The sequence below is a fragment of the Megalobrama amblycephala genome, linkage group LG3, assembly GCF_018812025.1.
Source record: "Megalobrama amblycephala isolate DHTTF-2021 linkage group LG3, ASM1881202v1, whole genome shotgun sequence".
Taxonomy (NCBI): Eukaryota; Metazoa; Chordata; class Actinopteri; order Cypriniformes; family Xenocyprididae; genus Megalobrama; species Megalobrama amblycephala.
This window is the reverse complement of record NC_063046.1, coordinates 26,937,649-27,053,976: the sequence shown is the minus strand read 5'-3', so window position 1 is coordinate 27,053,976 and position 116,328 is coordinate 26,937,649. Positions and strand designations below refer to the sequence as shown.

Here is a 116,328-nt window from a genome sequence, read left to right as displayed (position 1 = left end):
TTTCTTGCAAGAAATAAAACTTTTGAAAGACAATTGGCCGTGATTTATCTCTTATGCAGTGAGAGTCGAGTTGATTTTTGCCACAACAAATGTAAACTTTACTTCTGATTACCTCTAGTTTGAGACACCTATTTGTAAACGATCAGCGACTTTATGAATGCGGTAGGCTATCTATATTATATAGCATTCGTCATTAACTGATACATTGATGGATATTTCAAAGATGAAAATGTGTACCAGAGGTGTTTTGAAAAAACATTTTTGTATTGACATTTTGAGTCAAAAAAGCTACTGAACCAAAAAAGGCACTTAGTGAGGAAGACACAATCACTCCCCTTCCCTACTGCAATTTGATTGGGAAGGTGTGCAGTTCAATGACCATCAGTTTGTTCATGGCTCCTCCCTGGTGAAAGTAACAAGGTCTGACATATAAAACAATCTCTTCTAAACTTTTCTAAAGCATTTCAGTTAAAGAACCTCCAACTCACTGAGAATGAAAACAGAAGTGTTCATCTGTGTTCTGTGTGCCTGTTTGGTAACACTTGAAGCACGTACTAAGGTATGTAAAGATATTTCTCCAATACCATCAACTCCTGACAACATAATTTTGGCAGTAATTTAAAGAGTTAATATATGTCCTATTTTCTGATATGTACTATTTAAAATGATTCAATGATGACTGAAAATAAATAGTCACTGATCAGTAAGATATTTGTTGTATATATATTCACAAATCAATATTGTTAGTACTAACTATTACTACTACAAATAATCCTTCCTATCTTTTACACAGAGATCAGACGAGACCATGAAGGATTTGAACAAATTCACATTTTTATCTGGACCCACAAAGACAAAAAACGTAGGTGCCTTTAAAAGCCTAAACTTAAAGAAAGCAATAATAATACTTTGAATTTACCTAAAATAAATTACGATTAAGTGCAAACAAATTACAATAAGGTGGTTGTTTTGCAACAAGGTTGAGGCAGTTCTTTCCGTAATAGTAGATCTTCTGGTGAAGAAGTTACAGGTACAAAAAACAACTAGAGGGGAAAAAGGTAGCTACACACACAAGGGAGAAACAGAGAGATATCAGGGAAAATGAAGAGAAGGGAAAAGAAAATGGAAGTGAGGTGCACCCTTACAGTTTTTTGTTGCTAGGACACATTTCTCAATATTTAGGTCACTTTTTAAAAACTCTTGACGCAGTGATCACAACATCAGTGTGAGCTAAACTGTGTGGATCATTTATCATTGCATTGGCACAAAATGCATTCAATGACAAAGTCTTTCATTTACATGCTTTTTTCAAAACTGTTAAACTTAAGTTCAAAATCTAGCTGTCACGGGTGTTTTGGTTTTGTGTTCACATTCATGTTTCTTGTTTGTGTCATGCTTCCCTTGCTCCTCATGTTCTCCCTTAGTCCATGTGTCATGTTCTGATTGGTTGGTTATAGTCATGTGGTTTTCAGTTCTGTTCTGTCATTGGTTCTCTTGTTCCTTGTGTCACTTCCCCATTGGTTGTCCTAGTCATGTGTTCTATATAGTTCTTGTATTTTTAGCCATTGTCTTCCCCATGTTCCTTTGTCATGTATTATCATAGTAACCTGCTGTCGGTGAGTCGTTTTGTCAAGTCAAGTCAAGTCAAGTCAAGTCAAGCCACGTTACTGTTCCTGTTCATGTTCACGACTGTATTTTGGATTATAATAAACTGCACTTGGGTTCTTACTACGCTCGCCTCCAGTGGACTCCCCTCTGTTACACTAGCACAATACAAAAATGAATAAAAAAAACAATTGCAACATTTTTACAGTAATATATATATATATACAAATTTTTAGAATAATATATATAAATAATATATATAAAATATATATATACATACATATATATACACTGCTCAAAAAAATTAAAGGAACACTTTTTAATCAGAGATTAGCATCAAGTCAGTTAAACTCCTGGGATATTGATCTGATCAGTTGAGTAGCAGAGGGGGTTATTAATCAGTTCCAGCTGCTTTAGTGTTAATGAAATTAACAACAGGTGCACTAGATGGGCAACAATGAGACGACCCCCAAAACAGGAATGCTTTTACAGGTGGAGGCCACTGACATTTTTTCCCTACTCATCTTTTCTGACTGTTTTTCACTAGTTTTGCATTTGACTAGGGTCAGTGTCACTACTGGTAGCATGAGGCAATACCTGGACCCTACAGAGGTTGCACAGGCAGTCCAACTCCTCCAGGATGGCACATCAAGGCGTGCCGTTGCCAGAAGGTTTGCTGTGTCTCCCAGCACAGTCTCAAGAGCATGGAGGAGATTTCAGGAGACAGGCTGTTACTCTAGGAGAGCTGGACAGGGCCGCAGAAGGTCCTTAACCCATCAGCAGGACCGGAGTCTGCTTCTTTGTGCAAGGAGGAACAGGATGAGCACTGCCAGAGCCCTACAAAATGACCTCCAGCAGGCCACTGGTGTGAATGTCTCTGACCAAACAATCAGAAACAGACTTCATGAGGGTGACCTGAGGGCCCGATGGCCTGATGTCCTACAGTGCCTGGCACTGTGGAGCTCGATTGGCATTTGCCATTGAACACCAGAATTGGCAGCTCCGCCTCTGGTGCCCTGTGCTTTTCACAGATGAGAGCAGGTTCACCCTGAGCACATGTGACAGACGTGAAAGGGTCTGGAGAAGCTGTGGAGAACGTTAGCTGCCTGTAACATTGTTCAGCATGACTGGTTTGGTGGTGGGTTGGTGATAGTCTGGGAAGGCATATCCATGGAGGGACATACAGACCTCTACAGGCTAGACAATGGCACCCTGACTGCCATTAGGTATCGGGATGAAATCCTTGGACCCATTGTCAGACCCTATGCTGGTGCAGTGGGTCCTGGGTTCGACAATGCCTGGCTTCATGTGGCGAGAGTAAGCAGGCAGTTCCTGGTGGATGAAGGAATTTGAATTGAATACCATTGAATTGCCCCATCGCTCACATGACCTAAATCCAATAGAACACTTCTGGGACATTATGTTTCGGTCCATCTGACGCCGCCAGGTTGCACCTCAGACTATCCAGGAGCTCAGTGATGCCCTGGTCCAGATCTGGGAGGAAATACCCCAGGACTCCATTCGTCATCTCATACAAGCACGTGGGGGCCATACAAATACTGAGTACCATTTTGAGCTGATGCAGTGAAATTTCAGCAAAATGAACTAGTCTGCTGCATCATTTTTTCACTTTGATTTTCGGAGTGTCTTTGAATTCAGTCCTCTGTAGGTTGATAATTTCATTTCCATCAAACAATGTGGCATCCTTTCGTTCCTAACACATTACCCAGTCCATATCAGTATAGATATCCAGCATGATATTTTTTCCCCATTGAGATCTGATGTGTTTTCAAAATGTTCCTTAAATTTTTTTTGAGCAGTGTGTATATATATATATATATATATATATATATATATATATATATATATATATATATATATATATATATATATATATATATATATATATATATATATATATATATATATATATGTATGTATATGTATACACTACCATTCAAAAGTTTGGGATCATGTTTTTAAAAGAAGTTTTGTCTGCTCACCAAGGCTGCATTTATTTAATTATAAATACAGTAAAAACAGTAATATTGTGAAATATTATTACAATTTAAAATAACTGTTTTCTATTTGAATATATTTTAAAATGTAATTTATTCTTGTGTTGGCAAAGCTGAATTTTCAGCATCATTACTCCAGTCTTCAGTGTCACATGATCCTTCAGAAATCATTCTAATATGCTGATTTACTGCTCAAGAAACATGTAGTGTACAATTTTTTTTCAGGATTCTTTAATGAATAGAAAGTTCAAAAGAATAGCGTTTATTTGAAATATAATATTTTTTAACATTATAAATGTCTTTACTGTCACATCAATTTAATGCATCCTTGCTAAATTAAAGTATTAATTTCTTTAATTTATTTTCAAAAAAATTAAAATAAAAATTCTTACTGACCCCAAACTTTGGAACGGTAGTGTATAATGTTACAAAAGCTTTGAATTTCAGATAAATGCTGTTCTTTTGAACTTTCTATTCATCAAGGAATCCTGAAAAAAAGTACACAACTGTTTTTTGATAATAATAAGAAATGAGCAGTAAATCAGTATATTAGAATGATTTCTGAAGGATCATGTGACACTGAAGACTGGAGTAACGATGCTGAAAATTCAGCTTTGCATCACAGGAACAAATTACTTTGTAAAATATATTCAAATAGAAAACAGTTATTTTAAATTGTAATAATATTTCACAATATTACTGTTTTTACTGTATTTTTAATTAAATAAATGCAGCCTTGGTGAGCAGACAAAACTTCTTTTAAATAGGTAGTGTGTGTATAGGTAGTGTGGTGTGTGTGTGTATATATATATATATATATATATATATATATATATATATATATATATATATATATATATTCACAAATCAATATTATTAGAACTAATTAGTACTTATAAGTACTAACTATTACTACTAATAATAATACTACCTAATGTTTTCACAGGGTTCAAACAAGACTTTTAACCCATTCACATTTTTATCACATGGAGCCACAAATACAACAGAGGTAGGTGCCTTCAAGAGCCTAAACTTAAAGCAAGCAATAGCACTTTTGTGTAAAGTATTCATAAATGCAGGTGAAATGACTAAAGAATTACTTTTGTATTATTGTGATGGAGACATCATAACTTCTAACATTCTACATGCAAGAACAGATGCTGTTTAAAAGAATAAACCTCATTTTTTGCCTCATATCCACAGCAAGGCCCTGAAGCAAACCCTGTTAATGGAAGTATGTCTGGGCTGGTAAGTGTCATTTATGCTTTAAATAGACATATATTTGAGGCCACAATTATGCTATTATACTATAAATCTCACCACTTGTAGGACATACAGCACTATAAAGCTTTCAGATTAAATATCAATAATTTTTTTCATACTTTTAATGTATGTCCTGATTTCCATCCATAACAGATGACCAACCATACATTGTTTAATAAAACTGAAGTAAGTTTTCATTGCCTTCATTTCGCATGATTGAAAAAATTGTGGATTACTCATAAATCTATCCTGTACACTATACAGTTTTGTATCGTCTCAGTCTTGGGATATGAAGTTCTCCTTAAATCCAGTTATTTTCCTTAGCAACATTTCTTTCTGATCAAAATAGGTGGATCTGTCATCATTTTCTCACACTCATGTCATTCCCAACCCGTATGTTGTTATTTTCTTACATGGATAACGTAAAAGGAAATAGTTTGAAGGCTATATTGACACGGCCGCATACTGGGAAAAAATAACAGCATATGAGTTTGGAATGACTTGAGGATGAGTAAATCATTACAAAAGGCTAACTATTACTTTAAATATGATTACATGTGTGAAATATGACGTTTCTTGTGCTACATGTTTTCTTGTGTGCAACCTTTGGTAAAACAAACAAGCATTTTTTAACATGTAAAACAAGGAGGACTCTCAGTCTGTCAGCCTCTATGGATGAGGCCAGGAGGACTTGGGGTTTTTATGTGTTTATAACGTGTTTATAAAGAACCTTATAGTGAGTTTCACATTTTTCTTTCACCAGGACGAATGGCAACAAAACTAAGACATAGCTCAAGGGTTAAAAAAGACAAGTTACTTAAATGGTATGTCATGTTTCATAATAACTAATGTATTATGTAATACATTAAAATGTATTGATTTTTGAATGTTATTTGTAAAAAGTTTTAAAACTGTTCCAACTCTTTTTCTCCTCAGATAAGTGATGGAAACTGAAAAACAACCTGTTAAACAGTCAACCCCGATGAGATGACACTCTAATGTTTGTTGAACAAATTACCATTGTATTATAGAATATCAAAAATGCAACAACACATGAAAAAGATGAACTCACAATTTTTTTTTTAATAAAAGAAAGAACATATGTAAACAACCTTGTCTCGCAGGTACAAGAAAATGTGCCTGTGTACATGTACAAGAAAAAAGAAATTCAACTCATAACTGTAAAGACTGCAATACTACATGTTGAATGATAAAACATTGAGTGTAAGCTATTATTATTGTACAGTATAAAGGGTTTAATTAAATAGCAATTAAGTAGCAAATGTAAAATTTTCATTATTTGGTAATAATGTCAAAAATAATTTAATTAAACTGTCTACTGGGTAAACTCCAAACTCTGTAAATCTACTTATTATTTGTTCTTAAATAACATAATCTGAAATATACAGCCAACAAGACTACAAATGTTAAACTACCAATGTTAAATGCCAAAAGAATCTGATTTATAATCTCTCAGTTAGAGATTTAGACCCTAAGGCTAGATGTTCGAGAAATCACAAAAACAATAGCCTGTTAATAAATTAATTGTACAGCATATTCAATATATGCTTTCTTATTGATTCTCACATTCATGTGTTTGTATTTTTTGTCAAATTAATTGATATATTGTCCAAAATTATATTCCATATATGATTAGTTGAAAAAGGATTTGCACCTGTATGCTCTGTACAGTCATGGTTAAGATGGGATAACCAGACCAATCCAGCAGATATATTTCAGGGATTAATTTAACATGCCCCTAATCTAATTTGACCTGAGACAGAGGAGACTAACAATCGCCTGACTAGTCAATGAATACATTTTTATTTTTATATATATTACTTATATTTATGGTCATTTAACTTTATCAGGATTAAAATTTTATATTTTATGTATTACAGTTAATGTTTTGTAGTTTTATGATAAATAAGCGATGTGTTGGTTGACCGCTGCAAGAACTGCAGCAAACACTGGACCACAACCTGCCCCTCAGGCCCTGCATGGCCTGTCATTCAGGCAAACACACACAGAAAGAGAAAGGAGGGAGAAGAAAGAGAGAGTGATAGGAGAAATAGAGGGGGCTCCTGGAAGAAGTAGTGACGTATTCCCAGGCCACAGAATCTCCGCACCTCTCAGCAGCATATAATGAGCTTAACCACACGGCCTCAGTGCAAAGGGGTCAATCACTCGGATTATCACACTCGAATCTGACATCACAATCCTCCGCGCCTCTCTGTTTTTTTCTATTCTTTTTTGGAAACCTGCAATTTTTATTTGACTTTCTACGATTTTTATCCTTGTTGGATGACAACTGATATATTAAACTTTGGTCACAGGGTCAGACAGGACCGTCAGCTCAAATATGGACTGTAGTTTACTCCAGCTAAATCGAAGGGTGTATAAGCGTTGTTGACTCTGAAGGCAGACACTAACTTTTGGAACGGGAATTTACCCTTGTTACCTTAGAAAACAACCCAATGCCACTGTCTAACAACAAGGTCGCTGATGATGGAACTTCAGCACAGCCACTGCAAGAAGGAAAAGCAATGGTGGACTCCCTAATCAAGGTGAGTAGATATTAAATGATCCAGTAACTGATTAGAATCATTCCTCTAAACAAACCTCCTTGTGGTGATATCTTTTCCAATAATTTTGAATAATCAGGGCATTATTCATTCATTTTTCCCAACAGGAAAGAAAGATTAATACATCTGATTCATATCTTTCCCTGCATATATATATATATATATATATATATATATATATATATATATATATATATATATATATATATATATATATGAGAAGACTTCAGATGCAAAAGCCTCTAAGTGCCATCTGAAATTTTCTTCTGAAATGAGCATTTTTATCAAGCTCATATGTTTAGGTTCAGTAATTTCACTTTAATGGTAATTAAGAGGTCATTTTCATTACATAAACATACGTGCTTGATAAAAATGCTCATTTTAGAAGACAATTTCAGATATATATATATATTTCCCCAAATAAATGTTCTATAGTGTTAGAATAAAGAATGAGGGGAGCGCATCAATTAGATTATAAAAATGTCGACAATTGGTTGTGGTTTATTTTCCATCATTTGTATGTTGACGTGATGACAAACTTATCGAGGTTCAGATTGAAGATGTCGAAGCATGTGTATGTCCTCATTTCTCCTTTTCAGGCTGAACATGAAAGCATCTTATGATGGTGTGTTCCTCAAGCCTTAGGGTGAAAAAGCACTATCTGTGAGTAGGGATGATCCACGCTCCACTGCTTGATTATCTTCAGTATGAGGCAGTGGAGGCATGTGTCAATATTCTAACACAGCAAAATTATGTTTTCTGTACTCTATTCTGTTGCAAACAATGGTTGCAGCTTTTGTTTATCTACTTTAAGAATGAATACATAAAGGAAATCTAATGCTCCCTTCAGATATACAGATAATACATCTTAAAGATGATCAGCATTTTAACTGATCAAATCATTTTACATATTTTTCAAGTCCAAATGGCTATAGGCAGCATGTACTAAAACAAGATCCCAAAAGTTTCCAAAGCTTATCCTGAAATAGCCGTCTTATGACAAGCAGATTATCAGTAATATTTGTCACTCATACTAATGCTTAATCTAGCTATAATGATGTTTGATAACCTGAACAATTATCTAACCTTATAAAACATCACAGCATCACAAGAACACAGGAAATAGGGGTCAATAGGGGGGAGACACCCCCCTTAAGATCAATGAAGATTTACTTGTGAACTGTAACATATTTAGTTATAAGTTTAGCATGTGTAGGATGATGATGCATCAGCCAGTGTTATTATAGGAAATAAATAAAAACATTAAGTCATAGTACAAAATGTCAAATATTAAAAGAGAAAATCAAATTGAATGATTTCACTGAAAAAAAAACCATGGGTTTTAACGAAAGCGAAGATGTCTGAAATGTACATCTAATTCATATTTTGTTTACTTCAAAATAAAAAATATAACTTTTACTCCACAAATCCAAAAACATTGATATGTCCACAAATCCCTCATTAACAAATAGACACAAAAACTGTGTGTCATCTATGGAGAGTAGAAAAAATTAAGTTGGGGGAGGTGGGGGGTCATCTTGCCCCAAGCAAGTCCTGATTTTGCCGAATTCCTGGGTCAACATATTTTCCTGGACAACAACATTCCTGTCTGAAAATTTCATCCTAGCCATATCCCTCCCTGTTGATCCAGGAACATATTGTACTTGGTGAAATCAGGTTCTGCCCATATATATTTGCAATAAATAAAACATATTGAAAACTCCTATATATTACCTTTAATGCCGTTTCTAGAATTGTAAAAGTGTTTTTCCAATACAAGCAGTGTTGTTTGGTCTAAAACAAGGCCTAACAACTGTGCAGTAAGCAACCTGCCATGTGCTCTACAGAACTTGGGATGTAACAGGCATTTATTGTGTCTGAACATGGGTCAGTGAGGTATTGTATTAGTATTGTATCTTTAATAATAACTCATTCAGAGCAGTTTGGCTGATGTTACATACTTGATCTGTTATTCTGTATGAAATCTATTGTGCCATCAAACCTTTTCAGTTTAAAAAAAAAAAAAAAATTATTTAAAATATATATATAAGTGTATCATTAATACAAGATATATGCCAAGATATTGAAGAATGCTAAAGGTAGATTGTATTGTTTCCAAAGGTTAAAGTTCAAAACATCATAGTTGATCTGATCTAACTCAGGTGGTGGCATGTTATCGGCACTTAGCCTCCTGTATTGGCGGATGCATGGACAATGCCAGCCTACGACGTGATCTTCGGCAAACACGAGAGCGAGCCCAGACACTAGCGCTGTCCTGCCGAAACCACCTGACAGCTCGACTGAGGGATAAAACGTTACCAGAGACTGAAAGGAAGGAAACTGAGCTGCAGTGGGTAGCGTTCTCCTCATGTCTGGAGCTCCTACATGCAGACATGTGCAAGGTTTTCACCATGGTCAAGCACTTTTCCCTGGCCAATAACAGTACCATGGTGCAAACAGGCATACAGGGTAGGCATGTATAACTGTAAGAAGTTTCATAACAGATTACAAATTATTTTAGACTATTTCTGACTACTTCTGTACGTTTCTCAAACATATGAAGTGTCACATGTATTTGCTTAAACAGGGGGGACGACAGAGGTGGCGGCACGGGCCTTGAGCCTGCCTGACCTGCAGGAGGCAGGTGACGGTACCCAGACGTCCAGTGTGGAGGGTCAGGAGCAGAGTCAGCTGGAGCAAGAGATCGCACAGGTGGACCGCACACTGGAAGACATGGAGCTGAAAGTCAACGTGCTGCGCTGGACTGTGGAGGCACTGGGTCCTCAGTACGCTGACCCTGTTAGCACTGACAGCGCCTCACTAGCACTGCTGTCCGTCGATGAAGAGGCAGCTCAAAGCTTCTGCAGTCGTAGCCAGATGTTTGCGGCAATGATGCTGTGCGGTGTGGCGATCTTTGCAGTGGTGCTATCAGTGTGTGTGGTGTTCCTGGTCTGAAGTCTTATCACTTGTTTAATGTAGGCTTTTTCTTTTTCATAGGTCTCTAGTTGTGATCGGCCAAACATCAACAGTTTGCAAAGCTCAACGCTAAAAATTAAACTGTCTGTGTATTGTACTTACAGTTTAACAGTTGCTTACTGTTGATCCCAACAGAGCCTGTGAGTCCTTTTTTTTACATATCACAAAACTTTGCCATTAATTTTGGGTGTATGATCATTTATAGCAAAAGAAAGCATGGTGAATTAATTTGGGTTTCAATGCAGAAGAATTTGAAATTTGGGCAAGCAGTAAAATCTGATTTTATATGTCATTTCAGGAGGTAGCCTTCTGTTTTGAGAGGTTTTGTTGTGTGTAAACACAAGTCTTGTTTACTGCAGCTCAAGTCCTGGGTGGTTCATCGGCTGGTTCATCATGCCATACCTTCAGAACCTTATTCATCTGTTTTAGTTTTTGACTATAATACAGTATCAGCACTGACACAACACCTAATACTAAACATCACTAAAAGAAGCTGGCTTTAATATGTTATGCACATATCTTTATCTTTGTGTAGAATTTAATTGTTGATTTAGTTGTAATTTAGTTGTATTTCTAGAAACCTGTTACAACGGCCAGAAACAATAGATCTGTTTGTTTTAAAATGTTAGTCAGAGTATCACTGGTAGAACTCAGTCATTAATTATATACAAGTAGGGGTTAATCAATATAAAATAGAGGTAACTTACTAGTTTACAGAAAAGGACTGAAATATTGTAATTACCTCAAAACTGAAGGTCATTTTTTTCAAAGACATTTGAAATGTTAAGACTGTTGAAAATCCTTTTGTTTTCCTTCATGCATTGTAATGTCTTCACTTTCATGTATCTCACAAATATTATATTTTCTAAAAATAATAATAACAACAATAATAAATTACATTTTTAAAATTGAATGTTAGTTCCAGTTTGTGTTGTCAGATCTGTCAGGCAACATCAGACTCAGTCTGATATTCAAAGTCAGTCTCTGCTGTTTCTCTCTCACATTTTCCATGTTTATTGCTAGAAAATTGTAAAATCATAAGATATCAGGGGGTTAAACTATAGTGTCCCAAATTTTGGTAAACGTGCTGCAATAATTGTAAGTGGAGCCCTTAATAATGAATAGAAATACAACATTTATATTTTACCTCATGAGAAAACATTTTCTGGTTGCTATTCACCTTCTCTTCGCTTACCATTTGTTGAACAAAAAAAAAGTACTATTTTGTATTTGGAAAATGCCTGTAGACAATTTAGATAAACGTTATGACGTGCTTACGTACAGATGTGTAGTTCAGAACAGAACGTACTGACGCTTTGCATTAAAACCAGCATGTGTACGTGAAACGTCATTGTTTACGCACTCAGTTTACAGGAAGCTTGACAGAGGTTCGTATTTGTCAGATTGGAGGAAAGTTTGGAAACCTTTATGTTTCTTATTGCAGTAAAAAAATAATAAACAATGTCTTACGGATCCCGTTACATATAACTCTTCTGAATTATTTCAGGAACTTTAAAAGTTTTGTTCAATGTTAGTAGACGGATACAGAGGAGAAAAGCAAGATCATGCGGTCAAAGCAGCAGGTCCCGCGCCGCAACGATCGCACAACATTGTAAAGTTTTCCTCGGATTTAATACAGAAAACTAGGCTACAAAGTGCTTATTTTCAGGCTTCCGCAGAATGTGTTCTCCACAAAGCAGACATCTGATCTCTGTGATCAGAAGAGGATTTAGCAGATCTGTCACGGGGTCTCTTCTGCTTTTGAGAGGTTCATGCATGTTGGTCAGAGGTGCGTATGTACTCAATGTTTGTACTGTAAGTGATATACACACCACACATGTCTGAGTTTGCAGAATGTTTACTGCTGTCGATAATGACCAGTTTTCTATGATTGCATATTCTATACACTAGTTGTCCCCAGTTGTCTTTGTTTCAGAGTTGAGCACCTCTGTCAGAACTCTACAGTATGACCTGAAAAAATCAGACATCTCTAAGTCTGGCAATAGGAAGTTATTCTTTGACACTCATGCAATGGTCCAGCTGCTTGAGGAAAGCGGTACGATTTCTTTTCCATGATTCTAAAATGTTTTGACTAAGTTCAGGTCAGTGATTCATCAAAATGCTCTGTGTCCTTACAGGTTTCATGACCCAGCAGGCAGAGGTCATTGTCAATATGATGGTGAACATCACAAATTCAAACATGGACGTTATGTACGGTGACATGGCTACCAAGATACAGCAGGTGAGATTTTTATTGTCTTTCCATGCTGTTGTGATTCTTTGACTGATCCCATGACCTGTGACTATCACTTATTGATTTAGCTCATGTGAGGTGGAACTTTGTATTCAACGTTTGATGAGGCTTAAGTGACTGTTAAGTGATTGATTCATGGCAGAAGTTGGCAAACAACTACCAAAGTTGATTATGACATTATGTTTTTAATATACACACACACACACACACACAAACTTACATTGGCTGCCTGTTGTTGTCTATACAACTTCCGTCATACCAGAGCACAGGTCGAACAGGACAGTTATTCTTCTTGACTATTTTTGTTTTACAGGAAATCATGTTACAGAAAGTCATGTCTCATATCGCTGCAGTGAAAAAGGACATGATCATTCTTGAGAAGAGTGAATTCTCTGCATTATTGGCAGAGAATGAGGTGAGACCTCTGATCATTGGTGTTATGTTATCTATTATCATCACCCACTCAATTCGTATACTTAAATTATTTTCTGTATTCAATGCAAATATTCTCTGTCAATCAAAGTTTTGGGGTCAGTTAGATTTTTAGTGTTTTTGAAAGAAGTCTCTTATCAAGTCTGCATTTATTTGATAAAAAAATACAGTAAAAACAGCAATGTGAAATATTATTACAATCAGTGTTTCTATTTTAAAATGTAATTCATAACTGATGACAACTGAATTTTCAGCATCATTTCTTCAGTCTTCAGTGTCACATGATCTTTCAGAAATCATTCTAATATGCTGATTTGCTGCTCAAGAAACATTTATTATGATCAATGTTGAAAACGGTTGTACTACTTCGTATTTTTGTGTAAATCCTGATACATTGTTTTCAGGATTCTTTGCTGAATAGAAAGTTCCAAAGAACAGCATTTATTTTAAATAGAAATCTTTTGAAACATTATAAATTTCTTTAATCAATTTTATGTGTCCTTGCTGAATAAAAGTATTAATTCAAAGTAAATCTTACTGATCCTAAACTTTTGAACATTAGTGTATATAAATAAATATAAATATTTCCTTCTGCCGTCTATATGTATTATCTTGGTAAATTCAAATAAATAATGTAATATAGTAGCTGTTAGGGGTGTGACTAGATCTCGTGTCACGAGATCTCGCGAGACTAAAATGTGACGAGATTTCTCGTTGAGGCGAAAAGTAGTCTCGTGATATTGCCATGACAGAGCATTAGGATTAGGAAAGAATATGCCACCGCTACGTTTACATTAAGCCTCCACTGTCGTTTTGCTTTGTATTTAAATAAAAAACATTAAATTCAGTTGGATAACGGTCGCCACCGCTCCGTATTTACAGAGTTACGCGCGATCGCTGAAAGAGAAAGTAAACGCGAGCGCGCATTCAAATGCGATTTCAGTACCCCACATTTTGAAAGCGGCTCCCTGATGAATGCAAATATCTCTCAATATGAAAGCTATTTTAGGCTGGGCAGTGTAGTTGTAACCATCTCTTAGCTCTGTATCAAAGAAAAATTTGGTCTTATTTGCACTTTGAATATTGAGAGTGTGATTATGGTTGCACTTATTGTAAAGTGTTACTATAAAAATGAATAGCAGTTTTCTCTTAATCTTATTAAGCACAAACAGTAAGGTTTCATTTGTTAACATTAGTTAACGCACTGTGAACTATCATGAACTAACAATGAATGACTATTTTTATTAACTAACATAAACAAAGATTAATAAATACTGTAGCAAATATATTGCTCATTGTTAGTTGATGTTGGTTAATACATTAATGTTAATAAATGAGACCTTATTGTAAAGTGTTACCATTTTTATTTATACTGTTTTTATTTCTATGATCAGTTTGTGGAAAGGAGTTCAGTTAGGAGGTCAAAAGTTGTAGAAGCTCATAAATCATGTTCAGTAAGGTCATACAGAGAGAAGTCAGTCAGTTGAGTTAGTGGAAAAACCTTTTACAGTGAGTATTGTTGTCTTTTACTGCATATGATAATTCATACTCAGAAAGTAGAACTGAAATTCACAAGATGATTAGTTAAAACATTTCAAATACACCTGCAGAATATTTTTTCTAGTCATGTATTTTGCCATTGAGGATTTCTTAAAAATAGTGTGTAAAAATCTTGTCTCATCTCGTGAACTCAATCTCGAGTCTCGTCTCATCTCGTCTCGTCACACCCCTAGTAGCTGTGATGCTGTTTTTTTTTTAATAAGGTCATTACTTGGTTTTCCTTAAATTGCCTTGAATCCCTCAATTTATTTCTTAACAGTTTGGTGCATTCACCTAACAAAGAAATATTATGTATCTTATTTCTTTCACAGAAAATCAAGGTTGAGCTATCACAGCTAAAGTTACAACTCACTGTAAGTTAATGGAAAAACAACTTTTTGATTAAGAATAAAGGTTTTATTTGCTATTCAGACTTAAATACACAGCCTCTGAATATACATAGTTTTTGGGTACTCTAGTTATTATAGTTTTACATTTTGTTTTTGTGCTGCAGGATGTGATAAACAAAAGGCGCGCGGATGCCATTTTGGATTTGAACATAGAGAAAAGCCGTGTGAAGGAGATGGTAAGTACAGCAAGAACAAAAACAGCAGAGATTTGTTAGTTATTTGAGTTGTGTCGTTTGGAGCTGGCAGTTACATATGCTTTAACTGAGATGTGTTTGCTCTTGGTCCAGACGGCAAACTTTGACAGAAAACTTATTGGGACCAGTAATGAATTGATGGAAATGGTGAGAAGTACGAGCGTTTACGACAATAATGTCCTGTTGATTTTTTTTCTATGAAATTTAAAAAAAAAAAAAAAAAAAACATTTTATGAAACTGGAGCCTCTTTCTTAGCATTCTGAGCAGGATCGGCATGTGACACAGACCAACATGAAAATTGACACAGAAGTGGCTGGCCTGAAGACTATGCTGGAGGCGCATAAACTAGATACTATCAAATATCTTGCAGGTAAAAATATCAAGATCACACATTTGCAATTTAAAACAATTTTAAAAAGTTGTACATTTGTCAGAGTTTGCAGTCCTCAAGTTAGTTTGTTTTTTTCTTTTTCACAAGTCTGGAATGAGGCTGAAAATTATTGTTGAGCTTAATTATTTTATGAAGGTCCAAAATGAGGCTAAAAGTACAACAAGAACAAAACAAAACAAAACAAAAAAAGACTCGGCCAGTGGTGGATTGCTGCTGTAGCAGTTTGTGTGATGTCTGTATATTGTATGTTTATACTTTTTAGTTTACACGCATTGTTTTAGCTCATTTTTCAAACACAATATGGAATATTTTGTATTTTTACTTGTTTCTACACCTGAATCATCAGTAACTTAAATTGATACATAAGTATATTGGGATTTAATATTTTGATGGTGTATAAAACATTTGCTTATTTGCAGATGTCTGAATTTAAAATCAAATACTTGTCTATAATTACTAAATTAAAATTGAAAAGGAGTACTTTTACTGAAATAATATTTTATTAGAATATCTGTACTTTTACTCAAGTACTTGATTCATTTGTCCACCACTGGTCTTGGTGAAGATATTTACTAAAGGTCTTGTTGTACACACTGCAGCTGCAGAATGTCCTTGTTCCATTAATCATACCAATAAAGAGGTCAAGATTAATTTTTTTCTGACATTCAAATAACAGGTCAGTATAAGACTTTCAGTATTTATTTTTATTCATGATTTATTTTTTGTAATTTTTTTAGGTTCAGTATTCACGTGTCTCACAGTAGTACTTGGATTCTATCGGATATGGATGTGAACATTAGGAGACATTGTCCTTCCTAAAAAAAAATCTCATCTCATCAGCCTTTGGTCACAAGAAGAGCTGTGATATTCACGGCCATCCTCCAGGAGCAAATGTCTGTTTCTGCTTTATTAAGATATCAAGTTCTATTAGGAAAATAAATCATATTTACATATCTACATCAACAGTGTCAATGACAACTTTGTTTTATAGCACCATTAAAAACAACAATTGTTTACTAAGGTGCTGTACTCTATATCAAATATCATCAAAATTTAACACCATATACAATATACATTACTGCACAAAACAAACCAGACACTGCACAAATCAGCTACAATTAAAAGCCAAAGAAAAAAGATTTTTTGAGTGTTGCTTTAAAATCTTTTTTTAATAAAAAACAGTTAGGCTGTTCCAAAGTTTTGGCAGCAACGGCAAAAGCACAATCTCCTCTCAATTTCTGTCTAGCCCGAGGAACATTTAGCAGTCTTTGGTTGGATGACCTAAGAGACATTCTTGGATTGTGAACAGATATTAAATAGGAAATAACAAACATATGAGGGTGAGTAATTAATGACAGAATTTTCATTTTTGAGTAAACTAACCCTTTAACACCAATGTCAACATCTGAATGAAGCCCAAAACAGTGGAACCTTTTCACATTTCTGGAGTTCTCAGAAGAGGAAGTTGTCAAAGTTGGGTAAACCTCTATAGCGGTGAAGGGAACAGCAAATATAATTTTTAATTGCTCCGATAGCAAAAGAAACAATCTGCAATAGTTTCCACAACTTTCCAAAAGAGGGACAAATATAAAGAGATTGAGTACATTGATCAGAAGAGAGAAAGAAGTCAAATTTGCCCTCACTCCCTCAGCCGTTGTATTAGAAAAAGCATCATAGCAGCTTTAATTAGTTTTTTGTCACTTAGGCATAGGCATAGGCATCGTCCAGTCTCAGGAGACCATGGGTCACGCTACTAATGTTGTAACTGTGGAAATGCATCATCATAGTCTGAAAAAGGTCCATACAAAAATGAGGTGTGAAGTACATTATAAATCAATGTTTCACATGACTGAATTCACATACACTTTAACAATTTAAAACAAACAGCTATTAACTTTGCATTCGTTCTTGTTGTGCATGCAAGTGTGATGAAATGACAAAGTTCTGAGAAACAGCTGCATGATGTCAAAGTCCCTTGGGTTGTCCTGGCAGTGGTTTAAGGATTAAAGTACACGACATTTGTCATACTTTTGGAGGCAGCACACAAAGGATTGTTGCCAGAATGATAAGAAAAAAAAAACAAAAAAAAAACACGTTACACTTGAGTTTACATATCACACATGACAAAATGATTTCATATTAAAAGCATGAGGTGAGGACTTAAACGCACAAGATGTACAAAAAAGTGTATTTATGATAATATGACTCTGATTCAACAAAAGTCAAAGTGAATAAGATGATGTTATTCTGATTAATAAAAGTTTAGTCGTTTTGAATTGTCTTTGTGTCCATGCTCTTTGAGGTCGAATATGAAAGGTGTCACCGTCAGTGACAGTGTCTCCAGTACACTAGAGGGCAGTGTGAGGAACTCCAGTCGCAGGCGCTGAACGATGAAGAAGAGCGTGCCGTGTTCCTCAACCTCACGTGGGAATTAGTTGACATATGTTCATCTTTGTGTTGGTACGTTACGTTTTGTTGTGGTTAATTATATGTAATTTTGGTGGCCGCAAATGCAGGTATCAAATTATTTTATCCAGCGGCCAATAAGTTTTAGCTGCTTCAAGCAGTTTCTGTGCAAACTCCTAGCTGGCTTCAGTGTACAACTTATTAGACTGTATAATGAATCTAAACAAATCGTATCTTTAAGAGAGGGAGACATATCAGTTGTGTATTTTAATAAATGACAGTATTCATTTATATGAATATCAGGTTCATCACAGTGTTAAACCCTGTTTTTATACTGGACCGAGCTACGTTATGTTTGGATGAAAGTGAAATATTCGATTGTGTGCTGTTGTGGGGAAGGGCAATTACTTTGCTGAGTTTATTCTTTCCAGCAGTACGAACGAAGTGCTTAATTATAACTCTCATTATTTTCAGACCCAAAGTACATAACTATCTCCTGAAAGAAGATGACAGATGCTTTCAGTAGCAACAGTGAGGCAGTTCTTCAGCGCACTGTCTATGTGCCCACCGTCACAACAAGCAGCCATGCTGGAAATTTGATGCAGCTGTATCAAATAACTGAGACATGTCATTTTGTCACTAGTAATCAATTCAAGAAGGCAAGACAACATCTTTAGAAATCATCTGTCATGTTCACCATTTGTCCAACTGATCTATTAAGGGCATCAGTTTGTCCTTTTTTTATCACAGGTAGCCTTGCAGTTTCCAGATGAACTCCTTCCTGATGCCGTCCGGGTCTCTACCGAAATAGAGAATGAAACCAAAGCAAAGACATTCATTTTAGGTGATACATCCTATGGCAGGTGAGAACCCTAAAAGCATATGTAATACCATGATGCAAGTGCCACAAAATGTTCCAAGTATCATACCATTCTGATGAAGTAAAAAATTGTAAAAATTCAAAACTTTTTTCAGTCTAAAATGACAGAAGATCACAGTTAATATTGTGTGACTAATTCTGACTTCCAGACCTGTTTTTTTCCTTTTCAGCTGTTGTGTGGATGAGGTAGCAGCAGAACATGTAAGAGCAGACTGTATAGTGCATTATGGGCCATCTTGCCTCAGCCCATGCAGACGACTACCTCTTCTGTATGTGTTTGGGAATAGACCTATAGATGTCCAGCAGTGTGCTGCAGCTTTTAAAGAGCTTTACCCTGACTGCCAAAGTCATGTCATCGTACTGTACGATGTCACCTATTCACATGCTATAGGTAATTGTTACTGTTCAACCTATGCTATTGTTTAATAATGTTCATTTAATGCAGGGGTGTCCAATCTTACTGCTCGGGTCTGAGTGTCTTGCACAGATTAGCTCCAACCTTCCCCAACACACCTGCCTTGAAGTTTCTGGGGCTGTATCCAAAATTGTACCCTTTTCACTATTCCCTATCAGTCCACAAATATAGTCAACTTGAAGGAGTGAATGAAAATGAGTTAGCAACATAAAGGGAATATTTTACATTTAATGGGATCAACTGACAAAAAAGATTGAGAACCACTTATCTAGCCATTGAGCGTACATCAGTTGTACACTTATTATAGCGGTGCATTATGGGATTAAATAAGTGCACGTGATATTGTATATACACATGGCTGTCCCCTCAAATTTAGCTGCTTCAGGTGTGATTCATTTGGATTGGAGCTAAATTCTAGGTTTGTGGCCCTCCAGGAGCAGTTTTGGACCTCTAATAACATTGTGAATGTTGTGTGTTAATTTTTTTGAATCTCTCCTCAGGTGATCTCAGGACGTTTTTGTGTGATATCTACCCCAATGTTGTGGTATCTCTTCTAAAAACGGACCATTCCTGTGGTGCTGAACTGATACAGGAAAGCTGTGTGGACAGTGATCACTTGGATTCACAGGATGATATAGTCATTTTTAAATTTGGCAGACAGTTTAGTGTAAAAAAGGGCCAGAGTATTGATGATTACAGTATGTTTTACATTGGCCAGGAAGGCCTGACTTTGACAAACTTCATGATGACCTGGAACCATTGTGCCTTCAGCTCATTCAATCCAGAAACGTGCACAGGGCGAGTGGAATCAGTTAAAATCAACAAGGCACTGATGAAACGCTATTATGCCATTGAGCGGGCTAAAGATGCCAGTGTGGTCGGCATTTTGGTGGGCACCCTGGGCGTCGCCAATTACCTGACCATCATAGAACAGCTGAAAGACATTATTCACAAAGCAGGCAAAAAGAGCTATATGTTTGCAATGGGAAAGATCAATGTTCCTAAGCTTGCCAACTTCTTGGAAATTGATGTTTATGTGCTAGTTGCCTGTCCAGAGAACTCACTGCTGGATTCAAGTGAATTCTACAGACCTGTGGTGACTCCCTTTGAGATGGATTTGGCTTGCAATAAGCAAAGAGAGTGGACTGGAGAATATATCACAGACTTCAGAGATTTACTGCCTGGTATGATATTGCGTAATTTTAACAAATCATACTATAGAGCAACAGAAAAGCATTGTGATATTGACATTGTGTTGCTTAAAATATTCATACTAATAACATGGGCTTTGAATGATGTCAGTGTTCATATATGGTATCATTCTGAGCATCTAATACGAAACCTGTATTATAGGTGGAAGCAGCCATGTGGTTTTCCCTGAACCAAATCAGTCTACCACTGAAGAAGAGACCACAGATGTCTCTCTTATTACAGGAGCTCTGCGAGCCTGTTCCACCACCTCATCTGAGATCATAAATGGCACATTAGGGGCTTCTTCACTTGTGCCCAGGAATCAGACTCTCACTGTGGCCAATACTAACACTGCAGGTATAGAGTCTGAGGCCATGCTGAATTGTAGTTGCGGTAGTAATTCTGCCACTTTCTTAAGAAAAAGTTTGATTCATGCAAATGCAGAATATGATCATGATCTTTTTGTTTTGCAGCATCATTTTTGGCTGGCCGTAGTTGGCAGGGACTGGAGCCCAAACTGGGGCAGACACCAGTGGTGAAAGCTGCAGAGGGACGGAGAGGCATTGCAATCGCTTATGAGGAGGAGGGTGTCGGTATCAAAGATGCTTTAACATCTCCTCAAAAATCATAACACTCATTTACTATTGGACTGTCACATAAATCAAAGGACTACTTTCACACTCACATCACATGAATCGCATCAGTATATTGAAGAGGATTTTTGCTGCTGGTCAAATATCAAGGAAGGTAAATATAATAATATTTGTTAAATATATGAATATGAAGTTCTATTGTGCTACCAATACGGTAGCAAGCTATAGAAAGCAAATTGAATAATAGAAGAAAAATGTAACAGATGTTAAATGTGCTTTAATGTTGTCTTTTTTTTTTAAATGTTAATCAAACAGAATAAAACTCGTCCTTCTGCCTTTATCAAAATATGACATCAGTATATGTTATGATGTGTAGTATGACGTACTACACAAACAAAGCGGGATAGCAAAGATTAGTTTAACAATATACATGTTAAAAAAAAAAAAAAGCATGCCAAATATGTGTAAATCAACATTCAATCACATTACTGATCCCCATTAAGTGCTTTAACAAAGGTTGATGGGAATATGCCAATCTTCCCGTTGCATTGACCCTCAAGCCACTCGTCATTGACTGAAAATGAAAGAAAAATCAGAAATTCATTTCAAGAATGCCTTATTTCATACTGTATTTTGTCCATATTAGTGAATTACTTCCTACCTTTTGAGAGAATTGTGATGATGTTTCCCTGTTTGAAAACCAAATCTTCTGGGGTAGTAGAGTCATAAGAGTAAAGAGCTACCATTTTCTCATGTGGCACACGTTTATCCTTTCGGACAGCAGTTTTGGGAAGGGCCAGAAAAGAAATTTGGGGGTAAAAGAAATGTAAGACAAAGCTGTCTTATTTTGATATTACTATTTGTAAGGTATAGTGTACACTTAGCAGTTATATATCTAAGCTATATTATGCTGTCATTTGATCCTGTGTGAGAGTAGAGAAGTCAAGCTGTTGTACTTTACCTCTGTCACTGAACACCACAGCGTAAGACGGCCATCCTTCACACTATTCCACACAGCCTTCATTTCAGAGTCCTCAATAATCACTCTCTCATGCGAGCCTTCCTTGGCATAACTGAAAGGTACATTACAACTACATTTTTTCCCCCATGAAATATTTTAATACAGTGCTGGGAATGTCACAACTGGTATAGTTACCGTAAAATTAACGTTGACGCAGGCAGCTTAAGTTTAGAGCTGATCATCTGAAGAATGACTCCATATGGTTGTCCAAGTGCAATACTAATTGCTATGGTGAACTGAAAGTGTACTTTCACAATGCAGCCTGAGAATTCACTAGTGTTACTAGTCTGTAAGGAATATAGTGGAGCTTGAGCAATAATTATATTACTAATAATCAATCTGCCACAAACAATATGCCTATATCTAAAATTGGCTTTTTGATATGTAATGTAAGAATTGTTTGATAGTTAATGTTAGTTGATTTCAGGTTACAGTTAGTATACTGTGATTAAGTTGTATGTAATGAAATACTGAACCTCTGCATTCACAGTTTTCAGGCCTTCTGTACCCACTGGTCTACTAGGTGGCGCTCTTCTTGGTGGAGCTGGTATTTCATCATTTATATTTACTGGTTCAATCTATAAGAGGTTGACAGTTTTTATAATGTAGAACAAAAAAGTATTTTGCTCAATCAAACGTGAGTAGCTTCTGGAGGACAGCATCAGCTAACATGGATCTCAACTACAACATCTAAGGTGTGGTTTGAGTTATAAATCTATATACAATTAATCTCCGTGCACCTGTATTTTGGTATTTACGCCAACATAGTATCTTTTGCTGTTCTGGAATACAGCATATTTGTTCAAAAGGCAATTACCTGCACTGGTTTTGATGTCATTGTAACAATATCCAATGGTTCGAGGAAATTATAAGGTACAAGACCTCGCTGAAAATAGAAAACAAAAAAATTAAACAAAATAGGGCATTATTCTCTCTGCTTTGAACATACACTCACCGGACTTTATTAGGTGCACCTTGCTAGTACTGGGTTGCATTTAGAACTGCCTTAATTCTTGGAGGCATAGATTCAACAAGGTGCTGGAAACATTCCTCAGAGATTTTGGTCCATATTGACATGATAATATACATGCAACACGCAGGTGCTGCAGAATTGTCGGCTGCACATCCATGATGCGAATCTCCTGTTCCACCACATCCCAATAGTGCTCTATTGGATTGAGATCTCGTATTTAGTGAAGTCATTATCATGTCCAAGAAACCAGTTTGAGATGATTTGAGCTTTGTGACACGGTGTGTTGTCCTGCTGGAAGTAGCCATCAGAAAATGGGTGCATCCCATAACGGGATGGACATCAACAACCATGCCATGTTCAAAGTCACTTAAAGGTGCTCTAAGCGATGTCATGCATTTTTAGGCCAAAACATTTTTTGTCACATACAGCAAACATCTCCTCACTATCCGCTAGCTGCCTGTCCCCTGAACACACGGAGGAGGAGGAGGAGGAGGGAGGGTCTAGCTAGCCTCTGTTTTGTTTGACACCACTTTGAATGTCAACAGGAAGTTACTCCACCCAGGATCACTTAGAGCACCTTTAAATCACCTTTCCTATTCTGATGCTCAGTTTGAACTTCAGAAGATAATCTTGACCATGTCTACAAGCCTAAATGCACTGAGTTGCTGCCATGTGATTGGCTGATTAGATATTTGCATTAATGAGCAGTTCAACCAGTGTACCTATTAAAATGGCCGGTGAGTATATGTTGATTACCTTAGCATGCCACTGGAATGTTCTTTTGACATTAAACTCTGCCCTCTATGATAATTTACCAAAAATGTACCTTCTCATTGAAAACAACAGATGCCCAGTTGTCTGCTCCTTTCTGAAGAACAAAGACAATGTTTCCAGGCAACACAGCCAGCTCTTCTTTGGTCTCAGGAAAAAACTCATAGAGAACAGTGTGTGGCTCACCTTCAAATACCCTGTTGATTATGATATTTACATTTACTGTCTTAAATGGATAGTTCATCATTTACTCATCCTCAAGTTGTTCTAAACCTAGAGGTCAAATTGTAAAAAAAAAAAAAAAAAAAATCAAGGGGGATTGGAGTGACCACCAGACTTTCTCTCTCTCTCTCTCTCTCACACACACACACACACAATCCATCCCTTTATATAGGATGGGATACCTAAAATGGTGCCTTTTCTGAGGGCACTGAAGTGTTTAATCATTATCAACATATATTTTTAATAAAAATCACTCTATAAATGAGTTCCAAATGACACTTCCCAGATAGCAACTTTGTGTCGGCCTAAATTTGCCATGCGTTGTAAGATGATCTGGGCCACGTGTTGTGTGGAGTGATGGCACTTGGGCGGACCGCTCCTGTTTGCCAGATCTGAGCCACAAGCAGGTCATAGCAATGCCATATGTCAGCCAAGAGCAAAGAAATAAACCAGGGGCCGTATTCACAAAACATTTTATCTTACCACTAAGAGTTCTCCTAAATAGCAGTAAAGAGTTTTCTCTTAAAACCTATTCACAAAGCTGCTGAGACAAACTTTTACTAAGGAATAGACAGAAGCCTTAAGCTAAGAGTAAGGGCGGGGCTGACCTCGTTGCTATGGAGTAAACACACAGTGACTGGCTGATGGGGGAGGAGTCAGCTATTTAATCATAGAAATATTGTAGAATGAGGTGTCATGTTTCCATATTAAAATAAAGGTTTTAAAATACAAATGTTGCATTATTCAAATAAATATTTTTTAATAAAAATGTTGCCATAGTCAAAATAAAATATTGCCATATTGTTGCCATAAAGGTTTTAAAATGTAGGCTAAGTGTCACTAATTAAACTAGTATATACAGTTAACTAGTATATATATATATATATTACTCTATTCAATCATTTGTAAGTGGGAACTCATGAAAACCACTGGCACAGGTAATCAGACAATATTTATTTATTTATTAAAGATTTTTTTGGTGCCTCATTGTAGATTCAAATCTATAAATCAAAATGTATTGCATTTATGAAGAAAAGGTTCCGCACCCAAGGCTCTGTCGCTATTGCCTCAATGGTGTACAGTGTCTTTGGGTGGATTAGGACTGTTTGTGATTTGGTCTTAGTGACTTAGGAGTCCTCTTGACTACTCCTAACGTTTCACAGAGTTAGGAGCTAGTTTTAGCGCTAAAATGCTTTGTGAAATACTCTTAGAGCAAAAATTTAGGACTCCTAAAATTAGGACTGACACGCCCATTATTTTTAAGAGTTTCTCCTAAATCGGCAAGTTAGGAGCTACTTTTAGCCTTAAGATGTTTTGTGAATACGGCCCCAGAACTGGAACTTATCTGAGCCACAAAATCAACTGAAGTTAAAGAAGACAATAAATCCCAGCAGAGGAGGATTAAACAACTCCACAAACAGCATTACAGCTTCACCGATTACTAACCAGATTGACTTCATTCTGTCATTCATCTACAGAAGTTATTTTTGAGAATCAACAGAAGTTTAACGCTCATGTTTGTTTCATTTGAAGTCACCGTAATCAGGGCCGGATTAACATAAGGGCTAGGTGGGGCTGAAGCCCCAGGGCCCGCGGGTAGAGGGGGCCCGTGATTGGCTGGAGGAAATGAGATTGACAAGTCATAGGTGGTTGATTTTTGTCTAATAAAATAACAAGAAAAAATGATTGGAAAATATGCCTGACTGATAAATCACCGTCCAATCAAAATCACTTTACAATTCGCGCCATGACATCGGGAAACGCCTCTTTGCGTTATGCTATTGCAGGTAGACTAGAAAATGGGAAATTGGCCTCGCTGGTGTTCAAAATGATAAACAATGATAGTGGTGCGCAAAAAAAGGAAAAATAAGCTTGAAAGAGAGAAAAGGGATGCTAATCTTACAGCAAAAATTCCAAAACTAACTATTTCAGTTCACATAAAACATCCGAGCCAGACCCCGCGTGCAGCGGCAGCTCACAATTATCTTCACCCACCGACACCGTCGCCGATCTGCGTGCTTTACACGTTGAAGAAGGTGAGATAGCAGCTGCAGCAAGTTATTATTCTTATAACGAGTTAAGCCCTATTCGGATGGTAATTGTTTCTCATGAAAACCTAAGGTGTTTTCAACATTTACAGGGACGAGTCGATTGATTTTATTGCCGTTTGAATTCAGAATGTCAATGTTTTTTCCCTCATCATCATCACCCGCGTAAAAATCCCGAATTAACTTTCCTACTGTTTTTTGACGAACACCAATGTCGTGTGACTTGTCTCCACTATCTGCCTTTGAAGCACATCCTTTCAGTTGCAGTTCTGGTGCCTCCATCCGTACAACTCGACCTCGACACATTCACATCACATGTCAGCGGTAGAGTTACTCACGGGACACTGCACTTATTCGCAATGACAAAAGTTCTTTATTTGCATGTGCTTTAAAGCCCTGCCAGTTAAACATGTCATTCGTGTGCTGTTCTGAGATGCGCTTTTTCTGAAGCGTGCACACACACACTTAAGCCTGTCAAACAGCACCTGACTACTGGACTTCATCTTTCGCGTCTGATTGCGCTATAATACTGTCAAATACACAAAAGGTTTACATAAACACAGTTGGTTATGTCCGAAGGGAGTTGAGAAAATCGGGCGCGTGCAGGTCTTAAAGTGACAGCATCCTAATAGTTAGCATGCGGACCCTTGTCCTTAAAGGGATAGTTCACCCAAAAATTGAAATCCTGTCATCACATACTCACTTTCAAGCTGTTTTAAACCTGAATGAGTTTCTTTTTTCAGTTGAACACAAAAGAAAATATTTTAGAGAAGGTTCGTAACCAGACAGTTGATGGCACCCACTGATTTTTTTCCTACTATGGAAGTCAATGGGTGCCGTCAACTGTCTGGTTACCAACATGTAACATGTAAGTAATGACAATTTTCATTTTTGCGTGAACTATCTCTTTAAAATATTCATGGTAAAGTAATCATTGAGGAAGTAGGCTATGACTGAAGTATGACAAATGTTTTTGCTGCTTTTGGCAACCTGTTTGTTTGGAGTTCATATCTGGAGTTAATGCATTTGTTTGTAATGTGTTAAATAGCAAGGAATATTTAGTGTGCTTGTGCTTATATAAAATGATTTGATAAAATAAGATTTGTAAAAATATAAAAATAATAACAATAATAAAAAAAAATTACTGTTGTACAAGACACTGTGACATGGCAATCAGATGAAAGGGGGCCCTTGGTGTTGCTATAGCCCCAGGGCCCAATGTGTTCTTAATCCGGGCCTGACCGTAATGGTGATTGGTGTTTCCATTAGTTGGGCTCTTAAATCTTATAATATGTTTGTCTTCTCTGGCTGCTGTGACAGTGTGTTTGTCAAACACTTTTGCAGTAGCAAAAAAGCCGAAACGAGCTCAGATGATGAATTTTAGCCATTCACTGGTGTCATTTGAATTGTGTTTTGCAATTCAGATATAAGCAATCAGCACATGAATCTCAACGATGGTGACAACAAAATATTCAGACAATCAGATCAACTCTTGACATCACAAAAGTGACAGAACTAAAAGACTAAACGACAGAACAAAAACCACAGCAAAAAATAAAAGCTTACAGTTAGAATTAAAAAAAATAATAGGACAATTCAGCTGCATAATTTATTCATGCTGTGATGCATGCTGGGAGTTTTGTACTATTGTTCCCAGCATTGCGGCATGACACTTTTGATTGTCACCATTGTTGAGATTCATGTGCCGATTCTTGATGTCTTTGTGTGTCATCTTAAAAAAATAAACTAAGCAGGGTTGAGACCAATTTATATCTGCATGGGAAGATTTCTTGAGAAACTAGGATGTTGAGGGAAAAGGGTTCTAATGCCCCAGAATAGTCGCAATAATGTGTGTAACCCTGGTGTGAAATAGTCTATACAGCACATTACATACTGCTTAATACCCCAATAGAGTTGCTATAGACTGTACTAAATAAAGGGTGTATCCCTGGGGCAAAAACAATTCCTCATTTGCATGAATCCATGTGAATGGGGATTTTTGCTAACATTGTCACTTGTACAAAGATTTTTTTTTTTTTTTTTTTTCATTTTTAGTACATCATTATCATCTAAACATACCTTCCCCTGATTTCACAGACAAGGCTAGTCCTACTAAAATGTATGTTTGAGCTGATTTAACTGAAATTAACTTGCACTGACATACCTTACAATATGTCAGTGAACATGATTTCACCAAGTACAACATGTTCCTGGATCAGCATCTTTGTTGATCCTGGAACAACATTCCAATCAACCAGATCAGATTTGAGGGACAAGTTTACCATGTATGTCAAGTTTAGGCTGGGTTAGGTGCTTCCACAAAAGTGATATTCAGCTATAATTTTCCTCTGATTTTAGGGATAAGTTATGGGTAGGATTAGGTTTAGGGGTTGGGAAAAGGTTAGGACTAAATGTTCGGATAGAAATGTTGTTCCAGGATCAACAAAACATGTTGATCCAGGAACATGTCTTGCTTGCAAAATCACGGTGACCAAATATGTCATTGCCATTGTTTTGTGTCACGATGCACACCAGTAATGTTTTTTTTCTAATGAATGTTTATAAAAACTACTTATATGTCCTAATTGAATCCTGGCTTAGACTAAGCCCTGTCTGTGAAACCGGGCCCTTTAGTGTTAGTTTTTCTCTAAGCATGTCACCATTGTTGAGATTTACATTTCTACGTAGAGGGTCTCAACCTGAAGCGTTCACCTAGTGATGGCGAGATGAAAGCCTCATGAAGCACTGAAGCTTTTAAGCCAAGTGGCTCACAAAAGGGTTCATTTCTCGGGGCTTCATTTGCTCACAACACCACCTGGTGGTCAAAGAGTGTAAAACAAGTAGATACATTACAGATGGCTTGATGTGATCTGTGATACACTTTATTTTGCGGCAGTTATGGCTTAGAAATAACGGTGAAGAAAAAATCAATTTCCACAAAGACTTATATATTTATTTGAATGTAATGTGTATTTTCAGGTTGTATATAATGATTGTATAACATAACTGTGTAATAAGCATATTGGTTTTTAAATGAATGGGGCTATCAAATGTGTGTAAATAAATTCTTTGGTCATAATAGGCAGGAGGGGCGATATTATTATTCTAAAACCACACATTCTGAGGGGATCCCATGAGTTTATATATCTGTCAAAATGTCGCGCCAAAATTCGAACCGCATCCAGTCGAACCAGTCAGGCAGAAGCGAGGCTTCGAACGTCATCAATGACGTCACTGATCTAAAGTGATACAAGCCTCGATACGCGCTTCACTGAAAGCTTCCGGGATTTCTCGACACACGATCCGAAGCCTCGGCACAGACCGTAACATCACTACTTTCACCTGCACACCCACCAGTGTTGCCAGACGTACGATAATTATCGTATTTGTACGATAATTTTGACCTCTGTACGATGTACGATCAATAATGGGGGAAAAAATCCCATAATGTACGATAATTTCATTATTTTGTGTCACTTAAAATGATGGTCGTTATAATCGGTTCATTGATCTAGCTGTGTGGATCCCAGGTGGATCCACTACGTCGTGATTGTAAGGAGAATGTGAACTTTGTTAGGCACTTTGGTCTTCCATCTCATCTCATGTTACATCTTCTCGGCCAATAATCGTGGAGAATGACTCTCTCTCACGAGCTCAAGTTAACCTTCTTGCCGCGGCGCTTAGGTCAGTTGTTTCTCACTAAGGTACGCCTAATTATTTATGTATTGTGGTAATTTGCAGTTCATGTCAAAAAGTTGTTGGTCTATAGATAAATAGCTGTATTCTGTACGTTTGATTTGTCATGTCACCTTTATTTATTTATACAGCTCTTTTTACAATGCAGATTGTGTCAAAGTATAGCTTTACAGAGATAGAGGGAACATTGGCTGTACAGCTGCTAAAATAGTGTGATTGTCCAGCTTAAGTTAGTTCAGTATTGATTCTTTCCGTTGTAAAAATCAATAGTTATTAATTTACCTATAAAAAAAAAAAAGGCGTGTACGATAATTTTGTTCCAAATACGATAATTTTGAGCTTCTGGTACGATAATTGGACATTTCCAATCTGGCAACACTGACACCCACTGAAGCTAAGCAGGGTTGAGCCCGGTCTATATCTGGATGGGAGACCTCCTGAGAGACTGGGTTATAAACTGTACTGAAACAAGGGTTAAAGTAAACCCCAGAAAATAAGGGGTGTAACCCTGGGGCAAAAATAATTCCTACATTATATCATATACCATGCAATTAGTTAGTTTCACGTCACATAGGACTTTAATTAGTTCTCACAAGGGAAGAGGTGGGCATGCTAAAAAAAAAAAAAAAGAACGGCATCTCGTAATTGAACATAACCAACCAACATTAAGATCTAGTAATGGAACAAAACTGACCATCATTGAGATTTTGTAATCAAATAAAATGGACTGTCATTGAGATTTTGTAAAGAAAAATTGAGATCTCATCACAGAATAAAACCGACTGTCATTGAAATATCTCAATGAAACAAAACTGACCGTCTTTCAAAGGAACAAATTTAACCATCACTGAAATCTTACAATGAAACAAAGCTGGACATCATTGAAAACTGAGTCACTGAAATCTCGTAACCAAATAAAACCGAATGAATATAGCCAAATTCTAATTATTATTGCTGTAGTCAAAAACTCTCCCAACTGCTTTGCAACCAGATGCTTTAGCTTAGTTTGGCTACCTGAAATTAAGGAAAGTACTAGAGATGTATTTCATTATTTTATTTCAAATTCTACTGTATTAATATTCTTTTCAGCTGTGTCAAGACTACATCTCTTGAAGTAGAGTGCTGTGGTTATCATTTCATGAATGCGGGTAACCAAACAGTTCCTGGTAGACATTGACTTATGGAAGTCAATGGCTACCATCAACTGTTTGGTTACCCGTATTCTTCAAAATATCTTCATATGTGTTCAGCAGACGAAAGAAATTCATACAGGTTTGGAACAACTTGAGGGTAAGTAAATGATGACAGGATTTTCACTTGATATACACACAACAAAACAACAACAAAACTCCACAAACTGTATTTATTTAAGTTTTAGAGAGTTCGAGGTTAATATGCTTTAAATAATGTTCTTCATTTTGAACATGACTAGTTTTACCTTAGTACTTCTGGGACTTTTGGTGTAGATGGAACATTGTCAACCTAAACAATAGACAAATTATGTGGTCATTAAAATAACGGTTTTGAGCATTAAAATATCTTCAAACCTCTCTCTGTTATTCTTAATTCATACCACTGTTAACTTATTTACTCGACCCACTTGTTAACAACACTACTTACTTGAGGCTGAAGTGGAGCAAAACCAGAAAACTCATCTGAGGGTACAATGGAAGATACAACCTATGGAAAAAATAAATAAAATAAAAAACAGTAGTCTTAATCAGTTCTGTCTAATTTAATGGCCAAATAGAAAAGGGATAGTTTCAGTAACTGGACATAAGTTTTAGTGATTGCACATTGTATTAATTTGATAATAGGGTGGTGGGTACCTTGGCTTTTCCAAGATAGTCCCTTTTCTCTAGCTCTGCCACATAGTGCTTATTGGGTTTGAATAGCAGCCCTGCTCGAATCTCTATCAGAGGAAAGAGCTTCTGCTTCTGGAAAGAGGAAATCACAATATGTAGACATTTTAAAACAACGTATCAAGACAACCACAGCATACAATTCATGCTGTGTTGCACTATGCTCATCAGCGTAATAAAACTGATTTTTTTTTTTTTTCTGATGCAACAGTTTTAAAAATATGTAATTTTAATTTGTCATTAAAATGCCTACAAAGAATGACACATTCACAGTGATGAAGCATGACTTCATCTGTCTTGTGAATTTTGACCTTCCTGCATCTTACACAACTTCTCACAAATACTAACTAGAACCATTAATTATGCAACGGCAAATTTGACCAACTTTTACTTAGAAACTGCAATATGTTACAAAAGAACAACAAAACATATAAGATTATGCATTTAGATTTGAGATAAAACTTAACAACTAGCTTTATATCATTGTGAAAAAAAAGTGCATTCAGTGTGCAATTTATTCAGTTCATCCATTTAGGGTGGCAACTTAATAAATTTGCATTTCTGTCAGTAATTTTCTTTTTTAATTTGAATTTTGGTTAAGATAATAATACTGATAAATGTTAAGTGGAAAACTTTAGCAGTTACAGACCAGTATGGCATCCAGAGCATGGTCAATATGGCTGAATTTGGCGTCTGCCCTCAGGTTCAGAGCAGTTAGTAGGTTCTCTTGAGCTCCCTCCCATTTTCCCAACTGTGCCTGTACCAGCCCTATGTTGTGCAGCACCTAAATGTTGCATGGGACAAAACAACTGCATCAGAGAATGGACTGGGAGCTTGTTGATTCGACTCTTGAGTTCAGCTTTAGCATTATGGGGGAGAGCCTTGCCGACACCCATAAAGTCATGTTAAATACTTTACATGTTAAGTCATCAAGTTAATCACTTGGAATAAATCATGTGTCATTAACATCACATCTATTAGTGTATAAAATCAATAAAGGTGAAAAACAAGATTCTATGCACACTGTTCAATGCATGGCACAACTATTGTCTTACCTCACAAGCATACAGTTTATATCTCAATCCCAGAGGTTTGTAATCTATTAGTTGATTTCCTCTTAACTGCTTAAATGCCTGTTGGAAGTCTAGAAGAGACTCCTCAAACCTGTACATACAATTATGAACATTTTAATTAAGTGTCAGGACATTTCATCAAGAGAAACAGAATGGGGTGGGTTATATATAGAACATAAAGCACAAATCTCATTTTCCACCTACCATGTTGCCATGACTTTAACAAGACATCCAATTGTCCAAAAATCCCAAACTTTTAATATTTGTTTTCAGTAAACACTTTTTTTCTTATATACAATCACACATATTTTCATATATGAAATGTGTAACTATACAAACAATAAAGTGATATGTATTATGTAAATAAAACTTTATGTAAACCCAAGCGTTAACTCAAGAGAAATTCCTATATTAATTCCTATATATACTTTTTTATATGTATCAATACTGTATATAGCCATACATGGTCAATGCATACATTGCAGTATATTGAAAATATGAACTGGTTTCCCATTTATGGAAATGTATTATTTAATATATTGCATTATCTTTTCCAGTATATTTCCCATATATTATTGTTTTGTATGGGGTTGTCCCCTCTTTTGAACTACAATAAAAGCATATAATATTTTTTTAATTTCCTAAATTCAAGAAGAGATGGTAATGGCCTTACTTTTCCTTTTTGTAGAATGTAACTCCTCTCTGAAAAAAGGCCACAGCCAGGTGTTCATCTTTTCCAATACTTCCATCAAATGCCTTAAGATGTATAACAGAAATAAAAGTTCCCCATAAAGAGTGAAACCACTTTTACTTCCTTTTTTTTTTTACAGCCACAAACTTTTTTTTAAAGCAGCAAAACATTTTCAAATCATAATTCAAAGAGCAATAGTATTCTAATTTCTGTTTTCTTAAGTAGTATAAAGCACTGAATCTGCCTGGTAACTGTACCTTTTCAGCTTCATCTAACTCACTGTTGTTCAAATAAAGACAGCCAATGTTGAAGGCGATCTTGGAGTTTTTCTCCTCAATGTTGAGGAATATCCTGAGAGCAGAGTCTGGGTCTCTTTGCTCCACACAAGCCACGGCCTCATCCCACTGACGGAGGGTGCTTACAAATGACATGCTCCCTACTATTAGCAATGAACAAATGAACGCTGTTCTTCTCTGCTGTGAGCCGAGCAGAGGAAATCTGAAAGTTTTCTTAGAGAACAAGCCCATCCCCTGCTCTCAGAGAGAGGAAGTGTTCAGCTTCACACGTCACTTGCTTCTTTATTTGTTGTTTCCTCACTTGCCATTTCAGTAAGTTCACTTTTTTGTGTTAGTAAGGCATAATTATGATTAAGTTAATCTAACAAAAGGTAGCAGGCTCTTATTTTGTTATTTACTTATGCTTTTAAGTGTGAAGCATGTTTTGTCTCTGTGGCATCATGGTACATTGATTGTATCATATGGTAATAACTCATAAAAAAAATTATTAGCATGATACCATGTTATCATAATAATGATATACATACATACATACATATCAGTGGCTTGCAGTGGTGTTCTGAAATGAAGAGGCACATTTTTTAATTATTTATGAATCAATGTAAATTCATGTGCATTACTCTTAACGTTGACACATCTTCCTTGTTAAATGAACATTACATTACATCAAAAAAGAAACCAAATACAATTATATTTTGTAATTTTACATTAACAATGTATTGTAATAAATGTTCTATTTATCAAAACAATCTCAATCTCATCAAGTTAGTGTTTTAAGCATTTCTACATTCATTCCAAAATAACTAAAGGCAAAAATAACTTAATATATTTTATTTGTGTATTGATGTTTTTCTTTTTAATAGTCAACTTAGGCTATTTTGGATCATCAGTCATGCTCCGTAAACACCGTCTGTCACAGACATGAAGATGCAGTCATCATGCTTTCAGTCCATTTCAAGTTTGATTTTGACGTGACATAAAGCGGTGATATCTATCTGGGTGATCTGTTTACTTTTCAGTTAGTCTTCCCATTGATGCCATCATTTGTTCATTCAAACGCGCGGAATGTGCACGTAAACAAGAGGCGGGAATTATCGCACAAACCAATCATATCCAATCATAACCAATTACATCCAATCATACAGCGATGGAGACATTGCCACCTCTCACATGACTTTCTCCCATTCATTCTCAATTACCCCCTACAAAACCCACCGCACGCCGGGGGTCTGATGATTTTCTATGGTTTCCTATGAGAGCAAAGGGAGGCATGACTCCTGCTGTAACTTCACCTGCGGGTGTCGCTGTTGGGCAGTGTTCCTTAAGAAATACGAGTGACTCGTGCTCATTTTAATGTCATAATTTGTAATATTTGTGTTGTTTTATATGTAATATGGATTATTTTCTCATCCTATTTTTTTTTTTTTTTTTTTTTTTGAGGAGGCACTGCCTCCCTTGCCTCCTCGAAGGAAACGCCCATGATACATATATACCATACCAAGAACATGATCTTTTTTGTTAGTTATTTTGGAGACCAGTTAAGAGAAGTGCACTATTATGAAAACATTTTATTTGAAATATTTGAAAAGATAAATAGTCTGTAGAGATTTAGGTAGTGTGGAGTGACTGTTTTTTTTCATTTCCAAACAGCCCTTTGAATCTATACAATTTCAAAAAAATAAAATTAAAATAAAATAAAAAATATCCAAAACGGTCTGTTAAATATAAGTTTGTGATGCACTTGAATTATTATTTTTTCATGTAGCTTAGTTACTATTGCGTCCTTGTTTGTATTTACGTTGTTTGTTGAATGTTTTAAGAGCCTACTGAATTGTTTTGTATTTATGAAATTCAATTTAAAAACCACAAGGTATAACTATTGGCGCTGGTTGCCCGAGCAACAGCTGGAGCTACTGGGAAGAGGAAATAGCCACTCCAGCTCCGAGTTCGCTACGGTATGTGATACATGGCATTTCCTGTCAGTGTAAATAGACGGTCGGCTGACATGGCATCACTTACAATCCACGACTGCCTTTGAGTCAACAAAAGGACATCTAACGAAGCTTTCTCCATGAAAGAGCCGTTCTTCACTGCAGATGCATGCTGCGGTGGGTTAACGTGCTGATGTTAGCAAGCTAACATGGACCTTGGATCAATGCTGTACAACAGTTTGAAAGATGTAACGTGGAGTACGACGACACTACCTTTGGACAGACTTGTTAGTGCCTACAGACTACCACAGATTGTGAAGTTGGACAGCGGTAAGATTTGTCCTGAGTTGTGTTGGTGTTGTGTGCAACAGCGGCAGCTGCGCGTGGGCGGGCGCGCTCCAGTGGAATTCCAATAATTAGCCGCTTCGCGCGCTAGGCTAACGAGAGCCTTCACTCCATTAACACACACAGCGGTATGCCTTTAAACCGGGGGCTCTACCGACATCGCGTACACAGTCGACATTAAAAGTGATGCATTTTTAGTTGTTCTGAATCAGTTAAAAACCAAACAGCCAAATAAAACGCGGAAAAGAGAGGCATGGATGTTAGCAGGCTAACGCACATTAGCCAGAGGCCAGAGAGTTAAATAACAGATTGCATGCAGTCAAACACCGACCTTTATAACATTTAATTTTTATTATCTACTTCAAAATTCCTTGATTTTTCGAACTAGACCACAATCTCCGCAACTTCCTCAATTCTGAAACTTTAGGTGCTTTTTATACTGAAGAAATTAAAATGTGTGAAGCTCTAGTAATAAAGGCTTAATGGAGTTGTTTATTTATCTGCGTTTTAATTGCTTAAAATGTAAACTTTGAATGCTGTTATGTGTGTGAGCTGAGCTCAGTGCTGCCTGTGTGTAAAGATGGAGGAAGTCGTAATATCAGGGGAACTAGATCATTATCATTATGGGAACTAGGGCATTATAATCAGACTCACTGACTGAACCCTTGTGCGCTCATTGGGTACGACAGAGCTCAAGGCACACACAAGTAACCCATCTCACCTCTTAGATTAGTTTATGTGAATGCTCTAATTACATACTTTTTTGACATTATATAAGTAGAGTAAATTATGACCTTCTTGTTTTTTTGCAACAGCTGTTCTTTAGATCTGTTTTATTGTGGACTTAATCCATAAGCACCACCTACGCAAATTGCTTCTTTGCTGTGATTTTTATTTTGTTTTATTTTTATTTATTTTTTTACTTTGACAAAACAAAACATTATTAAGGTCACTGTTCCATAGTGATGTCATATTGTGTTTCACCTCAGGGGAATCGGTGGAAGGGCTGAGAGAAAATGACTACCTCTTGATTCATTCATGCCGGCAGTGGACCACAATTACCGCCCATAGCCTAGAGGAGGGCCATTATGTCATCGGACCGAAAATCGAGATCCCTGTCCATTATGAGGGTAAGCCACTCAGTTGTTGTAGTGCAGCATGTACTGTTTGAAGAAACGTCTTGTTCTTTCTCGCACCTTATGTGTATTTCCATAAGTAAGTCAAAGGAAATAAAAGTTAGTCTGCTAGGATACACTGTTATTGCTACGTATTAAAACAGAATGCTGTTGTATTTCTCATCTGCTTTTAGTTAGGCGTTCATTAGCTAATTGGTCTCTTCATATTGACATTCCTCTTGCTATGGAGAGGGTCAGTTGGCCACTTAAAGGAAACAAGACCTTCATCTGAATTAAAAAACCCTGGATTTGGTTCATACAGACCTATTTAACTGTCTATTTTCCTACTTCTTTCACTGTTGCAGTGTTTTGACCTGTATATAATTTGGCAAAATATTATTGTTTATATTTCAGTTCAAGGAATAAAAAATGAACAGTTGTATCAATTAATTATATTCAAATCTAAATGGGAGTTTTTTGATATGCCCAAATTTGATTTAATTTATTTTTTCACTTTAAGTAGAAATGTCCTGGCAACTTGAAATCCAATCTATTTGAAATGATATATTGTATGTTTATGTTACTGAAACAATGAACATATTGACAATACTAATGCTGCTTTATCATTGTCATGATGTTCCATAATTCCTCTGTATGTCTCAGGCCAGTTTAAGCTGCTGGAGCAGGACAGGGACATCAAGGAGCCTGTGCAGTACTTCAACAGTGTGGAGGAAGTGGCCAAAGCATTCCCTGAGCGAGTTTATGTCATGGAGGAAATAACCTTCAATGTCAAGGTCTGTTTTTTTTTGCTCATGGCAGCCACTAGCTACGTTTACATGGACGCTTTTTGTTATTTTAGTTGCAATGAAATCATTCTGATTGATAAATCCGAACGTAGTGTTAACATGAACGCTAAATAAAGGGATCGGGTTGATGTTACAAGCTTTAAATCGGAATTGATGTTTTTTTTTGTTTTTTTACATGCACACACTGCACAAATATACAGGGTTTTCTACTGTTTGAGCATACTATTCTCCTAAATTTCTTCTTTTCTTTGTTTTAAAGAGAATACTTAATATTTATCTATATTGGGTCCTAATTATGAGACAGTGAGCACATGAACCGTTGTTGTGCTGCTTATATATTAAGCAGTAAAAACACCCCTTCCTGCGCCCAAAACAAGGCGTCTGTGGATGAAAGTCCGAAACAAGGACTGGTGGGACGTTTTCCTGCTCCACTTCACAGACGATGAGTGAAAGGAGAATTTTAGAATGACACTTCATTCAACAACAACAACAGTATGTTCCTTATGTCATACGTCATTACGCCATTTCTGTCATTTCACATGCGCAGTACTTTCCAGTTTCAGTTTTAAAGTGTTTACATGTCCTCTTGATCGGATTAATATGAAATGAAATTTTAATCAGATTTGGCCAATTCATTCCGATTGACGTGGTTACGTGACATTTTCATTCCGACTGTGCTAGTCGGATTATTTGGGTCCATGTAAACGCAGCTACGCTTTTTGATTTAGACATTTATCGGAATGGTTTCGCAGGCATTGTATTTGTAATTTGAAATGTATATCTGTTCAACATTGATTTGCCTTAATTTTGTAGGCTTAACTCACCCAAAAATTAAAATTCTGTCAATAATTACTCACCCTCATGTTGTTCCAAACCCGCAAGACCTTTGTGTCAGTCCCCTACGCAGTAAGCACAGTGCAGTGCTTCCGGGTTCTACGCCAGAACGCCGAATAATTATTGGCCAGCTCCTGCGTCAGCATCACGGCCATGTGTCGTGAACAGCGTCGGCCAATACTGAGCTGGCGTTCTGACGTAGAACCCGGAAGCACTGCACTGTGCTTACTGCACTGTGCTTACTGCTTCAACTGAGTAGGAGACTGACTGGGAAGAGAAGAGATTGTTGAATATTGTCGTTATTTTTGTTTTGTTTTTGCACACAAAAAGTATTCTCGTCGCTTCATAAAATTAAGGTTGAACCACTGCAGTCACGTCAACTGTTTAAACGATTCTTTAGTACCTTTCTGGACCTTGACAGTGGTAATTAAATTGTCTATGGAGGAGTCAGAGAGCTCTCAGGTTCCTTCATCAAAAATATCTTAATTTGTGTTCCAAAGAGGAACAAAGGTCTTATGGGGTTTGGAACGCCATGAGGTTGAGTAATTCATGACATAATTGTCATTTTTGGGTGAACTAACCCTTTAAGATTTGCGGCAGTCAAAGGTCTTCTGTCTGACTAGCATTATTTGACTACATTTTTTTTTCTGTGATCTGTTCAAATTGCTTTTTCTCTTAGATGGCATCAGGAGAATCCAATGAGGACACAGAAGTCTACAACATCACACTGAGCACTGGGGATGAGCTGACACTAATGGGCCAGGCTGAGATCCTCTATGCCAAAACGTCGCGAGAAAAATCACGTTTCAACACTATCTTCAAGCGCATCGGCAAGCTTAACTCCATCAGTAAGCTTGGCCGTGGAAAGATGCCCTGCCTTATCTGCATGAACCACCGCACCAATGAGAGCATCAGCCTGCCTTTCCAGTGCCGTGGTCGCTTCAGTACCTGCTCCCCACTGGAGCTGCAGATGCAGGAAGGTGAACACACTATTCGTACAATCGTGGAGAAGACCAGGTTACCTGTGAACGTCATGGTGCCCAGCAGCCCGCCACGTAATCCGCATGACCTCCATTTGATCCGCGAAGGCCATCGATATAAGCTTGTCAACATCCAGACTAAGACAGTGGTGGTGTGTTGCGTGTTGCGTTCGAACAAAATACTGCCAGTGCACTTCCCCTTGCACGTGTCTACAGCACTGCCACGTTTACTGGTGCCTGAAGGGCTGCTTCAAGGAGAAGCCTGGCTGGAGACAGTGGTCCACCGCTGGTTTGCTTACTGCCAGGAGCAGTTCGACATTGACGACTACTCTAGGGCAGTCCGTGACGTGCGGGTGGACTGGATCGAGGACGGAAAGAGCCCGAAAAGTAGCACCTGTGGAACAGGAATCTGCAACAGCAGTGGAAGCGGGAGCAATGGCTGCCCCTCACATGTGCATTTGCCAAGCTCTCTAAGTTCAGCCCGGGATGAGCTGACACAGTCATTTCATCGCCTGTCTGTCTGTGTCTACGGAAACAATCTCCATGGGAACAGCGAGGTGAATCTTCAGGGTTGCGTTAGCTTATGTGGAGATTGTGGGCCAGCAGAACCACCGGATGCAGATTATCTGTTTCCTGAACTGCTGGAGAGTTCTTCAGGCTCCCTTAAACCAGATGTGCCATACGAGGAGCTTTGGATGGATCATATTAAGAATCCCGGACCTGTGCTAGACCACACTGAGGGTGTCCGGGGAAACTCTACCGTCTCTGGCTGCACGACTGTACTGCCATTCTCCACAGCAGGTCCTACAAGTGCACTGCTTGGCACAGATGTCAATCTACCTCCACCTCCGGTGCCTCCAAAGTCTGAAGCTGTAAGTTCATTTTTACTAGTTTAATCTTAAGTCTATTTAAAAAAAAATTTTTACTCAACATTTGCACAAATCTATGCTATTGTAAAAATGTTTGGTCAAAAAATATATATATTTTTTTTGGTTTGTTTGTTTTTTCATGTTCATGATCATGTGAATACTGGAATAATGGCTGCTGAAAATTCAGCTTTGCCATCACAGGAATAAATTACAATTTAAAATGTATTAATATAGAAAACATTAAATAGGAATGGTATTTCACAAAATTAATGTTTTTACTGTATTTTTGATCAAATAAATGTAGCTTTGGGGGCATAAGACTTCTTTCAAAAATATTTAAAGAATTTTAACCATAGTGTATATTATTTTTGATAACCTGTAGAAAATATCTGGGTTCAGATGGTCATGTAAAACAATGTAGAGTTAAACTTCTTTGCAAGCAATAGTGATTTGTGAGTGAATTGTTCTTTTGAGTCAGTTCTTTTGGTTTAATTTCTAAAAATCCTTATTCAGTAAAACAAAAGACTGGAAAAGTCATTGCTCAAAAAGAGTGGAAATGCTGAATATAAAGTTTACACTTGATACACCTGATCAAACAATCCATGATTTTAAGGCTGTTTGCAGGTTCCACACTCAGAGACAAGGCAAAGTTTATTCTGTGCTTACATAGTGACTTATTTGTGTACTCTGTTGGTCATTCAGTGAAGGTCTAATTCTTTTCCAAGTAGGAACAAAGGTTAAAATTTTATGTGTTTTCAAGGCCTTGTTGATAAATTTGCAGTCTGTCTCAAGAAATCTGTATCTGTTCACTCCCCTAATAATATAATTGTAATATTCACATTTTACAGCCATTACAGTTTTTTTTTTTTTTTTGGTCACCTTTGCAGGTGAAGGAGGAGTGCCGATTGTTGAATGCTCCACCGATTCCACCAAGGAGCTCCAAGCAGGCAGGCTCAAGCAGTGCCACAGTGCCATACCCTCCTGCCAAGCCACGTCAGACAGATACCCGCTCCCCAAGCCCAACACTATCCTATTACTCGTCTGGCTTACACAACATGTGAGTTACGCATTGTTTTGATTGACAAATGGACATTAGTTTTTATGAACTGCATTACTTATAATGACTGAATGATCCTCTTCTCCCTTCCCTGTTCTCCATCAATAGAGGTGGAGAGGGCGAATCTCAGAGTGAATCAGATGATCAGAACCATGCATGTTACCCATGTAACTGGATCAGACCAGATGCCACTGAAGGCTCCAAGCCTCTTCCTTGCCTCAGTCCTTCGGTAGATGCCTCTTTCTCCCGCCTTTCCTGGCCTAACGATTTCTGCGTGGGTGACTCGTCTAAAGGTGAGGACTTCACGTCGCTTCACTGCCGGAGTTACTCCAGTTATCCTCGGAAGAGGACCCCTGGTACTCCTAAGGCTTGTCCTTCAGGCTTGTTAGACTGGCAAGCAAATTGTGATGGGAGTGCTGTGGCCTCCAAGGCCCAAAAGTTTTCCCAGTCTGCCCAGTTTTGCACCAAGTCCACCAGCTACAACATGGAAATGTGCAGAGACAAATCCACAGAGGAATGTAACACTAATCAAAGCCAGTCCTGCCCTATCTTGCCTCCAAGAACCCCTAAATGTAACGATACAAAGAAAGACGAGTGTGCTGTTACAGCAGTTACAGCCATGGCTGATGTGGACGTTCTGGAACTTGAGTCCAAAAGCTGCTTGCTTGAAAGAGAGCATCACGGCACTACAGATGTGTTCTCCATTTCCTGTCCTGTAGCTACAGGCTTGTCTTGGCAACCACCAAGTAATCTATCAGGTATCTCCATTGAGGAGGTTTCTAAGTCACTACGGTTTATTGGTTTGGCAGATGATGTTGTCTCTTTGTTTGTGCAAGAAAAAATTGATGGAAATTTGCTCCTGCAGCTAACAGAGGAGATTCTGTCAGAAGACTTTAAGCTTAGCAAACTTCAAGTGAAGAAACTCATGCAGTTTATTAATGGCTGGAGGCCAAAAATGTAAGGCTGAACAAGCAAGCCAGTCTAGAGCAAAACATGCAATGTGCTGCAGGGAAACGGCAGCAAATATGGGCCTTCAGTATTGCATTAGACAGTTTTGTATCTCAATGCTATGCAGTCTTGTAATGATTTTAATAGCCATTCTGTTTAATATATACATGTATATAAATCTATATATTGATTGCTTTGTGTATTAACCTGTACCCATCTCTGTAATCTCTCTGACCTTACGGTACCTGCACAACAGACTTTATTTGCTCGAACCCAAAGCCTTTGAAAAACCTGAAGGTATTCTGACCCAATCCAACTGTGGCCTAAGTTTCTTTTGTTGTTGATCAATAAAGATGATTGACAATCGATTGGGTAATTTCTTTACTTGAACAAATATAACTTTTTGTTTTACCATATGTAAGGAATAATTGATGACGGGTCGTTGAATTATTCCGCTGATACTATAGTTACCACACCTCAAGACATTTGTCAGGTTTTCGTCCTTAAAATGCTCATGTGTAGGACTAATTTCTTATACATCTCATTCCACGCCTCCGTTGCTAATTCCAAAACATCATTTTAGAGCTAATGGAGGCTTGAACCATTGACAGCAGATTAATGCAGTTATTACAGTTTTTTTTTGTGTGTGTAAGCAGATGAAGTTTTTTTTCATCTGCTTACACACAAAATCTTTACTTGTCACACAATTTCTGAAACCTGACACTCAAACACCAGAACCACACACCAAATCTGAAAAAAAAAAAAAAAAAAACGTACACTAATTCTTGGCCTTCGACTCTGTTTTCAATTTCATAAAACACAACACACAGTTCTCCATGTAACTCAAAAAAATCTAACAGGAAGTATCTTGATTTCCTTTTTCAAACACAACCAATGTTTCTGTCCAACTACACATGGTTGATGTATTTCTTTTCTTTCATATTGTGTAATACTGTATTTACAGCCACAAATGCTTACAGTAAAAAAATAAATAGTTTGGGTTCAATCTTGCGTTCGTGTTTACCGGGAACTTTTCAACATCTCTCTGCCAATTACTTTCAATCTTGTACAGATATGTACATAGGAACACATGAAAGAGGAGCTTTAGGATTTGAACAACTGTGTGTATATGAAATATGCAAAAATAGAATATTATGGCAAAGGTGTTTGCAACATAAGACAAATGTTTGCTTTTGAGATGCGTTTGTGATATTTTTAATGCAGTGCTTCATTTTGCAAGAGATGTGAGGCATTTTGCATTTAGTGTGTGCAATTCTTAGATTTGTGTAAAGTTTTGAAAAAAGAGGCAACTCTTTGAAAATGTTGAGATGCACATTCTCAGGTAATTCACACATGCTTAATCTTTCTCTCTTTACAGTTTTTTCAGCTGCTTACACACAGTGTTTGGTGTCTCTACTACTAGCAAAACTAAGTTTATCTGCTTTAAGAGCAAGTTGGTTCTTTTGCTGTTGTAAGCTGTAAGGAGTTTTGAAAAAACTGAAGTCATTTGGCAAAGTGATATGAACATGTAATGCAGTCAAGACCTGCCTGGAACTATAGTAGTCAACATTTTAAGTGGATCAAAAAAGTTAATCAAATTTGTCCTAAGAACTAAGTTGTCCTAAAAAGAAGGTTTTAGGACAACTTTGATAAAGTTATCCACTTCAAATGACTACTGTACTTCAGCCATTCTTTTCAGGGAAACGCATCACACACCCTTTAACATTTGTCATCCCATCTACTAATATTAACAATCTACTAACTACTAATATTTGCACCCCATTCAAAATAATATCCTTAACCAAGGACATACCAAACAACTTATGTTAGTGGTTATATCACTTTCTCACTGTAAATGAAAATGCTCCCAGCACCATCATTTTTACCCCAGTGATTAATAAAAGTGATAATAAAACAAAAGTGAAGAGGATGAACTCACCCTTTCATATCAGGTCATACACTTTGACTTATGACAATGTTGACAATGGCACAGATGTTTATTTAATAACTGGATGCCTTTAATGCAGTGCAATAGAAATTGACAACTGTGTGCTACAGTCTTTCCTTCATAAACATCACACCTGTTTAGTGTAATCTTGTTACATTTTGCAGTATAGCTGAACATTGCTATAGAACAGTCATTTGACAGTAGCTATGGTTCTGTAGATGTGGGCCTTGTCTTCACACTTAGAGAAAAGGTTTACAAAATTTTGAAAAATACAAAAAACATCTACCTGGACTTCATTATGTCATCCACTATTTGGTTCAAATCCATGGTTCCCAGCCTACCCACACCCTGCCCAATATATTAGGGTCAGTTGCTTGATCGAGCAAGCAATCTACCTGATCTTCAACATTCAGATCTTTCTCATTGTGTCGAGCTCGTATGTTGTGTTGTTCTTCGCCTCGAGCAACAGCCAACAAGCCCTTATACTCCGGGGTCTTCTCAAATCCGAGACAAAGCTCCTCACTAGAACATTAACCAATCAACATGGTTAGAAATGTCTTTCTGTATAAAATACAACTGGAACATTCTTATTTTGTCCATGAAGAAAATGGTTTTGAAGTCTTTGAAGTATTTACTTAATTACAAAGCATCATGATATGCCGCCAAAGTAAATGTTTAAAATGGTCATGTTTATTTGCCAGAAATCCACAAAAATAAGTTCTGAGTTTTGTGGTTGGACCTACCTTGTTATAACCAAGGGATTGGCTCCCTCTAGCTTCCGGCGAGCAAAGCTGACCTTCTGTAGAGGGAACCAGTTTATTTCTTTGGTGTCCACACTCTCTGTCCAGGTACCTCCTTTCTTCAGCTGCTTCAGCTCAAAGTTCTGGAACATGAGGAATAATGGTGTTATATTTCACTGATTCAATAATGTCTAAGCTTGTTTTAGACATCAACTCGTAAGTGGGGAAACTAGAAAATGGAAAATCTGAAACAGGTCTAAATTAAGGACAGAACACTTCGATGATTACATTGAGGGCAATGTGGCAATAAGGAAAGCAAGCTATTTGTTTCTGCTTTGAGTTCTACCTTCCAGTCCAGTGAAGGCTCCTTCACAAACACATCCATGGTGTTGAGCAGCAGGTCTGGGTCATCTCTGAAGGCTCGCAGTGAGTGTACCATCACACTCTGGATGAGGCCAGACTCGGCCATGGGTCGCATCAAGTTCATAAACTGCCGTGTCAGTCTAAATGGCATCAGTTCAGGCACTGGAAGGAACTACATGCAACATGTAACAAGTTATTGTCCTCAAATCTAACTCAACCATCATCAAGTCAAGCTGTTCATCAATCTTTTATCTCTAAATTAGTACAGTAACTATTTGTAGCTGTGCTTCTGTCACCTTACAGAATCATTGTACTGTCTGTCAGTCAAACATACTAATGAACACTAGACAAAAAAAATCCACCTGTGTGGCTGATCCAAAAGCATGACCAAAGTCAATGCCGATCATGCCGCCCGTCTCTGTGTTGATCATGAAGTTAGAGAGATGCCGATCACCAATGCCCAGAATCCAATGACTGATGCAGAGCACAGCATGAGAGCTGCTGAAATGGGACCGTAACGAAAGGAAGGCTTCTGGTGTGGTACTCATCCTCACAAAAGCACGCCTGAAAACAAGCATTCATGCCATCATTAATTCTTTTTAGAATTAGGACAAATTCCATCAGTGTTAGATTTAAACAATGTATAATGCAGAAATATGGCATACTTTAACAAGTCATCAGGCACCATCTGCTCTATTCTCCTAAAGTTGTTCACAGTGTCCACACGTTTTGCTTTCCTGTAGTGTAAACGCATTAAGTATTAATATTATTTATACAGGGACAAGTCATGTTTTAAAGCCATTGTAATATACTGAGTTGCACTGACCCATGACAAGTGGTCAAATGAACCGACGACTTACTTGTACAATTCAGCATATCGTCTAATGCCGTCCACCTTCCCAGCAACTTTGCTGATCCAGTCGTCATAGGATTCATTGGGCCTAAAATACAATAAAACAAAGTAACACTTGATTCATTCAATGCAGAGTACCAGTTGATCTGCAAGGTTTGAAAGAAGAAACCTTTTGCTTTATTTGCTGAGGAAAAGGAATAAATATTCACTTCATGATTGTCCTCTGCTCCTGTTCAGTTCTTCTGCTGGAGAGAAAGTCTTTCAGAGTGCAGGTGTTCTCCATCCATTCAATCAGGCCAATCCTGTAAATGTCAGCAGACATTTGTTAATAATCCTTAAAAAAAACACACAAGTTGAGTCAAGAGAAGCCCATCCTAGTACCTGCTGGTGATGGGAATGACCTGGTAAGTGCGGAGTGCCAGGTTCCGCTGAGAACAGGCAGTGTCCTGACTGAGAATCATGTTCATCACACCAAAGAGCTGCTCAATGCGCTGGTCCTGCCGCAGGTCCTCCCCGCCCTTCACTAGGAACGGATAATCCCTCTCGTCATCTCCCCGTATGATGATGCGCTTCGGCCTTCGGATGGATGTCATAACCTTTACCTAAGGTTGAGAAGATGAACTGTACTACACTGAAACAATCATGACAAAATGACATCTAATAATAAGAACATTATTCCTCGTACCCTTTCATCGAAACCTGTGATCTTTGCATGATATTCAGGCAAAGGCTTTGATTTGCCATCATATTGACCTGTAGAGGAAAGACCAGAACCAGACAAACACTTATGCTGCATTCAGAACTTCATTAAAGTAATGAGAAACAGATGAGATTATTTATGAAGAAGAAAGTTTTGAACTAACCTGGTACCTCCAGTTCATTTTTGAGCGTTTCTGCTTTGAAGCTGCTCAGCCAAGGTGAATATTCCTTCATGTTCCCTGGTTCCTTCTGGAAACCTTTCATGTTGATGGCCATGTGGTCCACCTGCTGAAGGAAATTCTTATCCTTTCGCCTTTCATACAAATTGGACCCACCAGCACCAAGCAGCTTCTCCATTTCTTTACAGTATTTCTGTAACAGGCACATACAGTAAAATGTAACAGTAGACAAAAAAAAAAAAATTCATCTATTCAAGAAATACAGAGAAACCAGAAGAGGTCTGACTAATTATCTTCAAACAACAGAAACTATTTTAATATCTACTTATCTAAAACATCACAAATCTAATATGACAATAAAATAATAATGCAATAATAATTCTTATGAGTATTGTTATTACTAAATAAAATACTAAACAAAATAAGAAATAACTACATTTTTTCACAAAAAAAAAAAGTATTAATAATAATAACAATTATTATTACTTTATTTTATAGTACAAATGTAAAATTACAATAATAATATACTAATCTTAATTTCTACATTTCAACAGTTAAACCATCAAGCTTTTATTTTGGAGGGAGCCATTAAAAACCGCAGGGAGCCATTAAAAATTACATTACAAATTTGGTAAAAAAAAAAATTGGTTGCATTCCCAAATGCATGTTATAAATGACCTAAACTCAGAGATGATGAATAATAAGCTGCATACATGCAAAACAACACAGTGTTGCACTTCAAAATACGCACCAAATGATTTGATATCACAATTTCGGTTTTCTTTGATTAAAGGTGGGGTATCTGTTTTTTCAACTACACTGTTTGGAAGTTAGTCGGGCCGATACCAACAACAAACGTCTAACCAATCAGCATTAGGGGGCGTATGACGGTCATGGAGACAGAATGAGCAAGAGAGAGAAATGATGAGACAATACAAAAGAGCTCAAAAGAATATCACTGGAATGAAGGTTTATGACTGGGCAAGCGCTTTAGGACCCGTGTTTATATTAGAAAAACTTTCCAGTGCTGGAGAGAGCTAAGCAGGAAGGCCTGAAACAGACACGGAGGGTGCTTTGAACCCCCTTTTCATGCGAGTAAAACTGGGTTTGAGTGTCATGATTGTCTGGGGCTGCTGTGCTGTTGACGATTCACAACAAACTCTTGTATTTACTCTTGTGTATTGGACGTTCATTTTTTGTGCTTCCTTGTCGTTCGTTCATTAACTGTGTTTTATTTTTCGCGAAACATTATTTTGTTGCGCGTCAGTTGTGATACACAGACATTCACTCTCTTATTGCGTGTGTAACAGTGGCTAGATAGTAAGAGTTTAGCATGTAAACCATTGCACACTGAAGACCGCTAGAGAATGCAGTGTTTAGCGTCATTGTTATTGCACTCGCCTCACATGCCAGAAGCCGGTGAGCCGGGGTTCGAGACCGACTCTGGGTCTCAGGTGGTTAGGATTGTAGAATGAGTTTTGGAGGTGGAGCAATGAAGAGAGGGGTGGGTTTGATTTCAAATATCAACACTGTCCAACAGAGTTATTGAAAAAATGGATACGCCACCTTTAAGTACCCCACCCAGTCATAAGTATAAGTACTGTAAGTTGTAAACCTGAATGAATTTTCTTCGGAAAGATCCAAGTCCTGGAGACTTTGAATCACCAAGCAATCCAGTCATTTCGTCGTAGAGCTGCTTCATTTTCTTTTTGTCCATGTCTGGTTTGTCCAGCTGATTCTTCAACTCACCCCACCAGTCCTGCCAAACCATTACTTGAGAATCAAAACTACCAAAACAGGCCATAAAAATGTCATGTTTCAGAAAGTTAAAGAGGAAGTGTGTAATTACTCTGCCACTATAGACACCACTTGAAACTGAAATCTGTTTGAGCAGCTCGAAATGGCTTGACATCTCAAAAGTGGCTCAACCAGTTCTGAGATGTCAAATCTGGTTAAGCCACTTGGAGTTTGGGACAAGACTCACAGGGAAAAAAAAGACTGTACCTTGAAAAGCATGTCAGGGTTAGTAAGTTGCTGAAGGGCATTTACAAACTCTTGAATAACGCCACCTTTATCCAGTAATGACTTCAGCCTGGAACACAAACAACACAGTTTTCATGTCTCAGTATCAGGAAGGCCAAAGTCACTGCACAGACTTTACATACTTCTCAACAAACTCCCGGTTCCTCTGACCACTCGCAGATTTCTCAAAGGTGTAGCTCTCGCTGCTGATCATGTACGGGTAGATGAGGGCTTGTGGATAGCATTCTGCGATCTCCTCTATAACATGCTGAACTGCCGTCGCCTGTGGTTTGTCAAGCAGAGCCATCATTTGACTGATCCAGCCAATCAGCAGCCAGCAAGGCACACTAACAATCTAAAAGGACAAAAAAAGAGAGAAAAGCAGATTGCTGAAAAATTAATACTTCACGAGGAGATGATGAGGCATTGTTATTGAAATCTTCAGCTTTGCTAAATGTATTACATATTTACAAATCATTTTCAGATTCACCAAAGTTGTTGAGTTTATGTTGGCCTTGTTCTATTGTTCTATCTTGTACTAAATATTGTTTTAACTAGCCAAGTAAAAATATTTTGCTCAGTAGATACAATAAACTTCTCCTGGACACTCTGTGGTCTCCACTTTGCATCAGGGTTTATTTGCCATATCTTGCTGGTAGACTATACTATACATGATTCCTATAATCTATGAACTTTGGGCAGCAAAGGATCTCGCACCTCTCTGACCATCAGGTCCAGGGTTTCTGCGGGGTACAGTTCTACAAGCTGCAGTAGACGTGGGAACTTGAGCCTGGCCTCATCTGAGTTGAGCTTCAGTGCCTTCAGCATCATCTTCACTACATGCCCAGGCAAGGACTGCAGCTTAGAACTGATTGCTAGAATCAAACATCAAAGGTGTTGTTATAAGTACATCAACTTGCACTGTAACATTGACATTATAAGTCCTGTGAGATACTTGTAGGGTACTCTGTATTTATGAGAGCAGTTAGGTGCTGTACTGGTCCACAGCTGTCTCACCTTCTTCTTTCTGTTCACTCTCTCTCAGTCTTCGGTCACAGAAGTTGACCAATGTCATGTAGGCCTCCACAATACCATGTGTATGCACATGCTGCTGGCTGAAGGACTGCTCTTCTTCTTCTGCCTTACGTGCAGCACTTCGCAACAACTCCAGAGCCTGCATCTGCAGACCCTCTACCACCTGAGCAGGAAAATAACACCCACGATCATGATCCAAACTGGGGCAAGAAAAATATTTGAGGCACACATGCATCAAAATGAAAGCAAAATAATTTTTCCTCCTCTTTTTTTCTAAATGCCATAGGTAAATGGCAGATGTCATTAAAGCATCACTTAAATTAATCAGTATGTACTAGAAATTATTAATTTGTGCACAAACTGTAAGCAAAAAAATCTTGATTTCAGACATTGGACAGGCTCCTACCAAAACACTAATTCTTGAGAAGGCAGAAACTTTTTTTGTCGTTTCACCCGTTTAAAAGGGTGCAATCATTTGCAAAACCATTCAAAGGTTTGAGATCAATAATACTTTTCTTTCTTTTTTTTAATAAATGAACACTTTTATTCTTGTTAAAAAAAGATTTCTATTTCAAATAAATACTGATCTTTTGGACTTTCTATTCATGAAAGTATCCTGATAATAAGAAGAAATGTTTCTTTAACACCAAATCATCATATTAGAATGATTTCTGAAGGATCGTGTCACACTGAAGAGTGGAGTAATGATGATGAAAATTCAGCTTTGCAATCACAAGAATTTTAAAATATATTAAAATACAAAACAGTTATTATAAATTGTAATATTTCACATATTGCATTTAACAAATGAATGCAGCTTTAGTGAGTGTAAGAAACTTACTGACCCCAAACCTTTAACAGTAGTGTATCTGCACCATGGTGCTGCTCTTTGATTTTTCATATTGAGGACATTCAACATATACAGCTTAAATGCCAATAATACATGTAAATCATTTTATTTGGAACATGACCCATTCTACTATAACAATTGTAATCTGTGATTACAATAAGCAATATATGCCAGAAAGCTATGTCTAAATAACTCATTACCTGGGCGACGGATGAGGCCATTGAAAGTTGGAGAATCTTCTGTACTTTATCTTCCCCGAGAGTCTCCAGAGCAGAGGGACTGCGATTTGCAGCACTGGCCATGAGGTCATAGGTGGTGCCCAGAAGGATCTTCTGGTCACGGAGCATCCTAGCAGATGAGCCTTCACTCTGACTCTCAGCATCCACTGAAAAATGCATCTATCATGAAACTTGGACTGTGACAACGGTTGAAATAATGTGTATTCTACATAAGAGGGGAAGATTCATACTCAAAAGTGGAACAGTCTTGAGCAAAGCATTGATCTTTTCAGCTGATCCAAGTCCAGCACTTCTTCTGTGAGTGAAACGGCTGAAGCTGTGGACCCAGCGAAGCAACCGGGCACTATCAGTCTTTGCATCACGGTGAAGTTCCTTCAACAGCTTGGATGCCACCGGAAAGTTATTCTGTCACCAAAATTAACACATTAAGTTCTGCTTGTTCTTAATGCTTTTTTGTGTTAGTCATAGTGCAGGTGGTTTAAATATGAAGCATTTGATAAGCTTGAATGACTGATGTTGAAAACAATTAGATATCTATTCAGCCCCTGGCCCCCTTACAGAAATAGAAAGTACACTACTAGGCATCAACAGTAATGTTTGAAAACTCTAAGCACCTGTTTCCATGCACTGTTTGCCATTTGGAGTTTCATGTTGAATTTGCAGCTCTTGACCAGCACTTCGAGTTCCTCTCCACTCGCCTGCTCTGCACCGTCCACCTCCATGCTGTTTTCAGAGGTGGAAGTCAGCCTCTCCAGAATCTTATCCAAGAAGAAACAACTAAAAAACAAAGATGAAAGCTTGGATGTGACATTTTTATATCTCCATGATTAAAGGATTAGTTCACTTTCAAATTAAAATTTCCTGATAATTTTCTCACCCCCACGTCATCCAAGATGTTCACGTCTTTCTTTAGTCGAAAAGAAATTAAGGTTTTTGATGAAAACATTCCAGGATTATTCTCCTTATAGTGGACTTCAATGGAGCCCAAATGGTTGAAGGTCAAAATTACAGTTTACAGCGATCCCAGACGAGAAATAAGGGTCTTATCTGGTGAAACCTTCACTCATTCAAAAAAAAGTTTTTTTTATAAATTTTAACAATAAATGCTCATCTTGAACTAGCTCTCTTCTTCTTCTCTATTAGAATTCTGGCAGTGTAGACACTGCTAAGTGTATTACTGCCCTCCACAGGTCAAAGTTTGAACTAAACTGTCATATACAATATGCTAGTGCAAGTATATAACAATTAGTTCAAACTTTAATGTAATACACTTAGCAGTGTCTACACTGCTGGAATTCTAATAGAAAAGAAGAAGAGAGCTAGTTCAAGATGAGCATTTATTGTTAAAATTTATAAAAAAAAAAATTTTTGAATGAGTGAAGGTTTCACCAGATAAGACCCTTATTTCTCGTCTGGGATCGCTGTAAACTGTAATTTTGACCTTCAACCGTTTGGGCTCCATTGAAGTCCACTATATGGAGAAAAATCCTGGAATGTTTTCATCATAAACCTTAATTTCTTTTCGACTGAAGAAAGAAAGACATGAACATCTTGGATGACATGGGGGGTGAGTAAATTATCAGGAAATTTTAATTTGAAAGTGAACTAATCCTTTAAGATTTACATCACTTCAGACTTTTCAAGGTGGTGAACCCTTTTTTTCCACTACAACAGCACTGAGAAATCCGTATTCCCAGTGAGGTGTTATAAATTAGCAAACTTACCGAGAAGTGATGATGTCATCCCAAACATTCATAGGATCCAGTTTAGCATCCGGATAGCGGCTGGTCCATCGTCTGACCATGTTCTTGAGAGAATTCACTGAGACTGAGAGCAACATGATACAGTAATAACTTAGTCTGCTTGGAGGCTACAACATGGTTATAAATCCTCAAGCGTTCACCAAACCTTACTAAGAAGAATTACTCACCCTCTCTTGTGATATAATTCAGGAAGTCTTGGATCTCCGTCAGAGCTTGGACAGACTGTAGCACAGTCAGGCGGCTGCGGTTCAGCAGCGGGTCGATACTTGAGTAGTTCTACATGATACCATGTAATGTGGAAAGAAAAATCAGGTGTGTAAATGCATGCCATTATTTGTTAAAGAAAGGGAAAAGCCCTTCTTTACAGGACAGATCACAAACTATTTAATGACAAATAGGGACAAATAGAAGCTGTGTGTGTCCGTCTGTAACGTTCTATCGGAAAATACATACTCTCTGTGAAACAACTCATTGGTTTGTTAGTTTTTATCAAAACTGACCTGCATGAAGACTTGCATGCAGTTGTTGGCATAGTATTTGGCCCTGTCATAGTCTTCTTGCAGGATGTACAGTAGACTCAGTTCCTGACTGTAATGGGTCTCCATGATGACCTTGTGTTCTTCCATCTTCATGGCAGCATCGACAAAGCTGAGCAGATCCTGAGTTCTCTCGCCCAGCTGCAACTGCTTCAACATACTACGCATCATGTACTGCAGGTATGTGTCCTATTAGAGACATAAAGAGAAGCAATTACTGCAGGATATTATATCATTTGATAATGGTTGAGTTTCCAGATGATATGATGATTCAATAATCATCATCACCCTCCTTGTGGTGACAATCCATGACAATACAGCTCAAATTGAAAATGCTCAAAATTACTTAAAAATCGTACCACATAAAACGGCTCTGTCCACATTTTTTCTAGATTGACAGGTGAGTTGTCGTCAATGTTGACTGTGGCACAGTATTGCAGAGATTTCCACTCTGTCAGGTGATTATAGGCCTCCAGCGCAGCAATCTCCCAGAAATCTTTCTCTGTGTTTGAGGGCTCTCCATCATTCCAGTCCTCTATGTTCAGAGCCTAAATCAAAGCAACACATCACAACTGAACTGACAAGGTCAGCTATAAAGCACTCAGCACTCGACTTCTTTTTGAAAATACATTTGCATTTACAGAAATTCAGATACATGTTCTGATATGCAGAAATAGCACCACAGTATAAACACTGAATATTCATAAATTATAATTCTCTAATAGTGTCGGAATATACCAGTATTGACAGTGACCATGATATTTAAAAAATTAAATATTGACGTAATTTTGATACTACACATACTATTGTCATAAATAATCTAGAGGTATAGAATAATCCAGCATAGAATGTCTAAAGTGGACCATCAAAATAAAGTGTAACCAAATAATTTCAGAGGAGAGGACAGATGAATGCTAGACACTTTACACACATACAAAAAAAGTTAGCTTGCCTTTGTGGGAGTTCTTGGGATTCTGTAAAAAAGACGGGGTGTTACAGACCCCAGTCTGCAGGAAGTGACGATCAACAAAGTTCTTTTTTATGCTTTTGTACAGTTAGGGTTACAAACTCTCTGCCTCTCTACACTCGTATTGTGATTCAGTTAAAGATGAATTTAACAGACAGAATTATCTATTTTATGCTTTTTCCCCAAAAAATTTCTATAGATATTGCGATAATATTGTTATTATGAATTCTTTTGGCCTCTATAATCGTGTAGTGAAAATCTGATATTGTGTCTTTACTCTATCAAACATTTCAAATCAATTTAAGGCAACATGCATATTCTGTTTATGTTCCAGTGGTGTGTTTGTAACCAAGAAAGCACATCAATACCTCATTGTAGAGCTTCACAGCTTCAGCATAATCACTCTTTGCCTCTGCTTGCAGGGCCGTGAATGTTATCGACTTTGTACCAATCTTGCCGCTAAAGATTCCCCTGACTACATCATAATCTCCCAAAGACCTGTAAAGTCTACAGAGGAATATGAATCAGTAAAGAACTGATGAACATGGTGAATTCTTCGAACATTTATGAGGGAGTTTTGAACTTACTTGGCGAGGTGGATCCATCTTTCTGTGTCAGGTGGCAGCTCTCGTTTGCCTCGTGCTCGTTTTGATGGAGGTTCCTCTGATGTTCCAGTGCCACGAAGCAAACTCTCCTCCAGTAACAGGATGCCCATGGGCTGCTGCAGACTGGCGAGACAGCTGGCACTGACGAGAGCCGGCTCAACACCAAGAAGGGCCTTATGCTGATAACTCATATCCTGTAATGTAATGTATAAAATGTGTTTGCATAAAGGCAAATACAATTAACATGCCCAACAGTTAGGGCTGGGCGATATATCGCATGCGATTTTCACGCACATTTCGTCAGTAAAGCTGGTTCCCTGATTACCGCTAAATCGCCATCACCTGCTTTCAAATGTAGCGGCATTTAATAGACAGAGCCGTAGATCACTGACAAGCTACGCAATATCGCGTTCATATCGCAGATGAATCGCCTTCGATAATGAACGCGATATTGCGTAGCTTGTCAGTGATCTACGGCTCTGTCTATTAAATGCCGCTCCATTTGAAAGCAGGTGATGGCGATTTCGCGGTAATCATGGAACCAGCTTTACTGACGAAATGCGTGTGACAATTACATGCGATATATCGCCCAGCCCTACCAACAGTCTTATTTCTAGATTTTTAATAATCAAGCTCTTTTCAGCCCTAGTGAGATGCCTTGCTGTCTACTGCCTAGCTTATAAACAGAGCCATTGTGTCTCATCTCTTATCACAAGTGTGTACACACCTGCACACAAGAAATGAAAGGAGGGAAGTAGGCAGTGCTTATGTTGAGAAAGGTGTTCAGGGTCTGCACTAGATCCTTCAGAATGTTGCTCGTTTCTTTATTAGATTTGGATTTCTCCATTTCGACCAGGACCCCAGCAAACAGTGAGCTAAACAGCTGCTTCGCCAGTGTGGCATCCCTCTGTAAAACAAATTTACACAAAAACTTGGATTGTTTTACCCATTTTGTGATATTCAGTCAATTAATTCTAAACAAATGTTGACCACATTGTTAAAATAATCTTGAATCACGGTGAACCTGTGCCAGAGCCTGTAGTGGGGCAATGAGGCTGCTGTGCTGAATCTGAATATCAGGAAGATCTCCAACTCTATAACTGCGGTACAGCGTGACCTGAGCATCCTGACGGATCTTCAGATCTGCTCTTCTCTTCTGTACAACACAGAAAAGAGAATATACTATATATAATATACTAATAAAAACATAACAAAATTATCATGCAAATGTCCATTTATGAAAAATAGCTACCCTTTCTGTTCTTTGGGACTGAATTTCTTTCTTGGCGAATCTGATGTTCTCCTTTTCTTTATCCTTTAGAAATCTCCTCCTTAGCCTCAGAATGTCTGCGCGCCGCTCCCGCTCAGCTGTTTGAAAATCAACCAACACAGAGTTTTAATGCTGCGGAAGTCTCAATACTGCTTAATGCTAGTTCAGTCCAACCTTTAATCATAGGGAATTGTCAGAAATCAAATTTATTCATGCATTCTCCTTTATCGTTTTTGGTGACTGACCTGCACTTCGACTGTCTGTCTCGTCACTACCAGAGGTGAGGCGTTTAGAGCCAAACCCTGCACCCACGGCTCTCCAGGCAGCTTGGGGACGCTCTGATCTCTTTTTCTCAAACACCAAGAGTGACGATAAAGAATCAGATGAAAGGGAATAATCAGCCAGTGTGTCCACACTACTCCCGGTTAACCAGTTATATGCTGAACGGCGTCCTGAAAGAACAGATGTTTATTATAACACAGAAAGATATGGGGAATTGTCTTTAGCTATCCTTCAATAAATTTCCTCTCACATCTTTCATACAGATCTGAGTCCGCAATTACAAAATCCACTGAACAACACTAAATAATTGAAAAAACTAAAGCTCATTTTATATTTCATGTGGTACCTGCACCAAGAGCCAGAGTCTGAGAGAACTCCAGGGACGTCTGTGTGGCCCTGATCTGACCCCTCATTGTGGCTGCCTGGCTTCCTGCAGCCTCTGGACCCTGAGTGCCAGAGCCCTGGGTGGCTTGGGTCTCCATAAACATCGGCGTGAGGACCGTACTCCGCAAACGCCAGTTAGAGTCTATTGTGTAGTCCTGGAATAGATGAGTAGAACAGAAAGCAGTGAAATTATAGTCTACAAAAATAACTTTCATTTGAATTAATCAAATACTAGGTATGATTCAAAGAGCCAGGGAAAATAAACAGCATGTATATATGAGTTTTGCAAAGCTGTAATAAATAACAGTTCTTACCTGGAACTTGCACTCAGAGAGTGGGAACTCAAACATGTTGCGTGTGAAGTCAGGGCTGTGACTGGTCATCTCGAGTAGCAGGTCAGTGGCCAGACTGAGGAACTGTTCTTCGATGCGGGATGAATACAGAGACTTCAGCACGACAAGCATGCGCTCCAGAGTGTCTGGAGGTAAACGGCTCTCATGACTCCAGAAATTACGCACATAAAGCCTAAAGAGAAATCACATGGGGATATGAGAAATTACTTTAGGGTTATGTGTTGATATTGATTTGTGAGAACATTCAAATACACAAATGCTAATGCTTTTGTTGTTCAAGAGTGTGAAATATTCTCCTTACTGTAAGCCTTGGTTCTCGTCTGTCAGCCCCTGGAGGAGACTTTCCCGAGCTGCACTGAGCACTTCAACAGAGGTGCTGTCCTCCCTGCTCTCAGAATCACTGCGAACACACCATTATTATACATACACTACCGTTCAAAATTTGTGGTTACAGTGAGTCAGATTTTTATTATTATTATTTATTAAACACAAATGCATTAAATTTATCAAATGTAACAGTAGAAACTGTTACTTTAGGGGTAGGCGATATGGCAAAAATATCATATCACAATTTTTTTTTTACAGGAAAATCACGTTTTTTTTCGATGTTGGTTTTTACTATTTTGCAAGTGAATGAGCAGTACAGCCAAACTAATTTCCCTATTTTAAAAATGTAGCCTTACAAGTTAACAAAATATAAAGGAAAAAATTATATAATATTTGTATAATATACAAATTAAATAAACAGTGCTTTATTTTTTCACAGTAGGTGTATTTAACATTAGTATTCAAGTAAGATTGAATAAAAAAAAAAAAAAATGTAAAAATAAAACACTATACTTCACTGTATAAATTATATATTCTGATTCTTATTAAAGCTACTGAAGTTATTCAGCAGGAAGTGATTTTCTCTTTGTCTTTTGTTGTTTGATTAACAGTAATGACAAGCGGCAGCAGGTTTATTATGCTGCTGTCACTTTAAGACCTCACACACAGATCTAATTTACAGACACGCATCCGGTTTTCTCCCAACTCTTTACGTCCACTAATGGTAGATGGTAGAGTACATTTAATTTGTTATGAAACAGTAAATGCAAAACCTATTCAACTGTAAAAAAAAAAAAAAGAAAAAATATAAAAGAAAGGGGAAAAAAAGCCAGAAACCATATAGAGAGGAAAAGTCCTTTGATGTGTGAGATGAATGGACTGGATAAGAAGAGGCTTGTAAAGTCAGTTACCTGTAGTTGTCCTGGATCCACATCAGGATGTCATACATTCTCTCTCTGCAGACAGGGGAAGGGTGAGACACAAATGCTGTGACGCTTCCCAAAATCTCCTTTAGCTCTTCTGGCTTCAGACATGCCAGGATCTTATGTATGATATCCAGACAAACACGCTGTCTGGCTTCATCTCTGAAAGACACAGCATGTGATGTGAAGAGGGTTTATCTCAACTACAATATTTCACCATCACAGACATAAAACCTGTAATAACACAAGTAAAACAATGGAGACGTGAGCTACTGCAGTATTAACGGACTTGTGGCTCATGATCTGTGAGAGGCCTTTGGTCTTCAGGTGCAGGTAGATTTCAGGGATGACATCAGCACGACTCAGCACACATTCAAGGCAGTGTGTCTTCAACATGCCATGCAGCTTTGGCAGCAAATAAAAAACAGGATTTACGAATCTGGGGAATATAAAAATATCAACAATTTACAGACATATGTTTTAGCATTTATCTTTTAAGACTTGATGGAAAAAACAGGATCTCACCGATCCACCAAAGGTGGGAAGTGTTTGGACACTTTGCTTAGGCAAACAATAAATTTGTCATCCACCTCCTTCTTTCTCAAATCCATGAGCTTTGTAACAGTGATATTCAATAAGGGCCCTTCATTTTGCTACAATGAAAAAAAAAAAAAAAAAAACAATAGTTGATAAGTTTACTGGACACTACAGTATATAAAGACAACCTTCATATTCTCATCATCACATTAACCTAAAATTAAAATATAACAGGTGATAAATGTAATATAGTTCGACAGGAACAAACAACTGCACATACATTTTCTCGCTCAGTCATGTAGTTTAGGATTAACCCAATGATCTCAGCAGCTGCTGAGTACACCTCCTTATATCTGATGAATGATAAGTTGTTGGCCAGTGACTGAAAGTATCTGTAACAAAAATTGGACAGAGAACAACATTGGTTTTAATTCGGATTTAAATTTCAGAAAAATATATGAATCACATTTGTATATATGAATCAAATTAATACAAATAAAAAAATTAATGCTTACCTGTCATGCTCAATGCCACATGCAGCATCATAAGGAGGAAGATTGTTGGCCATTACAATACCTAAAAGTTGTATTCCAACAGAGTTATCCTTGCTGTTGGGATCTGTTCCAGCAAACCGTTCATATATCAAACTATAGGAGGAAAGTGGGAAAAGGGGGGGGATCTTTATGATTTTGTAATTCATACATGGTAATTTAGCCTGGCATCACAAAAATCCAAGCCTGCAATGTCAGCAACTCTCAATTTGAAATATTTTTCACTACATTTAAAACATACTGGTAATAAACAAAATACTTTGAGCCATTAAAAATAATTTTGCTGTTTTTTAATATTCTAAATGATGATATAGTGATATAATAGAAGCATATCAAATGGCTCTGTTTCATGTTTGCATAATAGTTCATAACCATACAGTATGTCATAATTTGTGCTCTTCAAATGATTACAGATCAGAAAAAAATAGCAATTTATTAGAACCAAGGAAAACAAACAAACAAACAAACAAACAATCTAAAAAAAAAAAAAAAGGTCAGTTTTCTTACTCATAGGGTATTGTGAGGCAGTCCTTCCAGCATTCCACAACTGTGCGGATAATCTCCAGATTGTGGCGGAAAACAGCCCGTTTGGTGTGGAAGCAGTTCTTAACCAGAAACCCAAGGAGCCTATTGGCCAAAACTTCATCTCTTGTGCTACCCTAAATGGTGAGATAGATAAGGGAAAGAGACAAACTAGATTAAAAAGTGAAAATGACGTGTGGCCAACAATGGTGTCCCATACTCTGAATTTGTGCTCCGCATTTCACCCATCCAAGTGCAAACACACAGCAGTGAGTATTGAACTGAGTGGGCAGCTGTTTTTTTGCTGCGGTGTCCGGGGAGCGACTGGGGGTTAGGTGCCTTGCTCAAGGGCACCTCAGTTGTGTGTAATGAGAGTGGAAGAGAGCACTGTCCATTCACTCTCGCTACTTACATAAGGGCTATAAGACTCTCTAACCATTAGGCCACATCTGCCCCCTGTATGCAACACTCTTACATCATTTTTATACATGTGTTTTCTTTGCAAAATAAGTTGTACACACATACAGACAGATTGAGAGTCAATATTAGAGTAAAAAAAATACCATCTAATACTTACTTTTGGTGTGGTCACACTGGCCCACGAGAGGACAGTCACCACAATGTCCACTACCATAAAGTGAATGCCCTCTCCTCCATTGCTACTGGAAACCACCAGCTGCACCAGTGGGCCCAGCCAATGCTTCGCATATGGGCGAAATATCTGGACATACAGATGTACAATAAAAGCAATACATATACAACAAATCAATGAATCCAGAGGTAGAAAAATGCCGAAGCAGTACCTCTTCGGTATTGATGATAAGTTTGGCTATGAAGAGTCTAATGTTGAGGGGGGTGGATGGATTGTCTAGCTTCCCCTGCAGGAACTTCATCCAGGGAGGAAGAACACTAGGTGTCACATCCTAAAACAAAACATAGCATATATCCAACAGCGTTCTACTTCTAAATCTAAGCAAAACTGTTCATGGCCATGAGGTCAGGCTGATACTGACCTCCTCTATTTTAGGAGTGATGTTGTTCCTTTGCATGTGGCGCAGCAGTGCCGTCATATTGGCCATGCACTCATGTTGATTCAGCTCATCCATCTCCAGCTCCACAGTCTCATCTTGAGACACAACCTCCTTATGCTCCTAAAAATGCAGACAGTTATTCATGAAATATTTTTTTATATAATCCTAGAGATAAAATTCTGAAATGCATGACCTCTGCTTTACAGGAAACTCTAAAATCTCCAGAGACTTACTCGAGTCCTGCTGGAGCTGCCCTCGCCTGAAGGATTCTGAGAGTTGTAGGAGAAGCTCTGAACTCCAGTGGAGAAGTCAAACTGACTCATCTCCTCACTGAGACTGCTGTCTGCCATGTAGGACTGGGAGGAGAGGTATACAGGTGCACCTGAACAAGAACAAGAGTTTTAAGAGAGCATCTATAAAAGCGGCTTGTGAATTTATGCTAAAAGCAGCCTCCACTGCTTTCTACAAGGAATATGCATGACGACAACAACAGCATTTTCATGATCAATGGATGCCATATATCTTTGTAAACGTGCCATTGTTAACAAGCTTGTGGATATCTTAGACAACTCACCTCCGTTTTCTCCACTCACTTCTTTCCTGATCATGACATATTTCTTTTTCCTCTCAATAGGGACCTGTAAATGCAAGGAAACATGATACCAAACAACACAAAGAAGTACAAATACTATTATGCTATATGTTTAAAAGCTTTACTTACATCAATCTCTATAGGAAAGTTGTACACCCTTTGTATATCAATGAGGTTGTCAAATATGAACTGATTCTGTGACAAAAATGACAAAATTCACTTACAAACATAGAAAATATTATACTTCTACCAGAGAGAGGACACACTTAAAGTTACGAGTCTGTTTCACTAGGAATGTGTGCCTTTCTTATGCAACATGAAGACCAACAGAAGAGTCATTTTTCTAGTAATTTGACAAACTAGGCTGCCATTAATGTGAAAGTGAATAAATATCATAAATTAACAAATTAACAAAGCATAAACATTGTGTTATGAGCACTGCTTGTACACAATACATACTTTAGTTTTTTTTTTTTTAAGTGTACAGTAACAGACCTTGTCAGGTTTCTCAGTGAAAAGGAAGCCCTGATAGAACTTGGTCTCGTTGAAGCTGCAGCTGATCAGGGCGATGGCACAGTTATAAGCAGCACAGTGGTACTGTCTCCTCAGCTTCAGCAGAACTGTCTCGCCTGCCATGTTTTCGGTGTAGGCCTCAAAACACAATCTGACATATATTGTATTGATCAGGTACAGAAAAAATTAAAACTGAATCTACTTCACCATTATGGCACTTTTGCAGTTTGCTCCAGAATTCGTGAGACTGAAAAGATGTAGTTGTGAGGGAAAGTGGAAGTTAACATTTTTAAAACACAGATAAAACATTTATAATGTCAGAGCCATAGCCTTGTGGGCAGCACTCCGACATACAGCTCAACAGTGCTTTGGGCGACCCGAGTTCGAGTCCTGGCTTGTAGTCCTTTTCCAATCTTGTGCCTTTCTCTCCTCTGTCTCTCCTTGACTTGTCTTATCCAATAAAGATAAAAGTACCCAAAAAAATAACTTAAAAACCAACACTGCAATAATCCATAAACAAATAAGAATCGCCTATTTTGATTTCATAGTGACTTTAAGGTCGTTTATAAGTAATAAAATTGTGTTCCAGTCTTAGGAATTCTGTAGAAAACTACCCCTTTAGTAACATAAAAAGGGGCACAAGAATGTTAATAACACTAAATCAGCTGACCATATAAAGTGTAATATCTGCTGTTAAAGGTGCTAAAGAGGATGTTTTGTTTTATACATTTTTGCAATATTACTTGAAACTGTCTTTACTAACTGATAAAAGACTATTTATTAGGTGCACTGAAAGGAATAATATTAATATACATCATCTGTGCACGAGGTAGGGCCTTAAAAACATCAGCCAATCGTTTACACGATCATCGCGTAAACGATTGGCCCTCTGGCTTGTCAATCACTGCCATGACGTTCCTTGTGAGAGACGTGCGTGGATTGGCCCTCTGGCTTGTCAATCACTGCCATGACGTTCCTTGTGAGAGACGAGCACGGCTGCGCGCTCCAGTAACTTTCCACACTCCACAGGCGCAGCATGCAATGTTTTTGTCAGGAGACAGGAATAACAACTGCAGATTATGAGTTACCTGCGGTGAGTCCGACAAAATGAATCCACTAACACGACACAGCGAATGCCGGTGGTAAACACTCGTGTTCCAATACTCGTGCACGAGTTTTGGGAGGCGTTCCCTCGAAATTCTTACGCATGCGCTCATTTCAAAAACTCAGTAACAGTCTTTGGTTTCTCAGTCGACGAAAAGATCCTCTTTAGCACCTTTAAAGGTAAAAAGAGAAAAATGTGTCATTTCACTACATACTTGAGGAGGTTCTTGGAAAGCTCATTGCCTTCTGCACTGCCTGTGCCACAGAAGGCCTGGTTGATGGCTGAGTTTTTAGAATAGACTTCCTCTTTAGGCAGACGAGAGTATAACACCTCCAACAGCTTACAACAGCCAATCTTCATCATGATCTGACTCTCAAACACTGACTCAACAGACTGGAGAACAGATGACATGAAAGACACAAAGCAGCATGACTGAGTGAAAACACAAAAACATGTTTTGAATAGTGATGGGGAAACTAAGCTTTTCGAAACTTTGAATCAACTGAACCATTTGCTTTGCAAAATTATTCAATATTTAGAAGGGTTCGAATCGATACACGCTGGTGACCCCTACTGGTCAAAACGTTGTACATGTAGCAAAAACATAAAAGTGTAAGCACTTCTACCTGAATCATTATAAGCAGACTCACCTTAGTGAAGCGTGCCTGTAGAGTAGTCATAATATCGGCAATATTAGTGATGAAGAACTGAGAGAGTGCCTGAGGGCTGCAGTAAGAGGCCAGTAGCAGCAGGACTCTGTCTATAAGACCCATGAGCATGGAGTTTGAAGGAACATCTTTGGCTTGAAATGACTGGTAGATAGAGCTGAGGAGAAGAACCTGTTTTTCCAACTGGGACCTGACAAAGATAAATTAGATAGCATATTAGAAATAAATCTAAGAACTCTAAATATAGACACACATAAAAAGGACATTTTTGAACTTACTGGCGAGCAATATTTTGAAAGCAGGTCTGAAACAGCTCCTCCATGATATGTTTTTTGTCCCGGCACAGAACTCTAGCCATGAGCTTCAATAACATAGGACTCTGAGACAGCTGCAGGGCCTCTAAAAACTGACATTATAAAAATTAAGCACTAATTATTATCATTTTAAATAAAAGATTTTCGAGTTCTCCCTGTTAACTCCAGTTTTACCTTATTTAAAAAAAAATTGTAAAAATGTTGCAAAAATTCAAGTCAATGTTGATTTAAATGACTAATTAAGGCATAATTTAAAAAAGTAAAAAAAAGAAAAGTGAAACAGTAAAATTTAGCAAAGATTTTACTAACTTATATTACGTTAAAAAATCTTGGACAGAAGTAATTCAGATAACAAATCTTTAAGAAACCAAATTAAAAAGATGCAAAATTTAGTCTTTGGCACAGGACATATGTTACTTAATAAAGATGAGTTATATTTATTTAGAATATTGAGAATTACAGCGCTTAAAGCGATACAATTTTTGAAAAGGCAAAAATTCCCAGTTTTAAATGATTGGTTGGGGTTAGTTTCCAAAGTACATTCTATGAAAATTATAACAGATGAAATCAGGAGCAAAAGAATACTTTTTGAAAAGATATGGGCACCTCTAAAATGAAAGAATATAATATACTAATATACTACAAAGTAATATCTAGTTTAATCATCTCACTTTGCGAATGCAGTCCATGTAGTTGTTGCACTGAAGTGATCCACGAGGGAATTCATCTGACTGCATAGGGAAATGTGTAGCCACCAGCGTCTCCAGAGCCCTCCTGAGCTCCTCCAGTGGCATGCTGGGTAATGCAGTGAAGAACGGCAGCATGATTAGAGCCTGGCTCTAAACACAGAGAGAAAGACATAAAGAAATTAACATAGACTCCATAGCCCAAATGCCATAAACATGCACTAAAATGCACTGTTTCCAGAGTAAGCTTTGGTCTTCATCATTTTACAATGTAGATGTAAATTTTTGTCACAACAAAAATAAGAGAAGTCTATAATATATAACCAGTGCCAAAGTACATAGTAAACTAAAAAAAAAAAATTGTGTGCTAAAAATTGGAAAATATTACCTTGAGATTTAATGGCATAGATATATCTGTGAGAAGAGCTGTGAAGGTGGTGAACACAGTATTGAATGCTGGGTGATCTGTATTGGAGCATACAGAGGAATTGATCTGCAGGGGGGAAAAAAAACTTAAAATCTACTCCTGAAATTCCCATTCATGTAACCAGCTCTTCACAATGCACAGAAAATCAAGTATAACTGAGTATGTGGTACCTGGAGCACTTTGGCGAGCAATGACAGGACTGAAGTTTTGCTCTCTGGTGAGGCTGCCGGACCCTCCCACCATGGCCTGAGTAAATCCCACTCCTTGAGCACCTGTTCAGCCAATTGCGAGCCTTGGGACTTTCTGACAGAACGCTCACGGAAACTATGATCCAACATGCCATTCAGCAAAACACTAACCTAAAAAAAACAGTTGAACAGGAAAACTTTTCAGATCTCAGTGCTTAAGGAGAAAATGGTCAAACAGTTCTATGTACAACTTTTTTGTTTTATTTGTCTAACCAATCAAGAGGAAAAGCCAATTAGAAACCCAAGTTAGACACAATTTCAGATGTTTCAGTCACAATAAGTGGAGAGCAACTAGAGTTCACTGTTAGTAGCTGGATCATTTTATCCTGCTGGTGATTTTCTTCACCAGAGCTGCATTTTCCAAAAGTCTAGGTAGATCATAAAGGTACCAGTGGTTTCTACAATTTACAAAGGTTTACAATGCTGTTAAGAAATGTAGCCCAGTCTAGTTTGATGCCTCACCATGCTGGGGTTCTGGTTGGCTGCAGCCAGCAGCAGCGGCACTGTGCACTCCACACTGCAGAGTAACTCAGTATTGAGAGACGTCTGGAAGAGGCTGTAGAAGTACTCTCCATGAGAGAAGCTGAGGAAGTGAGGATTCAGACTGCCAGAGAGAGGGACGGAGAGTGTAATGGTGTTCAGCAAAAGGCCAACCGTCTGTTCACTCTGGGTTGTTTAGGGAAACAAAGACTGGTTTCAGGACTTGATTCATTTGACAGATGCATACTAAAACATGAACATTCTGTGACCTTCAATGTCTTACGGCTGGTTCTTAAATACTAAGAGTAGAATCTTTAGACACTGCACTACACGACTTTATGCCCGGTTCAGACTACATGATTTTAGCTCGTAGGGTGTCACGGGATTCGCAAATGACAATGGGTGTCAGGACGCAAGATTCAGTCTCATTAAACACCGTCTGAACCTGGCATTAAACACCACCGATTGTAAACACTGACTGAGACCATTTGGACATGATCAATCATCACAACCAAATTACATTCATAATCAGCTGGACAGTCGTGTAGTGTGTTCCCAGGTTTAGTCCTTCCCTGTAATTCAAACCACTTGCCTGATTACCCAAACAGAACGACAACTGCACAAGTCTGTCAGCCAACTTCCTGCTGCCAACATCCATGGAGGGCAGAGACTTCCTGTCGTTTCCAGGAGCTATGCTTTTATACACACTGGTGAGAAGTTTGGAGCCCAGAGAGCGGTCATAACCAGCATCCTACAGATAAACCGTAAACATCCCAACCGAAAAGTTAATGTAATCATTACGTAGACTGAACAGAATTACAATAAGATTCAGATGATCAGTGTGTACCTGACTGTGCAGAACGGAGTTGAGCAGCCCAGACTGGTGAAGCTGCTTACAGGCTGAGAGTAAAAGATGCATGCTAGCATGACTGTCTCTGGTGTCTGCCTCATACAGATCAATAGCACACATCTCCTCCACACTGTCCAGAGAAAACAATGTGCGACAACCTTTAAGTGCAACAGAACTTTATGTATGAATAATTTACTGAAACTAAAATTTGAACAGACCTCTGTATGGTTATTTTCTTCCTAATGCTGCTTTCCAGCTGTGTCCTGTAAGGCGTTGATGCCAAAACTTTAAGTAAAGGAGTGCACACTTCTGGCAGCTGAGTTATCACTTCTAGATCTGCCATGTTGAACCCAATGGAAGAGGGCTCACACACCGTCAGCGCCACCAGTGTAAAGAAGGAAGAGTTGAAAACATCCTGCTCCATTAACTAAAGAGGAAGTGAAAAAGTTAAACCTGCATGATATTTTTGTTTACTTTGTAGATTCTGGTAGGTTCACTCTTAGGTAGACTCTCAGAACAAAAGTTAATAAGATCACAAAATAATATTTTAATTTTTCCCCCCCAAATTTTTATGTTCCCCCTGAAATATATGAGAAACAAAAATCTTACCTTCCAGAGATCCTGTGGACATTTCTTTAGTACCATGGTGGAGAACTCCAGCATTCGGACAATGATGGAACACTTGCTGTAGTTGTACTGCTCTGTCTCACGAGGGCTGAAGTGTGACTGACCTGCATTAGCTGTCCTGAAGCAAGCTCTGGCAGCCTGAACGTCCTGCATGGACAGCTCTGTAAGGAAGAAACGGACAGCTGGCAAAAAGCTGGACTTCTCTCCAGTGCCTGGATAAGGAGAGGAGTGGGAGAAACAAAGAAGCTATTAGCAATAAATTTGACAGTTACCGATAATTTCACAGGTATGAGAAGATTTTAATTATGTATAAGTTTAGACAATTCATGGTGTGGATTCACCCACCCAGGATCCTCTGGGGTTGCACACAGTGCAGTTTTGTGAAAGTGCTGTAGCAGTCAAGAGCAGCCAGCAGTAGATCCATCCATTGCAAGGTGCCTCTGATGCTGAAGGGAGCTTCAACCTCTCTCAAAGTAGGCTGAGAGAGTAAACCACCTCCCTCTAAACACGAAATGAGAAAACCTGGACCACGCTGCTTTACCTGTTCATCCAGCCACGCCGCAGGAGATGCATTACCTGACAAAAGAAGAAAAGAGGGAAAATGTAAAGAAACCGTCCGTGTATGCATATAGGAATACAGTTGAAAGTCATTTTGAAGAAAAAATTGTTTTGTTTTATCTTAATAATCATTCTGATATGCAATTCTGATGCAGTCCTAGTGTTAGTGTTCGACTGCATTTATATGACCAAGCTTTTCTTGAAAACCTGTAATTGTGAAGTGAAGTGACATGTGGCCAAGTATGGTGTTCCATACTTGACATTTGTGCTCTGCATTTCACCCATCCAGTGCACACATACAGCAGTGAGTATTGAACACACACCCTGAGCAGTGGGCAGCCATTTTTGCTGCGGCACCCGGGGAGCGATTGGGAGTTAGGTGCCTTGCTCGAGGGCACCTCGGTTGTGGGTAATGAGAGTGGAAGTTAGCGCTGTTCATTCACTTCCACTACCTACATTTCCTGCCAGTACTGAGACTCGAAACCGCGACCTTCGGGTTAGAAGTCCGACTCTCTAACCATTGAAACCACAGTAAATAATTCTGGACATATTTTCTGCTTGGATAAATTCTGAGATAGGCTAAAAAGACTCCCTTACAAGGATGTTCCCAGTGAATATTTTTACAGTTGTTAATTTCAAGCTCTATTGAACAATTTGGCATGTCATGTTTAAGTTATGTTCACATTCTGAAGGAATACATTGAATCGGCTTCAAAGAGAGTTACTGACTGGCAATTAAACCACTGTGTTCCCTTCATTATATGTATCCTGCATGTTACCTGGCAACAGAGGCACAAATTCATAGAAGAGCTCCATGCTTTTGTGTCGGCACTCAGTCTGTGGTCTTCCACACTGGGTCAGCAGCCACATTACTACATCTGACAAGCACACTGACTGGTCTGGAGGGAATCCTCTGAGGAAAGAGTAGAAAATGCAGGTCTGTGAGTTTGCTACAACACAGACACAAAATGTTTACTTTACTGATATTACAAATTTGAATGAAGGGAAGTTAAGAATAATATCATAATCAAATGTATGTGTACCTGGGTATGCGTCTCTTGGAATGCTTATTGAGGGAGTCTGCCTTGTGCTTGATAATTCTCTTCAGATGATCCAAGGAACTACAACACTGTTGGACAGTTCCTGTGCAGACAATAACAATATGACAAAAAAGATCATAGTCATGACCATCAAACAGGACTTATTGATGAAGAGAATGTCCAGTGTCTTACCCAGGGACTTTTCATCAAAGTGGGCCAGAGCCAGACTCTCAACAAACACCACTAGCACCTCAAAAACAAACTGCTCCACCAAAGAGCTCTCTTCTCTGAAAAAAAAAAAAGGTATTTGGATGAACATCTGTATAAACACCATTTCCATTCACTACAGATTTCTTACATTCACTTAAGATGAAATAAAATATATTGCTGAAATGCTGAGAGGCTGAATGTAGCTCATCACACACTGACCTGAACTGCCTGTACATGCTGTTAAAGGCAAGCGCAGCTCCAAGCCTCTTGAAGACGTTGGGGTGTAAGGCCAGGCTGTAGATACGTTTGAAGAGAGATTTTATGTTGGCTGGGCTCTTTTCCTGCTGTTTGGGGGTGGTCTGTTTAATGGACCATTTGACAAATTCCTGGATACAGGTGCCACTGAAGTCTCGGAGGGTACTGTCTAACGGATCCACAATTCCATCCTGTGCAGCCGAAATATTTTTTTTTTTATATTTACAGCAAACGTTTACAGACAGCCAACTCAGTTTTAAATAAAATAAAGTATGTCTACTGAAAAAGTTTACCAAAATGGCCTCCAGCACTGCCACTGTGTCTTGGCTCTCAAACTTTCTGTTGTTGGTGAACCAGTGGATAAGCTGCATCACTAGAGGCTCAAACAGCTGTCTCGTCACCTGAAGAAGTAGTCAAAGTTTCTATGTTTGTGGAACTCACACATAACTGAGAAAGAGACTGATAAAAGTGGACAAAATGCGGACATGAACTATGAACTTTAAGTGGTCAAAAACTGATTTAGTGTCTGATGAAGGACAAAAACAATGAGCATGTTTACATGCACACCAGTATGCAGATAACTAAAAAAAAAATCATCTTATTCATATAACCTGTTGTCCGACAGACCAATAACCCAACAATGTAATGCGTTCACCTTACTTTATAAATCAGGTTATTTCCCTGTAGTGAAGTCAAAACTTAATAATTTGAGTATTCGGCTCATATACGTATTATCCTCTAATGCAGCAGATGCAGCATTTTGACTTCTACTTCTGCTGCACAAGATGAGAGCAGTTTTATAATTTTTTGCATCAAGAAAGAGTCTGAATTTGCGATATATTTCCTCCTCCCTTACTACAAAATTGTTTACTCTGTCTGGATGTGCTTAAATCCGCAGTAAGGACGTGTTCCTGTCACATATCACACATGCACACTTCAGTAAGTCGACAGAAAGCAGATTAATGCGTTCACATGCTGGGCGAAACCAGTGTAAGGGGCAAAAATCTAGCGGTGGCGATTGGTTTATGCTTAAGCCATTTATGACCTTACTCCGATAAAAGAAAACACGTAAACGCGTTTACATGACCACATGCATTGTTGGCTTAGTAAGCACAATCGGGTTAAGAAAGTGCATGTAAACACATTCAATGTTACATTAGAAAACCTGACTGTCAAATTAAACTTTTACTTTGTTCGCATTCACTTTCATATTTAAAGAGCACACATAAGGTAAAAGACCTGGTCAACGTCACAGGCCAGGCGTAGAAGAACAGGAAAGACTTTTCTGTGTAGGTTGTACATGGGAGGAGCAGATTTGTCATCTTCTGTCATCTGGGCTCCTTTACCCACCATGTATATGACCAGACTGTGCAGAAGCTCACACGCTGCAACCTACACACCAGACAGAAATATCACTTTCAGCCTTAATTTATTGGGTTAATAAATTGTTAAAAAAACAACTTTAATCAACAACGAGAGGAAAATTCGAAAAATTCTTACTTTAGTTTGTCTGTCACTGGAGGACAGTGCGAGCTCTGTGACCCTTGGCAGGAAGGAGTCCAGGTATATCACAGGCTTTATGTCTTTAAAAGGTACAGCAAAACTCAGCCTCTTCTCACAGTCCCATGCCACAAAACGCTTCATCATGTCCTCCGCAGAAACAGCTGGGGTTAGATACAAGAAAGTGCAAAATAAGCAAGCAAATTAACAAGTACTGACTGTTTAAAAAAAAAAGTCAACAATTAATTTAATAGCAGCAGAAACACAATAACCTGTCACAAGGCTCCTGTTAAGCTGTCCTCCCAAATGTCCAAGCAGACGTACCACTCTGCGTCTCACAGCAGCAATCGGAGACTCATCTCCCTAACAGAGACCACAGTAACTTTAGGACACTGTGCTCAATAACCCTCACCACAACCAAGTACCAAACACCTGTGCATGCAATTATATATTATTTCAGAGCTACATCACAGAATCAGTTACACAGACAAAATCAAAATATAGCAAACAAATCAATTTACCACAGACAGGTGCTTTGATTTCTTCAGGAGTCTCAACATGACTTTTCCATAACTTTTAGAACTTCCCGTTGACACAAACGTCACTTCCATATTGCTGTCATCTTTATCTAAATGGATGATAAAAAACAATCAGCTACTAAAGGAATTTGATAATAATCACTGATCCTTAGATATTATTTAGAAAGAACAGTAACCAGTGACTATTTCTTTGACAGTACAGTATTTAGGATAAATATGATGAGATCGCAAATAACTGACCAGAGTTACTGGTTGTTTTGAGGTAGCCATCTAAATGTGGCAGTATGTCTCCATAGTGCGGCTGCATGATGGCAGCAGGGATCAGAGAAGACCAGGACTCCAGAGCATCCAGCGCTGCTGTGGCTAGAGGAGCATGACTCAAACCCAGCCGCAGAGCAGCCTGAAAACAGATGATCATTCCATATTAATATCGTGCTTCGATGTATGTTTCTTAATCACTTCAGAATGTGATTCCTATTTACTGTTAATGAAAAATACTAATGTTGATAATCACAACATTGCCCTTTTTCCCCAGTTTCCTAACCTGCAGAGCTGGGATATATGCCTTGATATCCAGAGCTACCATGTCAGGGTGAAGAGAGAGGATGAACAACAGACAGGCAGCCAGGAGCTCATCTTTATATTGTTTCATACGTACACAAACCTGAGGAAATAGCAAAAACTTTTCCCCTTCAAATCATCACATTCATCATTTACAACAATATGAACAGAAACAAAATTCTTTGATGAATGAAACAAAGCTGACTGCAACGTTCAAGCATCTAACACAGAAATAAAGTGACAAAAGGGTTTAAAATGGCACCTCCTTTCCAAACTTTGCAAGTAGTGAAAAACAGGCACTCTCCATGGTGGAGCCACCACCAACACTTTTAGGCCCTTGTTTTAGGTCCTATAAACAAGAGATACTGGTTTTGTCAAGGTTTATCAACACATTACATTCAGGAGTTAATGTGATGGAGAATGCGTATTACCTGAAAATAGTGGATTTTCTTGGCAATGCTCATAGACAGGGAGAGGAGCTTATAAAAGCCGCTGACCAGAGGGAAATGTATTGACTGCAGAATGAGCTCGTGACACAGGGGATGCATCCACTGGGCAAAATACTCAGGATTTCTTGAAGGCAATAAGTCACTAAAGAGAGGATAACAATAATCTTATGTATGCAATCTCATACAATTAATATAAGAAATAAGAATTTTTTGTTTGTTTGATTGATTCCTGACAATACCAATGAAAAAAAAAAAAAGTTTTGACACCTGCAAAAGTCAACCAAGTTGATAAAGGCAATAAAGTCTTTGGGTTTGTTGGGCATCAGGTTTGCTGTGGGGTCAGATGAAGGCATAAATTCAGCACTTGCATCACTCTGTGCCTGAGAAAAAGAAGAAATACTTCATAAATATTCCAACATTTCTGTTTCAGGTTTGTTTCTTTTATGTACTGCTGTAGTACACACAAACAATTTTTCTCTACAGTCTGATGCTGCCAAAGTGTATGCAAAACACTTATAATACTGTGAGAAGCATTTAATGAGGAAGAATTGGTGGACCGTAAAATTATTGCCAAGGTTTTCCAGGTTTCTGATCATTTATATATCCATTTGGAATTCCTTTGTATAACTTATTGAAAATAAATTATTGTTCTTCCATTTCTTTAACCATCCACATTTTTACTATCCATTCAAGTTACAGCACTGCAACAGTACCTCATCAGCTGCATTGACTTTCTGCACTGAAAGATCGAGTTTCTCCACAATCTTCATGACGGACTGCACCAGTGCATCATATAAGTGTCGGTTTATGTCTCTCAGGTTGTAGTTCTTGGCAGCTGGAGCTCCATCCATGAATCCTGTGTCCTAAAATCACAGCAGATTAAATCAGTTCAGACATTAGATTAAGCTGTTGAAACAAAGTCAACGGAGTACACATTCAACAACATTCATGATTAAACGGTCACATTCAAACCAAATAATAGATTATTAAAAGAGTAAGAAATTAAACTATTACCTTAACTAGATAAACTAAATCTGTCTTACATCAAATAAACATCTAATTTCTTACTTTAAAGTTTTCACAGTCCAGAAGCCCCTTAAAGAGGTCAAGGTAGTCCTTAGAGGAAGGAACTTTCCATTTCCCAGAGCGCACCAGGGTGGATTCCTCCTCAGCTTGAGAACCATCTGAAGGAATGATCTGCTCCTGGCAGGTGGATAAATACACACCACTTAGACATTTAGATATCATGATAATTACAATTTAAAAAGCAAAAGATCAGCACTTTTAGCAAAAACGCTTACTTCTGACTGAAGAATAGGCTTAGAGCACACTCTAATCAGGCCTTGGTGAACTGTTGTTGAAGAAATGAAAAGTGTGAGGAGTGAGCGCTGGTAAAACTAAGCTAGAATCAAATCAGGCAAGCTAACCTCCAGTTCCATCCTTACCCACAGAACTAGTGAAACTCCAGAGGACTGGACCTCGAACTGCCATGGCAACAAACACCTTGATGATGGAGCGGCAGGTGGCATACTGCATTCTCTGGCTGTACTGAGGGAAGCTGTCCATCTGAACCACAAGGAGGCGCTCTAGCACGGGCGTGTACACTTCAGGAATCTGCAACCAGTTATGGAAATTACAATATAATCTGTTAGTTGAGGTTAAAGGTAACAAAAAGTAAAAAGTAGCAGCTCCTGACCGTTAATTTAGGTAGGGCACAGTCTGGGTCTTAGCACTAGATTACAATAAACATTTTGAAGCTTTATGTTCTAAACGGTGAACACATTGCGAACAATTTTGGGTCTAATGTCCATATTCAGCCTGAAGGTGGCGCACTAATATTGACTGACAGGCTTTAAGTAGAATTGCCTTAATGTAATATTTATTGCCACCTAATGTTGTTTTAAAATAATTACAAGTTGTGGAGGAATTCTGGTGGGGAAAAGAAAGTCATGTCTATTCTCAAACATAAAACAATCACAACATATCTATATAAAGGCAAATTCACATGAGCATGTTTAAACTAAAGGATTTACACTATCATAATTTAATATGCTACTCCACATAGGAAGAACAGACATGATGCAGACTAATATAAACAGCTGAAGTGAATGGTTGCACTTTATTTTACAGTACGTGCACTTACATGTACTTACAGTGTACTTACCTAAGAAAGTACTGGGTAATATAAGGTAACTACCTGGGTTAGGGTTAAGTTTAGGGGTAGGTTCAGGGTTAGTACCTAGTTATTACCCAGTTATTGCAATTACAATAATAAGTACACAGTATGTACATGGGGAACAGGACTGTAAAATAAAGTGCTACCAAGTGAACTGATATAGTGTCGGTCTGGAGCGAGGTTTACATAAGGTAACATGAAAATAGGCGGGGCAGTCTTAAAGCTACCCCAATGGCTCTCCATTTTTCACCACAGATTTACATTGAAAAATTGTGGCTCAGGCACCCACTGCCACGCTTAAAATCATAATACATGTCTGCTGAACCCACACGTTAAATTTTAATATATCCTGCTCACTTTATGACTTAAAGGTCCCGTTCTTCGTGATCCCATGTTTCAAACTTTAGTTAGTGTGTAATGTTGTTGTTAGAGTATAAATAAAATCTGTAAAATGTTAAAGCTCAAAGTTCAATGCAAAGTTCAAATATTTTATTTAACAGAAGTCGCCTACATCGAACGGCCAGTTTGGACTACATCCCTCTACTTCCTTCTTTAATGACGTCACTAAAACAGTTTTTTGACTAACCTCCGCCCACAGGAATACACAAGAGTTGCGTTTGTAGAGTGTGTTTGTCGCCATGTCGTCGAAACGCTGTTATTTTCATCCCGCAGTCCAATCACCGGGTCTGATTCCGGCTCAAATTGATAGGGTAAAATTAAAGACATGTTTACAATAACACTGAGCGCGTGCATCTCCACGTTATGGTAAGAGGCGTGACCTTTCCGGGCAAGGTTCGCTAAGCTGCTGTCGAATCACAACACAGGAACCGCTGGCACAATCAGAACTCGTTACGTATTTCTGAAGGAGGGACTTCATAGAACAAGGAAGTCATCAGCCCGGTTTTATGACAGTGGAAACAGCGGTATACAGATAAGTAAATGATGTGAAAAATACTGTGTTTTTTTACACGCGAAACATGAACACGTTATATTGCACACTATAAACCCAATCAAAGCTTCAAAAAACCACGAAAAACGGGACCTTTAAAATAGTCTAGAAAATCTGAAAAAAATATTTGATGCAGAATGCTGAACACATTTACAATTTATTACTGATTCAGTTTATATTGAGGTCTATGTTTTGGATGAATATTTTGGTGGGCCACTGACCCATCTGCACTTACAAAAGAGCTACGACTGGTAACAAATATAAAATAATGCATATGTTCATTTGACTCAATGACATGGCACACTTTGCAATTAATCGAAATTAATTTTCAATTTCGGCTTCCAATGATTATGAAAACAAGAAAATCAAGGTAAAATGGATTATCGTGCCACTGCCGCATTCTGCTTCCTTTCCTTCATGGTGGCAAGCTTTCGTAGGATTTTTGCCATAATCGAGCAGCCTAGTAATTTTGTGATCCTAAATTGTAGCCACATTAAGCAGAGGACTAAAAATGAACCTAAATACTGAATATTGAGTTAAAATGCCAATTTACCAACTCGTTTGATGGATTAGATAAAGCAATGCTAGATAAAATCATCTAAATTGTGATTTGCAGCTCACAGAAAAGGATGTATCTTACCCGGTCAAGGTGTATCAGAACACTAGCTATGGAGTCGAGGAAGCTTGGCAGCTGGTAGACATTGTCATCATCCCGGTCAGACTCAGTCAGGTACATCTGCTTGCACCGCTGAATGAGCTCTGTATACATCAGATCTACATCCTGAGGGCACACCACCTTACATGGCTAAGGGCAAACAAACACAGAACACAGTCAGAGAATCTTCATCCATTTTAGCCTGAAATACTAACAATTAATTATTCCAAAAGGAGAAAAAAAGAACAAATAGACCCAGCAATACCAAACAAATATATTTTGCTGAATATTAAAAAAAAACTTGGACTTGCTGAGACACATTAATTATAGACTATTCTTACTATTCTAATAAAATGTCCAGATACCAACCGCAGCAAACAGGCCGTATCCTCTGATAGCAATGGACAGTTCTTTATTAGTGGATTCCATGGTCCTGATGATAGCACAGAACTTCTGCATGAAGAACTTCAGCTTGCTTTTGTGCAACTCAATGTTCTCTGCCACAAGAGTGGCCACCTTTACAGCAATGAGAGGAAGAGTTTGAAAAGATCACGTCATCATAAAACAAGCTGAACATCTCTCAACAAATAAAAAACTACTCTGAAACTATTTTTTCATTGAATAATCAATAAATAGAAAATACCTGTTTTAGGAAAGACTCTAGTGCTGTGTAACTACTCTTTTTCAGCTCTCCATTTATATGTCCACAAAGTTTGGACATGACATCAAAGATAGACATGTAATGATCCATGAGACAGTTGCCAAACTGGCTTGAGTGCTTAGCAAACAGTTTCAGACCGGCTGTCAAGAGTCAAAAACAGACAAGGAATGAGTTCAACATTGGCAGTAAGTTTTGAAAATACATGATGATATCTAATTCCACTCACCAAAGATGACTGCATATCTTTTCATATCAGTCTAGAGACATAAGGAAGGAAGAAGTGCATTTATTGGGAGCTCCTATTGGAAAACTGAGTTGCACATGTACTACACAAAAGGCTTAAAATAACAATTCAGCTTTAAATTGTATTGCCAATTTAACAATCTTAATTAATCCTACCTGTGGACAAATCGCCTTTAACGCATAATTAAAGATCTCTTTTGACGTAACCGGGTCTGTTTGAAGAAAAACAGTGAGCATATTCATCTAATTAGGTTAGGACCAGCGCAGGACGGTAAATTTACACAAACACACACCCACCTTCTTCCATTGATTTGGTGAAGTTCACCATCAGAGCGGTGATTCCTTTCAGGCAGCCAGCAACAAGAGGAAGTTTCGGCTCCTTTGTAGTAGATGTCATCTGAAAACCAATGATTCAGAACTTGTACATTTTATACACGCATATAAAAGCACATATCCATACATACGTCCGGATGGGACACCTTTACCTGTCCTTTCAGTTCACCCAGGTAGGCCTTGTAGAGTTTTTCAGAGTTGTTGACCATCTCACTGGGGTGCACTTCACCCAGCACTCCAAGAAGTTCATAAATGTAACCCAGCACTGTTGGTAGTCAATAATGCATATGTTTTAACATGTTTGTTTGTTTGTATTCTGACATGCAACTAAAAATATATCATAATCAGTCTTGTTAAAATAACAATTTGCAATGCCAGCATATTTTGGCTACATAAGAAAATTTAAACAGAGACAATAAGCCTAATGTTTTTATGGTATCTTCACTTGCCTGTGTCGGGAATCTTACTCTTCTGACTTAACTCTCCGAAAAATTTGTTGAACATATCCCCAACTTTGAGATCCTGGGTGATGCTGGAGTCTTTCGTGAGATACAGTATCTAGAGAGATTTTTGAAATTTGTTAACACTGTATATAAATATCTAACTATGTCATTGGCACAGAGATGTTCACAATTCTCAAGAGTCAAAAAGTGAGAATTAGCTAAATGCTCCATTGTATTGTGATATTCAAAGAAAATTGTTCTCCTTGCAGATCTCAATTCAGCTGGCTTCCAGTCTCAAGCGAGTTTTTTAATGACTAACAAGTTTCCATGTCTGGGTATCAGCATACACTAGGTCAACAGTGTGTCTAAAGAACTCACTTTGATTAGGAGATCTAAAGCAGGGCTTCGGCACTTTGCAGCTTTGTCCTTTGTGTAGACAACCATACAGATGTCCTATCCATGCAGAGGAAAAATACTCAGATGAGCCAAAATAAAGCAAATTAGTGGCACAAAGGTGACACATATAATTAGTCAACCTTTAAAATACACATTAAAATGTGACTTCAAACCAGAAAGAAATTTGCCAACTGCTGGTTGAAAGTACCTTAAGGTCGACAGCATAGTTCTTCTCCCATCCTCGGACAGTGACTGACATTCTCTGTAGAAATGCCCCCAAAAAATTGAGAATCTCCACTCTTGTATCCCGCAGCTGTAGACAAATGAATCATCAAAATCTTTATAATAATGTTTTAATTAAATATGATAAATCTTCCTGACATATATCTTTATTAGAATTGCCTGTAAACACCTCTTACCGTTTCATTAGAGAGAGACTTTCGGAGAAAGCTAAGCAATCCCTCTTCTTTTGCAAAAAGCAAAGATGTCTGTAAAACTGAAATTGAAATGTAATCATTAGAACATATTTCGAGATTAATTGTCATCAGGATCATTAAAAAGGCAGGCTTGGTCATCTGGATTGGCCTTGAACCACTAGAGGTGGTAGTTGAGAAGTGAATGAACTGAAGACTATTAGCCTTCTGCCATAAGACTGAACAATTTATCGCCTATGTTCAGGGCTACCAGTGACTGTATTGTGAACTTGTTGGTGGACTAACTCAAATATTTCATTGCAAAAAATTATCATGCCTTGCCTGGACAAATACATACATATTTTTCTATATATGCTGATATACTTGTGGACATTAATAACATTTGTGGACATCTTAATGCGAGTTAATGTGCATGCAGCTGCTCATCCTAGATAACTAAATTATAGCCTTGATAAAATTACGATTTACAGATCTCTGTCAGTCATTCTGCTCCATGTGCCACTGTAATCTGATTGCTTATAAGTATCAAATATAGAGGCATAAAAGCACTGAATAAAAACATTTGTTTTTGCATTTTGTATAAACACAACGCAATGCTTTTTGCATAAAAAAAAGTCTTACCCAATTCATTCTCATTCTTAGTTATCATGCATTCCTGGCCCAAGTCTCCAATAATGTCATGGCAGACTATAGCAGCATTCCTATTCTCTGTGTCTCCAAGGAATGAATGAAGCTTCAGGAGATAACCCTGAATCCCTCCAACAGTGGAAGTATCGGAAGACATAATTTGTCTCCGTTGCTTACATCAGAAATGATTAAAAGTTGACAGCTCGTCTAAGTAAAGTGAGTTTGCTTCAGGGCGGCAAAACAGAACAACACAAACACACGTGAACAGGACCACTTCCTGTTTGAGCTACACGTAAAACTGGAGGAACAATAACTCGTATCAACCGCTGGATGTCGCTGTTTGATTCCTAGTCTGGGTACATAATAAATCAGAAGGAGGTTTTGCTTGGGTAATGCTCATTATCATGCACAAGTTTGTTATTTAAATTTTATTTAATATTATTGTTGTCGTTTACTGTTAGACCTGTATATATATTACATATATATACATATATTACATATATATTATATATTATACTGTAATATATATATATATATATATATATATATATATATATATATATATATATATATATATATATATATATATATATACACACACACACACACACACACATTTGGCAGACGCTTTTATTCAAAGCAACTTACAAGAGGAAGATTAAAGAGAGGGATTAAAGGTGATTAAAATGAAAGGATAGGTATTGGAATTTTTTTTCTTTTCTTTTTTCTTTAGGATGAGGATAAGTGCTCATGAAAGAGATGAGTTTTCAGCTGTCTTTTGAATATAGTCAGGGATTCTGCATTCTGGATGAAGGCAGGAAGATCATTCCACCAGCAAGGAACAGTGAACGAAAATGTTCTGGAGAGCGATTTTGTGCCTCTCTGTGATGTACCAAGAGCCTTTGCTCATTTAGTGATCGCAGGCTTCTGGTAGTGATGTAGACTCGTTAGACTAGAGTGAGAGGAAGTAGGAGGGTGCTGAGTCTGTGGTAGATCTGTAAGCAAGCATCAGTGCCTTGAACGTGGGCTCTTTTGGGCTCATTAAAGACGAGACGTGCTGCAGCATTCTGAATCATTTGTAGAGGCTCGGTGGTGCATGATGGCAGTCCAGCCAGAAGAGCATTGCAGTAATCAAGCCTAGAAATGACCAGGGCCTGGACGAGAAGTTGTGTTGCATGTTGTGTTAGAAAGGGCCTGATTTTCCTGTTGTCTTTGCATTGTGGTCAAGGATTACTCCAAGATTTTGCCGAATTTTGATGGGATATATATATATATATATATATATATATATATATATATATATATATATATATATATATATATATTTAAACTTTAAACCACAGACTGTATAAAACCAACCGCTAAATGTCAGCATTATCTCAGAAAGTAAACTGACGCGTAGCCTGCCCGGAGAAGCGCGAGGTGCATCAATAGCGTTAAAGAACTCCACATTGTGACCGTCTCTGAACTTACAGATTTCCAGATCCTCCTAGAGCTTTAATCAGATCAACATCATATTTGGTCAGTCTAATCTAAAGTCCTTGGCGACGTTAAATTGTGAAGATCTAAAGTTTTCGCTGAAGGACGTGTCTGACGGCCTGACAGAATTCGATGTTTCGCCATAAAACAGGAAGCTTTTGTAACTCAGGCATACAATGCCAAACTTTTTTTTACAATCTACCCACGAAGCGTTCTCAGGACCTTGCGCAACGTTCCCTAAAAGTTCTCTAAAGGTGATGACGATTCTGAACCTTTACAGAACATTCGGGATGTTCCTAAAACGTCCTCTTTTGGTAACGAAAGTGCTGCAGTTCAAGGTTCCTTATATGACTTTAGGGGGACGGAAATGGCAAAAACTGCAAAAATAATAATAATAATAAAAAACAAAATAATATCTCACTTCCTGTTGGGTTCTCACACCATCGGTGCCCTAATTAATTTTTATTAATATTATTATTATTATTATTATTAATTTTCAATACTGATCTTGCATAGCCTACTTCTCAACGCCCCTGTTTAACAGCATGTATTTGGAGGTAGTTAAGATGACTTAAACGTTGATTAACTTTTAATTCAACAAAAATATCAACAAAAATATTCAAATAAAACTATGAAAATGACATGCTAGTAAAATAATAATAATAATAATAATAATAAAGCAAGAGAAGTTGCGCCGACCAGCTTGTAGCTTTATTTCTCAAATCCCCCAGTAGTCTGCACTATAGAGGTCTATGAGAGAAAACATCACAGAGGAAGTGGGAAAAAACACTCTTCAAAACTGGCATTGTCACTCCATTTTATTTTTCAGTGACACTCTGAATTTGAAAACAAGAGAAATTAGACAATGAATATAATTTAATCTCAAATAGTTTTGCTCCTAACATTTTGATTTCTATTAGTAATTGTCATTTGGATATTAATTCTACAAAATTCAACAGTATGTCCAACATTTATTCCAATGTAAAACCAAAAATGTTTAGTACAGGCAGGCAGTGTGAGAATCATGTTCACAAGTTTTATTAGTCTTGGACTTTGATTAGTCTTTCATCTCTAAAGATATCTACAGAAAAAAAAGAAATACACAAGATTAATTTATTTCACCTAAACATATTTGTTTGATAATATCAAAGGGGAGAGAAAGATTTAAATTACCGGTGGTTCTTCAGGTTTTACTGTGACGATCTCTTCCACATCAACGTCATTATCGGATCCTGACAGATCCATGTCGTCGGTTGCCTATAGTAATTAAATCAGAGAAATCAAAAGCTTTGTTCCTCCTGCTTTTAAACTCAGAACACACTAGCTTGGATCAATCATTTACCAGAAGTACTCCAAACATAAAAAGTGAGATAATTATCTAAGGGTATGACATTAAATGAAATGGCTAGACACAGAAGAGAGATACATCACCTCACTATCCATCACTGCATTCGGTATATCCTCTTCTTCCACGGATAAGGAGCTAAAAGGCTGAGGGGAAAAAAAAATCTTTAAAAAAATTGTGTATAAAACACAACCGCTAGATGTCAGCGTTATCTCAGTAACTTTTTTTTACAATCTACCCACGAAGCGTTCTCAGGACATTGCGCAACGTTCCCTGAACGTTCTCTAAAGGTGATGACGATTCTGAACCTTTACAGAACATTCGGGACGTTCCTAAAACTATTATCTAAGGGTATGATATTAACTGAAATGGCTAGACACAGAAGAGAGATACATCACCTCACTATCCATCACTGCATTCGGTATATCCTCTTCTTCCACGGATAAGGAGCTAAAAGGCTGAGGGGGGAAAAAAATCTTTAAAAAATTGTGTATAAAACACAACCGCTAGATGTCAGCGTTATCTCAGTAACTTTTTTTTTACAATCTACCCACGAAGCGTTCTCAGGACATTGCGCAACGTTCCCTGAACGTTCTCTAAAGGTGATGACGATTCTGAACCTTTACAGAACATTCGGGACGTTCCTAGAACTATTATCTAAGGGTATGATATTAACTAAAATGGCTAGACACAGAAGAGAGATACATCACCTCACGATCCTTCTCTGCACTCGGTATTTCCTCATCTTCCACGGATAAGGAGGCAACAGGCTGAGGGGGAAAAAAAATCTTTAAAAATATCTGTATAAAACACAACCGCTAGATGTCAGCGTTATCTCAGAAAGTAAACTGACGCGTAGCCTGCCCGGAGAAGCGCGAGGTGCATCAATAGCGTTAAAGAACTCCACATTGTGACCGTCTCTGAACTTACAGATTTTCCAGATCCTCCTAGAGCATTAATCAGATCAACATCATATTTGGTCAGTCTAATCTAAAGTCCTTGGCGACGTTAAATTGCGAAGATCTAAAGTTTTCGCTGAAGGACGTGTCTGACGGCCTGACAGAATTCGATGTTTCGCTATAAAACAGGAAGCTTTTGTAACTCAGGCATACAATGCCAAACTTTTTTTTACAATCTACCCACGAAGCGTTCTCAGGACCTTGCGCAACGTTCCCTAAAAGTTCTCTAAAGGTGATGACGATTCTGAACCTTTACAGAACATTCGGGATGTTCCTAAAATGTCCTCTTTTGGTAATGAAAGTGGTGCAGTTCAAGGTTCCTTATATCAGTGGTTCCCAAAGTCGGGGTCGCGACCCACCGGGGGGGTCGCGAGACAGTGAGGGAGGGGTCGCGAGATGATTTCCAGAAATAAAAAAAAAAAAAAAAATAATAATAATAATAATTAAACGATTAGAAAGAGTATATTCTATCAATAATTGTCACAAAATACTAAAAATAGTAGTTAAATTAAAAACAAAAACCATGCAAATAAAAAAAAAGCCATCAACCTTTCGAGTTTCCTTTCCTCGGCCGTGACTCCTGAGGTGATTACGACAGATTAATGACATAGTAGCAACAGCATCAGCTGCAGCAGGTCAGTTTACTGCAACATGTTAAACATTCAGACATGTGTCGAAATGAAACGTTGGTTAATATCGATCAAAAAAGACAACGCAGGGAGGCCGGCGGAGGAGAGCGGAGAAGCACGCGCTTCACATATGCCGCGTTTGCAGTGCGCAACTGCTCCATGGCTGTGTATCACAAACACAACATTTACTTATTTTTATTTCAAATCCAAAAGTTGTTACTGAATATGGCTTGTCAGCACAGCGATTCTCTTTGTATAGGCCTACACTATATTTCATAGATGTCACGTTTAAACGCACTATATTTAAACGTTTATTCATATCATACTTTATATTTATCTGAAGTAATACTTTAGATTTATATATTATGTTGCTTACGCAAGTGGCAAAACATTTTAACGTAAGCTTTATGTTAAAATCAAAAACGTTTTTTTTTTATAAAAAAAAACTTAAAATAGACAAAAACAGGCGACTCTCGTCTTTTCTTTCCTTTTAAATCTTTTTACAATAAATCCCTCAGGTCATAAAGAACTGTTTTTCCACCTTCACGAAGAGACGAGTGCTATTGTTTATGTCTCCTTGTTCACCTAAATGCCTGGTAAGGTGTTATTTTCCTTGCTTTACCCGAGGCAAAAATGCCGTGTTTAAACTGTGTAACAGAGACTTTGAACTATATGAATCTATGGTGAAATTACTAGTTTTTTCGCGTCAATACATGTTTATTTTAATGCGAACAGTGCGCTGTCGTTTTAATTCAGCGCTGTGCAGCACAGCAAAAATAGACTCGGCGCGTAAATGATCGCTGCACTGCTGCAGACGCACCGCTCCTGGAACGCACTGCCGGACCGCATCCGCGTGCAGTGTGAAATCCGTTAATATGGGCACAGAAAAAAATGCGCACTGCAAACAGGGTAGGCCTATGTGTGAAACATGCGTTAGTGCGTGTGCGCCTTTGTGCACAACTCATTAACCACCTCCGAGGATAGTGGGGGTCGCGAGTCACTGTCATCGTTATTTTGGGGGTCGTGGGCTGAAAAGTTTGGGAACTCCTGCCTTATATGACTTTAGGGGGACGGAAATGGCAAAAATAATAATAATAATAAAAAACAAAATAATATCTCACTTCCTGTTGGGTTCTCACACCATCGGTGCCCTAATTAATTTTTATTAATATTATTATTATTATTATTAATTTTCAATACTGATCTTGCGCAACGTTCCCTAAAAGTTCTCTAAAGGTGATGACGATTCTGAACCTTTACAGAACATTCGGGACGTTCCTAGAACTATTATCTAAGGGTATGATATTAACTGAAATGGCTAGACACAGAAGAGAGATACATCACCTCACTATCCATCACTGCATTCGGCATATCCTCTTCTTCCACGGATAAGGAGGCAACAGGCTGAGGGGGGGAAAAAAATCTTTAAAAAATCATAAACACATTTAATAATGAGCATTACTAGTAAGTTAATTTTCATATCTGTTTTGACTGTTGCAAACTGAAAGAAACACAGAAGAAAACAGATTTGCTGATCTCTTAATCATTATAGCGTACCAATAATGCTTGTTATGGACATCCAGAAAATTAGTCATATTCGTTTTATCTCAACCAAGTAAAATACATTTTAGATGGACTTCAAGAGTAGATTTTGCAAGTAAATTTGCAAGTTGTCATCTCACCCATGATGGAAGATTCCTTGACAAGGCTCCTTGTATAAGGATGAAAAGAAGGAAAAATTTGACCCCAGTGAAATGAAGGGCTGATTGCTTCATTGTAGCAGGATAACTTGATGTACAGTATCTGCTTCTGCTAAGAGTGAGGAAGTTACAGCAATATTTATATTGAACCCTTGTTAGGAAGTCGTGCAGTTGCAAGCAATGGCAAAATGTGCATGTGTCTGATAACGAATATGTTGCAAAAGAATGAGATAAGCATAATTAAAAACTTTTTAGGCAAGACACTTTCAATGAAACAATCAATTAATTCAATAGCAAGCAAGTAAACTATATATTTTTAAGAACAACTTTATATATAGCCTATATTGTTTATGGAGACGTGCATGAAATAGGATATTGGATGAAGGAATTTCTGACTTGTGTTTTTATTCTCACTTGTAACTGAACATACTTAACAAACACTGCTTTTACCATCTGCTGATTTACATTTGTAATCCAATCATGTATTTAAGTTTGTATTGTCTCAAAAAGCTTGTATCATCTCATATATTCATATACATCATCATATTGTGCAACTGAGCTAATGAATACAAATAATTTAAAATAATTTTTATGAGTGACAGGAAGTGTCAATTTCATTATAGTCACCTTTATAATTTTTTCATCTTAAGCTTCAAAGAAAAGAAGAATGAAAATGTTTAGTGCGCTGAATCTTGTTCAAGTATTTTTCCTCCAAATATTTATTTGTATTTATTGTTCAATTGGGTGTCACAGTTGTGTTGTTTACGCACAAATGTGACGGATTTTACTGAAAATAACATTTCAGGTGTTCAATGTAATACATTTTTATTCAATAATATATTTTTATTTTGAGAGAATTTCATGGTATTAATTAATATTGGGGGATTGCAGTGATTTTCTGCTGCCATTGTTTTCCTTGGATTTGCTTCAGTTCCATGCAATTTTAAGCTTTTCTTGGTTCATTCCATGTTTTACAGGCAACCTCTCTCATGCTAATTCAGATTTGCACAGTTGGTTTTAAATGAATCTGGTTTATTTTAAGACTCCGTAGTCGTTTTAGTAATCTGTACTTAAGCTGTGTTTCAGAAAGACATTTTTTAAACCACAATGAACTATTCTGGATCAAGGCCTATCCTGGCTTAATTTAAACCCTGTCCGGGAAACCGCCCCTAACAGATCTCTCTAGATCTCAGCATCTTCACTTATTATAAACCACTCTGACTTTATTTCTTTCATACAAAACTTCTTAATGAGGTGTTGATGTTTTATTGAAAATAATAAAGTTTGAAGTCAGCGTTATGGAGGTATAAGCGCTTGCTTTAGTTGGGCTCCTGACCCTTGACACTAACTTTAATTTTTCTCCAATTGTTGTAACTGTGTGTTTCTAAAGCACATTTATTATGAAAATAAATTTGTTGATAACTTCATCATACAGAGTGGTCTTATTCACTGATCTCTGAATATTGGATTCCTTTCATTTTATTGTAGCCCTATAATACCACATAAAATCCTGTCCTGTTTTGATATTTTCACATTTGATGTTTTTATCATTGTGCAGAAATTATTCAGACAATTATTCATGTAGACTCACTCACACAGACATCAAGATTCTACGTATGATCCTCAACAATGGTGACAAAAATTTCAGATAAACAGATTAACTCTGAGCGTCACAAAAAAGAATTTTGTTTATTGTCATCATTGTTGAGATTCATAATGTCTGTGTGAGTCTAAAAGACACTGCTCAAAACTCTGTATAATGAATTTAAAAAAAAAAAATCACGAAATAATTAAAAAATTAACTGTTTCTTAAAGCAAAACTAACTGTTAATACATTCATAGTTTAGACTCTGGAGAAAATCAGGGCACACCATGACGATTGAATCACCAGCACTAAACAACATTCATCAGTTCAGACTTTCTCTTGCGTTTGGCGCTATAACAAACATGTTTTGGAAACACAGTTAAAGCAACCAGAGAAAATCTAAAGGTAATATATCAAGAGTCAAGAGCCCATCTAAAGCAAATGCTCACCTCCATAATGGTGACTTCAAACTTTATTATTTTCTAAAAAACACCCACGCAGAAGGCGACGTTCTCGTAACCTTGCGCAACTTTGTCTAAAAATTCTCTAAAAGTGACAAAAATTCTGAACCTTTATAGAACATAAAAACGTCCTCTTTTGGTAATGAAAGTGCTGCAGTTCAAGGATCCTTATATGACTTTAGGGGGACGTTCCATTTTGGTTATTCTACTATGGTCACATAAGAATGTTACAAAGAGGACATTGGGGACATTAACAGAACATTCCCACACAGTCCTCTGTTGGTCATTTAATAACGTTCCCGATACGAGTTTAGGGGAACGTTCTGTTTTGGTTATTTTATGGTCGCGCGAGAATGTTACAGAGAGGACATTTGGGAAGTTAATAGAACGTCCTACACAGTAAAATCCCCAGAGCTAAATCAGCTCTGGTCAGAATACATTTGAGTACATCCCTCAAATGTACATCCCTCTCTAAATAGTGTTAAAGTAACACTAAAGCAGAGTTAAAGTTAATGAGATAATTAAGCAATTAATTAACTGATGATTGAACATTAATGATGAACACCTGCTGTTAACAAGCAGAATCACTGAAGAAAAGAGAAACACAACTACATCTGACTTCAGTCACAGCCTTAGATGAAATCAACTGAAGATGAAACACATTAAATCTCTCAAGATCTGATTAATAGATCTGATTCACTTATTACTAACCAGATTGATTTTATTTCTGTCACACGTCTAAATAAGTTCTTATTGAGAATTAACAGAGGTTTGATGTTGATGTTTTATTGGTCAAAAAAGTATGCCACCATCATGGTGGTCAGGGTTTGCTTTAGTTGGGCTCTTGACCCTTTTATGTCTTTAAAACATTTTGGTTTGAGTAATCGCAATAGTGTTTCACAAGAAACCCTTATACATTGCTGAATCAACAGACTGAAGGAGCAGATCAGCTTGAAATTTACTGAAAGCCATTTCAAATGAATATCACAAAGAGGTCTATTTTGTTTCTTGACTGAGACTTGGCTATTAACACACACAAAAAATTCCATTAAATGCCATCTTAACTCTTCAGTGCTAAAATTAAGCAACTATTCAGGCTTATCCATGAAAATATAGCATACGATCCTCAACAGTGGTGACAATAATTATTAATACTGCAGTGCATGATGGGAGTTGCAGCGTGAAGCGTTTTTCTTTTATCACCATTGTTGAGATTCATATGCTGATTCTTGATGTCTGTGTGTGTGTTTAGGTGATTCAGTAGTTGAATTTTTTTTTTATGCATTACACGGTTTTAAAATTATTCAACATGTCTGTTTGCTGCAACACTTTTTTTTCCTCTCCTTATGCTGTAGTTTCACAGGGCTGGTAATGTAAAAGTAAATATGCAAAAGTATAAATGACAAAATATGAGCAGTTGCTTTGGATTCAATCCAGAAATCTCACAATGATTATCATATAAAAGCAGCTAACATCTGCTCACTGTAAGGCACTGACCTCACTGCTTTACAATAGCATACACGTTGTTACAGAGAAAAATCTAACATTGGAAGTCAATGGTCAAGAGCACAACTTAAGCAAATGCTGATCTTCTTCATGGTGGCCTCATTTAATTTCTTTTCTTTTCTTTTCTTTTCTTTTCTTTTCTTTTCTTTTCTTTTCTTTTCTTTTCTTTACCAATAAACATCTGTTAATTCTTAATTCTGTAGATGTTTGAAAATAAAGTCAATCTGGTTAGTAATATGTGAAGTTGGTAATGCTGTTTGTGGAGTTGTTTAATCAGTTCCCAGAATGTTTAGAGACGGTCACGATGTGGAATGATATTTGGTGGACCTTCAGGGAACATTCAGGACGTTATGGGAATGTTTAGGGGACTATTACTATAGGACGTTCTGGTAACTTCCCAAATGTCCTCTTTGTAACGTTCTCACGTGACCATAAAATAACCAAAATAGAACGTCCCCCTAAACTCATATTGGGAACGTTATTAAATGACCAACAGAGGACCATGTGGGAACGTTCAGTCAATGTCCTAAATATCCTCATTGTAACATTCTTATGTGACCATAAAATTAACCAATTTGGAATGTCCCCCTAAAATCATATAAGGAACCTTGAACTGCAGCACTTTCATTACCAAAAGAGGACGTTTTATGAATGTCCCAAATGTTCTGTAAAATTTCAGAATTTTTGTCACTTAGAGAACGTTTAGGCAAAGTTGTGCAAGGTTACGAGAATGTTGCCTTCTACGTGTGTATTTTATAGAAAATAATAAAGTTTGAAGTCACCGTTATGGAGGTGAGCATTTGCTTTTGATTCTTGATATTTTAACATTAGATTTTTCTGGCTATTTTGACTGTGTTTCCAAATCATGTTTGTTATAGCAGCAAACACAAGAGAAAGTCTAAACAGATGAATTGTGTTGTTTAGTGCTGGTGATTCAATCATCATAGAGCATCCTGATTCACTGATCATCACCAGAGTCTAAACTATGAGTGTATTAAATGTTAGTTTTACATTAATTAATGGTTAGTTTTTTTTTTCTTTTTTTTGAGATTGATTTTTTTTTTTTTTTAGTTCATTATACAGAGTTTTGAGCAGTGTCTTTTAGACTCACACAGACATCATGAATCAGCGTATGAATCTCAACAATGATGACAAGAAACAAAAATCTTTTTTGTGACTTTAGTTGCTTGTTTTGTGACGCTCAGAGTCAATCTGTTTATCTGAAAATTTTGTCACCATTGTTGAGGATCATACACAGAATCTTGATGTCTGAGTGAGTGAGTCTACATAGTCCTGTCTGAATAATTTCTACACAATGATAAAAACTTTCAAAATATCAAAGACAGGATTTTATGCATTATAGCACTACAACAAGATGAAAGAAAATACATTAAGAGATCAGTGAATAAGACTACTGTTGATTAAATCATTTAAAATGATTTATGTTGATAAAATCATCAACAATGAGCAACCAAATCCATTTGATCAGATTTTTTTGTTCTCACAATTTTTTTCTTTGTAACAAATGGAAAAAATAAAATCAAACCATCAATGGTCAGAAGCCCAAAGCAAGTGCTTACCTCCGCAACGGTGACATTTATAAATTTTGATAAAACATCAACACCTCAGTTAAGATCTGAATGAAAGAAATAAAGTCAATACTGGTTTGTAGTAAGTGAAGATGCTGAGATCTAGAGAGATCTGTTAGTGTTTAATGTTGTTTCTGTTATCTGAGATTTGTGAGGTTACCATTGTGCTGGAGAGTAGAGCCTGTGCTTGTGCGTGTGCTGTTGTTTTTTTTTTGGTAAGACTTTTAATTAGTTTTTGTTTGAACAGCCACTTTTATTAGTCAATTTAGCTCTAATTTTAAATTAAATTTTTTGACAAGGGCAGCAGGGATGTTCTGAGAACAGTTCCACATAAAGTATGGTTCCCTAAACGTTCAGAGAACGTCTTGAATGTTCCCTGAAGGTCCACCAAATAACGTCCCCCAAACCTTAAAAGAACTTCACATCGTGACCGTCTGTGAACGTACTGGGAACGTTACTAGACAACGCCCTTAACACCAGTGGGGACGTTCCCAGAGTGTATATATGCACATGAATTTGTTCTTAACCTCATGCTAATGTTGATGAATTCGGAGTATTCTAAATGAGCGACCGCGTGCCCACGGGAAGTAATTTACATAAATCACGCATTCCACACACCATTTTCATTCGTCACTCTCAGCAAACATAACGCTCTCTAAAGACACGCTCTCTTCGAGCAATGCCAAGAGTGCCAACCTTAAGTTCAAACGCAATAAACACCTTTTATACAGACATTACAGACCTCTGATTAGCTACATATGTGTAAATACATCTGCAGTTTGAGCTATGACACACCTTTCCTTTTCTTACTGATAGGCCTTTATAAGATTAAATGTTGCCTATTTTAGATCTATAAGTTAATCTTAACAAGTTAATTTGGCCACCAAGAGTATGTATTTTTTTGTGTAGGAGTGGTTTCAGTTATTCCGACATTTTTTCGTAATTTAAAAATTTTACCCCTTGCCTTTAAAATCCAATTTCTGAAGGCAGATTAGTGCTATCTGGTGGGAGTAAAAAAAAGTAAGTAAAAAGTAAGTAAAAAAAAAAAAGAAGTAGGCTACTTTTGTGATGTGACCACTAGATTCCTATATAGCTCTATATAAAAAGGCCTATAAATTCTCTAGTTGTTTTTGGACATATATACTTAAGTTGTGTAATATTTGGATATATGTTAAATGTTCGCCTTCTAAGTGACTCCACCAAAACCACATTTCCGTATTCTCCAAAACGTTTACACTGTATGTCCTAAACCTTCCCTATTCTACTTACGGAAAAAATGGAACTGGATCTGCGTTCGTTCCGTAAGTATAATAGGGAAGGTGTAGGACATGCAGCGTAAACTTTTTGGAGAATACGAAAATGCGGTTTTGGCGGAAGCACTTAGAAGGCGAACATTTGTTTATATATAAAGCATATACATTTACATTTTTTTCAAAAATGACCAGTTGTTTCGCTAGATAAGACCCTTATTCCTCGTCTGGTATAGTTTAAAGCCCTCTGAAGTTGCATTGAAATTGTAATTTTGACCTTCAACCGTTTGGAGGCCATTGAGGTCCACTATAAGGAGAATAATCCTGGTATGTTTTCATCAAAAATCTTAATTTCTTTTTAATTGAAGACATGAACATCTTGGATGACATGGGGATGAGTAAATTGTCAGGAAAAGTTTAAAAGTGGACTAATCCACAGTGTAAAACGTCATTTCCTGTTGCCCACAGGACTATGACTATGCTATGACTGTAACTGAATATTGCATTGTAGGTGTGTTCAGGTCAGGACTCTAATAAAACATGTTAAGTTTGGGGCAGATCGGACATTGTATGTCTGAGTTACAACAACTTCCTGTTTCATGGCGAAACATCGAATTCTGTCAGGCCGTCACGGACACGCCCTTCAACGAAAACTCTAGATTTTTGCAAATTAACGCCGCCAAGGCCTTTAGATTAGACTGACCAAATATGATGTTGATCTGATTAAAGCTCTAGGAGGAGTTCGTTAAAGTACGTCTGGAAATGGCAAAAACTGAAAAAATTTTGCAGACAAAATTCAAAATATCTCACTTCCTGTTGGGTTTACAGATTTTGCACCCACGGACATTTTTGTAGGTATTGGGCTGTTACATCTGTCTACCGAATTTCATACCTGTTCGTGAAACGTAGCGCGAAGGGAAGTAGCGTGAAATTTTGTAGATGGCGCTATCGAGCCATTTTGCCACGCCTAATTCTGAAACCAATATCAGATGTAAATTTTCACCACTTCTGACACGTGTGCAAAGTGACCCTCAAAAATGCGATTCATTTCGGAGCAGAATAATAATTGACTGAGCAATTCCAATAGGCCCTCAGGCCCTAATGACCAGAAATGCTTTATCAGAGCTTGATTAACCTGATTTCAACCTCTTATTTGAGTCTTCTGGCTGGCTGACTGAATTTTGCCATATTGTTAGCCACAGCAGTTTATTTGTGTATGTACAACAGTGTGTTGTGTGTGAGTGGGTGTATGTTTTGTACTCTTGCTATTTTAGAGTGTCACCCCCCAGCTTTGGCAAAGCTATAGTAGTTTGTGTGGATGTGAGGGTGTATGTGGAGGATAATGCACATCACCCTCATCCTCCCAATCAAACACCGCACACTCCTCTTACCGTATAAGCTAACAAATGAATATAGTGGGAAACATAATGAGTGCTGCAGAAAGACAGAGACGAGATTGGACGAGACAACCACAAGACTGGAGACAGCTGAACATATGCATGTTTACCCCCTAAATGGGGAGGATGTTCCAAGAAAGAGGGTCTTATCAGATTTAGCAAAGAAAATCTTTACAAAATTTGTCCCCAAAGTATGGCCAAGAAAGAGAGAAATACACACTCACACACAGTGTGTGCAGAAACATTTTCCTAACAACGTAAACCTGCATGACTTGGTATTTTATGAGAGAAAGGGTGGTGCTGCTCACTAGAACTGATAAATGTAACTCATTGCTCAACATTGTACCTTGAGTAACCACTTAAAAATATTTAGAAATCATGATATTGCATCATAGCTTGTTGTTTTGCTAAGCTACAATATGATTCTCTTCACAGATACAAGCAAAGCTACGGATTTTAATGTATGTGTAAACTAAGCAACAACACAGTTTTGCCTGATGTAGTGTTTTTTTCCTCAGCTTTTGCCTAAATAATGCCACAGAATGGTAACAGAGGAAGGTCTTAGCAGCATGCTTTGTTGTTCCAAGTGTATGTGCATTCACATGTACGCATTATTCACACATCACACTGCTCAGTTTAAAATGGTATTTTATGTCTACATTCATTATTTTGGTATGAACACTGTCTGTAATGTTTTGATGTAGGATATTCTGAAAATTGCTTTCTGAATACCATGATGTTTTCTACTGTTCTGCACCAACATAACTGAATGTACTTAATCCAATAAACCATTATTGCCTTTACAATATTAAATAAAACAGACTTGCTGATTCTGGGAAATGAGAGGTGCATTGAAATATATAAGACCAGGGAACGCTTAATGATAGCTCTTGAGGAAGTTGTCAACAATCCTAGATGACAGTATAATGGAATGCAATCCACATCAACAGCTAAGAAACTGGGGTTCACTGTCTGATTCCATCAGTCATGCACATCTGGGAAATAGAGGAGAGTAAACAATCCATGATGGAAAAGTTTGTTTGTCCAGCTCATGGATTTTTAAATATCATGAGTCTGTCTGTCAATTTTTAATTTCAAGTGCTCTTTGTAAGCCAAAATGTCCCCGTTCCATTTGGTGATGGTCTGCTTCTCACAAACCCAAATTTCCTGAGCCACCTAGAATGAGATAAAAAAAATCCAGATCACCGTCAATTGTAAAACATAAATACTAGTAATTAGATATACTAATAATGTGATCTGATCCATTTACTGGCTTTGTACTATAAGACATACCTGCTGAATAAGTCTGAAGTCGTGGCTAACTAGCATCATTCCTCCCTCAAACTCATTGATGGCCTCAGCCAGAGCATCAATTGTCTCAATGTCCAAGTGATTAGTTGGCTCATCCAGAAACAGCATGTGGGGATTCTGCCATGCGAGCCAGGCAAAACACACCCGACACTTCTGGCCATCTGACAAGTTCCTGATGGGACTGACCTGTGTCGGAGGGATATGACAGATAAAACAGAACAAAATAAGTACAGCGTTCAAAAGAATGTAGCACTTACGTTAACACCCCTGCATATTAAACACAACCACACACATACCTGCTGCTTCCCTGTCAGGCCGTAACGTCCAATGATCTTCCTCATCTCCTCTTTCTCTTTGATTTCTGGGAAACACTTCATCATGTACTCCAGAGGAGACAGGTCAAGCTCTAGCTGCTCAGTCAGATGCTGCAGGACAAACACAATTCAAGAGCACTAACTGTACAAACAATTGCCAATATTAATGTATGCGCTTATGTCAAATTATGAATAAATGTAAATATTTTTACTATATTTGGCTTTCAGAACTGTAAAAAAGGCATTTAATATGTATCTATGTATATACATAGATATCTAAGACATATAAATGTTATGAAACGGGCAAGAACAACACAAGTACTAAGTCAACTAATCATACTCAGTATTTCTATGAAGACGGTACCTGGTGATACCTGCCAATCTTGACATGTGAATGCTTTCTTATCATTCCGTCTGTGGGGAGAAGCTGCAAGAGACAAAAACACAAGCCAGCTAGTGAATTTAAAACTGATATACTTTTTAGAAGAAGACGTTTAACTGTCAAATCAATCTTTTTTCATAACTGACCTCTCCCATTAGCAGCTTGAGAAGTGTGGACTTCCCTGCCCCATTGGGACCCACAAGCGCAACTCTTGTGTCCAAGTCAATGCCAAACTCCAAGTTCTTATAAATAAAATGCTGTAAAAAAAAAAAAAAAAAAAAAAAAAAGTAAATAAAAATAAACAAACAATTTCATAATACACTACCATTCAAAAGTTTGGGATCACCAAGATATTTAATGTTTTTAAAAGAAGTTTCGTCTGCTCACCAAGGCTGCATTTATTTAATTAAAAATACAGTAAAAACAGTAATATTGTGAAATATTATTACAATTTAAAATAACTGTTTTCTATTTGAATATATTTTACAAAGTAATTTATTCTTGTGTTGGCAAAGCTGAATTTTCAGCATCATTACTCCAGTCTTCAGTGTCACATGATCCTTCAGAAATCATTCTAATATGCTGATTTGCTGCTTTTGCTGCTTTTTTTTCAGTATTCTTTGATGAATAGAAAGTTCAAAAGAACAGTGTTTATTTGAAATATAATCTTTTGTAACATTATAAATGTCTTTACTGTCATTTTTGATCGATTTAATGCATCCTTGCTGAATAAAAGTATTAATTTCTTTAATTTCTTTTCAAAAAAAATAAAAATAAAAATTCTTACTGACCCTAAACTTTGGAACGGTAATGTATAATGTTACAAAAGCTTTGAATTTCAGATAAATGTTGTTCTTTTGAACTTTCTATTCATCAAGGAATCCTGAAAAAAAAAGTACACAGCTGTTTTCAACATTGATAATAATAATAAATGTTTCTTGAGCAGCAAATCAGCATATTAGAATGATTTCTGAAAGATCACGTGACACTAAAGACTGGAGTAATGATGCTGAAAATTCAGCTTTGCCTTTACAGTAATAAATTACTATATTACTAGAACTATTACTATAAGTTAATATATTCAAATAGAAAACAGTTATTTTAAAAATTGTAATAATATTTCGCAACATTACTGTTAAGTAAAAACAGTTTTTAGGTTTTTAAGTACTGTATTTTTAAGTAAATAAATATAGCCTTGGTGAGCAGACGAAACTTAAACTTAAAAACATTAAAATCCCAAACTTTTGAAACTAAGATCCCAAACTTTTGAACGGCAGTGTATATATTTGCGTGTACCACTGTTATTGTTATGGCTGTGGTGTGTACTTCACTATTCTCATAGAATTAGAACGCTTATTAAAACTTTAGGACAACATAGAACTGCATATGACAGCATACAATAGGAGTGCTAAACAAAAATGAATATCCCAAACAGACAATACTGTGTAAATGAGCAAGCAACAGGCCGCTGACTCACTGTGTCACTGGAGTATCTGAAGCTGACATTCTGCACCATGATGACAGGAGGCGGGATCTTCCCACAAGGTGGAAAATAAAATGACAAGGTCTGAAGGATAAAAGTGTGGTTAAAACTGATGAACACCTGGCAATGATTTCATCTTTAAAAGAAAACTCGGTGCCATCTAGAACCCAAGGCTTAAGCTGTTAATGGTCACCACAGCAAATGTCTGCCTAGTAAACTGTTTAATAAATTACAGAATCTATTTTTAATAGATTCTTAGTTCAAATCTACATTATTGCAGAAAAACAACTGTTTTTACCAAAACTGTATCAAAGTGACAAAAAAATAAATAATGTGGGTTTTTTTTGCTTTTGTTTTTTCTTGTCTAAACGGTTCTCGTTATTCACTTCTTTTATCTTGGTCATTGCATTGGTCAACTGAACAAAAAGAGCATTTCAAAACTGATGCTTTATGCTGATAACAGGTGTTGGGTAAGAGAAAATGACATGCAAGAATGCTACAGTGTGTGAGTGTTGATGTGTGCTTGTTTGTGAGACAAACCTTGTCATTCACCACACGAGCGGTTAGGCCAGAGGCCACCATTTTCTGTAGTGTTTTTTCTTTGCTTTGAGCCTGGCGGGCTAGCTTTGCAGAGCCGTGCCCAAAACGGGCAATATAGTTCTACAGGAGATGAAGGGAGTGAGTTTGACATTAATTTTGCAATGGCACACCTCTAATGAATATTTCTCTGGCAACAGTGCAATAAAAGAAAGATGAAAGTAGAGAAAGTGCAGTTCAAAGCCTGCGCCCTTTCACCTTCATGTGAGCTATCTGGTCCTGCTCCCAGTTGTACCTCTTCATCTGGTTTTCCTCCAGTTCCTCCCTGGTCTTCACATACTGGTCATAGTTACCCTAAAAACAAACTTTTTTATTACATACAGCACACACTTTACCGCTCTCATGCTGTACCTTTGTTACTGTTAATATATGAGGAGTGTGCCAATAAACATGACTTGGGACCAGCAACAGTTCATAATTAGCAACAGTAATAAAAGCATCAGATTTCAGGCCTTTTAAGGCTTGACAAGTACATAAGCAATACAGACTTTTGGAGACAATAAAGCTTTTGCATCAAACCTCCTAAACATTAATGGAGCTTCATTCATGAGTCTCTCAGTTGGATTCACTGCATATTTTCAAAAAAGGTGTGACGTTACATTACACTTAAAAAAAATAAAATTCTGTCATAATTTTCATTAATGCATGTTGTTCCAAACATGAATTTCTTTCTTCTGTGGAACATAAAAGAAGATATTTCTATTTCCATTGTGTTGGCAAAAAACATTAAGACATTTCTCAAAATACTTTCTTTTATGTTCCACAGAAAAAAGGTCACTCAGTTCAGAGCAAGGCTGAGTAAAGGATGACAGAGTCTTTATTTTTGGACGAACTATCTCTTTAAATGCATTCAATAGATTCTCCAAATATTAAACTCTAGGCACCCCCCCCCCCCCCAAAAACAAAACAAAAACAAAAACAAAAAAACAAAAACGTGACCACTGTTACAACACTCACAGTGTAGTATTTGAGCTTCCTCTGGTGGAGATGAATGATGTTCGTGCACACACCATTAAGAAAGTCTTGAGAATGTGAGATGAGTACAAGGATTCGCTTAAAACTGAAAGAAAAAAAAGTTGTTAGACATCATAAGAAAAACATTCTTTTTAAAAATATCTTGTTTCAAAAACATCACTTCGTCAACTTGAGCAATAATTCCTAGGCATTTGTCTTAATTATTTTTTTTTTTAAGCAGTTTCTGTGCATGAAAATACCATCATGTTTAATTATTGGCACAATAAAAAATCTAATGAACGGTGAAAACAGTGCTCACGACTTGAGTTCTTCTTCCAGCCACACACAGGCATCCAAATCTAGGTGGTTAGTAGGTTCATCTAACAACAGCATGAAGGGCTTTATGAACAGGGCTCTGAAAGAGGGAAATTAGACAAAGGGAGACTTAAGAATGTAGGAAATGCACTATTATTTGTGTATGCATTAAATTGGTAAACTATAATTTGACCAGAGATGATTTTCATCCACTCATTAAGTGAAGATGACCAATCAAATCCATGAAATGAGCTTTTCATTATAATGAAAATATAATACTTTGAATAAAATTAACTAGGAAAATGTTAATGTTTGAAGATGTTTTTACAAAATTAACAACAAACTGCACTCTGCATAAAGACTGGACTGACGTTTAACAGAAGGATGAACAAAATCATATTCTTATCCTTTTTTAAAACATTTTCAACACTACTTCTATGAGTATATAAAGATAATTCCGTTCTGACACTGAAAAGACATTTAAAGGCCATTTTCATACCTGGCAAGGGACACACGCATCCTCCAGCCTCCACTGAAATCTTTCAGTTTTTTTTTCTGCATAGCAGGGGTGAAACCCAGTCCAAAGAGGATTCGTGAGGCTCGAACTTCAGCTTTGTCTGCGTCCAACTCCTCCAAACGCTCATAGATCTCCATCAGCTTCTCACACTCAGCTGTAGTGAGGAGAAGAGCAGAGAAAATAGGCCAAGGAATAATAATGTATAACAAATGATAAGAGTTGAATAGCCAGATTTATTTACTTGTAATATATTACAAATAGCAAAAACCTGATGCATGTGGGTATATGATGCAATGTGGACGAATGAATGAAATATGTGTGTAACTCACAGTCCTCATGAGCCAATCGCTCAGCCTCCTTTTCTAGCTTTATCCTCTCTTCATCAACCTCCATAACACATTGCAGTGCTGTTTTCTCACTAGGGGCCATCTCACGCGTGAGGTGGTAGATGTCTATGTGTTCTGGGATGGGAACTTCTCGGTGGCCAATAGCAGACAGGAGCATGGACTTGCCTGCAAAGAGTGTTCAAGAATATTCCCATTCATAGATGCCCCTAACCTCTCATTGTATTTCCTTATGAGAATTTTTTTGATAATTAATAGGTTACGGTAAATGAAATGGTTGCATGAGCTTCCCCAGCTATGGTGCAAAATCATACAAACTTTTACAAACAGCCCTTATGTACAAAGTAGGGATGCACCGATCATGAATTTTCATTGCCGATTCAGGTACCGGTTGCCTATCTTTTTTCTCCGTTTAAGCAAATTTATTTATTGTTTATTTGCTCTATATCTGTAGTCATTTGAAATTAGATTTCAACAAAGATGCTACACGCATGTAGCATTAGCAGTTGCTTTTGATTTAAATTAGATTGTATAATTTAAAGATTTAAAGCAAAAACAGAACAGTCTGACTTCAGATTTGTGAAATGATGCTACATAAGAGAGCAGACAGACTGAATGAACATGCAAATGCACTCTCTGACAGTAAGTGGTGCTTATGGAACAGCAGCGTTTTCTTTGGGTATCAATATACACAAAGCTATACCCTTTATAGCTTTATATGCTTTAACTGATATACACTTTATACAGAGGAAGGAGAAAAAGAAAATGCCATCAAAACTTTTCTGAAGACAGTCAGTTCACTTTAGAGATACATTAATATATTCGCATTTCTAATTCGTTATTTATATTTTTCTATATTTCGAGCATTGCAAAGCATAAGCTTGCTGTGCCTGGTACAGTATTTGCTCAGCTGGCACATCTGTGTTCTCTTCTTTGCATCCGTCTTCAGCATGACCCGTCTCTGGCCTGCATTAACATCCTGTTTACAGACATTTTGGGAAATTATTGCAATGCTGTTTGTGCGCAAGTCCAGAGATCGGCCAAAAAAAAAAAAAAAAAATTTATGGCCGATCAACCGGTGCATCTCTAGTACAAAGCATAAGAAGCAGTGGAAGTATCAGCTCCAATGTCACTTAACTTTCATACCTGTGCCATTGAGGCCAATGAGACCGTAGCGCCGGCCGGAGTTGAGCTCCAGGCTTGTGTCGCTCAGTAACTCTTGGCCATGAAAGGTGAGTGACAGACTGCTGATGTGAACATCAGTGCTGTTGGGGTGGGAGGCCAAGACGCCGGTCACTGCCCGTGCCTCCATCTTACGCATCTCAAACTCATCCAGCTCCTTAGCCAGAGCGGCGACATCTAAGGACAAAAGTGAAAAAAGTGACATAAAAATAAGTGGATGTAAGAGGAGAGCAAAGGTTATAAAGAATGTTTTAAGGAAAAAATTATTTGTCAAGAAAAATAATTGTTGACAAGTCATTGAATAATTAAACAATAATGCACACTTGAGTTGGTAATGCACGTTTTTTTTAGCACAGAGTCAATGTTCTTATACTACTGTTACCACACCTTAAAACATAGTTTAGATGTTTTATTTCAACACATTTGTTCAATTTTTGCCCTTAAAATGCTCGTGTGTAGGACTAATTTCTTACGCATCGCATCCCAAGCCTCCGTTGTTAATTAGAGAGAGAGAGATAAAGTGTGTGAACTACCTGAGTCTATGCGGCTCTCAACAGTGTTCTGTAGCAGCGACTCTCGACTAATAGCGAAGATGTGAGTTTAACTGCTTAAAAAAAGTGACGTTACTATCTCCATACTGAGAAATGTCAAGTAGCTTTTCAGTTGCATGCTAATTAATCAAAAGTCAATCATGGGGCAGCACTGACAACAAATTTCTGCGCGCGTGTATGTTTCTGGCTGTTTGTAAGTGTGCGTCTGTAGATTGCAGGAAAAAGAGAGCATGTTTTCTATAGATAATAAAAAGTAATTTAGAGGGAAAATAATGGAAATTGTTTGTCATTTTACCACATTGTTTAGCATATTGGTTCTTGGTCAGTGTCTTTGTGGGTCTTGGTTCATTTGCTAATGTAGGCTGTAGGGATCTTTGAAATAACAGAAATAATTTGGCGAAGTGATAAGGAACATTAATGTGGACGACAGAAATGGACCTACTTCATAGCTGTGCTTTTACTGGTAAACAACAGAACAGGTGTGCCCAATCCTGTTCCTGGAGAGCTATCTTCAGATCCAACACACCTGTCTGTAATTATCAAGCACTCCTGAAGATATTAATTAGCTGGTTCAATTGTGTTTGATCAAGGTTGGAGCTGAACTTTGCAGGAAGGTACATCTCCAGGAACAGGACTTGGCACCCCACCTTATAATGTTCAAAACAGCATTCAACAACCCTGTGGTATAAACGTTATTGCAGGCCTGGTTCTACGGTTCTGCTAAGCACCCTCAAATGCAAACAAGAGCACCCTTAGCTGATACTGTAATAATATTATATTGGCGAAACAGATTTGGTAAACGCTCAAGTGCGTATTTGTGTTTTCGTTCTGGTCAATGTCAAATGTTTCTATTTACAACATGATTTTGCAGCAGTGAGCAATGTAGCCAATCACAGGCATGTTAGCTGATCTCTTGAACGCAATGGCCAATCAGGGGTGTTTAAGTTAGAATGCGCTCACCGGAAAAAAATTTGTTCAACGCTGAGTTTGCACGCTCGCGAAGCCTCTCATTAACAAAGTGTAGACAAACACAACGTAAGAGACTAATTGTGCAGTGCAGACAACTATAACTGAGATGAGTTACAGCTTTTTAGTGATAATAAAGGATCACTAAAAAGCTATAATACACATTATAAGCTAATATACACATTACATCTGCACTTTACTAGAGCACCCTCGCTAATTTCAGAAGCACCCTCAGTGATTTGATTCTGGAACCGGGTCTGCGTTATTGTACAAAAATCATGCACAGCTGGTATTCAGTAAAAGGTCAAGTAAATTATATGTTATACAATAGCTACGTTTGTGTGTAAATAATGAGTCTGACTCTGTCAAGGGCCTTATGAGTGTGAACTGTCAAAATGTTGGAAGTGCACCGGGTGGGTTAATATAATCAGTTGTCCAAACGCCTCTTTCTCTCTTTTAACTTTAGGCAGCATTTTAATAAACACACCTCCATTTTCCTCCCCATTTGTTACTGCACCGTTGACCTGGCCGTCCGGAAGCTCTCCTTCTCCGTTCACCTCATCATGCTTTTTCGCACGCTGTCGAGCTTTGGCAGCCTCCTTCTTCTTTGCAGCCTTCTTCTTAGCAAGATCTGAGGGCATGGCTGTGGAGTACAATAACCTGTGAGGTTCAAAATGCCAAGTTACATCTTCTAACAATAATTTATAATATTTTCATACTCACATGAACTCGTTTATAAATTACCTTCCCACTACACAAAGATAAATACTGATACAATAAGTTGACCTCACATGATAGGATATACTGTAAATCAACAGCAATGATCTTGATAAAAAGTAGTTTGTGAATTTATATAAGGGCATTCTTTATATAAAGCTGTTTATAAGGTTTTTCACTACTCTGTGCAATGCATTAGCCAGGCAAATACTGCTCATTTTAAAAACCCAGAACGTGTCTGCTGTTTTGGGGTTCATTTCATACCCACATACAGTTTCCAATGGCTCAAGTAACCATTTTTAGTAAATGAACATCTCGGCCAGTAGTCCGAATGTCTTTTGAGAGGCTGATATGACCTTAAACTGTGTTAGTTTATGCAAACGAATCGTGTACATGTGAGCGAGGCGAGTGTCACTGCAGCTTAACTTCACATGTCACACCGCTATTCAACCAAGACAGGCTAGGCTAACTATTTAAAAAACAAAAACAACAGCGCTTTAAAACACGTAGCAATTTAAGCATTATACAGTGACTTAAAATAAACACCCCTGCAGTTTTAATGACCCAAATCAAAATCAGATGAATAACAAAATCATATATAACACATATATATCTCTTATGACAAAACACCGGCATAGGGCCTTGTTAGCCAACTATAGCGCTTTAGTGACATCTCCATTTGAGAGTTGTGGAGTTCACAATTTTATATAAAATACATAAATGTACAGTCGTGTGTGGCTTAATTTGTATCAAGGGTTATACTAGGCATCAGTGACATATTGAAATGACAGCAGGAGGCGTTCAGGGCCCGGCTTTCAGCTCAAACACAAACTGTACACGCTGGATATTACCTCACTTACAGTATATTTATGTCCCATATACGTAATGCTAGTTTCAAGAAGATACTGGCAGGCTGAAACAGAGTAAAAAAAGGGTGATTAATAGACATACCTTTCCGAGAGGAGCTAAGCGCGCAGGTCTCTGACACGCGCCCGGACAGGCACTGGCAGCCGCGGCTCGCGCACACTCGGCGCGCAGTGACCGTATTTGGTGAAGAGCAGATCACCGCCTGCTGGAGAGACGAGCCACGCTTCACCACTCTGATGATTACATATGCTGTAACTGCGTAATAAAAGCTTAAAGTGTAATAAACAGTGTTGGCCAAGTTACTCTAATAAAAAGTAATTCATTACTAGCTACTAATTACATCTTCAACAGTGTAGTTAGATTACTGTACTAATTAATATCTCTGAAAAAAGTATTGGATTACTTATTACTAATTACTTTCTAAATCCCATATCAACTTCACCCAGTTGAACAATACAAGGATAGACACGAAACTGTATACAATTGCATATATTATTCTTGAACTGACCAAACTGTGTAGAAGGTTACATTAAAAACATACATTTTAACATTAGATATTAAATTTTAGTTTTATATAGTCTATACACCACAGTATTTAATGCAATTACATCAGAAGTAGCCCTAACTGTAAATAATTTATAGAAAAATTAAGAGTAATCCCTTATGTTTTCAAGGGGAAAGTATTTAAATTGCAGTAATTAGATTACTTAGTAATTAATTGCACCCAACAGTCACTGAATGGTATTGAAAACAAAAATCAAGAATTTTAGTCTAATTTCATAAAAATGCAATGTCACAGCAATCAGTAGGCCTAATCGTGGAAAATGTTTGTGGAAAAATGAACAAAACGCAGTACAAGTAAAAGAAATAGTGTTAAAAAAGTTTTAAATTAAAAAGCATTTCAGGTGAATGCAGGGATGTATAAGAATTACACAACATTTAAAGTGATAGTCGTTATTTTCTCACTGGACCTAAACCTGTGCCTTTCTTACTTTTGTGGAACAAAAAATTAGATGTAAGCCAGAATGACATTTCCTTTTAATTGCATCTTTTTTCCCAATACAATCAAAATGAATAGTGACCAAGACTATCATTTAGCCTAAAAATCATTCAGATAAAGTCACAGATTTGTAACGACATGAGGGTGAGTAAATGGTGACCAAATCAAAACTAACTTTAAGTATCACTTAGGGGTATGTGTATTTACTTAAAGCTGCAATGTAATATTTTCTGTCCGCTAGAGGCCTATTCAGAACAAAGGCGTAGCTTGATGACGCCAAGTTTGAGCGCGGAATCTTGGGACATGTGGTCTCCATCTCAACGGACAGTGCAAAAGAATAGGGATAGAACTCGGGCAGAAATCATGTTCATGGATGCGATTATTAATGTTACTGTAGTATGAAGCAGAGCAGGACCAAATGTTGTGGGAGCTGATCGAGGAGCGATTGTGCAACACACGCCTCACAAGCAGCAGAACTTTTTTATTATGCCACAGTCGCCGGTGCCGCTTCCGCTTCCGCTTTTCCGGTCATGAGTATGAGGTAACGCAGCTCTGTTTATCATATTAGATACATTTGAGTGTGTTGAAAATGTTATAGCGTTACTCTGTGTGTTTGCTCGGCGGCTGCTGTGAGACACTGTTACACACTGCAGTAAGATAGATCGATTTTAGAATAATATTAAATGCTGGATGGCTTGTGTTGATAAATGGCATGCAATTAATTTTAAAACGTATTGTATGATGGAGAAAATGCTGTATTACTGTTACTAAAAATAAAGCTGCATCTGATTATGCTATGTTAAGCTACTTCACAAAATAGTGTTTTTCTCTGAGGCATGGTAAAGCATGGTACTCACAAAAATCAAGAAAATTAGATTAAACAAAAAGAGTAAACGTGTTGAGCTATAAAACAACAATTAGTTTTCTGTCTATAAATGTAATCAAACAGTTGTTTCCTTGTCTATTAAAACATGTAATGTATTAAAGCGTCTTTGGTGTTTTCATGGTTTCTACAAAATAAAACCAGAAACCGAGGGTAACAATTGACACAATTGACAGGCGACTCCTCACACGTCCCGGAGCTTTGGTTAAAATAGCAATTTTCTCACGATTTACAAATAGATTTACAAATAGGAAACATTTGGGATATTGTAAGTACTCAAGTGAACGAAATATATAACACTGGCCTAGTGGTTTTTGGATATTTTACTGCAAAATTCTTACACATTGCACCTTTAAGAGCTATTGAAACTGTATAAGTAGGCAAAAATAATATTTATAGGCTACTATTTTCAATTGCATTTACACATTTAAAGTACAAATATATTTTGCATTGCAACATGACTTCAGTCTTTTCTCTTTCTTATGTTGCTGAACTAACAAGGCAAATTAGCCAATATTCAAAATGTTTTATTGTACTTCATCTTTGTGAGATCTCTCATTATTCCCCACATCAAAGTATTGGACCTAAAGCAATTAGTTATAATTAACTCTTGCTGCTAACAGCAGATGAACTTGATTCAAATGTAAACAGGGTCCATGGCCAGTCTATAAGCAACACTCAAGTGTCAAACTAGAGGTCAGGTAACAGGAATCTCCTTCAAATTTCATCATTTCAAAAACTAAGAATTTCTAATTCTATTCGTTACTTATAAATAGTTACAATTAAATGTGACATTTGTTAAATAGACAATTGCTTTGTACAAAATCAGATTAGACGACCAGCGGTAACTCTTGTTATTGTGTTCTTATTATTATCATCATTAATTTTCCTTTTGTAGCTATTCTTTTGTTACTCATCTCGCTGTAATCACGTATTTGACATTTGATGGCCTGAATCTCGACCTTATCATTCATGCTTGATGACGTGTCTCCCTCGCCTCGACGGAATGAGTGCAGGAGCGGGATAACGGGATACCCAAGCTCCAGTCCACACGCGCGGACACTTGCTGTCAGACAGTCTCTATCGACAGAGCCGAGTCTCTGCTGCAGGGCTCATGTACACGTGGAACTCTTGTGCGCGTGCTGCTTGTTTCCCTGGGTCTGTTTTTAACGCATTGAGTCAATCTTCCTCTCGAGCACATCCGTAGGTAGGACTTGATACGTGCCAGACGATGCTGGAGATATTTACAGCAAAGCCAATAAAGTCACTTCGCGATTGTTTTTGTATTTTTCAACGAACCCTCGGAAGAGACGCAGGAATTCATCCACAGTTGAGAGCAGTTTCGGCGGATTAGTGTGTTTTGGGGGAAATATCGCGGGTGGCTGCTAATGCTGCTCAGCTTCAGTGTGTGAGCACAGCAGCTAACGTTACGAAGCTACGCGACAGAGTGGAGGACTTTTTATTGAATGTAATTTATCGTCGTTCGAACCGCTGATTCGCTCCACAAAACAAAGCAAAACAAACCCGCCCAAAAACTTGCATGCTAATATCCTGAAATTTATAACATTTCAGTCCACTGTGCATGTATGTTGAATCTTGGTTGCGGCTGCAAATGGTGTCGACTGGTTAGCGATCTAACCTTTTGTGCATCACCAGTGGAGGTGATTTCTCATCTAATAATGTAGAAGTGATTCTCGGATAATGTATTCATACATGCAGCTTGCTCATATCGCTTGCAGGAGGATGTCCGGCTAGATCACACAGTGGACTATTTTATGTGGAGAGAATGGTAGTGCCTCGGTTTTGCATGTTTGGATGGTAAATCAGCCTTGCATGTCCTGGTGTTACTTATTTGACTGTCAAGCGGCAGGTCAGATTGTTATTTTTCCTCCAGCTGTTTGTTTGGCTTTAAGCTGCGTACCTTGACATCTTCATCGCCCATTCATCTGATTGTGAAGACATCAACACTGACGTGACTAGTCATGCTATGATTATTTAGTGCCAGGAATTCAAATACCTTCACAGAATCACTGTCAAATGCCTCTACTGTAATCAAGACTTTGCTGTTACTTGAACTGCTCTCTAAGGAGACCTATCGAGACTTGACATCCATTGACTGGCACAAAGAAGACTCTGTCTGCTCCACCATGCGTCTGTCTTCTTTCCTGGCTGTTTTCCGGCCTGCTCTGCCTCTCATTCTGGGCCTCTCTTTGGGCTGCAGTCTCAGTCTCCTGATGGTGTCCTGGACACAGGGGGAAACCGATGAGGCTTGTGGAGATGAACTTGGAAATGGGAGACTCATAAACAGTGGTCATATCAGGGATCACCAGGATGGCCAAGATGGGAATGAGGACTTCCAGCCTCGCATTGTGCCCTATCACAAGGACCCCAACAAACCGCACAAGAAAGTTCTCAGGTGAGTCCTCAAATGTCAGTTCAGATTGGCTTTGTTTCTCATATTATACTGAAATCTCAGTTGGAAATGGTTCTTTTAGTTGATATGTACAGGTGCTGGTCATATAATTATTAGAATATCATCAAAAAGTTGATTTATTTCACTAATTCCATTCAAAATGTGAAACTTGTATATTATATTCATTCATTACACACAGACTGATATATTTCAAATGTTTATTTCTTTTAATTTTGATAATTATAACTGACAACTAAGGAAAATCTCAAATTCAGTATCTCAGAAAATTAGAATATTTGAAAAGGTTCAATATTGAAGACACCTGGTGCCACACTCTAATCAGCTAATTAACTCAAAACACCTGCAAAGGCCTTTAAATGGTCTCTCAGTCTAGTTCTGTAGGCTACACAATCATGGGGAAGACTGCTGACTTGACAGTTGTCCAAAAGACGACCATTGACACCTTGCACAAGGAGGGCAAGACACAAAAGGTCATTGCAAAAGAGGCTGGCTGTTCACAGAGCTCTGTGTCCAAGCACATTAATAGAGAGACAAAGGGAAGGAAAAGATGTGGTAGAAAAAAGTGTACAAGCAATAGGGATAACCGCACCCTGGAGAGGACTGTGAAACAAAATCCATTTAAAAATGTGGGGGAGATTCACAAAGAGTGGACTGCAGCTGGAGTCAGTGCTTCAAGAACCACTTTGGAAATCAGGGTCCCAGAGTCTGGAGGAAGAGAGGAGAGGCACACAATCCACGTTGCTTGAGGTCCAGTGTAAAGTTTCCACAGTTAGTGATGGTTTGGGGTGCCGTCATCTGCTGGTGTTGGTCCACTGTGTTTTCTGACGTCCAAGGTCAACGCAGCCGTATACCAGGAAGTTTTAGAGCACTTCATGCTTCCTGCTGCTGACTAACTTTATGGAGATGCAGATTTCATTTTCCAACAGGACTTGGCACCTGCACACAGTGCCAAAACTACCAGTGCCTGGTTTAAGGACCATGGTATCCCTGTTCTTAATTGGCCAGCAAACTCGCCTGACCTTAACCCTATAGAAAATCTATGGGGTATTGTGAAGAGGAAGATGTGATATGCCAGCTATGCTCATACTTTTCATGTTCATACTTTTCAGTTGGCCAAGATTTCTAAAAATCCTTTCTTTTATTGGTCTTAAGTAATATTCTAATTTTCTGAGATACTGAATTTGGGATTTTCCTTAGTTGTCCGTTATAATCATCAAAATTCAAAGAAATAAACATTTGAAATATATCAGTCTGTGTGTAATGAATGAATATAATATAATATATAATAATATTTCACTTTTTGAATGGAATTAGTGAAATAAATCAGCTTTTTGATGATATTCTAATTATATGACCAGCACCTGTATAAATCAATCACAAGTTAGACAGGGTCTAAGATCAGAAGTCCATAATGTAAAATTGTGTGTGGTAAAATGTGACTTGTGTGGTAAAATGTAAAATGTGACTTGGTAAGATCTCAGGCGAGTATTTTTCACATCTCTGTGCTTCTCTCAAAGCTGAATTCTTCACCACTTTGTGAAGCAGCTGACATAGAATCTCTTATTATTCCTCTCACAAAACACCCATGGCTGCATATACAGGACAGCAATGCCATTGCCCTTAGAAATAATCGAAATGTTGCAGGTTAAATGATGAACAGTTAAACTTTAAGTTGTTTCGAGTTCAAAATCAAAGTCATTTATGATCCACCCGGGACTGAAAAATGAGAAGATAAATGAATAAGAAAGTGTCTGTTTTTTCATCCTTTTAAGCTTTATAGCTAAAAACAACAAAATATTGGCAACAGTTTAGATCACAAAACAAATTAGAAGGGCTTTATTAATAATAAAATATATTGCATTACGAAATGATTTCAGATACTGGTTATTGAACATGTAAACATAAAAATGGTATCAGCTGATCTCCACAATTGTCTTTACTTTTACATGTCATTTTGACTTCTGTTTGAGCAGCAACTTTTAAATAAAACTTTGAGTTGAGCACATTCTAACTTCTCCATTATCCTCATTTCACCAGTAACAAATACAGCTTTATAAATAATTAGGTTGACAACTAGGGTACCTTAGAAGATTTTAAAGATCGCTGAAGCAGTTTGCTTTAGAGATCATAGTAGCTGTCCCTCATTTGTCTCACTCAGCTTTGTAATTGGCTTAGATCTCTATCATTCTTGGTCTAAACCTTTTCAGAGACAATGTTCTAAGTGCACAAAGGAACATTCGTACATATTGTGATGGAATTTTTGAAATAATTAATAATGAACTATCATTTCTTTTCTTCTACAGGCCTAATAAGCTAACTTTGAAATAGAGAAATAGTCACTAGGACTGAGTTTTGTAAGAAGTGGAAAAATTCTGCTGTGCTGGCTAGACAGCATCCTCCTAAGGATAAAAAATAGTCTTTGAGAAATTGTTTTAACAGTAATCTGAACTATTACCCGGTGATATTTTTTGATGATCTTGTGATTCAGTTGTTCTAATCTAAATTTACTCTGCCAGTAAGTGGGACAGAGGAACTGAGATGTTCTTCTTAAATCTAAACCAATCATATTAAGACTGATGATAATGAGTAATAGATCATGCCATACTGACTGAAATGTACCTGAAATCCTATAAAACCTGCTGTATTCCTTTGTTCGGAGAGAAATTCTCTGGGATTGATGAGAACTCTCCCGGCCATGATTAAAGCTTTAAAGGACAACAACTGGAGTCTCTGGTTATTGCTGCGCAGCAAGTCAGGTTAGGGAACAAGGTTTAAGAGGGTCAAGACATTGACCGAGATATTATTGAGTGTCGATTTGGAGACGCTCCCAAGAGTATTATTGAGTGTCAATTTGGAGAAGCTCCGAAAGATCAGGGAATTTATTGAGTGTCGATTAGGAGATGCTCGGGTGTTGATTAGGAGACGCCCCAGGAACAGGTAACTTAAGTCAGGTGTGTCTTGGAAAATCTACCACAATATATTATATAATAATAATAATATAAGAAGAAATGCTTCTTGAGTGCCAAATCAGCATATTAGAATGATTTCTGAAGGATCGTGTCCCAGTGAAGACTGAAAATTCAGATTGACTTAATGACTTAAGAATTATTTTAAAAGGTAATAATATTTCACAATATTACTTTTTTAACTGTATTTTGATTAAATAAATGCAGTCTTGTTGAGCATAAGACACTTATATCAAAAACATAAAAAACCTTAATGATGTAAACTTTTGAGCAGTAATGTATATTTACACTAAAATGAAACCATTTATTATTTGGTTGTTTGCCACAGGACTCGCTACATCCACACAGAGCTGGGAATCCGAGAACGGCTCCTGGTGGGCATCCTGAGCTCACGCGCCACTCTGAACACGCTAGGGGTGGCAGTCAATAAAACGGTAGCTCACCGTTTTCACCGTACCTTCTTTTTCACTGGCCTACGGAGTGCAAAGGTACCACACGGCATGACTGTTGTTGCTCATGGTGATGATCGACCCGTCTGGCTGATGTATGAAACTATACGGCACCTTCACCAACACCACGGCAATGAGTACGACTGGTTTTACCTTGCACAAGATGATACGTACACACAAGCTGAAAGGGTCATGGAGCTGGTTAATCATCTTAGTGCAGGACAGGATATGTACATGGGACGAGCAGAGGAGTTTATCGGGGGTGAAGAACGTGCGCGATATTGCCATGGTGGATATGGGTATCTGTTGTCACGCAGCCTTCTAGCCCGACTGCAGCCTCACCTGGACTCTTGTCGAAATGACATCCTCAGCGTCAGGCCAGATGAGTGGCTTGGTCGCTGCATCATCGATTACCTGGGTCTTAGCTGTGTGGAGAAGCATCAGGTGGGGAAGTGCTTTTTAAATCAATGTAAATGAAAAGCTAAAATCACTTACTGTATAATTAGTGAATAAGCAACTGCAGTGTCATTTGCTCCTGAAATTAGTCATCATGATCTAATAGTGAAAACAAAATATTGTTTTGTGCTAGGTCACTTTCAATGGCTTGTTTACATCCATTAATCCAGATCAAAACAATGCACAGAGGATTATGATCAGTGCTGTTGTCGTCTTTTTAAATGATGTAGGAGATGACCTACCGTTACTTTGAGCTGCAGAAGAACGTGGACCCTGAGCGTGAGGACAGTGCACAGTTTAAAAACGCCTTCACTGTCCACCCCGTCTCTGAACCTGTCCTGATGTATCGCCTACACAAACGCTATAACCAGATTGAACTGGATTGGACCTATGCACAAATTCAGCAGTTACAGGTATGTTACTGTACCTCATCTTAGAAGATCATTTCAAGCTGCTAACTTCAAGCCAGCTGGTTAAGTTCCCACACTTATTACCTTAGACATGTCTGCACAATCGTGCAAAAACCTGATCCAGAATTGGCACCTTTAGTTTGAGAATCGTATTATGACCGTGTCATGCATCTTGACTAAGCTGTGCCTCATTGAGACCGGCACAGTTATGCATTTTAATAAACGCATGCTGTATTTGGATGTGATATTTCTCTGTTAGCACCGTCAAGATCAAGTGCACACCTTTTTGAGCAAATGCACACTGCTAAGGTCAATTGTAGTCATTTAATGTGTATTTCTGACTTTGCAAACATTTTAGATTTCAGACTAAAGCATTTATATGGCATTTTAAAAAGATGAATCACTATTATAGTCCGAATTAAATTGCAGTGAATGTAATCTTTTAGATGCCTAGCTTTGATATACACAGTCTTTCATGTCTGGACAAATATGTTGCATAGGTAATAGGACAAGGTGTTTGCAGCTGTCAGCCTGCCATCACACATCACATAACTGCAGGAAATGAACTTGAAATTAATTATCTCAGCTTTTTCCACTGCCTTTAGACTGTCTTTGAGTCAAGGATAAAACTTGCCTTTCTGCATTATAAATGAAGTGACTGATAGACATACTGTTCCTAAAGGAACAGGACGAAAAGAAGAACTTTCCCTTTATCAGTTTAACGTTATTGCTGCTTCTTATAATGACTTGTTCTGTTGTTTTGGCCACAGAACCAGATCAGTAACATAAGTGAGCTCACTCCAGAGGGCAAAGCCGGAGCCACGTGGCCCATCGGAATCAACCCACCCTTCCGACCCAAAACCCGCTTTGAGGTGATCAACTGGGAATACTTCACTGAAGAGCACATTTATTCATGTGCCGACAGCTCTCCGAAGTGTGAGCTTCGAGGTGCGGACCGGGCAGATGTCAACTCAGTCCTGGAGACTGCAGTGGGCCGTCTGAACGAGCGCTATCAGCCCCAGTTGCGCTTTCGTAAGCGCCGTCTGCTGAACGGGTACCGACGCTTCGATCCCACGCGAGGCATGGAGTATGTGCTGGATTTGGCCCTGGAAGCTTTTACGCAGAAGGGTCACAGTCAGGTCATCGCCAAACGGGTGAGTTTGCTGAAGCCGCTCAGTGCTGTAGAGATCATCCCTATGCCTTATGTAACAGAAGCGACGCGGGTACAGGTGATCCTCCCTGTGACGGCACACGATCAAGACTTTGTGGGTAACTTTCTTGACATGTATGTCATGAATGCTCTGGATACCCATGACAATGCTCTGCTCACCTTCTTGTTTGTGTATGACCCCTTCGATGCCCAGCGAGTCAGCCAGACGGACGTCTTTGCCGGTGTCAAAGCCATGATTGGTGAGGTAGAGAAACGTTACGGCGATGTAAAGATTCCTTGGATTAGTGTAAAGACTGAAGTTCCCTCACAGGTCAAGCTGATGGACATAATCTCCAAGAAGCACCCAGTAGACACCCTGTTCTTTCTGGCCAGCGTATGGACTGAGGTCAACGCTGACTTCCTCAACCGCTGCCGTATGAACGCTATCAGCAATTGGCAGGTCTTCTTCCCAATCCACTTTCAAGAGTACAGTCCAGCTCTGGTCTACCGCGACCAACAACCATCTGCCGCTTCATCCTTTGCATCCGAGACGCTGCGTGATGGCCACTTTGACCGCCACATCTTTGAAGAAGCCTGCTTCTACAATGCCGATTACATGGCTGCCCGCACAAAGATGGCCGCTGACATCTTGGACAATGATGAATTGCTTGAGAGCATGGACGTCTACGAGATCTTTGTACGTTACTCTGGGTTGCACGTGTTTCGCGCTGTCGAGCCGGCGCTAGTTCAGAAGTATGTGCACAGGGAATGTAACCCACGGTTCAGTGAGGACATCTATCACCGCTGTGTTCTCAGTAACCTCGAGGGGCTGGCCTCTCGATCACACCTAGCAATGGCTTTGTTTGAACAGGAGCAGGCTAACAGCACCTGAACTGACTACTACTGCAACATTAAGATGGCTTAAACTTCTTGATTCTCATTTAGGTGGCCTTTAATGACCTACTGATATTGATCGAGTGAATTTCACCCTGATGCTGTGAATTTCTCTGAACAGATCATCCAGTGACTCAGTTTAACTAAACACAGTAATGTTGCCTTGTCAAAGGGATAGTTCACATAAAAATGATAATTCTGTCATCATTTACTCACCCTCTCATTGTTCTTTGGATCATAAAAAGAGATTTTGATTTCCATACAATGAATGTCAAAGGTGACCAATTAATCAAAATCTCTTCTTTTGTGTTCTGCAGAGAAAAGAATGTAATTCAGGTTTGAACTAACTTTTAAGTTGAGCAAACAATGACAGAATTTCCATTTTCTGGGTGAACTATCCATGTAAGGATCTACATATGGTGGAATTGACTTATAAAAGTGTGACTAATATAACCAGAGAACAATACTGATGAAGTCTTCATAACTCACTTTAAATAAAACCTGAGGAATGGGTTTCACCTCGTTTACATTACTACCGATGTCTGAATGCAGGAACCTGATTTTAGGAAGTGAAACATAAGGAACTCATTCATCTTTTACTATATGAACATGTCAGATGTCTGGTGGTTAGTAGAGGTTCTAGTCTCAGCTATAAAAGTAACTTGAGCCATCTTTCTTCCTTCGGATGTATGATTGTATGACCTTTTAACAGAATGTGCTGAATATTTCAGGATTGAATAAACAAATTATCTGTGAAACTTGATTATGAGTCATGACTATGATGCGCTCAACTGTTGAAACTGTTTTTATCAGGTATCTGAGCTACATAAAACTAAGTAACAAAGTTTCTTTTAGGGCACAAAGTTAACATTTTTACATACCACCTATAGTTTTTTTTTTTTTTTTTTTTTACCTGCCAATTACTAAACGTGTTTTTCCAATTCATATATATGTGTGTGTATATATGTGTATATGTTTGCTTGAAGACAAATTAAATACAGTATTCCTTGATCATCAAATTCAAAAGGTTTGTCACCACTGCGGCTCTTGAATGAATTGTATCTTCCAAAATCTGGAG

At 37.8% G+C, this 116,328-nt stretch overlaps 8 protein-coding genes across 13 annotated transcripts; 5 read left to right on the top strand and 3 right to left on the bottom strand.

Annotated features, from left to right (window-relative positions):
• The first annotated feature begins 398 nt into the window (after window positions 1-398).
• Window positions 399-11,360, top strand: LOC125264946 (regulator of G protein signaling 9 binding protein). 2 transcript variants are annotated; one of them, XM_048184748.1, is made up of 9 exons: window positions 399-559; window positions 794-862; window positions 4,570-4,632; window positions 4,827-4,871; window positions 5,040-5,072; window positions 5,650-5,710; window positions 5,823-7,453; window positions 9,634-9,940; window positions 10,059-11,360. In XM_048184748.1, exons 7-9 carry the CDS (start codon window positions 7,364-7,366, stop codon window positions 10,424-10,426), a joined length of 765 nt encoding a protein of 254 aa, XP_048040705.1. In that variant the 5' UTR covers window positions 399-559; window positions 794-862; window positions 4,570-4,632; window positions 4,827-4,871; window positions 5,040-5,072; window positions 5,650-5,710; window positions 5,823-7,363; the 3' UTR covers window positions 10,427-11,360. The 2 variants fall into 2 exon arrangements, with proteins under 2 accessions (XP_048040705.1, XP_048040706.1); XM_048184749.1 differs by lacking the exon at window positions 5,040-5,072.
• A 346-nt stretch (window positions 11,361-11,706) lies between these two features.
• Window positions 11,707-16,625, top strand: mcur1 (mitochondrial calcium uniporter regulator 1). 4 transcript variants are annotated; one of them, XM_048184747.1, is made up of 10 exons: window positions 11,707-11,835; window positions 11,955-12,236; window positions 12,384-12,503; window positions 12,586-12,689; window positions 13,015-13,116; window positions 15,005-15,046; window positions 15,187-15,258; window positions 15,370-15,423; window positions 15,533-15,647; window positions 16,406-16,625. In XM_048184747.1, the coding sequence occupies exons 2-10, from the start codon at window positions 12,128-12,130 to the stop codon at window positions 16,459-16,461; spliced, it is 774 nt and encodes a 257-aa protein (XP_048040704.1). In that variant the 5' UTR covers window positions 11,707-11,835; window positions 11,955-12,127; the 3' UTR covers window positions 16,462-16,625. The 4 variants fall into 4 exon arrangements, with proteins under 4 accessions (XP_048040704.1, XP_048040702.1, XP_048040703.1 ...); XM_048184745.1 differs by having other exon boundaries at window positions 12,369-12,503; XM_048184746.1 differs by having other exon boundaries at window positions 11,796-12,236.
• Window positions 16,626-17,956: 1,331 nt separating this feature from the next.
• Window positions 17,957-21,496, top strand: dph2 (diphthamide biosynthesis 2). The gene is made up of 7 exons (XM_048184743.1): window positions 17,957-18,128; window positions 18,549-18,733; window positions 18,825-18,937; window positions 19,125-19,345; window positions 19,870-20,553; window positions 20,723-20,917; window positions 21,034-21,496. Exons 2-7 carry the CDS (start codon window positions 18,581-18,583, stop codon window positions 21,189-21,191), a joined length of 1,524 nt encoding a protein of 507 aa, XP_048040700.1. The 5' UTR covers window positions 17,957-18,128; window positions 18,549-18,580; the 3' UTR covers window positions 21,192-21,496.
• ncf2 (neutrophil cytosolic factor 2) lies at window positions 21,411-34,052 on the bottom strand. Its single transcript, XM_048184742.1, has 14 exons — window positions 33,768-34,052; window positions 33,493-33,575; window positions 32,802-32,910; window positions 32,396-32,530; window positions 31,714-31,821; window positions 31,505-31,564; window positions 31,323-31,366; window positions 23,974-24,115; window positions 22,992-23,060; window positions 22,651-22,752; window positions 22,310-22,461; window positions 22,115-22,226; window positions 21,815-21,923; window positions 21,411-21,727 (listed from the first exon to the last, which is right to left on the bottom strand). The coding sequence occupies exons 1-14, from the start codon at window positions 34,035-34,037 to the stop codon at window positions 21,639-21,641; spliced, it is 1,584 nt and encodes a 527-aa protein (XP_048040699.1). The 5' UTR covers window positions 34,038-34,052; the 3' UTR covers window positions 21,411-21,638.
• A 1,653-nt stretch (window positions 34,053-35,705) lies between these two features.
• Window positions 35,706-43,057, top strand: garem (GRB2 associated, regulator of MAPK1). Its single transcript, XM_048184741.1, has 6 exons — window positions 35,706-36,067; window positions 37,072-37,212; window positions 37,861-37,991; window positions 39,517-40,689; window positions 41,574-41,743; window positions 41,852-43,057. Exons 1-6 carry the CDS (start codon window positions 35,947-35,949, stop codon window positions 42,702-42,704), a joined length of 2,589 nt encoding a protein of 862 aa, XP_048040698.1. The 5' UTR covers window positions 35,706-35,946; the 3' UTR covers window positions 42,705-43,057.
• A 1,612-nt stretch (window positions 43,058-44,669) lies between these two features.
• Window positions 44,670-80,496, bottom strand: prkdc (protein kinase, DNA-activated, catalytic subunit). The gene is made up of 86 exons (XM_048184740.1): window positions 80,203-80,496; window positions 79,567-79,643; window positions 79,356-79,460; window positions 79,130-79,204; window positions 78,758-78,866; window positions 78,461-78,573; window positions 78,273-78,372; window positions 78,132-78,187; window positions 77,959-77,989; window positions 77,715-77,872; window positions 77,441-77,587; window positions 77,057-77,221; window positions 74,737-74,905; window positions 74,593-74,642; window positions 74,360-74,494; window positions 74,005-74,154; window positions 73,559-73,671; window positions 73,274-73,433; window positions 73,105-73,191; window positions 72,826-72,945; window positions 72,522-72,681; window positions 72,264-72,370; window positions 72,015-72,105; window positions 71,743-71,906; window positions 71,482-71,634; window positions 70,536-70,643; window positions 70,207-70,433; window positions 69,970-70,064; window positions 69,781-69,880; window positions 69,517-69,650; window positions 68,526-68,756; window positions 68,163-68,392; window positions 67,772-67,980; window positions 67,551-67,683; window positions 67,296-67,454; window positions 66,686-66,889; window positions 66,146-66,334; window positions 65,937-66,041; window positions 65,534-65,701; window positions 64,827-64,954; window positions 64,531-64,738; window positions 64,095-64,273; window positions 62,758-62,926; window positions 62,392-62,457; window positions 62,245-62,308; window positions 61,904-62,052; window positions 61,653-61,790; window positions 61,443-61,562; window positions 61,217-61,360; window positions 60,625-60,776; window positions 60,082-60,213; window positions 59,847-59,958; window positions 59,555-59,682; window positions 59,319-59,468; window positions 59,018-59,191; window positions 58,081-58,179; window positions 57,741-57,951; window positions 57,389-57,581; window positions 57,006-57,212; window positions 56,743-56,858; window positions 56,515-56,646; window positions 56,218-56,397; window positions 55,473-55,684; window positions 55,254-55,392; window positions 54,278-54,466; window positions 53,883-54,107; window positions 53,550-53,658; window positions 53,344-53,446; window positions 52,234-52,396; window positions 51,850-52,024; window positions 51,581-51,765; window positions 50,513-50,693; window positions 50,213-50,370; window positions 49,639-49,850; window positions 49,478-49,565; window positions 49,089-49,232; window positions 47,459-47,666; window positions 47,281-47,348; window positions 46,977-47,197; window positions 46,805-46,897; window positions 46,603-46,683; window positions 46,408-46,479; window positions 46,105-46,306; window positions 45,726-45,914; window positions 45,383-45,522; window positions 44,670-45,161 (listed from the first exon to the last, which is right to left on the bottom strand). Exons 1-86 carry the CDS (start codon window positions 80,363-80,365, stop codon window positions 44,957-44,959), a joined length of 12,363 nt encoding a protein of 4,120 aa, XP_048040697.1. The 5' UTR covers window positions 80,366-80,496; the 3' UTR covers window positions 44,670-44,956.
• A 14,243-nt stretch (window positions 80,497-94,739) lies between these two features.
• On the bottom strand, window positions 94,740-104,849 carry abcf2b (ATP-binding cassette, sub-family F (GCN20), member 2b). 2 transcript variants are annotated; one of them, XM_048184738.1, is made up of 15 exons: window positions 104,693-104,849; window positions 103,512-103,667; window positions 101,472-101,684; window positions 100,311-100,493; window positions 99,964-100,135; window positions 99,469-99,564; window positions 99,153-99,255; window positions 98,394-98,489; window positions 98,139-98,258; window positions 97,593-97,682; window positions 96,262-96,372; window positions 96,098-96,160; window positions 95,716-95,844; window positions 95,402-95,605; window positions 94,740-95,284 (listed from the first exon to the last, which is right to left on the bottom strand). In XM_048184738.1, exons 2-15 carry the CDS (start codon window positions 103,663-103,665, stop codon window positions 95,168-95,170), a joined length of 1,851 nt encoding a protein of 616 aa, XP_048040695.1. In that variant the 5' UTR covers window positions 103,666-103,667; window positions 104,693-104,849; the 3' UTR covers window positions 94,740-95,167. The 2 variants fall into 2 exon arrangements, with proteins under 2 accessions (XP_048040695.1, XP_048040696.1); XM_048184739.1 differs by having other exon boundaries at window positions 103,512-103,684; window positions 104,693-104,840.
• Window positions 104,850-107,392: 2,543 nt separating this feature from the next.
• Window positions 107,393-116,013, top strand: chpf2 (chondroitin polymerizing factor 2). Its single transcript, XM_048184737.1, has 4 exons — window positions 107,393-108,907; window positions 112,220-112,784; window positions 113,027-113,209; window positions 113,977-116,013. The coding sequence occupies exons 1-4, from the start codon at window positions 108,639-108,641 to the stop codon at window positions 115,246-115,248; spliced, it is 2,289 nt and encodes a 762-aa protein (XP_048040694.1). The 5' UTR covers window positions 107,393-108,638; the 3' UTR covers window positions 115,249-116,013.
• Window positions 116,014-116,328: the final 315 nt, after the last annotated feature.

Excerpts from the sequence above, each read along its gene's own strand:
- mcur1 (XM_048184745.1), top strand. The coding sequence starts at position 12,128 with ATGTGTTCTCCACAAAGCAGACATCTGATCTCTGTGATCAGAAGAGGA. Across the intron at positions 15,424-15,532 it reads GTAATGAATTGATGGAAATG|CATTCTGAGCAGGATCGGCA; the intron begins GTGAGAAGTACG and ends CCTCTTTCTTAG. Across the intron at positions 15,648-16,405 it reads TACTATCAAATATCTTGCAG|GTTCAGTATTCACGTGTCTC; the intron begins GTAAAAATATCA and ends TAATTTTTTTAG.
- LOC125264946 (XM_048184749.1), top strand. The coding sequence starts at position 7,364 with ATGCCACTGTCTAACAACAAGGTCGCTGATGATGGAACTTCAGCACAG. Across the intron at positions 7,454-9,633 it reads TGGTGGACTCCCTAATCAAG|GTGGTGGCATGTTATCGGCA; the intron begins GTGAGTAGATAT and ends GATCTAACTCAG. Across the intron at positions 9,941-10,058 it reads GGTGCAAACAGGCATACAGG|GGGGGACGACAGAGGTGGCG; the intron begins GTAGGCATGTAT and ends TTGCTTAAACAG.
- abcf2b (XM_048184738.1), bottom strand. The coding sequence starts at position 103,665 with ATGCCCTCAGATCTTGCTAAGAAGAAGGCTGCAAAGAAGAAGGAGGCT. Across the intron at positions 99,565-99,963 it reads ATGCGTGTGTCCCTTGCCAG|AGCCCTGTTCATAAAGCCCT; the intron begins GTATGAAAATGG and ends TCCCTCTTTCAG. Across the intron at positions 98,259-98,393 it reads ACCAGATAGCTCACATGAAG|AACTATATTGCCCGTTTTGG; the intron begins GTGAAAGGGCGC and ends CATCTCCTGTAG.
- prkdc (XM_048184740.1), bottom strand. The coding sequence starts at position 80,365 with ATGTCTTCCGATACTTCCACTGTTGGAGGGATTCAGGGTTATCTCCTG. Across the intron at positions 73,434-73,558 it reads AACTTGGTTGACTTTTGCAG|TGACTTATTGCCTTCAAGAA; the intron begins GTGTCAAAACTT and ends TCCTCTCTTTAG. Across the intron at positions 59,469-59,554 it reads TTCCCACCTTTGGTGGATCG|ATTCGTAAATCCTGTTTTTT; the intron begins GTGAGATCCTGT and ends TATATTCCCCAG.
- dph2 (XM_048184743.1), top strand. The coding sequence starts at position 18,581 with ATGACAGATGCTTTCAGTAGCAACAGTGAGGCAGTTCTTCAGCGCACT. Across the intron at positions 20,554-20,722 it reads CTTCAGAGATTTACTGCCTG|GTGGAAGCAGCCATGTGGTT; the intron begins GTATGATATTGC and ends CCTGTATTATAG. Across the intron at positions 20,918-21,033 it reads GGCCAATACTAACACTGCAG|CATCATTTTTGGCTGGCCGT; the intron begins GTATAGAGTCTG and ends TTTGTTTTGCAG.
- ncf2 (XM_048184742.1), bottom strand. The coding sequence starts at position 34,037 with ATGGGCTTGTTCTCTAAGAAAACTTTCAGATTTCCTCTGCTCGGCTCA. Across the intron at positions 31,565-31,713 it reads ACTATCTTGGAAAAGCCAAG|GTTGTATCTTCCATTGTACC; the intron begins GTACCCACCACC and ends TTTTTTCCATAG. Across the intron at positions 23,061-23,973 it reads CTGTTGTTTTCAATGAGAAG|CGAGGTCTTGTACCTTATAA; the intron begins GTACATTTTTGG and ends TTCTATTTTCAG.
- garem (XM_048184741.1), top strand. The coding sequence starts at position 35,947 with ATGGACCTTGGATCAATGCTGTACAACAGTTTGAAAGATGTAACGTGG. Across the intron at positions 37,992-39,516 it reads AAATAACCTTCAATGTCAAG|ATGGCATCAGGAGAATCCAA; the intron begins GTCTGTTTTTTT and ends TTTTTCTCTTAG. Across the intron at positions 40,690-41,573 it reads TGCCTCCAAAGTCTGAAGCT|GTGAAGGAGGAGTGCCGATT; the intron begins GTAAGTTCATTT and ends TCACCTTTGCAG.
- chpf2 (XM_048184737.1), top strand. The coding sequence starts at position 108,639 with ATGCGTCTGTCTTCTTTCCTGGCTGTTTTCCGGCCTGCTCTGCCTCTC. Across the intron at positions 108,908-112,219 it reads CCGCACAAGAAAGTTCTCAG|GACTCGCTACATCCACACAG; the intron begins GTGAGTCCTCAA and ends TGTTTGCCACAG. Across the intron at positions 113,210-113,976 it reads CACAAATTCAGCAGTTACAG|AACCAGATCAGTAACATAAG; the intron begins GTATGTTACTGT and ends TTTTGGCCACAG.